The 140,168-nt window shown below is 48.4% G+C and overlaps 5 protein-coding genes and 6 long non-coding RNA genes across 11 annotated transcripts; 6 read left to right on the forward strand and 5 right to left on the reverse strand.

The window, feature by feature from the left end:
• Positions 1–3,051: 3,051 nt before the first annotated feature.
• LOC135576254 (uncharacterized) lies at positions 3,052–13,897 on the reverse strand. Its single transcript, XM_065040023.1, has 9 exons — positions 13,648–13,897; positions 13,488–13,561; positions 12,357–12,528; positions 10,686–10,856; positions 9,729–9,806; positions 8,712–8,825; positions 8,074–8,191; positions 6,517–6,749; positions 3,052–3,707 (listed from the first exon to the last, which is right to left on the reverse strand). The coding sequence occupies exons 1-9, from the start codon at positions 13,895–13,897 to the stop codon at positions 3,589–3,591; spliced, it is 1,329 nt and encodes a 442-aa protein (XP_064896095.1). The 3' UTR covers positions 3,052–3,588.
• A 10,238-nt stretch (positions 13,898–24,135) lies between these two features.
• LOC135576262 (uncharacterized) lies at positions 24,136–26,179 on the forward strand. The gene is made up of 3 exons (XR_010467845.1): positions 24,136–24,266; positions 25,534–25,592; positions 26,047–26,179. It is a non-coding gene; the product is annotated as an uncharacterized LOC135576262 (long non-coding RNA).
• An 8,381-nt stretch (positions 26,180–34,560) lies between these two features.
• On the reverse strand, positions 34,561–36,863 carry LOC135576263 (uncharacterized). The gene is made up of 3 exons (XR_010467846.1): positions 36,595–36,863; positions 34,949–35,065; positions 34,561–34,747 (listed from the first exon to the last, which is right to left on the reverse strand). It is a non-coding gene; the product is annotated as an uncharacterized LOC135576263 (long non-coding RNA).
• A 3,158-nt stretch (positions 36,864–40,021) lies between these two features.
• Positions 40,022–42,344, reverse strand: LOC135576264 (uncharacterized). The gene is made up of 3 exons (XR_010467847.1): positions 42,054–42,344; positions 41,683–41,803; positions 40,022–40,186 (listed from the first exon to the last, which is right to left on the reverse strand). It is a non-coding gene; the product is annotated as an uncharacterized LOC135576264 (long non-coding RNA).
• Positions 42,345–55,676: 13,332 nt separating this feature from the next.
• Positions 55,677–59,159, forward strand: LOC135576265 (SUN domain-containing protein 3-like). Its single transcript, XM_065040030.1, has 6 exons — positions 55,677–55,934; positions 56,510–56,594; positions 56,984–57,099; positions 57,452–57,619; positions 58,129–58,221; positions 58,904–59,159. The coding sequence occupies exons 1-6, from the start codon at positions 55,791–55,793 to the stop codon at positions 59,057–59,059; spliced, it is 762 nt and encodes a 253-aa protein (XP_064896102.1). The 5' UTR covers positions 55,677–55,790; the 3' UTR covers positions 59,060–59,159.
• Positions 59,160–80,041: 20,882 nt separating this feature from the next.
• LOC135576255 (SUN domain-containing protein 3-like) lies at positions 80,042–83,500 on the forward strand. The gene is made up of 6 exons (XM_065040024.1): positions 80,042–80,110; positions 80,951–81,035; positions 81,425–81,540; positions 81,893–82,060; positions 82,570–82,662; positions 83,345–83,500. Exons 1-6 carry the CDS (start codon positions 80,042–80,044, stop codon positions 83,498–83,500), a joined length of 687 nt encoding a protein of 228 aa, XP_064896096.1.
• Positions 83,501–85,724: 2,224 nt separating this feature from the next.
• Positions 85,725–88,560, reverse strand: LOC135576267 (uncharacterized). The gene is made up of 3 exons (XR_010467849.1): positions 88,347–88,560; positions 87,698–87,766; positions 85,725–86,616 (listed from the first exon to the last, which is right to left on the reverse strand). It is a non-coding gene; the product is annotated as an uncharacterized LOC135576267 (long non-coding RNA).
• A 693-nt stretch (positions 88,561–89,253) lies between these two features.
• On the reverse strand, positions 89,254–91,451 carry LOC135576266 (uncharacterized). Its single transcript, XR_010467848.1, has 3 exons — positions 91,297–91,451; positions 89,653–89,769; positions 89,254–89,451 (listed from the first exon to the last, which is right to left on the reverse strand). It is a non-coding gene; the product is annotated as an uncharacterized LOC135576266 (long non-coding RNA).
• A 6,403-nt stretch (positions 91,452–97,854) lies between these two features.
• Positions 97,855–100,175, forward strand: LOC135576304 (uncharacterized). Its single transcript, XR_010467964.1, has 2 exons — positions 97,855–99,437; positions 99,602–100,175. It is a non-coding gene; the product is annotated as an uncharacterized LOC135576304 (long non-coding RNA).
• Positions 100,176–108,716: 8,541 nt separating this feature from the next.
• LOC135576256 (SUN domain-containing protein 3-like) lies at positions 108,717–110,802 on the forward strand. The gene is made up of 5 exons (XM_065040025.1): positions 108,717–108,735; positions 108,846–109,051; positions 109,626–109,710; positions 110,100–110,215; positions 110,568–110,802. Exons 1-5 carry the CDS (start codon positions 108,717–108,719, stop codon positions 110,793–110,795), a joined length of 654 nt encoding a protein of 217 aa, XP_064896097.1. The 3' UTR covers positions 110,796–110,802.
• Positions 110,803–131,555: 20,753 nt separating this feature from the next.
• LOC135576257 (SUN domain-containing protein 3-like) lies at positions 131,556–134,714 on the forward strand. The gene is made up of 5 exons (XM_065040026.1): positions 131,556–131,625; positions 131,690–131,898; positions 132,473–132,557; positions 132,947–133,062; positions 133,415–134,714. The coding sequence occupies exons 1-5, from the start codon at positions 131,556–131,558 to the stop codon at positions 133,640–133,642; spliced, it is 708 nt and encodes a 235-aa protein (XP_064896098.1). The 3' UTR covers positions 133,643–134,714.
• Positions 134,715–140,168: the final 5,454 nt, after the last annotated feature.

Here is a 140,168-nt window from a genome sequence, read left to right on the forward strand (position 1 = left end):
TCAGTTTACAAACCTCCAGGGCCGGTGAGTCCAGCACCTCCCTGGGCAGCCATTCCAGTGCCTGACCACTCTCTCTGCAAAGAATTGCTTTCTAATCTCCAGCCTCAGTTTCCCCTGGCAGAGTTGAAGCCCATGGCCCCTTGTCCTATTGCTGACTGCCTGGGAGAAGAGCCCAATCCCCACCTGGCTAGAACTGCCCTTCAGGTAGTTCTAGAGAGTGCTGAGCTCAGCTCTAAGCCTCCTCTTCTCCAGACTAAACAAGCCCAGCTCCCTCAGCCTCTCCCCATAGGGCTTGTGTTCAAGTCCCTTCCCCAGTCTTGTTGCTCTTCTCTGGACCCGCTCCAGCACTTCAATCTCTTTCCTGAGCTGAGGGGCCCAGAACTGAACACAACACTCCAGGTGTGGCCTCCCCAATGCAGAGCACAGGGGAAGGATCACTGCCCTTGTCCTGCTGACCACGCCAGTTTGGATACAGGACAGGATCCCATTGGCCTTCTTGGCCACCTGGGCACACTGTTGGCTCATGTTGAGCTTCCTGTCCATTAGTCTCCCCAGGTCCCTTTCTGCCTGACTGCTCTCCAGCCACTCTGTGCCCAGCCTGGAGCGCTGCAGGGGGTTGTTGTGGCCAAAGGGCAGGACCCGGCACTTGGCCTTGTTGAACTTCAGCCCATTGGAATCGGCCCAGTTTTCCATTCTCTCCAGATCCCTTTGCAGAGCCCTCCTGCCTTCCAGCAGGTCCACACTCCCTCCCAACTTGGTGTCAGCAGCAAATTTGCTGATGATGGTCTCAATCCCCTCATCTAAATCATCAATCAAGACGTTAAACAGGACTGGACCCAACACTGACCCCTGGGGACACCACTAGTGACTGGCCGCCAGCTGGATGCAGCCCCATTCACCAGCACTCTCTGGGCCCGGCCCTCCAGCCAGTTCTTAACCCAGCAGAGAGCGCACTTGTCCAAGCCACGGGCTACCAGCTTTTGCTGGAGTATATTATGGGAGACAGTGTCAAAGGCTTTGCTGAAGTCCAGATAGACCACACCTACAGCTTTCCCCTCATCCACCAGGTGGGTCACCTGATCATAAAAGGAGATCAGGTTGATCAGACAGGACCTGCCCCTCCTAAACCCATGCTGGCTGGGTCTGATCCCTTGTCCATCCTGAAGGTGCTGTGTGATTGCATTCAGGATGATCTGCTCCATAACGCTGCCAGGCACCGAGGTCAGGCTGACAGGTCTGGAGTTGCCAGGCCTGGAGTTGCAGCCCTTTTTGTGGATTGGGGTAAAAATGAAATATTTTATGCTTTAAACTGTGTGTACAGCATGTTTCAGTTAATTCTGAAAGTTTTGTTGCACAGCTCATTTAGTTCATCACATAGTTCTGCTGCCCTGCTCAAGTGGCAAAATCTCCAGATCCAACTCAGACTGAGCCCTCGAACAGCCAGCAAACAGCTGAACCATCTAAGGATCCGGCTTTCACACGGAAACAATTACTTTCTAGAATGCACGAGTGTTGCTGTTGGCATTAAAAGTCCTCTGAAAGTCCAAAGTAAAACTGATAGTATCTTTTCCTTTTATTAATTGTGCATTAAAAAGTAGTCTGTAAAAATAATTTCAATTATCAAATTTTCATAAGATAAAATTTACTGAATATACTGAAGACTTTTATATGTGACCATCCAGAGCATAGTTTTAAATTTCCATTTCTATCAGTTCTGAAATGTTACAGTGTACTTCCTGCATCTTAGTTTTTGAATTTGCCGCTTTTTTCATCTTTAGATTTTCCAGTTGATTTTTCTTGTAAACTAACACACTCATTTCATCTCTTTCTCATGTCTACATATCGTTCTCCTTTGTTATTCTCTTCCAAGTCTTCTTGGCTCCTCTGTAAAAATAGATATACATAACCTCTTGTACACAATTCATTAGAGCAAAACTATATATTGTTTGAGAAACATTTTAAAAATTAAACTTTCAACAGTTCTAGACGCAACAGGGAAAAACAATCATCCTACTGTAATTCACCCGTGCTTGAAAATGTCCTGCTCTAGGTTTTTATTTCCTCTCAAACCTTCCCAAGCAGGTGTGGTACTTGCACAAAGAACCCAAATGCAGCAGCAAACCTGGTGGAGGGATTTCACAAGGTGGTTTTAGGTTGGTTGTATCTATATGGTGCCTCAACAGAATTTGTATCTCAGACTGGAATCAGAAGGCCTAACACAGAATATGGAACTGCCCTGGGTAAACTCATCCTGACAGCTGGGTCACCTGGGCTTTGAAACACAAAGTCACAAAGCTGCACTTTTCTGAGCCACCCGCTTTGGACTGATCTCCTAGAGCAAGCTCCTACTCTCCAAAAACTAATGGGACCATCCACAAAAAGTGCTACTGACCATCTGCTATAGAACAGAGTACCAGTGAAACGATGAACTCAAGAAAGGGCCGTGCTCAACAGCGTTCAGACTTCACCTCTTTGCCCTTTCAGGGGAGAACTTTCAGTGAAAGCCAGAAGGCCAAGCTTGCAAGAACTATAAGGACACTCTGCTAGTCCACATTTCAAACTGCGCAACTGCAGAGCAAAGTCCCCGTAACATCTGTGGGGAACACGGAGATGGGAGATAAGAAGGAAGCGTCGCAATGAAGCACGGAGTGCAGACCAAGGCTCTGGCCATTCCTACAAGGGACATGAGATAGAGACTCCAATGCTTTGCTTTCATCTCAGTAACACTGTAAAACATCAGACATCACGGGTTAGTTATACAGTCAAAATTACATGTCTGCAAACAAACAAAGTATTCTCTGTTCTTTCAAATGGCTCAGAATTGCTTAGAATCCTGTGGATTTTGGCAGCAAAAGCTTTAAGACCAATTTTCCATTTTCTAGGTGGGGAGAGATGTTGCTTTTGCAAAAAGGAATTAATCGTAAAAATATCTATCAAACAGTTACCCGAATGGTTGTTTTACACTTACAGTATGCATTTTCACGTGGATTTCTTTTCCTCCAACGTGGTGCATTATAAAATCCTGAAGTATATTTGTCTGTGGAATAAACATCAACATGGTTTCTTAATTTCAGCTCCAATTTCAGGAAAGACTCTCTAAGTCTGATATGTGAATTAAATACTCTGTCAGTCGAAGTATCAATGAAAGCATCAAGTGAATCATACATCATCTCTGAAATACAAGCCAGTGTTAAATACAGACTTTCTCCAGTACTTTATAGATCATGTGTAATCTTGCAGCGTTTCCTCAAGCTCACGGGATCTCCCAAAGGAGGCGATTCTGCCACGGACACCTGCGCCTTGAACAAAGTCAATATTCTTGTGTTGAAAATCTTCCCAAAGGCACCAATTGCTTTTCAATTAAACAAATCCATAATCCAACCTCCTCTTTTATCCCTGCCTGTGCAAACACTCGATATAAGGCAATGGGATGTTTTTGTGCTGGGCAGCTGACTGTGCATCAGAGTAAGCTGCCCAGTGACTGTTTTCTGTGAAATTTGGCTAAAAATATGAATTCTCTTGTTTTCTATTAATTCCATCTTAATTACATTAATTCAAATCATTAATTGCAAAATAATCCTACAATTTTCAGTTTAAACACAACAGGTAAGCATTACCATAGCTTTCCGTTTGGGTCGAAAATCTTCTATTTGTGTCAAGCTGATTCTTTGGTTTGGAGCATTTCCCACCATATGGCTCAGGTGCTGCTGAAAAGAAAATTGGCAACAGTGGTAATGGTGGTTGTTATGGCAAAAATTAATAATGTTTTCTCTGTAATCTCTGTACCAATTTGTCTGCATTTAGCCAAAACAAACATTAAAAGAAAACAAACAAGGCCAAACCAAATACACACAAGTATTAATGCCAAGATGTGGCAGTGATGTTGAGATTCATTTAATTTAACTGTATTCATGGTAACAGAGCAGAGAAACTCTCTTAAGGAGGTTCCTTTTATTGAAAATTCGAGATAGGGAGGCATCTCAAGATGGAGATTCAACTCAGCTTAAGCGAGATGACTGAAACTGGTAAGATGAAATAACTTTCTTCACTTATGACTATTGAAATTATTTACCACTAAATTTCTACATAAAGTGACAGATCACATAGTTAAAAATAGAGTGAAAGATGTAAAATTATGGTCCCATCTGAAACAGATTTCCAAAAAGAAAGATACAGGACTTTGAATCCCACCTGTAGGCTCTTGTCAAATTCATGACATAGTACATCCTATCAAGAGGACAGTAGAAAGACAGAAAAAAGATGAATGAAAATATCGCCATGAATAAATGGAAAGAGAATGAATTCAGTCCCCTGTCCAACATTAAAAATACAATAATAGCAAAAATAACAAAAATTGACACTAAATAGATATCAGAAGTTTGGATAAGACCAACCCCCATGAGTTTCCAAGATAAAAAATAATACTAAATATTGAAAATAATAAATCAATCACAATCAAACCCACCTGTAGATCCACTGAACTTTGGTCCTTGGGCGGCATTCACAGTGCGGTAGAAAACATATGTTGATCTTCGAGGTTCCAAAGAATCAGAATCAGTCTTTCTGCTGGCAGCTCTCACATAAGGAACAGCAGAAGCAGTTTCATCATCCTTATTTTTACGCCTTTGTTGGTAACTTGGTTTTCCGTTGGGATCTGAAGAGTGAATTCCTAAAAGTGAAAAAGCAAACAGAAGTACAGAAATGTTGTGCTGTTACTCAGAATTTGACATATTACAAGGTCCTAGAGGCTGAAAACAAGATTGACCAAAAAACCAAAGTTTTTTTGTGGACAACCCAATTCAAATCTCTTCAGTTGTTTTATTTACAATAAGGTGTTCAGCAATGAGAAGCTGATGCCAAAGTATATTACCTCCATTGTCGAAGGATCGCCAGTTGCTTCTGGGAATACGCTCCGCTGGAACTCTCCTTCCTGAACTCTCTCCTCCTTTCTTTGCATTGTTAAGTGCTGCACAAGTATTACCATCCCCTGGAAAGGCAACAGAAAGAATGTGTGCCCTGCTGCTGTGTAAGCACAGGGAATGGCACTGCCATTCTCTTCCTCCCGCCTCTGTGAGATAGTGATACGTATCATGTCCTTTAACCTCTCGTTTTATGTTCTTCTTTCTCTTTTGTTAGTTGTTTGGATCCTGTCTAGTGTAACTTGAGCACCTGACGTGGAACTGTGATGATCTCTAAGAAAACTGCGTAATAGGTTAAAGACGGCTCTGCCTCCAAAGGAATAAAACAGCTACAAATTACCTGCTCTAGCTTCTTACTTTTCATTAATGACATTTATGAATCCTATCTGATCAAATCGATGGTGTTTTCAAGATGCATGTCATCATAGTACCTAAAACCTCAAAGCACTCAATGGAAGAATTGCTTTGGGAAAACATCTCTATCCTTTTCTCTGAATGTATCTCTGTGTTCAGACTGTCTGGAGTGCAGCTGTGAACACAACCCCCTTATCCACTACTGTCCTCTAAGTGCTGACTACCTGCCTTTCTCTGTACCGCACAGGTGGTATGTGGACCTCTGAAACATCCATTCTTGAGCCCAAGAAGACTGATGTGCTCCGAAGGAGACCTTTGGGATGAACTAGGAATGAGTTTTTTGTCTGTAGCATTTAGACACCTGCTGGATATGGGCAGCATTTGTGAACATCACAAAGTATTACGAACAACAAGGCTAAAACTGTAATGGCACTGGTTGATAGATAAGCCCACCTCCAACTGCAGACAGAACTTCAAGAGGCAAGTGTCAGTATCAAGTACCCACAGGGCTCTTCACCGGCCCCTACTACTCTGCAGGAAGATGTGGCTTTGCCTCTTCTTCCTTTTTTCCTGCTCACACAAATGGCCACTTTTGCTTCCTCTCAGTTCAGGCCAGAATGCAGCAGAAATTCAGCACTTCTGCTTCACTTTATGGGGTGGTATGAAGCCAAATCAAACCATCACAATCAAAACACCAGTGAAATCCCAGTTGTAGAAAAACACCATGCAAAGCAAGGTCATTCCTTCATCCCCTGCTGGGAGGAGAGATGTTGAACAGGAAGGATTTCCCAAAGGAAACTGAAATTCTACCACAGAACTACACCTACCAATAGTTAGAGTAAAATGGGAAGAGAAAGGTGGACTGCTCTGAGATTTACTAAATATTTTTAAAGAAGACATCACATTCAAAATACTGTAAAAAGAGGGGATCGATATATTTGTGCAGAACATTGTGTTCATTCCTCTTTCTGGGGAAATAAATGAATTTCTTCTATGAAGATGACTAAATTATTGGTCATGAATACACTGTCTGACTAATTATAAAGCTTAAAAAAGCTTTACATTTCTGACTGTGGATACTGCTGCAATCTACTTATGAAAATTATGCTGGATCAAATTTAGTCTTGACCATATTTGGGCATAAATGACTTCACATGAACCTGCAGGGACAAAAAAGAAAGTAGCACCATACAGACAGGCACATTTGAGGTGTTTTAAGAATCCTGGTTAAGCAGAAGCCCACCTGTGGATCCACTGAACTTTGGTTCTTGGGTGACGTCCACAGTGCGGTAGAAAACATACGCTGACCTGCGAGGTTCTGAAGAATCGCAACATGTTTTTCTTCCTGCTGCTCTCCCACGAGGAACATAAGAAGCAGGTTCATCATCTTTCCTTTGACTCCTTGGTTGGTAACTTGGTTTTCCTCTGGGGTCTGAAGTGTTAAAGCCTAAAAATAAAAAAGCAAACTTTATAATGCTGTGCAGTTACTCAAATTTTGAGATATTGCAGGAGCCTGGAGGCTGGAAGACAAGATTAAAACAACATGTTCTTTATGGAGAGTCCTATCCAAATGTGGATTGTCCACTAAGAACAGGATTTAGCTGGGTAGTGCTGGATCATCTAACAGTTTAGTAAATGAAAATGAATAAGCCAACTGTTTTCTCAAAATACGTTTTCCTGGTACTGTATGAGGTGAATTTCTTGGCTCCTCAGGAATCCATTTATTCTTCTTTATTTCTTTGGAGTGATGCTTATTTACCAGCTCACTGTGGTTTGTTGCTGAGGGATTCAAATAACACATATTCACTTTCTTAAAAAAACACACACCATTTTCTTCTCCAAATACTCTATGGTGATTTGAAAGCCTAATCTCCCACTTCATACACAGGTCTTCTTGGGCAGAACATGCTTTTACACGTTAATTATTCTGAGAGTATCATTCCTCAAAAGGAAAGCAAAAGTGGCTGTATTTCCTCTGGCACAGGAAATTGTGACAAAACTCCAAAGTTGACTCTAAAGACAAAGACCAACAGCACTTTGAACTCGTACAAGTGCTTTGACTGGTTCTGGCTCAGGACACTTCCCGTGATGAATCAGAACATGTTCGTGAATACTGTATCTAGGGTTTACAGTTAAAGATTACAAACATTGGCTTTAATCCACACAGACATTTGTAAGAACTGAGAGTGAAAAGCTGGATGTAATTTGCGGGTGTGTCACAGGGGGAATAAACCCTTTTCCAAAGTCACAGTGGGAGCCCAATGGATACAGACTCCAAAGCACAGGGTGACAACTTCTGAGCCTGAGCTGCCTGTTGTTACAAGAGAACTCAGCAACAAAACCACAACCCTGAATATGTTCCTCTCTGCCGGTGCTTATTTCTCACCCCTTGCACATGAGGGACGCTTTGCCCCTGTCTCAGCTGTGTCAGCTCAGCTACGGGTTGTCCTGCAAACCCAACAACTAAAACAACGTGGCGTAACAAAATAACTTCAGCTTACAAAAGGATTACTTCAGTCCTAAGGCACTTCAGTGATACAATTCACAGCATGGGCCCACACATAATTTTAACAGCTGAACGGGCATTGCTGATAAGGTGACAAACAGCATTGCAGAAATAGCAAAGAATTGCGGGAGATTCAAACTTCGTATAATAGATTCACCTCCGATGTCGACGTACCTGGTGACTAAGGGTATTATACTATAGACATATCTGTTTCTTACTCCACAGAACCATTTCTTTCCCAAAATTAAAGAGGAAAACATAAATTGCAATGATCATGGAGGAATTTTTCTTTGCAGTATAATCCTAAAACTAGTATAATCCCTTCTGGGAATACGCTCTGTTGGTATTCTCCTTTCCCAGCTCTCTCCTCTTTTTGTATTATTAAATGTTGTAGGAATTGTATTACCATCCCCTGGAGAGGCAACAGAAAGAATGTGTGAGCGGCTGGTGTGTGAGCACAGGGAATGGCACTGCCATTCTCTTCCTCCCGCCTCTGTGAGATAGTGATTAGTTTAGTGCAATTTCCTTTAGCCTCTCCTCTTATATTCTTCTTTGTATTTTCTTGGATGTTTGGATCCTGTCTGCTGTAACTGATGTACAACTCTCATGGTCTCTAAGACAATTCTATAACACACAGGTTAAAGCAAAGCTACGGCTCCAAAGTAAAGAACGAGCTACAAATAACCTGCTCATTCTTTAACTCCTCACTTTGCATGAATGATATTTATGAATCCTATCTGATCCAATTTATGGAATGGTTGTGTATCTCCAGATAGCACACGTAGGTTTTACAGCCCATTTCTACCCTTTGCACCCACAATCAATACAGGTAGTCACCATGTCTGAGACACTATGTATGTGTATATATGTGGGGAAATATAAACGGTAAATATTACTGGTAAATATTGTCTGAGAAGATGGATATTACTTGCCTTTCTGTAAGTCTCGCTCCATAGCTTCCAAGAGTAATATTTCCTTTTCCTGAGGTGAAGACACAGTTTCTGTTGATTGGTGTTTGTGGGGGTGCTGGATCCTGTAATACTCTCCTAAACACAGCAGGAAAGGAGAGGAAAGGAGAGGAAAGGAGAGGAAAGGAGAGGAGAGGAGAGGGGAGGGGGGGGGAGGGGAGGAAAGGAGAGGGGAGGGGAGGGGAGGAGAGGAGAGGAGAGGAGAGGAGAGGAGAGGAGAGGAGAGGAGAGGAGAGGAGAGGAGAGGAGAGGAGAGGAGAGGAGAGGAGAGGAGAGGAGAGGAGAGGAGAGGAGAGGAGAGGAGAGGAGAGGAGAGGAGAGGAGAGGAGAGGAGAGGAGAGGAGAGGAACGGAGAGGAAAGGAGAGGAGAGGAACGGAGAGGATAGGAAAGGAGAGGAGAGGAACGGAGAGGGAAGGGAAGGGAAGGGAAGGGAAGGGAAGGGAAGGGAAGGGAAGGGAAGGGAAGGGAAGGGAAGGGAAGGGAAGGGAAGGGAAGGGAAGGGAAGGGAAGGGAAGGGAAGGGAAGGGAAGGGAAGGGAAGAGAAAAGAGAAGAGAAAAGAGAAGAGAAAAGAGAAGAGAAAAGAGAAGAGAAAAGAGAAAAGAGAAGAGAAAAGAGAAAAGAGAAGAAAAGAGAAGAGAAGAGAAGAGAAGAGAAGAGAAGAGAAGAGAAGAGAAGAGAAGACAAGAAAAGAAAAGACAAGAAAAGAAAAGACAAGACAAGAAAAGAAAAGACAAGAAAAGACAAGAAAAGAAAAGAAAAGACGAAAAGAAAAGAAAAGAAAAGAAAAGAAAAGAAAAGAAAAGAAAAGAAAAGAAAAGAAAAGAAAAGAAAAGAAAAGAAAAGAAAAGAAAAGAAAAGAAAAGAAAAGAAAAGAAAAGAAAAGAAAAGAAAAGAAAAGAAAAGAAAAGAAAAGAAAAGAAAAGGCTTAGTATATTGTCTTCATTGCTGTTTAGGAAAGACTGACTGATTTCGTATTTACCAGTTTTATAGCATTTTTCCTTTATGGTTCTTTCCTCTTCAATTTCTGCAGCAGTCTTAGGCACCCAATTAGAAACATCTGTAGGAAACGGTTTTAAAAGATTACTAGGTATCTATACAAAGACCTTCAACAATTCCTAATAATCATGTACCATCATGAATTTCATCTTGGTCACAGTGGGTTTTTTTCTAAATGTAAGCTCCGCTTCCGGACGCAACAATGATTCCTTAATATTAGGTATAGCCAAGAACAATGGAACTGCAGTTACAACACGTAGGAATAAGCTAATGTTTGTGGATTGGAAACTATTCAAAACCATCTTCAGAGCTCATGTGAGGGCTCCTTATCTGTCTCAGTTAAGGCTACTGAGATCAACAAAGCCCCGGCTTTTACTGGGTTTGAATTCATGGGGCTCACTCCTACTGAAACCGAGTCAGGAAGCACTAACAGGTAGTCGTCCTCTCACCCTCTGGGAATGTGCAATTCATTCTTCCCCAGGAATCCCTCATCTCTAAGTGAGACACAGTCAACCGTTCAGCTACTTTTAAAAAGCACAAAACCAAAACAAAAAAATAGATATAAATGCATAAACATTCAATTAATCTAGTGAATTGTGTCCCCAAATTTAGAGAAAGTTTGAAGAGTATTTGATGGCCATCTGAATTGTGGATCACATCATATGAGTTGTGGATCACATTTGAAACTTGATTTAATACAACAGAGCTATGTGGATGATAACGCTATTGAAATATACAGGTAGGCATTTCACAGGAGTTAGAATGATGCCTCACATCTGGTGACCAACACTTCCAACATTTTGGGACTACCCGGAAACTATTTTCAAAACTTGTCAACAACTCTTTTCTAAATAGGTCGTGGTTATTACAACAAATCAGTTGTGAAGTGTAGAAAAGGCCCTATTCTACTTCTTTGTCAAAGAAACAAGAATCCGTTTACAGTTCTCTTTGTCATCATCCTCTTCATCGTCCTGTTCATCTTCAGCATTGTTGAGCCTTATAATCAGTGGAGCATGAACTGGTAGGGAAATATTCTCTTGGTTTCTGAGTGATTCTTGAAGATGTGCTGGATGCAGAGTCCTTTCTTGGCCACCCTGTTGCAACGGCACATCTGCAGAAAAGAACATTATTTTATCAGAAGGGAACTAGAATATCCAATCCAGGTTCAGACATGCAGGTACAGTTTTGAAATCTTTATCATATTGAGGGGATCATTAAATAGGCAGATTATGACGTTTGGGAAAACTATTCTGCCAAGCTTGGCAAAAGAGCATCTTGCAACAACAGAAAGTATGAAAAAGCGTGGGTACCTACTCCTCTGAAAGAGCAGATAAAGCACTACGGTGTATCATACTAAACCTATTTTAGTGACACTCCTGCAGGTCAGATTTGTTGTATCTCATGCAAGAAAATGTAAGATACAGCAGTTTAACTTGATAGTTAACGGTGTCACTGCCCAGAATAGCATATTATCAGTTCCGGACAGTGTAAGCCAACTCCACCATAAATTGGTTTAACAGGATTTCTAAGTATTAAAAAGGAGAAATGCAGTTAAAATGTTTGCAATGCTATTCTGGGACACATGGACTTTGAATGTATGCATTTTTCAGTAAAAAGAAAAAGGTTTGGATCTATTTTCTCGTTCTGATTGTTGGATGTGGCTCTTCTAGAGGTTACCCATGTCCATTGGGGCTCTAGGGCATCTTCTCTGGCTCACAACACACCCAAAATGTGCCTACGTTTTGTTTAGGAGAGCCCCAGCTGCCAGGGGTCACTGCTGTGGATGTGGGAACTGCAAAGAAAGCAGTGCGGGCACTCACAGAAACAGCCCCAAGCTCTTGCCTTGCTTCTCTGGGGTTGGGGGGCTCGACACACCCAGACAGGACACGCTGCCTTTCCCTGGGGGAATTTCTGGAACAAAGGCTATTTGCTTCTGACCAGAGGTCTCTCTGGACTTTCCCCATGACACCTGTCTCCAGCTCTGGAGCTCAGGCCCATCAACAATTCGATTTTAGGCCCCTTGCTCCTGCATCTGTGACAAGTCACGCTGCTCTCACTGCAGCTTCTGCCTGATTCCTGACCCCTGTCTTGGTGCCCTGCCCTGGACACTTTCCCTGCTCCAGGTTCAGCTGTCTAACAGGACTCCTGGAAGCCAAGAGCTCCTCTTAGAAAGGAATGAGAAAAAACAAAACCAACCAACCAGCCAACCAACCAAAAACAAAAAAAACAAAACAAAAAACCCCAACTTGTAATGGTGCTTTTTTATTTTCCAAAAGTAATTTGATTTTCAGATATTATATAACCTTGCAAATGATTTCTGCAACATTTCTACTCTGTGGATCCTAGCAACCTAAATCACCACTTGTGACATCATCTTTCCTGCAACACGAAGATCCGTAACCTGACAGCTCAAAAAGTCATATGGTAACACTATTCAAACGCCAACACAATTCCTTTCTTTGCTCTGAACTCACTGCGGTAGCAGATCCTACGCCATTGATTTACCACGGTACATTTTGAACCTTCATAGAGATTACTGAGCACTGCAAGGACATTCTTGTGTATGTACTTACTCTAATGAACAAATAGTAGAGAAAATCTTTTCACTCACTGTTATCAGGTGGCAGGAACAGTCCATTTATATTTCGAGGCTTGCTGTGCTGGAAGGCACAACTGATCCTCGAACAGCCTGAGGGTTGTTTTTCCCAGAAACAGATCTGCCTGTGCTTCTGCTGCAGGAGAAAAGAGTTGTCATCTATTGTCAGCAGAACAATAAAAATGGACTAAATGGAGCAGGACACGGTCTGCTGTGAGACTATATTACCAAGATTTTCTGGGACCATGTTCCGATATTTTAGAACTCTTTAAGTTATCTTAAAAGTTATCATAAGCTCCAGATAACTCTAAAGTTCTCCTGAATTAGGTCAATGGAGCTTTCACGATGTCAAACTGTTACCAGATGAGCAGTGAAGCTGTTTACTTATTGTACTGCAGACTTTCCATGAGATGCTGGGCAGAAAGTTACTGAACTGACATGTGGTTGAGTTTCCTTTCCTGCACAACAGGATCATCAGGTCAATCCCCAATGAGATGAGCTGCACAAGTGCAAATCCTGCACTAGACTCTCTTGCCATTAATGGACGTGGGTCCTTGGGAAATAAGGAGCAGGAAATCAAACCCAGAGAGATGCCCAGCAAAAACCGAACAACTACAAGTCAGGGAGCTGGTGTTCTGAGACTGCTGTCATTGCACTGCTCACACCATCTCCAGCTGTTTGTGCATTTGAAGGTGTTTCACCCAGATCCAGACATTAACAGCTGGGTCTCAAAGCAGCATCTCCAAAACACGCCACGTTTGGACTGCAGTCAGTACAACTGGGCCATCCCCTGAGACACACTGGGCTCTGGAGCCAAAGCCCAGCTCCCGGGCATTAATGCCAAAATCCCCAGTGCCGAAATGGATGCGATAATGGAGAGACCAGCACCAACCCTGGATTTTCAGCAGGTGGAATTGAAATACAGGGCAAACACACGTTGCGGGACTTTCTTCTCAATAACTTATTTTGCAGTACTTCAGGAAGGAACTAAAAGCAGAAATTATAAACGTGGCCTACGTATTCAAAATCAATCTAATCCTGATTCAATACGAAAGATGAGTGATCTTCACGCATGACTTCTGTGTGTTCCCTGAGCACCTGAGCGCAGTTCACGTGAGAAATTCCCACGGTTCAGATGATCATTACCTCTTCCCACCCCTTCCAAAAACCCGATATTTCATCTACAGATGTGGCCGTGACCCAGAGAGACACATCAGCTTCTACGGTTACACAACAGACCTCCCTGTCAACACGGCTGTATCAAGAAATCCAGGATCCACAGCACTCTGAGATCTACAGCATTTACCTGTGCATTTGGGGAACGCTGGAAAGGGCAGGTTTTCCCGGCTTCGCCCATTTTGTGGGTGCCGAATGTCAGCAAAGGGCACCAGCATGAAGTAGCTGGTGCCTCCTGCAGCCACCCGAGTCAACAAAGGCGGTTGCCGGCCAGTATAGAATGTTACGTTTCGAAAGTTCCAGCTGCTCCTCCAGCTCCTGATGTCAACATCATGGCGCCAGGAGACACGTCCAGCTTGAACATCTTCCTTCATCTCCATTGCTCCAGTGTAAATCACAGAAAATCGGGCTAGTGCAGAGTCTCCCATCCCAGTGTTTCTTTAACGCAGAATGGAACAAACCCATTTGCCGGGGCTTAAATAATACCCACCCCCTTGCTGAAGGAGCTGAGTCCTGAGCAACAAACCTTTGATAATGCAAAGACAAACCGTATTGACCGTTTTTTAAGCAAAACCCTTCTGCCCAACATTTTTCTTCCTGTAGCTTTTTGGATGGAGGGGTGTTGGGAAGGTGGTTTAAGACTGAGGTTTTATTTCTCATGGCTCCAGTCAGATTTGATTGGTAATGAATGAATTTCCACGAGTGGAGTCTGTTTTGCCTGTGACAGTGATGGGTGAGCGATGTCTCCCGTCCTCATCTCGGCCACGAGTGTTTTGTTTCTCTCCTCTCTCCTGCCCAGCTGAGGAGGGCAGTGCCAGAGCAGCTTTGGTGGGCACCTGCTGTCCAGCCAGGGGCAGCCCAGCACAGCTTCCGAGGTTCATCCCGAGGCGCAGAGCCCGGGAACCACCCGGAGGCCCCTGTGCTGACGGGGGCAAAACCCACGGCGAGAGTTCCCCACGGCCCGGGGCCCGCGGCCGGGCTGGGCGCCTCCGAGAGGGGAGGCCCCCGCCTCGCTGACGGCTGCTGGGGAGGTGCCCCGAGGCCACCGCGCCCGCCCTGTCCCGCCCTGCCCTGTCCTGTCCCGGGCCGCCCTCCCCAGCGCTCGGGTGCGTCGCGGGGCTCCTGGCGGGCGGGCGGGCCGGACTCCATTTCCCGTGGGCAGCGCGGGGCGGTGCAGCCGCAGTTCCGCCCGGCGCTGGTCCGGCGTTGGGAGCGGGCGGGCTCGGGTGGCCGGGGCCATGAGGCGGCGGGGCGCGGGGCAGCGGGAGGTGCCGTGTGTGTTCGTGAGCGAGGGGAAGGAGGAGCCGTGGGCCCAGCGGGAGCGCCAGGTGGCCGAGGCGGAACGGGGCCGGGGCCGGGGCCGGGGCCGGGCCCAGGGGGAGCCGCTGGGCCGCGGGGAGCGGCGCCGCACGGCGGGGCGGAGCGGGGCGGGCAGGCAGCGGCACCGGCCGTGTCAGACCCGCCCGGGCTGTCCCGGAGTGTCTGCGCCTTCAGTGCGGGAGAGAAAGATCGTTCGGGAGCCATTTCAGCTCAGACTGGCCTGAGTTGGAAGGACCCACAAGGGTCATTAGTCCAACTGCTGTCCCCGCACAGGACACCCCACAGGTCACCCGTGTGTCTGAGGGCGTTGTCCAGTCTCTTGTTGAACACTGTCAGGTTGGGGCCGTGACACCTCCCTGGGGAGCCTGTTCAGTGTCCAGCACCTCTGGGGGAAGAACCTTTTCCTCATGTGCAGCCTAAACCTCTCCTGGCACATCTTCTGCCATTCCCTGGGTTCTGTCACTGGTTGCCAGAGAGATCAGCGCCTGCCCTTCCTCCTCCCCTTGTGAGGAAGCTGTAGACGTGATGAGGTCTCCTCTTAGTCTTCTCTTCTCCAGGCTGAACAAACCAAGTGACTTTAACTGCTCCTCAGATGGCTTCTTCTCCAAACCCTTTGAAATAAATAACTTATGCTTTTTCTATGGATAAACAACATTTAATCCAATTTCTTAATTGTATTCCTTAAACACGTGTTCATTAGAGCATAAGCAAAACAGCGCTGGGTGTGCGGGGGATTCGCTCCGCCCAACACGCACACCTTTAAACAATAAGAGGTGTGCTTAAATACAGTAAGGTGTTACATATTCATAATGAGCCCAGAAACGTCTATACATATTCATGACCTTTCCCGCTTTTTATTAAAATGAGTCTCAGATCACCATTTCCATACTCCCCTCCTTGACCCTCCCCTGTTGCGCCTGCGCGGTGTCACTTGGTGAATTTGAGGAAGGGTCTTTAGGGCTCTTTGGATGAAGGCTCCTTCAGCTTCGTCACAATGGACTTTTTACCTTTGGCTCATTAGGAGGAACTGGCTGGAATCCAAGCTACCAAACCGACTGGAACCAGACTGGTGCCTCCTTTTTGCTGTAAATCTTGGCCAACTTGTCTCCTCAAGGTTGCAGCTGGTGCTGTAAAACTTGTTATCTCGGCATTTAATGAAGTCCTGCTTTTTTTTTTTTTTAGCACAATTAGTTACATGCAGCTCTAAACTAGATATTAATTATGTTGTTTAAAATGTTAGTTTGTTAGTAGGCCCTTATTATGTAGTTGCTTAACCCTTAAAATGTTAGTTCGCTCTATCAATATAACTTCCTAAAAGAAGTTTCCTAACTTTTTACATAGAACTTAACCACCTTTCCCTTTTCCAAGTTCAGAGTCCGTGCCTCATTTGGTTATACCTGTAAACGTTGAACATCTTAGCATGAATCACAACTGCATTTTTCACACCTTCACCAACCTCTTCTGGACACCCTCCAGTAGCTTTAGATCCTTTTTATGCTGTGGCGCCCAGAACTGCCCCCAGAAACCCCAGATCCCTCTGCAGAGCTGCTCTCCAGCACCTCGTGCCCCAGTCTGTATGTACAGCCAGGACTGCTGGCACTGAGATGGATGCTTGTGGAACCCACTCGTGACTGGTGTCCAACGCAACGTGGCCCCATTGACTAGAACGCTTTGAGCCCGGCCCGTCAGCCAATTGCTCACCCACTGCACTGTGTGTTTATCCGGCTGTGTGCTGGACATCTTGTCCAGGAGAATGCTGCGAGAGACACTATCAAAGCTTTACCGACATCCAGAAACGATTTATTTATTCACGGTACGCATACATTCAACTTCTGTTAGACATGAAAATTTCTGTGAGATAAATTGGGGGAGCACTGTGATTAGAGATTTTTTCATCTCTGTACATATTAATTTGAAGTACTCGCTTCATCCCATTCTCCGCTCTACGTACGGTTCTTGTTTTTTTTGCGCTTCCAGGTCTTCTTGGCTCTGTTGTCAAAACAGATATACAGAAATTTTTCTACGTTATTGACTAGAACAAATCCAGATGCTCTTTCAGCAACATGTTCAGAAACAGGCTGCCTGCTCTGTGGGCATCGCGGAGCACGGGCCAAATGCTGCCGCCGAGAGCCCTCCCCCTTAGGCAGGACGGCTGCCGGAGGGAATCTCCCGGGACCGGGATTCCCTCATCTCCCCGTGTGGGTGAGTGAAATAATTCCTCGCAGGATCGCGGGTCTCTGCTTATTTTTCCTCACTTAGACAGAGTGAGTGTGTTCTGTGCTTAAATATAAGCACATGTGTTTTCTTTAGCAATTCCTTGCCAGATTCAGGCAAGTGTGTACTTTTCCCGGAGTCAGGGGGGGCTCTGGCGTTGTATTTGGTGAGCCACGTGTGTGCACACTGTGGATCCCCATTGTTATTATTTGCTGCACCCCAATAATTTCCTCAACTGATACTCAAACCTGCATTCATGTTCTTGGAGAGCTAAAACCCCGTTCTTTACCGTTTAATCTGCTGCACCTTTTTGACCAGAATAAAAGTTTGTTTTGGAGCCTGTTGTCTGCCTAAAACTAACTTTCGGGGTGCCTCTGTGACACAGGGGATGGGGGACACAGGGGACACAGAGGGGACGTGGCGGGGGACATGGGGGTGGGGGACACAGGGGACCTGGAAAGGACAGGAGGGCCACAAGGGGGCACACGTCCCCCACTTTTCCCCCCTGCACCACAATTTACCCCCCAATTCCCTCCAGGTTTAGAATCCCCAAATAACTTGCTTTGGAAAAGACCTTTAAGATCATCGAGTCCAACCGTTTCCCCGATACCCAATCGGAGCTGAAACGCCCGTCACCAATTTCCCGCGAATCCCTTTGGGCCTCGAGCGTTTTATTCCCCCCGAGCGGCCCCCGGATGAAACACCCGGGATCATGCATATCATGGGAATATTTCACCGTTTCTGCTCTGGTTTTCAGTGTATTACACCAAAACACCCACCTGATGACGTCATTTCAACAGCAAAAGCAGCAATTTGCAGAATTCCGCTTCTTTGGGGAACTGAGAAATTGCTGAGCTGACACCAAGTCCTGCAGTGTCCCTGTCACCTGCAGAGTCACCGCATCCTCCCACGGTAGCGGCATTGTGACAAAGGGTCAATGTCAGCTGGGTGTGGCAGCCGAGCGCCCCCTAGGGGAGGGGGAGCCTGTCAGCCCCGGGCCTGTCACTGCCTGCTGTCCCTGCTGTCACCAGCCAGGCCTCTGAAAACTGGTCAAACCATGGCCAGACTTGGGGCCAAAGTGGAACAAAGTCTCCAAGAGACAAGTCGGGAAGAAGGATACGGGAGAGAGGGAGAAAGCGAAGGGAGCAGGAGAAAGGGAGGGAAGAGGAAAAACTAGTGCTGGTCTGCAGGAGTGAGATGGAGGAATTGAAAGAAAAGAGGCAGGAAGCAGGAGAGTGAGAGAAAAGGAAAGAAGCGAGGAAAGAAGAGACATGCAGCCAGACGAGGGGTTAGTGAGAGAGGATGGGACAGGGAACTGAATGAGAAGGAAACAGGGGAGGGAAAGAGAAAGGGAAAAGGAAAGGGAAGGGGAAAGGGAAAGGGTAAGAGAACAGTTTCCTGGAAAGGCACCCTTTTGGCCCAGTGCACCCTTACCTTTCTGTCCAGAAGCCATTCAGAAGGGTGAAGGTTTGGTGAGACTCGTCCATGAATGAATTTCTCCTGTCCCTGCTGGTCTCTCTTGTTTCTTCCTTTCCTCACCTTCCTGCAGTGTCTCTGTCCATCGCAAGGAAAAGGCCAAGCTCAAAGCCGAGTGAAACATCTCGACAGGGCTTCAAAGGGGCAAAACCCTCACCAGCTGGGGACAAAGGTCAGTATTTCTGGGCAAGGTCTGAAGATTCAAAATGACTCTGAGCAGGGGGAAGGATCCGCTGAAGCAGAAACTGGGCCTGAAACATGGTGGCCTGGCAGCCCCAGGGCTGCAATGCCCAGCACTTCAACAAAATGTGAAGTTTCCAGCCTGGCAGCCTTGGATCTCCTGCAAATAGTGCAGAAAGATCCACCCCTGCAAGATGAAATTCAGCTTTGTAACCCCCCGGCACTCACAGCAGCGTCCTCAGGAACAAGCTCTGCTCAAGGTCAGGGCTGGAATCTTTAGGGTGGTGTCAGGGTGGTCCCTCTGCCCAGATGCTGGAGGGGTCCTAAGCAGAAGCTTCCCATCAAGGCCAGTCTTGACCAACCTCCTGCTCAAAGTAGGGTCAGACCAGATTACTCTGGGCTTAATCCTACCTTAGATACAAGACTACTGCAGGGAACGATGCTGGATTCCTTGCTGACTTCCAGGTAACAGATCATCAATGTTCTCCCCACATCAATCCTGTTCTTTCAGGATGGATGGGACCTCAGGAGGTGTCTTGACCAACCTCCTTCTCAAAGAAGGGTCAGACCAAATTACTCAGGGCTTTATCCAAACAGATCTTGGTCACTTTCTGGGACAGAGTTGGTGTGCACTCCTGGGAAACAGCTTTTTTGGTAGAGGGAACAGCATGAGAAAGGAAAACCATCAGAAACTGCAGCTCTGGATGTCCAGAGTGGAGCTCAGGACCAAGAAATGTCATTCTGAGCGCAGTGCTGTGGACATTCAGAGGGACCCTGGATCAGCCATGGCTTTGTGTTTCCAGGAACAGCTGGTGAGGATGGAGAGACAGCAGCACAGGGGGGGACACACTGGGCTGAGAACAAGGTGGGGAAGCGCATGGGGTGTCTGCAGCCTGTGGGGAAACAGCCACAGGCCTGGGACAGTGTAGGATGGACTGTGGTGGAGATGACCAAGTTTGTAACTCCCTGAAGCTCAAAGCAGAAACCAGACAGTTGAGAGGCAACTGAATGACCAAAGAGCAAGTCGAGGAGAAACCTGAGATTGCTGGGAAGGGCGAATGTCCAGACAATCTGCTGGAAAGTTGTCCTTTGACATGGACATTTAATCAGGAGAGGCGGAAACTCCTGAATGATGAGAGAGATGAAATAACAGAGTGCTGGTAACAGAAGTACAGGGGAAGACCAATACTTCTTCTCCTACCCTAAGTACGCTTCTTCCCCATAATCACTTTTTGGCCTTTTATTTTTTTAGTTAATATGTTAAAAAAAAAAAAACAAACCACAACCAAACCCACACAAACAAACCCACCCCCAAAAAACAAAACCACCACCACCACCAACAGCAAAAAACAACAATAAAAAGTGCACATTTCCAGACAGACATCAGACATCAGTTGTCTCACCATAAACGGCCAGTGCCATTTTAGGGGCCCCAGTGTACCTGAGGTGCTGGCCTGGGATTGGCATCTATCACACAGGACCTGGGGGAGACCAGAGAACCTTGCGATGCAGGTGGAGCCTCAACAGGGGTTCCCAGGGCATCTACACTGGAACCAGGTGTCTGTGTCTCTGTAGATGAAGACATTTGTGTCCTGAATCCATCCCCAGTTCTGGAGACTCTTCCATTTTTAAAGAAAAGAAACCCCGCCAAAGACTTAAAAAAGAAAATAAAAAGAAAAAAGAAAAAAAAGTATGTTGACACCTTCGTTTGCTTTGAATCTTTGTCTTCAGTTCTTTTTATTTTAACTTTCATTGACGTTAACTGACATCCGATGGGCCTGCAGGCATTAAGCCAAGATCATTTTGTGTCTTGCACAGCGCCCCATGCCCTCTAAACCTTCCCTGCCCAGGACTCCTCACACTTTGCCCAGAGTGTCACACGGAGGTGTTGGCTGGTTCCCTGGCTGAGATGTTGGTTCAGATGGTCACCTACAGCACAGGTGGATCCTGCCCCATCATCGTCTGCTCTGCTCCACTTAGAAACAGAGCCCAACATGACAATGGGATCATAAGAGAACTGAGGTGGAAGGGACCTCAGGAGTTTGCAGTCCAGCCTGTCACAAACTGGGCCACACCCAGGTGTTCAAGGCTTGATTCAATCTGAGTTTTAGCAGGACTAGAGAAGTGATCTGATCATCTCTTCGTACTCGGCTCTGGTGAGGCTGCACCTTGACCCCTGGGGTCAGTTTGAGGCCCCTCATGGCAAGGAAGACACTGAAGTGAGGAAAGAGGGTGGTGACACCCTCAGAGGAGGGTGACAAGGCTGGCAAAGGGGCTTGAGCACCAGTCTTATGAGAAGCGATTGAGGGAGCTGGGGCTGCTTAGCCTTGAGAAAAGGAGGCTGAGGGAAGACCTTGTCGCTGCCTACAACTACCTGAAAGGAGGTTTTATCATGGAGGGTGTTGGTCTCTTCTCCCAAGTAGCAAGTGATAGGACAAGAGGAAATGGTCTCAAGTTGCACACGGGGAGGTTTAGATTGGATATTAGGAAAAAATTCTTTGGGGAAAGGGTTTTGAAGCAACGGAACAGACTGCCCAGTGAGGTTGTGGAGTCACCATCACTGAAGGTGTTGAAAAGACATACAGATGAGGTTCTTAGGGACATGGTTTAGTGCCAGATTTAGGTTATGTTTGGCCTCGATGATCTTAAGGGTCTCTTCCAACCACAATTGTTCTATGATAAGTCATTTTTGATATTTTCTTTCTCAGAGGACCATGCAGCCTCCCTGAGAGCCAGGACTTTTCTGAAGTGTTTGAGAAATGTCTCACGGTCACACCAGCCAGTTCCACCAGCACCTGTCTGTCCCTTCCCAGACCAAACCTTTTCTCCATATCCCAAACTTTCAGGCAAGTTTCTGGGACACAGCAAATGTTGTCCAGGTCTTCTGCGTTTGTTCAGAAGAGAACTGCAGGCCAACATGTTGATGGGCTCTCTGTGCACCTAAAAGCTTTCCTGACCATTTTTCTCAGTGCCCCACTTGTACCCAACCTTTCTGGTCCTTAAGCTGTGAATGAGGCGATTGAGCAGGGATGTGGGGATGGTGTAGAAAAAAGACTTTGTCAAACTGTCTTGGGAGGGCTGTTCTGGGCATCCCGCAGTCAAGGATGAGGGTGCTGTAGAAAACAGTGGCATTGGTGGGAGGTCCAGGTGGAGAAGGCCTTGTGCCTGTCTACAATGGGGTAGAGAGCAGTGACCCATTCATGGGATGGCCATGTGAACAGGAAGGGAACAAATGGCTCCAGGGGACAAAATACCTTCCAGCCAGTTCTTTACCCATCGTAGATACACCATCCAGGCCATGAGCTGCAGCTTCTCCAGGAGATGCTGTGGGATACGGTGTCAAAGGCTTTACTGCAGTCTAAGGACACAACACCTACATCCTGTGTGGCGGATTCACTCTCCCACAACAGACTTTCCCTCATCTGCTCAGCCAGTCACCTTGTCATAGAAGGAGATCAGGCTGGTCAAGCGGGACCTGCCTTTCACAAACCCATGCTGATTGGGCCTGATTGCTTGTCCCATATGTGTGACCTCACAGTCCCTTTCCCAGCCATGTTCCTGCTGTTGGCCAATCCCCTGCAGAGGCAGAAGTGACCTCACAGTCCCCTCCACAGCCATTGGCTTCCTACTGGACTATGAGTTCCTGAGACACAGGTGACCCCATGACATCGCACCCACCATCACCCTCCTTGTGGTCCAGTGTGTGAGCAGATAAAATTAAGCTGGTTTCATCAAATTTATCTAGTAGATTTCCTATGAAGGGTTTGAGTGGAGAAACGTTCCTCATAGGAGCTGCTGCATTTACACTGGAACATTTTATATCTCTGCTTCTGCCTCTTTTTTGTGTGTTTCTTCTTCTTCTGTCTATTCTGTCTCGAAAGAGCTCTCCAGGGAAAAGATTCATGGAATCCTACAATAACGCAGGTTGGAAGAGACCCCTGAACACCATCTCTGTCCCACTGACCTTTCAGGCACCCCAAGGAATAGGTGATCTGAGGGTCTGAGGTGTCTGAGGGCGTTGTCCAGTCTCTTCTTGAACACTGTCAGGTTGGGGCCGTGACACCTCCCTGGGGAGCCTGTTCAGTGTCCAGCACCTCTGGGGGAAGAACCTTTTCCTCATGTCCAACCTGACCCTCCCCTGGCACATCTGCTGCCATTCCCTGGGTTCTGTCACTGTCACCAGAGAGAAGAGATCAGTACCTTCCCTTCCTTCTCCCCTTGTGAGGAAGCTGAAGCTAACCGGAGGTCTCCTTTTAGTCTTTTCTTCAGCTCTGATGCTGAGAAACCCCTTGGTTGGCTTTCTGAAGCAGAAAGGAGAAGCCATGACCTCCAGGCAATGGGAAGGGGGATCCTGTCCCTCACACACGGCTCAGGGCTCTTCCTGGGACCGTGGATGCGGGGGTGCAAGGTCGAGGGAAAGACAACACTGGTACAACAACTTCCAGCTTCCCCATGGGGCTGCAAGGAGGCAACGAGGCCCCAGAGCCATGAGGACAACATGTCTTCTCCTAGGCCTCAGTGGCAGAGACAACTGCCATGGCCAAGGGGACAGAGACCTGGGTTCTGTTGGTCCCTTCCAACCTTGCCAGTGCCCTTTGCCATCTCCACCACAGGCTGATCTACACAGTCCTACACCTGCCCCTCTTTCCCTGCAGCCTGCAGGCACCCATCTCACTTCCCTACCTGCTCTCACCCCAGCATTTCTGCACCTTCACTGCTGTGTCTGCACCCTCACTGGCTGTTCTTTGGAACACAAAGCGTGGGCTGATGCAGCTCCCTCTGGGTGACCTCTTGCACCACAGCACTGCTCTTCCAGTGACATTTCTTCCTCCTGATATCCAGTCCTCATCTTTCAAGTTGCACTTTCTGACTTTCTTTTTGTCTCTTTTGCTTCTTCCCACTATCAATGAAAACTCAACCATTTCATGAACTACCCTTCATGCAGGGAACCCAACCCGTTAGGCTTCTTGTGGACTTTCACCTCCCCAGAGAGAAGTAACTACACCACGATCTTCTAAATTGGTGACCATGACGGTGACCAAGCTGCCAGAGCACTCAGGCCTTGCACCAACACAAGGGAAGGGAAGGAGAGTGTGGGAGTGGAACCAGAACAGCTCTGGAAGAACAAGCGCTGGTGCTCCCTGGCAGTGCTGCCATGCTGGACTTTTTCCCCTCCTCCCATCACAGGAACTGTCCCTGCAGCTCAAAATAGGCCTTGGAGGAAGAATCTCAGAGAAAAAATGTCACTGCAGAGTCCTTCATTTTGTTTAAATACACAGAGAGAATGGCTACATATATCTAGAGCCAGTGGGTTAAAAGGGAAAAGCAGACAATGAATTACAAAGGGGATGAACAAAATATCATGACTGATTGGAAAATAAACACCACCAACACACACACACAGTAAAGTCTGGGCCTCTAATGCGCCTTGGTCACTCTCGATCTTCAGGGAACTGAGATCACAGAGTTTTTGGCTCACTTCTGAGCGAGCGAGATGCTTGTTACCTGCACCTCAGCAGGTACCAAGAGACAGACGGAGACGGCTGAACGTCTGAATGGGTATGTTTGAAAACTCCTCCTCCCCTTTCCCCAGGTGTTTTTTTTCCACCTCGTCAGCTGGGGTGGGTGGAGGGTGGACAGGAGAGGAACACGAGGGCAGCCTGCGAACTCGGTCTGGAGCTGCTGGAAGGCAGCAGCCGCCTTTCAGTCTCTTCATGAACACAAGGGCTGGGCCCAGAAGCCTTTGATCTCTGCAGAATGAGGGACAGGTCCATTTTGGATGGGACAGAGAGAGTCCCAGGGGGTGGCCCAGACACAGCCTGCCGCAGTAATTGTGAGAGCTCAGCTGAGTCCTGTGTTGTGCTCTGCAGGGTGTGTTCTGTCCCTGAGCCTGCTTGGTTTTCCTCTCCACTGGGACCAGGAGGACACCAGCGTGTCCTCTGTTGGCCGTGGGTCTGACTTGTGTTCCTGACAGAGGAGGTTTCCTTGGGAAACCTGGTCAGCTCCTCACCAGGGCTCTGCCTCAGGAAAGGAGCTCAAGATCCTCTGAGGGCTGCAAGGAGTTCTCTAGGAGAATAAAAGGGGATTGTTATTCCTGATGAGTGTCGCTGTGAGCCTTTTGAGAGCCTCCTGGAACAGGCAGGAGGAATTTCCCCCTTGCAGAGCAGTGTGTGCTGTGTCTTGGCAGATCAGGCTCAGGGCAGCAGGGCCCAGACACCAGAGTGTTTCTTTGGTGCTTCCTTGGTTGCCCGTTGCTTGCCAGCACGCATTGACATTCAGCCCTCCCTCCCTCTTTCCAGTCTGCATTTGTCTGCAGTTCTGCCAAGAGAAGGGCCAGAGATAACCCGTCTGCTAAAGAAACGCTGCGAGAGGGGAGACACACACCCCCCTGGCAGCTGTTGAACTGTAGGGGCACAGGCTGAACCTTCTCTTGAGAGGGTGGAGAACTGGAGCAGCACAAGTGCCGATCAGATGTTCGGCAGGAGAAACAGGCGTTTGTTATGTCCCTTCCATTTCCAAAGAACCCCTCTCCAGCCTCACAGATGTGAAGTGTGGACACAAGTCCTGTTGCACTTCCTGCTCTTAGTCCAGCGTCCATCTTGAGCCCTTTGTCCCTGAGGAAACCATCGTTGCTGTGACAAATCCCCCACTGGTGCAGCTGGTGACACCTCCAGCAGTGACTGGAGCTGGTGCAGGACCAAGCCAATGCACACGGCAGGAACGCCAGGCTCAAGGGCTGCAGTCCCTGCTGCTGCTCTCCGGTCTGCTGCTGATCTGCACGGGTAGCATCAGCTTCACCAGCCTTTTCCTCCTTGCTGCTCTACAGGAAAATGAAAGCGCTGAAGGCAGTGATCCTGGTGCTTCTCCTTGGTTTATGCTCTTTTGGTGAGTCTCTGCAGATCTCCAACCTGAGGGCGGTCCTTTAGGAGGTACTCGGGGCTCCATCCAGCCCTGTTCCGCTGTGAGCAGAGGAGCTCAGCCAAGAGCAGAACGTCCCCACAGAGCTGTGCCAGTCCCTGCTCCAGCGGGACGGGTGTGGGTGAGGAAGGGCTGAGTTGCCTTCCCCAGGAGGGCTGAGCCAGTTCTCTTCAGCCCAGGGAGAGGCCGTGGCTGAGCTCTCCTGCCCCAGGGGCTGAGAATCTTCTGCAGGACAAGGAGCACAGTCCAGGGCAGGGAACGTCCATCTATTGCGGAGCCTGTACGCCATGATGGCCACTGTCAAAGGCAACAAGAGGAGAGACAACTATGGCACTTGGGAGAGACACAGAAAGGGGAGCGGGCAGCCCGAGGCATAGCCCAGCCTTAGACCAGGTCCTAAGCTCTGGTGTGTGTCTGACAGGTGTTTACCACGTGGGGTGGTTCAGCACAGAAAGCCTCTGGAGCACCACAGGCGGGTTAGAAGACGTGAGCAAAACCCTGCCCCTGCCAGTCCAGCTGTATAAGCTCCAAGAACAGCTTTACCATCTGCGCTGGAGTGCAAAGGATGTTGCTGAGCTGGCTCTACAAGAAGGACTGAAGCAGGCAAAGGTCCCAGGATTTACCGGACGGGTAAGGGCACAAGGCAGAAGGATCTGCTCAGGGGTTTTATCCTCCCTCCAGCACGTATCCTACTCCATTCCCTGTCACAGCCAACAGGCTGGTGCTGCTGGAACAAGTGCTGTCATGGCCACGCTTCCTTTCCCTGTTGCTCCACACTTCCTTATGGGGAAGGGAGAACGTGACAGGAATGACAGCTGTCTGGGTCTCACCTTCCACTGCGTCCAGATCTGTGGCCCTCCTCAAGGGAGTTCTGTAAAGAAAGAACGGTCTCAGAGGTCCAGAGTTAAGCCAGTCCTATCTCATGCCCGGAAGGCTTGTCTGTCCATGCTGCCTGGCCTGGGGCCTCTCCACAGGAAAAGCCCCTTCCCGCAGCTCCAGCATTCAGAGCACTGGAGTGAGCAGCCCCCCCTTTCTGATCCCGTCAATCAGAGCAGAGCAAACCTGGGAGGCTTCCAGGCAATTTGGTTGTTCCTTCCATCTGAGATGGGCCTTGTCCCCGTTCACCTTGGCTGGCCTTGCAGGGGAGCTGCTTGCCCCATTCCTTTTCCTTCTAACAGGCGCTCTCCTTTGTGTTCCTTCCCAGGCTGTTCAGGAGATCATCAATCAAGCTTTGGAGAAGCTGGAGGAAATCCACGTCCTGATGCCGGATTATGACCTCAAATCGGCAGGTGCCGTGACATTTTACATACAAACCAGTTCCAACGCGCTTCCTGTCTGGATTGACAAGATGGGCCCTAAAAGTGCTCCCACTGACAGAGCCTGTAACAGTCCAGACCCCATGGGAAGCACAGAAAGGTGGTTCACAGTCTTGCCTATTTCCATGGCCAAATACGACAGTTTGATGACTCCTTGCTATCAGTTACAGAGGGGTCATGCCATCAAGACAAAGGGGAACCCACTGTAGGACATGGATGACAACTGAGAAGCCTTTTTCAAGTCAACAGTGTAATATTCCTCCTGACACTGCCTGGTGATCATGCTCATGTTTTAATTTCCAGGGGCTGCCGTCATTCTTTCCAGGACTTCTCCATCCCTCCGGACTGACAAAGCAAAGGTGTTCCTGTATTCCCTGTCGATAATGGATTACATGAGGACTCCTGAGCTGATTCTGGAGGTAGGAACACCAAGAAGCAGTAAAACAAAGGTCAGGAGAATGAACCACACATGCTGCTCAGAGTTGCCTTCCCCTGTCTTTGCTCCTCGAAGCTTCTTCTCCTGCCTCCTTCTCACATGGACCTGCTCTCCTCCTGTGTCTCCTTGCTGAGTGTTTCTTGTCCTTTCAGCCAGAAAATCATCCTGGCAACTGCTGGCCCTTCCCAGGAAGTCAAGGACACGTCTTCATCAAGCTGTCCATGCCGGTCATTCCCAGAGCCGTCACCATGGACCATGTCTCAGAGACAGCGTTCCATGGAGAAAGTATCTCTGGAGCTCCCAAGGACTTTGCTGTCTACGTAAGTGACTTCTCGAGTGTGGGGGGCTGGGGTTGCACGGCATTTCTAAGCAGGGGATGAAGATGGGTCAAAGATTGTTGTGGCCTGAAGCTTTCTTCTGTCTCTCAGAAGAAACAGGCTCCTTGCTGTTGCTTCCTTCCCATCGTATTCCTCTTTTATTCAATGTACCACTCAAAAAAAGGCTTCTGAGGCAAGCTGCTACTCCAGGAGCCACAGGGAAAAGGAGCCAGACAGTGCATGGTCTTAAACCTTTTTGGCTTCCAACCCAAGGGGGATTTGTGATCCTCAGGTTACCTCCAGGAGAGGAGGAGAAATGCGGCTGGATGGGGAGAGGCTTCCCTGCCAAAGGGTACAGGCAGCCCTGACCTGAGCGTGTGCCACGCTGGCCTTTCTTCTGCTTCAACTTCCTGGTGGCAGATGTCTGGACTGCTGGTCTTTTCTTTCATTTTGTGTTTAAACTTCAGTGCTTAGAAGCACCACAGTTGAAGCTGGAATCAGCTTGACTGTCTGGACCCCAAGTGCACACAAGCGCCCACATCCCGTAGGATGCACGACTGCTGTTCTGGCAGTTAAAGACCAGAAATACTGGGCTTCCTGAGGGCTCAGTGGTGCTGGCAGTGAGCAGAGACAGGGAGGCCATTCTGTTTCCATGGCTTTCTAGAGAAGGCAACGAGACATTATACTGACACCAGCCCTGGTTCTTCTGACTGTGGAAGCCTGTGCCCCAAAGCAGGCGAGAACTTTCCAGTGTATTTGCTGAGGCATCTGGTCGCTGCTTCTTCCTTGGCTGTTCTCATGGCCCAATGGGGTAGAGCAGGATAAGAACGCCTTGACCACGACAGGTCAAAGCCCCCGCGGGGCAGCAGGAAGGAAGCTGCTGATCGAGGCCGTCGCTGCGGCACTTCTGTCAGTGCTCACGGGCCAGAGAGGAAAAGGCGACTCATTTCTTCTTGTCATTGCAGAACGAGCTCCCTGGGGTCGTGAATTACATCAGGCTGCAAGTGCTGAGCAACTGGGGCCACCCGGACTACACCTGCCTGTATCGGTTCAGGGTGCACGGTGATCCGCCCAAAGATGGGGGAGACACGGCAGTTTCATCTATCAATAAATTCCATTAGTTTTCACCCAGTCGAGTTCCATTCTGCTTTGCCTGTGACACTGACTGGTCCTCCCTGAGCTCACTGGAGCTCCCCGTCCTTCTCTAAACCCACCAGCTTATGGGAGACTTCAGGAGTACACAGAAAGATTTTCCTTATTAGGGAAAACAGGAAAACTCCATAACAAATCTGCAGAAAGCCTGACATCCACACACTTGTTGCCTACACAGGAACATCAGCAAGGCCCTGCCTGTACACCAAAGATTAAATTAATGGACAGGTTTCCTGTGGAGGAAGCAACTAAGGATCGACTGAGTGGAATCATCTGTTGTTACCTGTTTTCACAAGAGGCAGATGCTGCTTCAGCTTCCATCTTTCAGTCTGTTGCCGATGCGAAAATGGAAGTGTGTTTTTTTGTAAGAAGGAAACCTTAATAGGAAAGTTGGTTCATGGACTTCTTTGCCTCTCTGGGCACATGTTGTGTTTATATCCCAGGAACTGTTACAGAGTGATTAGCGAAGCAATCTCAGGACACTTAAGAGATCCCATAACCACACGAGTCTGTCTTTCCTTTTGACCCGAGCTCCCCAAGCCCCAAGGCAGGAGCAGGCAGGGCAGTCGTGTGCTCGGGCCGCACCGGGGAGGAGAGAGCAGGACCAGCGCTTGGCACCCAGGGCTGGGAACAGCGATTTGTGCTCTGAGCTGGGGCTTAGTCCATGTGCAAGCCCAGCACGGATCCGGATACCAAACGGAGGGTGTCAGTTCATCCCCGGTGCCACACACACGGCACCTTCTTCCATCACCTCCTCTTGAGCTGTTTTGCAGCCCCTTCCAGCTCAGCCCAGCTCAGACACTGCACTCTGGCTCAGGGCTGCCTGGGGCTGGTGACCCTCGGGGCAGCAGCAGGAACCGCTGTGACCCTGGTTGTGGGGCTGTCCCTGGGCTGAGCCCTCGGGCCCAGGGCTGCTGAACTGGGCCATGGTGGGGCCCAGGGGTGCTGAGGTCGACAGGTCCCCCCGGTGTGTCCCTGCTGGGAGACAGCTGCTCCTGCAGCACCCCTGGTACTGATCCCGAGCCTGGTCCATCCTCACCCAGAAGTACACTTTAGTTTGTTTTTTTTCTTAAAACTGAAGATAATTCACAGAATCACAGAATGGACTGGGTTGGAAAAGACCTCAGAGATCATCCAGTCCAACCCTTGGTCCAACTCCAGTCCATTCACTAGATCATGGCACCATGTGCCTTCATGTGCATCTCAGTTTACAAACCTCCAGGGCCGGTGAGTCCAGCACCTCCCTGGGCAGCCATTCCAATGCCTGACCACTCTCTCTGCAAAGAATTGCTTTCTCATCTCCAGCCTCAGTTTCCCCTGGCAGAGTTGAAGCCCATGGCCCCTTGTCCTATTGCTGACTGCCTGGGAGAAGAGACCAATCCCCACCTGGCTAGAACTGCCCTTCAGGTAGTTCTAGAGAGTGCTGAGCTCAGCTCTAAGCCTCCTCTTCTCCAGACTAAACAAGCCCAGCTCCCTCAGCCTCTCCCCATAGGGCTTGTGTTCAAGTCCCTTCCCCAGTCTCGTTGCTCTTCTCTGGACCCGCTCCAGCACTTCAATCTCTTTCCTGACCTCAGGGGCCCAGAACTGAACACAACACTCCAGGTGTGGCCTCCCCAATGCAGAGCACAGGGGAAGGATCACTGCCCTTGTCCTGCTGACCACGACAGTTTGGATCCAGGACAGGATACCGTTGGCCTTCTTGGCCACCTGGGCACACTGTTGGCTCATGTTGAGCTTCCTGTCCATTAGTCCCCCCAGGTCCCTTTCTGCCTGACTGCTCTCCAGCCACTCTGTGCCCAGCCTGGAGCGCTGCAGGGGGTTGTTGTGGCCAAAGTGCAGGACCCGGCACTTGGCCTTGTTGAACTTCAGCCCATTGGAATCGGCCCATTTTTCCAGTCTCTCCAGATCCCTCTGCAGAGCCCTCCTGCCTTCCAGCAGGCCCACACTCCCTCCCAACTCGGTGTCAGCAGCAAATTTGCTGATGATGGTCTCAATCCCCTCATCTAAATCATCAATCAAGATGTTAAACAGGACTGGACCCACCACTGACCCCTGGGGACACCACTAGTGACTGGCCGCCAGCTGGATGCAGCCCCATTCACCAGCACTCTCTGGGCCCGGCCCTCCAGCCAGTTCTTAACCCAGCAGAGAGCGCACTTGTCCAAGCCACGGGCTTCCAGCTTTTGCTGGAGTATATTATGGGAGACAGTGTCAAAGGCTTTGCTGAAGTCCAGATAGACCACACCTACAGCTTTCCCCTCATCCACCAGGTGAGTCACCTGATCACAAAAGGAGATCAGGTTGGTCAGACAGGACCTGCCCCTCCTAAACCCATGCTGGCTGGGTCTGATCCCTTGTCCATCCTGAAGGTGCTGTGTGATTGCATTCAGGATGATCTGCTCCATAACGCTGCCAGGCACCGAGGTCAGGCTGACAGGTCTGGAGTTGCCAGGCCTGTAGTTGCAGCCCTTTTTGTGGATTGGGGTAAAAATGAAATATTTTATGCTTTAAAGTGTGTGTACAGCATGTTTCAGTTAATTCTGAAAGTTTTGTTGCACAGCTCATTTAGTTCATCACATAGTTCTGCTGCCCTGCTCAAGTGGCAAAATCTCCAGATCCAACTCAGACTGAGCCCTCGAACAGCCAGCAAACAGCTGAACCATCTAAGGATCCGGCTTTCACACGGAAACAATTACTTTCTAGAATGCACGAGTGTTGCTGTTGGCATTAAAAGTCCTCTGAAAGTCCAAAGTAAAACTCATAGTATCTTTTCCTTTTATTAATTGTGCATTAAAAAGTAGTCTGTAAAAATAATTTCAATTATCAAATTTTCATAAGATAAAATTTACTGAATATACTGAAGACTTTTATATGTGACCATCCAGAGCATAGTTTTTAAATTTCCATTTCTATCAGTTCTGAAATGTTACAGTGTACTTCCTGCACCTTATTTTTTGAATTTGCCACTTTTTTATCTTTAGATTTTCCAGTTGATTTTTCTTGTAAACTAACACACTCATTTCGTCTCTTTCTCATGTCTACATATCGTTCTCCTTTGTTATTCTCTTCCAAGTCTTCTTGGCTCTGTAAAAATAGATATACATAACCTTTTGTACATAATTCATTAGAGCAAAACTATAGACTGTTTGAGAAACATTTTAAAAATTAAACTTTCAACAGTTCTAGACGCAACAGGGAAAAACAATCATCCTACTGTAATTCACCCGTGCTTGAAAATGTCCTGCTCAAGTATTTTTCCTCTCAAACCTTCCCAAGCAGGTGTGGTACTTGCACAAAGAACCCAAATACAGCAGCAAACCTGGTGGAGGGATTTCACAAGGTGGTTTTAGGTTGGTTGTATCTATATGGTGCCTCAACGGAATTTGTATCTCAGACTGGAATCAGAAGGCCTAACACAGAATATGGAACTGCCCTGGGTAAACTCATCCTGACAGCTGGGTCACCTGGGCTTTGAAACACAAAGTCACAAAGCTGCACTTTTCTGAGCCACCCGCTTTGGACTGATCTCCTAGAGCAAGCTCCTACTCTCCAAAAACTAATGGGACCATCCACAAAAAGTGCTACTGACCATCTGCTATAGAACAGAGTACCAGTGAAACGATGAACTCAAGAAAGGGCCGTGCTCAACAGCGTTCAGACTTCACCTCTTTGCCCTTTCAGGGGAGAACTTTCAGTGAAAGCCAGAAGGCCAAGCTTGCAAGAACTATAAGGACACTCTGCTAGTCCACATTTCAAACTGCGCAACTGCAGAGCAAAGTCCCCGTAACATCTGTGGGGAACACGGAGATGGGAGATAAGAAGGAAGCGTCGCAATGAAGCACGGAGTGCAGACCAAGGCTCTGGCCATTCCTACAAGGGACATGAGATAGAGACTCCAATGCTTTGCTTTCATCTCAGGAACACTGTAAAACATCAGACATCACGGGTTAGTTATACAGTCAAAATTACATGTCTGCAAACAAACAAAGTATTCTCTGTTCTTTCAAATGACTCAGAATTGCTTGGAATCCCGTGGATTTTGGCAGCAAAAGCTTTAAGGCCAATTTTCCATTTTCTAGGTGGGGAGAGATGTTGCTTTTGCAAAAAAGAATTAATCGTAAAAATATCTATCAGTTACCCGAATGGTTGTTTTACACTTACAGTATGCATTTTCACGTGGATTTCTTTTCCTCCAACGTGGTGCATTGTAAAATCCTGAAGTATATTTGTCTGTGGATTAAACATAAACATTGTTTCTTAATTTCAGCTCCAATTTCAGGAAAGACTCTCTGAGTCTGATATGTGAATTAAATACTCTGTCAGTTGAAGTATCAATGAAAGCATCAAGTGAATCATACATCATCTCTGAAATACAAGCCAGTGTTAAATACAGACTTTCTCCAGCACTTTATAGATCATGTGTAATCTTGCAGCGTTTCCTCAAGCTCACGGGATCTCCCAAAGGAGGCGATTCTGCCACGGACACCTGCGCCTTGAACAAAGTCAATATTCTTGTGTTGAAAATCTTCCCAAAGGCACCAATTGCTTTTCAATTAAACAAATCCATAATCCAACCTCCTCTTTTATCCCTGCCTGTGCAAACACTCGATATAAGGCAATGGGATGTTTTTGTGCTGGGCAGCTGACTGTGCATCAGAGTAAGCTGCCCAGTGACTGTTTTCTGTGAAATTTGGCTAAAAATATGAATTCTCTTGTTTTCTATGAATTCCATCTTAATTACATTATTTCAAATCATTAATTGCAAAATAATCCTACAATTTTCAGTTTAAACACAACAGGTAAGCATTACCATAGCTTTCCGTTTGGGTCGAAAATCTTCTATTTGTGTCAAGCTGATTCTTTGGTTTGGAGCATTTCCCACCATATGGCTCAGGTGCTGCTGAAAAGAAAATTGGCAACAGTGGTAATGGTGGTTGTTATGGCAAAAATTAATAATGTTTTCTCTGTAATCTCTGCACCAATTTGTCTGCATTTAGCCAAACAAACATTAAAAGAAAACAAACAACCCCAAACCAAATACACACAAGTATTAATGCCAAGATGTGGCAGTGATGTTGAGATTCATTTAATTTAACTGTATTCATGGTAACATAGCAGAGAAACTCTCTTAAGGAGGTTCCTTTTATTGAAAATTCGAGATAGGGAGGCATCTCAAGATGGAGATTCAACTCAGCTTAAGCGAGATGACTGAAACTGGTAAGATGAAATAACTTTCTTCACTTATGATTATTGAAATGATTTACCACTAAATTTCTACATAAAGTGACAGATTAGATAGTTAAAAATAGAGTGAAAGATGTAAAATTATGGTCACATCTGAAACAGATTTCCAAAAAGAAAGATACAGGACTTGGAATCCCACCTGTAGGCTCTTGTCAAATTCATGACATAGTACATCCTATCAAGAGGACAGTGGAAAGACGGAAAAAAGATGAATGAAAATATCGCCATGAATGAATTCAGTCCCCTGTCCAACATTAAAAATATACAATAAATAATAAAATATAAAAAAATAATAAAAAATAATAAAAATACAATAATACAATACAATAATAGCAAAAATAACAAAAATTGACAATAAATAGATATCAGAAGTTTGGATGAGACCAACCTCCATGAGTTTCCAAGATAAAAAATAATACTAAATATTGAAAATAATAAATCAATCACAATCAAACCCACCTGTAGATCCACGGAACTTTGGTCCTTGGGTGGCATTCACAGTGCGGTAGAAAACATATGTTGATCTTCGAGGTTCCAAAGAATCAGAATCAGTCTTTCTGCTGGCAGCTCTCACATAAGGAACAGCAGAAGCAGTTTCATCATCCTTATTTTTACGCCTTTGTTGGTAATTTCCGTTGGGATCTGAAGAGTGAATTCCTAAAAGTGAAAAAGCAAACAGAAGTACAGAAATGTTGTGCTGTTACTCAGAATTTGACATATTACAAGGTCCTAGAGGCTGAAAACAAGATTGACCAAAAAAACAAAGTTTTTTTGTGGACAACCCAATTCAAATCTCTTCAGTTGTTTTATTTACAATAAGGTGTTCAGCAATGAGAAGCTGATGCCAAAGTATATTACCTCCATTGTCGAAGGATCGCCAGTTGCTTCTGGGAATACGCTCCGCTGGAACTCTCCTTCCTGAACTCTCTCCTCCTTTCTTTGCATTGTTAAGTGCTGCACAAGTATTACCATCCCCTGGAAAGGCAACAGAAAGAATGTGTGCCCTGCTGCTGTGTAAGCACAGGGAATGGCACTGCCATTCTCTTCCTCCCGCCTCTGTGAGATAGTGATACGTATCATGTCCTTTAACCTCTCGCTTTATGTTCTTCTTTCTCTTTTGTTAGTTGTTTGGATCCTGTCTAGTGTAACTTGAGCACCTGACGTGGAACTGTGATGATCTCTAAGAAAACTGCGTAATAGGTTAAAGACAGCTATGGCTCCAAAGGAAAAAAACAGCTACAAATTACCTGCTCTAGCTTCTTACTTTTCATTAATGATATTTATGAATCCTATCTGATCAAATCGATGGTGTTTTCAAGATGCATGTCATCATAGTACCTAAAACCTCAAAGCACTCAATGGAAGAATTGCTTTGGGAAAACATCTCTGTCCTTTTCTCTGAATGTATCTCTGTTTTCAGACTGTCTGGAGTGCAGCTGTGAACACAACCCCCTTATCCACTACTGTCCTCTAAGTGCTGACTACCTGCCTTTCTCTGTACCGCACAGGTGGTATGTGGACCTCTGAAACATCCATTCTTGAGCCCAAGAAGACTGATGTGCTCCGAAGGAGACCTTTGGGCTGAACTAGGAATGAGTTTTTTGTCTGTAGCATTTAGACACGTGCTGGATATGGGCAGCATTTGTGAACATCACAAAGTATTACAAACAACAAGGCTAAAACTGTAATGGCACTGGTTGATAGATAAGCCCACCTCCAACTGCAGACAGAACTTCAAGAGGCAAGTGTCAGTATCAAGTACCCACAGGGCTCTTCACCGGCCCCTACTACTCTGCAGGAAGATGTGGCTTTGCCTCTTCTTCCTTTTTTCCTGCTCACACAAATGGCCACTTTTGCTTCCTCTCAGTTCAGGCCAGAATGCAGCAGAAATTCAGCACTTCTGCTTCAGTTTATGGGGTGGTATGAAGCCAAAACAAACCATCACAATCAAAACACCAGTGAAATCCCAGTTGTAGAAAAACACCATGCAAAGCAAGGTCATTCCTTCATCCCCTGCTGGGAGGAGAGATGTTGAACAGGAAGGATTTCCCAAAGGAAACTGAAATTCTACCGCAGAACTACACCTTCCAATAGTTAGAGTAAAATGGGAAGAGAAAGGTGGACTGCTCTGAGATTTACTAAATATTTTTAAAGAATTCATCACATTCAAAATACTGTAAAAAGACGGGATCGATATATTTGTGAAGAACATTGTGTTCATTCCTCCTTCTGGGGAAATAAATGAATTTCTTCTATGAAGATGACTAAATTATTGGTCATGAATACAGTGTCGGACTAATTATAAAGCTTAAAAAAGCTTTACATTTCTGACTGTGGATACTGCTGCAATCTACTTATGAAAATTATGCTGGATCAAATTTAGTCTTGACCATATTTGGGCATAAATGACTTCACATGAACCTGCAGGGACAAAAAAGAAAGTAGCACCATACAGACAGGCACATTTGAGGTGTTTTAAGAATCCTGGTTAAGCAGAAGCCCACCTGTGGATCCACTGAACTTTGGTTCTTGGGTGACGTCCACAGTGCGGTAGAAAACATACGCTGACCTGCGAGGTTCTGAAGAATCGCAATATGTTTTTCTTCCTGCTGCTCTCCCACGAGGAACATAAGAAGCAGGTTCATCATCTTTCCTTTGACTCCTTGGCTGGTAACTTGGTTTTCCTCTGGGGTCTGAAGTGTTAAAGCCTAAAAATAAAAAAGCAAACTTTATAATGCTGTGCAGTTACTCAAATTTTGAGATATTGCAGGAGCCTGGAGGCTGGAAGACAAGATTAAAACAACATGTTCTTTATGGAGAGTCCTATCCAAATGTGGATTGTCCACTAAGAACAGGATTTAGCTGGGTAGTGCTAGATCATCTAACAGTTTGGTAAATGAAAATGAATAAGCCAACTGTTTTCTCAAAATACGATTTCCTGGTACTGTATTAGGTGAATTTCTTGGCTCCTCAGGAATCCATTTATTCTTCTTTATTTCTTTGGAGTGATGCTTATTTACCAGCTCACTGTGGTTTGTTGCTGAGGGATTAAAATAACACATATTCACTTTCTTAAAAAAACACGCACCATTTTCTTCTCCAAATACTCTATGGTGATTTGAAAGCCTAATCTCCCACTTCATACACAGGTCTTCTTGGGCGGAACATGCTTTTACACGTTAATTATTCTGAGAGTATCGTTCCTCAAAAGGAAAGCAAAAGTGGCTGTATTTCCTCTGGCACAGGAAATTGTGACAAAACTCCAAAGTTGACTCTAAAGACAAAGACCAACAGCACTTTGAACTCATACAAGTGCTTTGACTGGTTCTGGCTCAGGACACTTCCCATGATGAATCAGAACATGTTCATGAATACTGTATCTAGGGTTTACAGTTAAAGATTACAAACATTGGCTTTAATCCACACAGACATTTGTAAGAACTGAGAGTGAAAAGCTGGATGTAATTTGCGTGTGTGTCACAGGGGGAATAAACCCTTTTCCAAAGTCACAGTGGGAGCCCAATGGATACAGACTCCAAAGCACAGGGTGACAACTTCTGAGCCTGAGCTGCCTGTTGTTACAAGAGAACTCAGCAACAAAACCACAACCCTGAATATGTTCCTCTCTGCCGGTGCTTATTTCTCACCCCTTGCACATGAGGGACGCTTTGCCTCTGTCTCAGCTGTGTCAGCTCAGCTACGGGTTGTCCTGCAAACCCAACAACTAAAACAACGTGGCGTAACAAAATAACTTCAGCTTACAAAAGGATTACTTCAATCCTAAGGCACTTCAGTGATACAATTCACAGCATGGGCCCACACATAATTTTAACAGCTGAACGGGCATTGCTGATAAGGTGACAAACAGCATTGCAGAAATACCAATGAATGGCGGGAGATTCAAACTTCGTATAATAGATTCACCTCCGATGTCGATGTACCTGGTGACTAAGGGTATTATACTATAGACATATCTGTTTCTTACTCCACAGAACCATTTCTTTCCAAAAATTAAACAGGAAAACGTAAATTGCAATGAGCATAGAGGAATTTTTCTTTGCAGTATAATCCTAAAACTAGTATAATCCCTTCTGGGAATACGCTCTGTTGGTATTCTCCTTTCCCAGCTCTCTCCTCTTTTTGTATTATTAAATGTTGTAGGAATTGTATTACCATCCCCTGGAGAGGCAACAGAAAGAATGTGTGAGCGGCTGGTGTGTGAGCACAGGGAATGGCACTGCCATTCTCTTCCTCCCGCCTCTGTGAGATAGTGATTAGTTTAGTGCAATTTCCTTTAGCCTCTCCTCTTATATTCTTCTTTGTATTTTCTTGGATGTTTGGATCCTGTCTGCTGCAACTGATGTACAACTCTCATGGTCTCTAAGACAATTCTATAACACACAGGTTAAAGCAAAGCTACGGCTCCAAAGTAAAGAACGAGCTACAAATAACCTGCTCATTCTTTAACTCCTCACTTTGCATGAATGATATTTATGAATCCTATCTGATCCAATTTATGGAATGGTTGTGTATCTCCAGATAGCACACGTAGGTTTTACAGCCCATTTCTACCCTTTGCATCCACAACCGATACAGGTAGTCACCATGTCTGAGACACTATGTATGTGTATATATGTGGGGAAAAATAAATGGTAAATATTACTGGTAAATATTGTCTGAGAAGATGGATATTACTTGCCTTTCTGTAAGTCTCGCTCCACAGCTTCCAAGAGTAATATTTCCTTTTCCTGAGCTGAAGACACAGTTTCTGTTGATTGGGGTTTGTGGCGGTGCTGGATCCTGTAATACTCTCCTAAACACAGCCAAAAAGGAAAATAAAATAAAATAAAATAAAATAAAATAAAATAAAATAAAATAAAATAAAATAAAATAAAATAAAATAAAATAAAATACTTAGTATATTGTCTTCATTGCTGTTTAGGAAAGACTGACTGATTTCGTATTTACCAGTTTTATAGCATATTTCCTTTATGGTTCTTTCCTCTTCCATTTCTGCAGCAGTCTTAGGCACCCAATTAGAAACATCTGTAGGAAATGGATTTAAAAGATTACTAGGTATCTATACAAAGACCTTCAACAATTCCTAATAATCATGGACCATCATGAATTTCATCTTGGTCACAGTGGGTTTTTTTCTAAATGTAAGCTCCGCTTCTGGACGCAACAATGATTCCTTAATATTAGGTATAGCCAAGAACAATGGAACTGCAGTTACAACACATAGGAATAAGCTAATGCTTGTGGATTGGAAACTATTCAAAACCATCTTCAGAGCTCATGTGAGGGCTCCTTATCTGTCTCAGTTAAGGCTGCTGAGATCAGCAAAGCCCCGGCTTTTATTGGGTTTGAATTCATGGGGCTCACTCCTACTGAAACCGAGTCAGGAAGCACTAACAGGTAGTCGTCCTCTCACCCTCTGGGAATGTGCAATTCATTCTTCCCCAGGAATCCCTCATCTCTAAGTGAGACACAGTCAACCGTTCAGATACTTTTAAAAAGCACAAAACCAAAACAAAAAAATAGATATAAATGCATAAACATTCAATTAATCTAGTGAATTGTGTCCCCAAATTTAGAGAAAGTCTGAAGAGTATTTGATGGCCATCTGAATTGTGGATCACATCATATGAGTTGTGGATCACATTTGAAACTTGATTTAATACAACAGAGGTATGTGGATGATAACGCTATTGAAATATACAGGTAGGCATTTCACAGGAGTTAGAATGATGCCTCACATCTGGTGACCAACACTTCCAACATTTTGGGACTACCCGGAAACTATTTTCAAAACTTGTCAACAACTCTTTTCTAAATAGGTCGTGGTTATTACAACAAATCAGTTGTGAAGTGTAGAAAAGGCCCTATTCTACTTCTTTGTCAAAGAAACAAGAATCTCTTTACAGTTCTATTTGTCATCATCCTCTTCATCGTCCTGTTCATCTTCAGCATTGTTGAGCCTTATAATCAGTGGAGCATGAACTGGTAGGGAAATATTCTCTTGGTTTCTGAGTGATTCTTGAAGATGTGCTGGATGCAGAGTCCTTTCTTGGCCACCCTGTTGCAACGGCACATCTGCAGAAAAGAACATTATTTTATTAGAAGGGAACTAGAATATCCAATCCAGGTTCAGACATGCAGGTACAGTTTTGAAATCTTTATCATATTGAGGGGATCATTAAATAGGCAGATTATGACGTTTGGGAAAACTATTCTGCCAAGCTTGGCAAAAGAGCATCTTGCAACAACAGAAAGTATGAAAAAGCGTGGGTACCTACTCCTCTGAAAGAGCAGATAAAGCACTATGGTGTATCATACTAAACCTATTTTAGTGACACTCCTGCAAATCAGATTTGTTGTATCTCATGCAAGAAAATGTAAGATACAGCAGTTTAACTTGATAGTTAACGGTGTCACTGCACAGAATAGCATATTATTAGCTCCGGACAGTGTAAGCCAACTCCACCTTAAATTGGTTTAACAGGATTTCTAAGTATTAAAAAGGACAAATGCAGTTAAAATGTTTGCAATGCTATTCTGGGACACATGGACTTTGAACGTATGCATTTTTCAGTAAAAAGAAAAAGGTTTGGATCTATTTTCTCGTTCCGATTGTTGGACATGGCTCTTCTAGAGGTTACCCATGTCCATTGGGCCTCTAGGGCATCTTCTCTGGCTCACAACACACCCAAAATGTGCCTACGTTTTGTTTAGGAGAGCCCCAGCTGCCAGGGGTCACTGCTGTGGATGTGGGAACTGCAAAGAAAGCAGTGCGGGCACTCACAGAAACAGCCCCAAGCTCTTGCCTTGCTTCTCTGGGGTTGGGGGGCTCGACACACCCAGACAGGACACGCTGCCTTTCCCTGGGGGAATTTCTGGAACAAAGGCTATTGGCTTCTGACCAGAGGTCTCTCTGGACTTTCCTCATGACACCTGTCTCCAGCTCTGGAGCTCAGGCCCGTGAACAACTCGATTTTAGGCCCCTTGCTCCTGCATCTGTGACAAGTCACGCTGCTCTCACTGCAGCTTCTGCCTGATTCCTGACCCCTGTCTTGGTGCCCTGCCCTGGACACTTTCCCTGCTCCAGGTTCAGCTGTCTAACAGGACTCCTGGAAGCCAAGAGCTCCTCTTAGAAAGGAATGAGAAAAAACAAAACCAACCAACCAACCAACCAAAAACAAAAAAACAAAACAAAAAAACCCCAACTCGTAATGGTGCTTTTTTATTTTCCAAAAGTAATTTGATTTTCAGATATTATATAACCTTGCAAATGATTTCTGCAACATTTCTACTCTGTGGATCCTAGCAACCTAAATCACCACTTGTGACATCATCTTTCCTGCAACACGAAGATCCGTAACCTGACAGCTCAAAAAGTCATATGGTAACACTATTCAAACGCCAATACAATTCCTTTCTTTGCTCTGAACGCACTGCGGTAGCAGATCCTACGCCATTGATTTACCACGGTACATTTTGAACCTTCATAGAGATTACTGAGCACTGCAAGGACATTCTTGTGTATGTACTTACTCTAATGAACAAATAGTAGAGAAAATCTTTTCACTCACTGTTATCAGGTGGCAGGAACAGTCCATTTATATTTCGAGGCTTGCTGTGCTGGAAGGCACAACTGATCCTCGAACAGCCTGAGGGTTGTTTTTCCCAGAAACAGATCTGCCTGTACTTCTGCTGCAGGAGAAAAGAGTTGTCATCTATTGTCAGCAGAACAATAAAAATGGACTAAATGGAGCAGGACACGGTCTGCTGTGGGATCATTACCTCTTCCCACCCCTTCCAAAAACCCGATATTTCATCTACAGATGTGGCCATGACCAAGAGAGACACATCAGCTTCTACGGTTACATAACAGACCTCCCTGTCAACACGGCTGTATCAAGAAATCCAGGATCCACAGCACTCTGAGATCTACAGCATTTACCTGTGCATTTGGGGAACGCTGGAAAGGGCAGGTTTTCCCGGATTCGCCCATTTTGTGGGCGCCGAATGTCAGCAAAGGGCACCAGCATGAAGTAGCTGGTGCCTCCTGCAGCCACCCGAGTCAACAAAGGCGGTTGCCGGCCAGTATAGAATGTTACGTTTCGAAAGTTCCAGCTGCTCCTCCAGCTCCTGATGTCAACATCATGGCGCCAGGAGACACGTCCAGCTTGAACATCTTCCTTCATCTCCATTGCTCCAGTGTAAATCACAGAAAATCGGGCTAGTGCAGAGTCTCCCATCCCAGTGTTTCTTTAACGCAGAATGGAACAAACCCATTTGCCGGGCCTTAAATAATACCCACCCCCTTGCTGAAGGAGCTGAGTCCTGAGAAACAAACCTTTGATACTGCAAAGACAAACCTTATTGACCCTTTTTTAAGCAAAACCCTTCTGCCCAACATTTTTCTTGCTGTAGCTCTTTGGATGGAGGGGTGTTGGGAAGGTGGTTTAAGACTGAGGTTTTATTTCTCATGGCTCCACTCAGATTTGATTGGTAATGAATGAATTCCCACGAGTGGAGTCTGTTTTGCCTGTGACAGTGATGGGTGAGCGATGTCTCCCGTCCTCATCTCGGCCACGAGTGTTTTGTTTCTCTCCTCTCTCCTGCCCAGCTGAGGAGGGCAGTGCCAGAGCAGCTTTGGTGGGCACCTGCTGTCCAGCCAGGGGCAGCCCAGCACAGCTTCCGAGGTTCATCCCGAGGCGCAGAGCCCGGGAACCACCCGGAGGCCCCTGTGCTGACGGGGGCAAAACCCACGGCGAGAGTTCCCCACGGCCCGGGGCCCGCGGCCGGGCTGGGCGCCTCCGAGAGGGGAGGCCCCCGCCTCGCTGACGGCTGCTGGGGAGGTGCCCCGAGGCCACCGCGCCCGCCCTGTCCCGCCCTGCCCTGTCCTGTCCCGGGCCGCCCTCCCCAGCGCTCGGGTGCGTCGCGGGGCTCCTGGCGGGCGGGCGGGCCGGACTCCATTTCCCGTGGGCAGCGCGGGGCGGTGCAGCCGCAGTTCCGCCCGGCGCTGGTCCGGCGTTGGGAGCGGGCGGGCTCGGGTGGCCGGGGCCATGAGGCGGCGGGGCGCGGGGCAGCGGGAGGTGCCGTGTGTGTTCGTGACCGAGGGGAAGGAGGAGCCGTGGGCCCAGCGGGAGCGCCAGGTGGCCGAGGCGGAACGGGGCCGGGGCCGGGGCCGGGGCCGGGCCCAGGGGGAGCCGCTGGGCCGCGGGGAGCGGCGCCGCACGGCGGGGCGGAGCGGGGCGGGCAGGCAGCGGCACCGGCCGTGTCAGACCCGCCCGGGCTGTCCCGGAGTGTCTGCGCCTTCAGTGCGGGAGAGAAAGATCGTTCGGGAGCCGTTTCAGCTCAGACTGGCCTGAGCTGGAAGGACCCACAAGGGTCATTAGTCCAACTGCTGTCCCCGCACAGGACACCCCACAAGTCACCCGTGTGTCTGAGGGCGTTGTCCAGTCTCTTGTTGAACACTGTCAGGTTGGGGCCGTGACACCTCCCTGGGGAGCCTGTTCAGTGTCCAGCACCTCTGGGGGAAGAACCTTTTCCTCACGTCCAGCCTAAACCTCTCCTGGCACATCTTCTGCCATTCCCTGGGTTCTGTCACTGGTTGCCAGAGAGATCAGCGCCTGCCCTTCCTCCTCCCCTTGTGAGGAAGCTGTAGACGTGATGAGGTCTCCTCTTAGTCTTCTCTTCTCCAGGCTGAACAAACCAAGTGACTTTAACTGCTCCTCAGATGGCTTCTTCTCCAAACCCTTTGAAATAAATAACTTACGCTTTTTCTATGGATAAACAACATTTAATCCAATTCCTTGTATTCCTTAAACACGTGTTCATTAGAGCATAAGCAAAACAGCGCTGGGTGCGCGGGGGATTCGCTGCGCCCAACACGCACACCTTTAAACAATAAGAGGTGTGCTTAAATACAGTAAGGTGTTACATATTCATAATGAGCCCAGAAACGTCTATACATATTCATGACCTTTCCCGCTTTTTATTAAAATGAGTCTCAGATCACCATTTCCATATTCCCCTCCTTGACCCTCCCCTGTTGCGCCTGCGCGGTGTCACTTGGTGAATTTGAGGAAGGGTCTTTAGGGCTCTTTGGATGAAGGCTCCTTCAGCTTCGTCACAGTGGACTTTTTACCTTTGGCTCATTAGGAGGAACTGGCTGGAATCCAAGCTACCAAACCGACTGGAACCAGACTGGTGCCTCCTTTTTGCTGTAAATCTTGGCCAACTTGTCTCCTCAAGGTTGCAGCTGGTGCTGTAAAACTTGTTATCTCGGCATTTAATAAAGTCCTGTTTTTTTTTTTTATTTAGCACAATTAGTTACATGCAGCTCTAAACTAGATATTAATTATGAGGTTTAAAATGTTAGTTTGTTAGTAGGCCCTTATTATATAGTTGCTTAACCTTTAAAATGTTAGTTCGCTCTATCAATATAACTTCCTAAAAGAAGTTTCCTAACTTTTTACATAGAACTTAACCACCTTTCCCTTTTCCAAGTTCAGAGTCCGTGCCTCATTTGGTTATACCTGTAAACGTTGAACATCTTAGCACGAATCACAACTGCATTTTTCACACCTTCACCAACCTCTTCTGGACACCCTCCAGTAGCTTTAGATCCTTTTTATGCTGTGGCGCCCAGAACTGCCCCCAGAAACCCCAGATCCCTCTGCAGAGCTGCTCTCCAGCACCTCGTGCCCCAGTCTGTATGTACAGCCAGGACTGCTGGCACTGAGATGGATGCTTGTGGAACCCACTCGTGACTGGTGTCCAACGCAACGTGGCCCCATTGACTAGAACGCTTTGAGCCCGGCCCGTCAGCCAATTGCTCACCCACTGCACTGTGTGTTTATCCGGCTGTGTGCTGGACATCTTGTCCAGGAGAATGCTGTGAGAGACACTATCAAAGCTTTACCCACATCCAGAAACGATTTATTTATTCACGGTACGCATACATTCAACTTCTGTTATACATGAAAATTTCTGTGAGATAAATTGGGGGAGCACTGTGATTAGAGATTTTTTCATCTCTGTACATATTAATTTGAAGTACTCGCTTCAGCCCATTCTCCGCTCTACGTACGGTTCTTGGTTTTTTTGCGCTTCCAGGTCTTCTTGGCTCTGTTGTCAAAACAGATATACAGAAATTTTTCTACGTTATTGACTAGAATAAATCCAGATGCTCTTTCAGCAACATGTTCAGAAACAGGCTGCCTGCTCTGTGGGCATCGCGGAGCACGGGCCAAATGCTGCCGCCGAGAGCCCTCCCCCTTAGGCAGGACGGCTGCCGGAGGGAATCTCCCGGGACCGGGATTCCCTCATCTCCCCGTGTGGGTGAGTGAAATAATTCCTCGCAGGATCGCGGGTCTCTGTTTATTTTTCTCACTTATGCAAAGTGAGTGTGTTCTGTGCTTAAATATAAGCACATGTGTTTTCTTTAGCAATTCCTTGCCAGATTCAGGCAAGTGTGTACTTTTCCCGGAGTCAGGGGGGGCTCTGGCGTTGTATTTGGTGAGCCACGTGTGTGCACACTGTGGATCCCCATTGTTATTATTTGCTGCACCCCAATAATTTCCTCAACTGATACTCAAACCTGCATTCATGTTCTTGGAGAGCTAAAACCCCGTTCTTTACCGGTTAATCTGCTGCACCTTTTTGACCAGAATAAAAGTTTGTTTTGGAGCCTGTTGTCTGCCTAAAACTAACTTTCGGGGTGCCTCTGTGACACAGGGGATGGGGGGACACAGGGGACACAGAGGGGACGTGGCGGGGGACATGGGGGTGGGGGACACAGGGGACCTGGAAAGGACAGGAGGGCCACAGGGGGGCACACGTCCCCCACTTTTCCCCCCTGCACCACAATTTACCCCCCAATTCCCTCCAGGTTTAGAATCCCCAAATAACTTGCTTTGGAAAAGACCTTTAAGATCATCGAGTCCAACCGTTTCCCCGATACCCAATCGGAGCTGAAACGCCCGTCACCAATTTCCCGCGAATCCCTTTGGGCCTCGAGCATTTTATTCCCCCCGAGCGGCCCCCGGATGAAACACCCGGGATCATGCATATCATGGGAATATTTCACCGTTTCTGCTCTGGTTTTCAGTGTATTACACCAAAACACCCACCTGATGACATTAGGCTCTCTTGAAATTGCCCTACCAATGGTGTAATCTTTTGACAGAGACCCCAGCTGCCTGGCTTCGCCACCTTCCAGTTCAATTGTTTCTGCCCCGTTGTCCCAGCATCAGAGCAGCCAGGTAAAATATTCTCGCCTTCACGACGACTCAAATCTTTTCGCAGATCTCTCAGCTCACTTGGAGAAAAGGACCGAGTGGTGGTCACTTCATCTCCTCCAAAAAATGCAGGCCTGAAAAAGTAGGCATAAAAATGTAGACTTATAAAATGTAAGCCTAAAAATGTAGGCCTAAAGCTTTAGGCCGAAAAATGTGGGCCTAAAAATGCAGTCATAAAAACAGAGGCTGAAAAATCTAAGTCTGCTTTGGGTCAGAACCATGCAAATCTACCCAATCACAAAAAAAAAAAAAAAACAACAGCCGTTTTAATAAGCAAGATACAATGTGAATGTCTCTGTAAACTCATATCCATCAAAAAGGTTAAACCACACTGAAACGCCTCACAAAGAATACAAAGAAAGCCCTAGGAATACTTACAAAATGTGTGTTTTGCTGGGAGCTTGAACTGCTCCAGCCGCGATTCTTCCAACAGTTCCTGGCGAGTTCTCAGGGCCTGGGACGTTGTCATCTGTGTGTTCTGAAAACAACAGAAATATAGAAAAGAAAAACAAATTAGTCAGTTCACGAGTGTATATGAATATGAGAATCCCTTTACAGATAACAAATGCAAAATTTTGTACGTAACATCACACTTGTATCGTCTCCACACACCAACGAGACACTTTGAGAATGCACAAGCAGCAAAATATTTTTCACAGAATAGGAAAAAAATACCCCAACTACTTGGGAAACTTAGACTGAGCCTAAAACACCAAGATCCCTCCACAAGGATGGTTTTTCTATTTATATTTTACAGCACATTTGTCTTTATACAAGGAGGAAAGCCATCAGACCTTTTAGACTAGGCCCGAACAAAAAACTCAACTACCTGAGACACTTAGACTAAGTCTAAAACGCAAAGATCCCTCCATGAGGATGTTTTTTATACTGTAATTTCACTATTTGGATATGTCGCAATCTTTGAAAGCTCCATCAGCAGCTGTTCCCTGGGACCTGCTGGCAATTTAAAAAATGAGTGAATAAATAAATAACAAGATGCAGATCTACTTAGGCTGAGTCATGGTGGTTTGGTGCAGGGATCATGCATATCACGGGAATATTTCACCATTTCTGCTCTGGTTTTCAGTGTATTACACCAAAACACCCACCTGATGACGTCATTTCAACAGCAAAAGCAGCAATTTGCAGAATTCCGCTTCTTTGGGGAACTGAGAAATTGCTGAGCTGACACCAAGTCCTGCAGTGTCCCTGTCACCTGCAGAGTCACCGCATCCTCCCACGGTAGCGGCATTGTGACAAAGGGTCAATGTCAGCTGGGTGTGGCAGCCGAGCGCCCCCTAGGGGAGGGGGAGCCTGTCAGCCCCGGGCCTGTCACTGCCTGCTGTCCCTGCTGTCACCAGCCAGGCCTCTGAAAACTGGTCAAACCATGGCCAGACTTGGGGCCAAAGTGGAACAAAGTCTCCAAGAGACAAGTCGGGAAGAAGGATATGGGAGAGAGGGAGAAAGCGAAGGGAGCAGGAGAAAGGGAGGGAAGAGGAAAAACTAGTGCTGGTCTGCAGGAGTGAGATGGAGGAATTGAAAGAAAAGAGGCAGGAAGCAGGAGAGTGAGAGAAAAGGAAAGAAGCGAGGAAAGAAGAGACATGCAGCCAGACGAGGGGTTAGTGAGAGAGGATGGGACAGGGAACTGAATGAGAAGGAAACAGGGGAGGGAAAGAGAAAGGGAAAAGGAAAGGGAAGGGGAAAGGGCAAGAGAACAGTTTCCTGGAAAGGCACCCTTTTGGCCCAGTGCACCCTTACCTTTCTGTTCAGAAGCCATTCAGAAGGGTGAAGTTTTGGTGAGACTCGTCCATGAGTGAATTTCTCCTGTCCCTGCTGGTCTCTCTTGTTTCTTCCTTTCCTCACCTTCCTGCAGTGTCTCTGTCCATCGCAAGGAAAAGGCCAAGCTCAAAGCCGAGTGAAACATCTCGACAGGGCTTCAAAGGGGCAAAACCCTCACCAGCTGGGGACAAAGGTCAGTATTTCTGGGCAAGGTCTGAAGATTCAAAATGACTCTGAGCAGGGGGAAGGATCCGCTGAAGCAGAAACTGGGCCTGAAACATGGTGGCCTGGCAGCCCCAGGGCTGCAACGCCCAGCACTTCAACAAGATGTGAAGTTTCCAGCCTGGCAGCCTTGGATCTCCTGCAAATAGTGCAGAAAGATCCACCCCTGCAACATGAAATTCAGCTTTGTAACCCCCCGGCACTCACAGCAGCGTCCTTAGGAACAAGCTTTGTTCAAGGTCAGGGCTGGAATCTTTAGGGTGGTGTCAGGGTGGTCCCTCTGCCCAGATGCTGGAGGGGTCCCAAGCAGAAGCTTCCCATCAAGGCCAGTCTTGACCAACCTCCTGCTCAAAGTAGGGTCAGACCAGATTACTCTGGGCTTAATCCTACCTTAGATACAAGACTACTGCAGGGAACGATGCTGGATTCCTTGCTGACTTCCAGGTAACAGATCATCAATGTTCTCCCCACATCAATCCTGTTCTTTCAGGATGGATGGGACCTCAGGAGGTGTCTTGACCAACCTCCTTCTCAAAGAAGGGTCAGACCAAATTACTCAGGGCTTTATCCAAACAGATCTTGGTCACTTTCTGGGACAGAGTTGGTGTGCACTCCTGGGAAACAGCTTTTTTGGTAGAGGGAACAGCATGAGAAAGGAAAACCATCAGAAACTGCAGCTCTGGATGTCCAGAGTGGAGCTCAGGATCAAGAAATGTCATTCTGAGCGCAGTGCTGTGGACATTCAGAGGGACCCTGGATCAGCCATGGCTTTGTGTTTGCAGGAACAGCTGGTGAGGATGGAGAGACAGCAGCACAGGTGGGGACACACTGGGCTGAGAACAAGGTGGGGAAGCGCATGGGGTGTCTGCAGCCTGTGGGGAAACAGCCACAGGCCTGGGACAGTGTAGGATGGACTGTGGTGGAGATGACCAAGTTTGTAACTCCCTGAAGCTCAAAGCAGAAACCAGACAGTTGAGAGACAACTGAATGACCAAAGAGCAAGTGGAGGAGAAACCTGAGATTGCTGGGAAGGGCGAATGTCCAGACAGTCTGCTGGAAAGTTGTCCTTTGACATGGACATTTAATCAGGAGAGGCGGAAACTCCTGAATGATGAGAGAGATGAAATAATAGAGCGTTGGTAATAGAAGTACAGGGGAAGACCAATACTTCTTCTCCTACCCTAAGTACGCTTCTTCCCCATAATCACTTTTTGGCCTTTTATTTTTTTTAGTTAATATGTTAAAAAAAAACCAAACAAACCACAACCAAATCCACACAAACAAACCCACCCCCAAAAAACAAAAACAAAACCACCACCAACAACAGTAAAAAACAACAATAAAAAAAGTGCACATTTCCAGACAGACATCAGTCATCAGTTGTCTCACCATAAACGGCCAGTGCCATTTTAGGGGCCCCAGTGTACCTGAGGTGCTGGCCTGGGATTGGCATCTATCACACAGGACCTGGGGGAGACCAGAGAACCTTGCGATGCAGGTGGAGCCTCAACAGGGGTTCCCAGGGCATCTAAACTGGCACCAGGTGTCTGTGTCTCTGTAGATGAAGACATTTGTGTCCTGAATCCATCCCCAGTTCTGGAGACTCTTCCATTTTTAAAGAAAAGAAACCCCGCCAAAGACTTAAAAAAGAAAAAAAAAAGAAAAAGAAAAAAGAAAAAAAATTATGTTGACACCTTCCTTGGCTTTGAATCTTTGTCTTCAGTTCTTTTTATTTTAACTTTCATTGACGTTAACTGACATCCGATGGGCCTGCAGGCATTAAGCCAAGATCATGTTGTGTCTTGCACAGCGCCCCATGCCCTCTAAACCTTCCCTGCCCAGGACTCCTCACACTTTGCCCAGAGTGTCACACGGAGGTGTTGGCTGGTTCCCTGGCTGAGATGTTGGTTCAGATGGTCACCTACAGCACAGGTGGATCCTGCCCCATCATCGTCTGCTCTGCTCCACTTAGAAACAGAGCCCAACATGACAATGGGATCATAAGAGAACTGAGGTTGAAGGGACCTCAGGAGTTTGCAGTCCAGCCTGTCACCAACTGGGCCACACCCAGGTGTTCAAGCCTTGATTCAATCTGAGTTTTAGCAGGACTAGAGAAGTGATCATCTCTTTGTACTCGGCTCTGGTGAGGCTGCACCTTGAACCCTGGGGTCAGTTTGAGGCCCCTCATGGCAAGGAAGACACTGAAGTGATGGAAAGAGGGTGGCGACACCCTCAGAGGAGGGTGACAAGGCTGGCAAAGGGGCTTGAGCACCAGTCTTATGAGAAGCGATTGAGGGAGCTGGGGCTGCTTAGCCTTGAGAAAAGGAGGCTGAGGGAAGACCTTGTCGCTGCCTACAACTACCTGAAAGGAGGTTTTATCATGGTGGGTGTTGGTCTCTTCTCCCAAGTAGCAAGTGATAGGACAAGAGGAAATGGCCTCAAGTTGCACACGGGGAGGTTTAGATTGGATATTAGGAAAAAATGCTATGGGGAAAGGGTTTTGAAGCAATGGAACAGACTGCCCAGTGAGGTTGTGGAGTCACCATCACTGAAGGTGTTGAAAAGACACACAGATGTGGTTTTTAGGGACATGGTTTAGTGCCAGATTTAGGTTATGTTTGGCCTCGATGATCTTAAGGGTCTCTTCCAACCACAATTGTTTTATGATAAGTCATTTTTGATATTTTCTTTCTCAGCTGACCATGCAGCCTCCCTGAGAGCCAGGACTTTTCTGAAGTGTTTGAGAAATGTCTCACGGTCACACCAGCCAGTTCCACCAGCACCTGTCTGTCCCTTCCCAGACCAAACCTTTTCTCCATATCCCGAACTTTCAGGCAAGTTTCTGGGACACAGCAAATGTTGTCCAGGTCTTCTGGGTTTGTTCAGAAGAGAACTGCAGGCCAACATGTTGATGGGCTCTCTGTGCACCTCAAAGCTTTCCTGAGCATTTTTCTCAGTGCCCCACTTGTCCCCAACCTTTCTGGTCCTTAAGCTGTGGATGAGGCGATTGAGCAGGGATGTGGGGATGGTGTAGAAAAAAGACTTTGTCAAACTGTCTTGGGAGGGCTGTTCTGGGCATCCTGCAGTCAAGGATGAGGGTGCTGTAGAAAACAGTGGCATTGGTGGGAGGTCCAGGTGGAGAAGGCCTTGTGCCTGTCTACAATGGGGTAGAGAGCAGTGACACAGTCATGGGATGGCCATGTGAACAGGAAGGGAACAAATGGCTCCAGGGGACAAAATACCTTCCAGCCAGTTCTTTACCCATCGTAGATACACCACCCAGGCCATGAGCTGCAGCTTCTCCAGGAGATGCTGTGGGATACGGTGTCAAAGGCTTTACTGCAGTCTAAGGACACAACACCTACATCCTGTGTGGCGGATTCACTCCCCACAACAGACTTTCCCTCATCTGCTCAGCCAGTCACCTTGTCATAGAAGGAGATCAGGCTGGTCAAGCGGGACCTGCCTTTCACAAACCCATGCTGATTGGGCCTGATTGCTTGTCCCATATGTGTGACCTCACAGTCCCTTTCCCAGCCATGTTCCTGCTGTTGGCCAATCCCCTGCAGAGGCAGAAGTGACCTCTCAGTCCCCTCCACAGCCATTGGCTTCCTACTGGACTGTGAGTTCCTGAGACACAGGTGACCCCATGACATCGCACCCAGCCATCACCCTCCTTGTGGTCCAGTGTGTGAGCAGATAAAATTAAGCTGTTTTCATCAAATTTATCTAGTAGATTTCCTATCAAGGGTTTGAGTGGAGAAACGTTCCTCAAAGGAGCTGCTGCATTTACACTGGAACATTTTATATCTCTGCTTCTGCCTCTTTTTTTTGTTTTTCTTCTTCTTCTGTCTATTCTGTCTCGAAAGAGCTCTCCAAGGAAAAGATTCATGGAATCCTACAATAACGCAGGTTGGAAGAGACCCCTGAACACCATCTCTGTCCCACTGACCTTTCAGGCACCCCAAGGAATAGGTGATCTGAGGGTCTGAGGTGTCTGAGGGCGTTGTCCATTCTCTTCTTGAACACTGTCAGGTTGGGGCCGTGACACCTCCCTGGGGAGCCTGTTCAGTGTCCAGCACCTCTGGGGGAAGAACCTTTTCCTCATGTCCAACCTGACCCTCCCTGGCACATCTGCTGCCATTCCCTGGGTTCTGTCACTGTCACCAGAGAGAAGAGATCAGTACCTTCTCTTCCTTCTCCCCTTGTGAGGAAGATGAAGCTAACCAGAGGTCTCCTTTTAGTCTTTTCTTCAGCTCTGATGCTGAGAAACCCCTTGGTTGGCTTTCTGAAGCAGAAAGGAGAAGCCATGACCTCCAGGCAATGGGAAGGGGGATCCTGTCCCTCACACACGGCTCAGGGCTCTTCCTGGGACCATGGATGCGGGGGTGCAAGGTCGAGGGAAGGACAACACTGGTACAACAACTTCCAGCTTCCCCATGGGGCTGCAAGGAGGCAACGAGGCCCCAGTGCCATGAGGACAACATGTCTTCTCCTAGGCCTCAGTGGCAGAGACAACTGCCATGGCCAAGGGGACAGAGACCTGGGTTCTGTTGGTCCCTTCCAACCTTGCCAGTGCCCTTTGCCATCTCCACCACAGGCTGATCTGCACAGTCCTACACCTGCCCCTCTTTCCCTGCAGCCTGCAGGCACCCATCTCACTTCCCTACCTGCTCTCACCCCAGCATTTCTGCACCTTCACTGGTGTGTCTGCACCCTCACTGGCTGTTCTTTGGAACACAAAGCGTGGGCTGATGCAGCTCCCTCTGGGTGACCTCTTGCACCACAGCACTGCCCTTCCAGTGACATTTCTTCCTCCTGATATCCAGTCCTCATCTTTCAAGTTGCACTTTCTGACTTTCTTTTTGTCTCTTTTGCTTCTTCCCACTATCAATGAAAACTCAACCATTTCATAAACTACCCTTCATGCAGGGAACCCAACCCGTTAGGCTTCTTGTGGACTTTCACCTCCCCAGAGAGAAGTAACTACACCACGATCTTCTAAATTGGTGACCATGACGGTGACCAAGCTGCCAGAGCACTCAGGCCTTGCACCAACACAAGGGAAGGGAAGGAGAGTGTGGGAGTGGAACCAGAACAGCTCTGGAAGAACAAGCGCTGGTGCTCCCTGGCAGTGCTGCCATGCTGGACTTTTTCCCCTCCTCCCATCACAGGAACTGTCCCTGCAGCTCAAAATAGGCCTTGGAGGAAGAATCTCAGAGAAAAAATGTCACTGCAGAGTCCTTCATTTTGTTTAACTACACAGAGAGAATGGCTACATATATATAGAGCCAGTGGGTTAAAAAGGAAAAGCAGACAATGGATTACAAAGGGGATGAACAAAATATCATGACTGATTGGAAAATAAACACCACCAACACACACACACAGTAAAGTCTGGGCCTCTAATGCGCCTTGGTCACTCTCGATCTTCAGGGAACTGAGATCGCAGAGTTTTTTGCTCACTCCTGAGCGAGCGAGATGCTTGTTACCTGCACCTCAGCAGGTACCAAGAGTCAGACGGAGACGGCTGAACGTCTGAATGGGTATGTTTGAAAAATCCTCCTCCCCTTTCCCCAGGTGTGTTTTCCACCTCCTCAGCTGGGGTGGGTGGAGGGTGGACAGGAGAGGAACACGAGGGCAGCCTGCGAACTCGGTCTGGAGCTGCTGGAAGGGAGCAGCCGCCTTTCAGTCTCTTCATGAACACAAGGGCTGGGCCCAGAAGCCTTTGATCTCTGCAGAATGAGGGACAGGTCCATTTTGGATGGGACAGAGAGAGTCCCAGGGGGTGGCCCAGACACAGCCTGCCGCAGTAATTGTGAGAGCTCAGCTGAGTCCTGTGTTGTGCTCTGCAGGGTGGGTTCTGTCCCTGAGCCTGCTTGGTTTTCCTCTCCATAGGGACCAGAAGGACACCAGCGTGTCCTCTGTTGGCCGTGGGTCTGACTTGTGTTCCTGACAGAGGAGGTTTCCTTGGGAAACCTGGTCAGCTCCTCACCAGGGCTCTGCCTTAGGAAAGGGGCTCAAGATCCTCTGAGGGGTGCAAGGAGTTCTCTAGGAGAACAAAAGGGATTGTTTATTCCTGATGAGTGTCGCTGTGAGCCTTTTGAGAGCCTCCTGGAACAGGCAGGAGGAATTTCCCACTTGCAGAGCGGTGTGTGCTGTGTCTTGGCAGATCAGGCTCAGGGCAGCAGGGCCCAGACACCAGAGTGTTTCTTTGGTGCTTCCTTGGTTGCCCGTTGCTTGCAAGCACGCATTGACATTCAGCCCTCCCTCCCTCTTTCCAGTCTGCATTTGTCTGCAGTTCTGCCAAGAGAAGGGCCAGAAATAACCCGTCTGCTAAAGAAACGCTGTGAGAGGGGAGACACACACCCCCCTGGCAGCTGTTGAACTGTAGGGGCACAGGCTGAACCTTCTCTTGAGAGGGTGGAGAACAGGAGCAGCACAGGTGCCGATCAGATGTTGGGCAGGAGAAACAGGCGTTTGTTATGTCCCTTCCATTTCCAAAGAACCCCTGTCCAGCCCCACAGATGTGAAGTGTGGACACAAGTCCTGTTGCAACTCCTGCTCTTAGTCCAGAGTCCATCTTGAGCCCTTTGTCCCTAAGGAAACCATCGTTGCTGTGACAAATCCCCCACTGGTGCAGCTGGTGACACCTCCAGCAGTGACTGGAGCTGGTGCAGGACCAAGCCAATGCACACGGCAGGAACGCTGGGCTCAAGGGCTGCAGTCCCTGCTGCTGCTCTCCGGTCTGCTGCTGATCTGCACGTGTACCACCAGCTTCACCAGCCTTTTCCTTTACCTACTCTGCAGGAAGATGAAGATGCTGAAGGCATCGACCCTGGTGCTGCTGCTTGGTCTCTTCTGTTTTGGTGAGTCTCTGCAGATCTCCGACCTGAGGGCGGTCCTTTAGGAGGTACTCGGGGCTCCATCCAGCCCTGTTCCGCTGTGAGCAGAGGAGCTCAGCTAAGAGCAGAACGTCCCCACTGAGCTGTGCCAGTCCCTGCTCCAGCGGGACGGGTGTGGGTGAGGAAGGGCTGAGTTGCCTTCCCCAGGAGGGCTGAGCCAGTTCTCTTCAGCCCAGGGAGAGGCCGTGGCTGAGCTCTCCTGCCCCAGGGGCTGAGAATCTTCTGCAGGACAAGGAGCACAGTCCAGGGCAGGGAACGTCCATCTGTTGAGGAGCCCATACGCCATGATGGCCACTGTCAAAGGCAACAAGAGGAGAGACAACTATGGCACTTGGGAGAGACACAGAAAGGGGAGCGGGCAGCCCGAGGCGTAGCCCAGCCTTAGACCAGGTCCTAAGCTCTGGTGTGTGTCTGACAGGTGTTTACCACGTGGGGTGGTTCAGCACAGAAAGCCTCTGGAGCACCACAGGCGGGTTAGAAGACATGAGCAAAACCCTGCCCCTGCCAGTACAGCTGTATAAGCTCCAAGAACAGCTTTACCATCTGCACTGGAGTGCCGAGGATGTCACCGAGCGGGCTCTACAAGAAGGACTGAAGCAGGCAAAGCTCCCAGGATTTACTGGACGGGTAAGGGCACAAGGCAGAAGGATCTGCTCAGGGGTTTTATCCTCCCTCCAGCACGTATCCTACTCCATTCCCTGTCACAGCCAACAGGCTGGTGCTGCTGGAACAAGTGCTGTCATGGCCACGCTTCCTTTTCCTGTTGCTCCACACTTCTTTATGGGGAAGAGAGAGCCCTGACAGGAATGACAGCTGTCTGGGTCGCACCTTCCTCTGCGTCCAGATCTGTGGTCCTCCTCAAGGGAGTTCTGTAAAGAAAGAATGGTCTGAGAGGTCCAGAGTTAAGCCAGTCCTATCTCATGCCCGTAAGGCTTGTCTGTCCATGCTGCCTGGCCTGGGGTCTCTCCACAGGAAAAGCCCCTTCCCGCAGCTCCAGCATTCAGAGCACTGGAGTGAGCAGCCCCCCCTTTCTGATCCCGACAATCAGAGCAGAGCAAACTCGGGAGGCTTCCAGGCAATGTGGGCGTTCCTTCCATCTGAGATGGGCCTTGTCCCCGTTCACCTTGGCTGGCCTTGCAGGGGAGCTGCTTGCCCCATTCCTTTTCCTTCTAACAGGCGCTCTCCTTTGTGTTCCTTCCCAGGCTGTTCAGGAGATCATCAATCAAGCCCTGAAGAAGCTGGAGGAAATCCAGGTCCCGATGCCGGATTACGCCCTGAAATCAGCAGGTGCTGTGACATTGTACAAACAAACCAGTTCCAACACACTTCCTGTCCAGATTGACAAGATGGGCATTGGAACATGCCCAGGGGCAGGAGAGAAGGGGCAAGAAGTCAAGGGTCACCTTGTGCCCAAAAAGTGCCCCCACTGACAGAGCCTGTAACAGGCCAGACCCCATGGGAAGAACAGAAAGGCTGGTTCAGAGTCTGGTCTTTTTCCATGGCCCCATACAACAGTTTGATGACTCCCTGCTGTGTGTGCCAGAGGGGTCATGCCAGTAAGAAAGAGGGGAACCCACTGTAGGACATGGATGGCAACTGAGAAGCCTTTTTCAAGTCAACAGTGCAATATTCCTCCTGACACTGCCTGATGATTGTCCTCATGTTTTAATTTCCAGGGGCAGCCGTCATTCGTTCCAGGACTTCTCCATCACTCCGGGATGCCAAAGCAAAAGTCTTCCTGTATTCGCTGCCGGTGATGGATTACATGAGGTCTCCTGAGCTTATTCTGGAGGTAGGAGCACCAAGAAGCAGTAGAACAAAGGTGGTGAGAATGAAGCACACACGCTGCTCAGAGTTGCCTTTCTCCCTGTCTTTGCTCCTCGAAGCTTCTTCTCCTGCCTCCTTCTCGCATGGAGCTGCTCTCCTCCTGTGTCCCCCTGCTGAGTGTTTCCTCTCCCAGAGTGCCCCAGGTTCTCCACAGGAGCTTCTACCAGGCCAGGCTGCTCCTGCAGTCTGTGTCTGCCCAGTCGCTGCGCAAACTGTCAGCACGGCACGGCAGGAGAATGGCAGAGGAGCCTGCAGAGCTCTGGGAGAGAGCCAGGGAAACCTTCTCCATGTCAATGTAGTTTGCTCTTCTCCTTTAGCCAGAAAATCATCCTGGCAACTGCTGGCCGTTTCCAGGAAGTCAAGGACACGTCTTCATCAAGCTGTCCATGCCGGTCATTCCCAGAGCCGTCACCATGGACCATGTCTCAGGGACAGCGTTCCATGCAGAAAGCATCTCCGGAGCTCCAAAGGACTTTGCTGTCTACGTAAGTGATTTCTCTGGAGTGGGGGGCAGGGGTTGCACAGCATTGCTAAGCAAGGGCTGAAGATGGGTCAAAGAGTCCAGTGGCCTGAAGCCTCCTCCCATCTCTCAGAAGAAAGAGGCTCCTTGGAGTCGCTCCCTTCCCATCGTATTCCTCTTTTATTCAATGTACCACTCAAAGCTTCTGGGGCAAGATGCTACGCCAGGAGCCACAGGGAAAAGGAGCCAGACAGTGCATGGTCTTAAACCTTTTTGGCTTCCAACCCAAGGGGGATTTGTGATCCTCAGGTCACCTCCCTCTCACTGGGAGCATCTGCTCCTTTTCTGACTGCCAGCTTGGACTCGTTGAGTAGGCAAGTGTGATGTGCTGCCCACCTGCAGCTTCTTGTCTTTTCCTTGTGCTCATCATCCTTGGACTATGCAGCTGAAATAACCCCGTACTTCATTGACTGAAGTTCAGTCTCCCATGGTGCACCAGACGCTCTTGTTTTCTCCACCCCTGTCTCTCTGTAGGGCTTCAAGGAAGAACACGAGGAGCAGGGAACGTTCCTGGGACAGTTCACTTTCCTGGCAGCACTGAATCCCAGTCAGACCTTCCAGCTGAAGGTATGGGGACACAGAGGGAGGAGAACTGCAGGAGAGGAGGAGAAATGCGGCTGGATGGGGAGATGCTTCCCTGCCAAAGGGTACAGGCAGCCCTGACCTGAGCGTGTGCCACGCTGGCCTTTCTTCTGCTTCAACTTCCTGGTGGCAGATGCCTGGACTGCCGCTCTTCTTCTCTTTCATTTTGGGTGCTTAGTGCTTAGAAGCACCACAGTTGAAGCTGGAATCAGCTTGACTGTCTGGACCCCAAGTGCACACATCCCATAGGATGCACGACTGCTGTTCTGCCAGTTAAAGACCAGAAATACTGGGCTTCCTGAGGGCTCAGTTGGTGCTGGCAGTGAGCAGTGACAGGGAGGCCATTCTGTTTCCATGGCTTTCTAGAGAAGGCAATGAGACATTATACTGACACCAGCCCTGGGTCTTCTGACTGTGGAAGCCTGTGCCCCAAAGCAGGCGAGAGCTTTCCAGTGTATTTGCTGAGGCATCTGGTCGCTGCTTCTTCCTTGGCTGTTCTCATGGCCCAATGGGGTAGAGCAGGATAAGAACGCCTTGACCACGACAGGTCAAAGCCCCCGCGGGGCAGCAGGAAGGAAGCTGCTGATCGAGGCCGTCGCTGCGGCACTTCTGTCAGTGCTCACAGGCCAGAGAGGAAAAGGCGACTCATTTCTTCTTGTCATTGCAGAACGAGCTCCCTGGGGTCGTGAATTACATCAGGCTGCAAGTGCTGAGCAACTGGGGCCACCCGGACTACACCTGCCTGTATCGGTTCAGGGTGCACGGTGATCCGCCCAAAGATGGGGGAGACACGGCAGTTTCATCTATCAATAAATTCCATTAGTTTTCACCCAGTCGAGTTCCATTCTGCTTTGCCTGTGACACTGACTGGTCCTCCCTGAGCTCACTGGAGCTCCCCGTCCTTCTCTAAACCCACCAGCTTATGGGAGACGTCAGGAGTACACAGCAAGGTTTTCCGAAATAAAAGAAACTGGAAAACTCCGTAACAACTCTGCAGAAAGCCTGACATCCACACACTTGTTGCCTGCACAGGAACATCAGCAAGGTGCTGCCTGTACACCAAAGATTAAATTAATGGACAGGTTTCCTGTGGAGGAAGCAACTAAGGATCGACTGAGTGGAACCATCTGTAGTTACCTGTTTTCACAAGAGGCAGATGCTGCTTCAGCTTCCATCTTTCAGTCTGTTGCTGATGAGAAAATGGAAGTGTGTGTTTTTGTAAGAAGGAAACCTTAATAGGAAAGTTGTTTCATGGACTTCTTTGCCTCTCTGGGCACCTATGGACTTAATAGCCCAGGAACTGCTACACAGTGACTAGCAAAGCAACCCCAGGACACTTAAGAGATCCCATAACCACACGAGTCTGTCTTTCCTTTTGACCCGAGCTCCCCAAGCCCCAAGGCAGGAGCAGGCAGGGCAGTCGTGTGCTCGGGCCGCACCAGGGAGGAGAGAGCAGGACCAGCGCTTGGCACCCAGGGCTGGGAACAGCGATTTGTGCTCTGAGCTGGGGCTTAGTCCATGTGCAAGCCCAGCACGGATCCGGATACCAAACTGAGGGTGTCAGTTCATCCCCGGTGCCACACGCACGGCACCTTCTTCCATCACCTCCTCTTGAGCTGTTTTGCAGCCCCGTCCAGCTCAGCCCAGCTCAGACACTGCACTCTGGCTCAGGGCTGCCTGGGGCTGGTGACCCTCGGGGCAGCAGCAGGAACCGCTGTGACCCTGGTTGTGGGGCTGTCCCTGGGCTGAGCCCTCGGGCCCAGGGCTGCTGAACTGGGCCCTGGTGGGGCCCAGGGGTGCTGAGGTCGACAGGTCCCCCCGGTGTGTCCGTGCTGGGAGACACCTGCTCCTGCAGCACCCCTGGTACTGATCCCGAGCCTGGTCCATCCTCACCCAGAAGTACACTTTAGTTTGTTTTTTTTTCTTAATACTGAAGGTAATTCACAGAATCACAGAATGGACTGGGTTGGAAAAGACCTCAGAGGTCATCCAGTCCAACCCTTGGTCCAACTCCAGTCCATTGACTAGATCATGGCACCATGTGCCTTCATGTGCATCTCAGTTTACAAACCTCCAGGGCTGGTGAGTCCAGCACCTCCCTGGGCAGCCATTCCAATGCCTGACCACTCTCTCTGCAAGGAATTGCTTTCTCATCTCCAGCCTCAATTTCCCCTGGCAGAGTTGAAGCCCATGGCCCCTTGTCCTATTGCTGACTGCCTGGGAGAAGAGACCAATCCCCACCTGGCTAGAACTGCCCTTCAGGTAGTTCTAGAGAGTGCTGAGCTCAGCTCTAAGCCTCCTCTTCTCCAGACTAAACAAGCCCAGCTCCCTCAGCCTCTCCCCATAGGGCTTGTGTTCCAGTCCCTTCCCCAGTCTTGTTGCTCTTCCCTGGACCCGCTCCAGCACTTCAATCTCTTTCCTGACCTGAGGGGCCCAGAACTGAACACAACACTCCAGGTGTGGCCTCCCCAATGCAGAGCACAGGGGAAGGATCACTGCCCTTGTCCTGCTGACCACGCCAGTTTGTGAAATATATAACTTACGCTTTTTCTATGGATAAAAAACATTTAATCCAATTCCTTGTATTCCTTAAACACGTGTTCATTAGAGCATAAGCAAAGCAGCGCTGGGTGCGCGGGGGATTCACTCCACCCAACACGCACACCTTTAAACAATAAAAAGTGTGCTTAAATACAGTAAAGTATTACATATTCATAATGACCCCAGGAACGCCTGTACATATTCATAACTTTTCCCCGCTTCTGATTAAAATGAGTCTCAGATCACCATTTCCATAGACCCTCCCCTGTTGCGCCTGTGCAGTGCCACTTGGTGAATTTGAGGAGGGGCCTTTGGGGGTCTTTGGATGAAGGCTCCTTCAGCTTCATCACAGTGAACTTTTTACCTTTGGCTCATTATGTTGAATTGACTGGGACCCAAGCTGCCAAGTTGAATGAAACCAGACTGGCGCCCCCTTTTGCTGTAAATCTTCGTTATCTTGTCTCCTCAAGTTTACAGCTAGGTGCAGTAAAACTTCTTATCTTGGCATTCGATGGGGTTCTGTTCTTCTTAACATAAAGCTCTTAACTGAGCATTTATTGTGTGACTAAGCCTTAAAGTGTTAGCTTGTTAGCAGGCACCCATTATAAGTTTAGTTAACCCTTAAAATGTTAGTTCCCTCTGTCAATATAACTTCATAAGCAAGTTTCATAACTTTTTACATAGAACTTAACCACCTTTTTCCAAGTTCAGAGCCCGTGCCTCATTTGGTTATATCTGTAAACATTAAACATCTTATCACGAATCACAACTGCATTTTTCACAATTCCCCCGTTTTCTTTTTATCCTATTGATTCGTGCTTTGGCCTCAAAGTTAGGTAGTACTTGCCTAGTGGCGGCTAGGTCCAGTTTGGTGTTATCTTTTAAAATCATCAATTAATACCCTATTCCTTTTGTTGCCATTTCACGATCTATAGGCATAGCTGAGATTTGCATGCCTTGGACTACTGAATGTATTAACCGAATAAAGCACGGGATCATACATGGTACAAACAGTAAACCCAGAAATGCACATACTGTCATGAACCCTATTTTCTTCCAGAAGGCTCCCCCAAATAAGTTATCCCACCAGTGGCTAGTAAGTATAGAATTCCATTTCTGTACTGGTACATGTGCAACTCGTTTTATCTCCTCTGCTATTTTCATTATAGCTTCCCCATTATCATCTATTTCCAAACAACACTCAGAAGTATTCCATTTCCCACAGACACCCCCTTCTTCAGCTAAAAGATAATCTAAGGCTACCCGATTTTGGTACACTGCAGCCCTGGTCTGAGACAATTGTCTTGCTATAAGATTCAGTGCCTCAGCTGTCCGGTTGCTTATTATTTCAACCACTGCTTGCAACTGGATAATTCGGTTTAGCATATATATTGGGGTACGGTATCCCCAGCTTCCATCTTGGGCCCAGGTGGCTGGATCATAGTATTCAATTATCCTTTTCGCAGGCCATTCATCATCTTTCCAAGTTTGCGTTCCTCCTATGGGGACATTTATTAAACCCCTCTTCTCTCTGTTTAAAGTTTCTTACAGAGGTTTCCCCAGATGACTCCCTTTTTCCTTCGGTAAAAGGAAAAATGCTGGTTGAATTATCCCTGTTGTACAAGACCCTCTCCATTTAGGCATTAACTCCTTATAAGCTCTATTCCCACATATCCAAAATAATCCATCAGGAGCTTTCCATGGTTCGTTTACATTGGTAGAGCCAGGATTCTGCCAATATCTCCTTAAATCCCCAATTTCCTCAAAAGGATTTGCTTTGCTTCAATTCTTCCAGCATATTGTTTCGTTTCCCAGGCTACAATTTCGAGACCAATATCCATTAGGTGGACCTGGCCACCAAGTGGGAGGAATAGAAGTATTTGATGAATTTACTTGTAACACTAACTTACAAGGGGTTTGCCCAACGTATTCAGTAAAATCCAGTTTACCATCATCCCTTGATATGCATATCTGCCCTATTATTAAGTGACTTAATACCCGTCCTTCTGGTCTTTTTCCCCGAGTTACATGAGTTCTGTTCCATACCAGTAATCCTTCTGGGCTTACACTCTCTCCTCTCCAAGGCCACTGTTCTACCATTTGAGACTGCCCACATATCCAGCATGATGTGACATTTAATTCCCGGGCTATCTTTTCCATAAGATCTATAAACAGGTTTTTCCCTACTGTTGTTAATTGTAATCCCTTGTCTTTTTGCCTTATTTCTTCATACCAATCACTGCTTTTCTGTACCACTTTCTGTTTCTCTTGCCTTCTTTTCAATTCATGAGTAGCACTTTTAACTAACTCCTCCTTATACTGATCTTGCACTCCCCCTCCATCTGAATAGCCCCACATGCCAGTTTGTGAAAAACAGATACTCTGTTCTCCCCTAGGGCAGGAGACAGAGCCTACACCGAGTTCACCTTTCCCTAGATTAGTTGCTACCCATAACTTCTGCCCTTGGATTTCACATTTTTCAGTTTTGTTCTATCATAACATCCAGAATTAATGAGTGTGATAATTGAGAACATATTGTGTCAGTCGTCCTATTCTCACGTGCTCATAGCGCTTGGTACAGGGATTGGCAAGGCTAAGTTGGGAACAATAAGTCACCACTCCGAGCAAGAGGATCAGGTCCAGGTTTCTACACCCTCTGCCTCTCTGGCCTACCAGGTTGCAGCTGGCAGCTGAGTTCATTATCTTCTCGGCAGCAAGGGTAGTGTCCCCGCCTTTCCTATTTTTGCCGTTAGGTGATGACTTTTTATTGTATTCCAAACTCTTGGCCTTCACTTCCCAGGAGCAACAGGACAACATGAAATTTGATTTCTCTTCTTACACTCTATTCTTCCTATCATTGGTGGACTCTCTAAAGTCCCACACACCCCTTTAGTAAATACCTTCCATCATTCTTCACTATTCTTTTTGTATTCTCCCAGTGACTGTTAGAATTCTCAACCTAGCTTTGGTATCCTTATCTTCTATTCTTAAATGCTTATTACACAATCCTGTTGGTAATTTCCCATTGTGGATATGCTTATACCACAGTTCATTATAACCTAAACATCAAATACAGATAAAAGAATTACATATACAACTTAGTCCAACATGCTTAACTATTAAAACATTCTGATTTTCATTTATACTGGACATTCATATGAACAATACTGATAGTAGTTACATCACCAATCCCATGTTAATTTCAATTCCCCCTATCCTTGAGTTACTTTCCAGGTTCTTTCTTCCGTCAGGGGTCCTTTAACTCGAGAGGCGCGTGTCCATCCTTTCTCTGCAGCCCGAACCGCTGTTTCTGTAGTTTCCCAAAGTTTTCTTTCGAATTAAAGTTTCCCAAAGACTCCTAAACTTTTGCTGTCCGGGTGGGGAATGCTTCTGGCCAGCCTGAAAAAGTATCAGTTAATACCAACAAATATTGGTACCCCCCTTTTCCTGGGAGTTCTGAAAACTCAATTTGCCATTGTGGTCCAGGCCCATTCCCCTTCCCCATTTGACCCATTTCTAGCTTGGGCATATTTTGGGATTAGTCTGGAGGCAAAGATCACACTGCTGTCACCTGTTCTACAGTGATAGACAAATTTCTAGCTCCTGTTTCCCTAATCAAATGTTTGCATAGCGGTTCTATTCCCCAAAATCCTTTCTTATGTTCTTCCCTTACTAAAGGCCAAACTACATGAAAGGGGACAATAAGTTTTCCCTGAGGGGTGTGAACCCACCCTTCCTTATTATATTATTCCTCTAAATCTATGATGAGTTTTGATTCTCTTTAGTATACTCTGGCTTACCTTTTAAAGAGACCTGTCCCCCAAGGACTAGAGCACTTTCTGTTTTTACCTTTTGCTTAGCCATTTGTTTTGCCTCTCTGTCCAGCCTTTTCTGATTCCGAGCTCACTTTCTGGTGTGCCCTATGCATGATTGCCATTTTCTTAGGAAGTTTAACTACTTCCGATAGTTTCAACATCTCCTCTGCACGTTTGATATGTTTGCTTTGAGAGTTCGAAAGTCCCTTTTCTTTCCAAATTGCTCTGTGCACATGCACAACCCTCCATCCATAAAACAGTTGTCAGAGCTTTCAATATGAATGTCTTTTAGATCTGGTCAATTGGATGATGTTGCTTTGATGGTCTCCAGGCAGTCATGATGAACTGGTTCTCCAAAGTTACCACTGAGGAAAGAAGCTGGGTTGACAACGTTAGTGACGATAATTTCTACACCATCTTGTTAGACACTGTATGGGATACTAGCACAGTCATTTTCTGACCCACGGCAAATCTCCAGGCCTCCTGTATATTCAGTACCTCTGCAGCAACTGCCTGCAGGCATCCAGGCCACCCCTTTGCAGTTGCGTCTAACTGTTCGGAGAAATAGGCCACTGCTCGTTGATATGGGCCAAGATCCTGTGCCAATATACCCAAGGCTATTCCCTGTTTCTCGTGAAAGAATAGGAAAAATGGTTTACTCACGTATTGGAGTCCTAGAGCAGGGGCTGACATCAAAGCCTTTTTAAGTTCCTTAAAGGCTCGTGTGGCTTCCTTATTCCATTGCAGGTGTTTCTGGTCCATATGGTCCAGGTCACGCATGTCTCCTTGGTTCTAGTAGCGATTAAAATGTCACCCAGATATTGTAGCATCTGTCTCTCATCAGACGAGGCTTCCCAGGATTCAAAATCTTTAGCAAGCTGATTTCCAAATATTGTCGGGCTATTCGTGAATCTTTGTGGCAACACCGTCCAAGTGAGCTGGGTTTTACCTTTATTTTTAGGGTTCTCTCATTCAAATGCAAATATTGTCTGGCTAGCTTCATGGAGAGGGAGGCAAAAGAAAGCATCTTTTAAATCTAAAATGATAAACCAAGTCAAATTAGGTGTACTCTCAGAAGGGTGTATGGGTCTGCTACCACTGGGTAGAGGTCCTCAGCTATTTTGTTTATATCTCATAAGTCCTGAACCACCCAATATGACCTATCTAGCTTGCAGACAGGCAACATAGGGGTGTTGTAATTGGACTCACACTCCTTTAATAACCCTATTTGCAGGAATTTCTCTATTACTGGCCGAATTCCTACTTCTGAACCTGGGTCAGAAGGTGGATATCTAAGGGGAAATCCACGTGCTCTGTACGCGTTACACACAACAAAGCAGCCCAGCAGGAACGGGCCAGGCGGCGACTGCCCCCCCCCCCCCGCTCCATCCCCCGCGGGCGGCGAGCCCGGAGGAGAGGAGCTGCCGCTCCAGCTCCAGCAGCCGCCGCTCTCCCCTGCCTTCTTTTTTTTATTTTTTTTTTTTCTTCTCTCCGCAGCTTATCAAGGGGAAGCTGCCGGGCACAGGCTTGGGCTCCTCTTGCCCTTTTTCTCTCTTCATTTAATTCCTGCGTCTATAAACTTTATATGCAATTTCAATTAGCTGAGCAATAGTTACATCCCTCAGCTCCTACCTTTTCTAATTTCTTACAGATGTCAATAAGCAGCATATTAAGCATCAATCCCTTACATAAATTTTAGATCCAAATCAGTCTATCCACAGAACAACACTAACTGCAATACAGCTAACTCAGAATTTCACATTCAAAGCACTTCCCCCACTAATTTTCTCTCATGTGTACAGATGCATCATAAGGGGGAGCAAGGTGGTACTTTAATAATGGAACCGGTTCTCATGTTGTAATTATCTCCCCAAACAAATTCTATTGGTACCAAATCTAAATATACTAACTAAAATACTGAGCTCAGACACGCAAACCAAATGCCTAGTTCAAATATGCGAACAGATCACAATTACACTTCTTCAAGACAATATCTCAATTTTAGCATCGCACCTTTGAACCGCTCACTGCTCAGCAGGTGGAGGCACCGCTGGGGCTCCTGACAAAACAGGTCAGTGCGGCTGGAGCCCATGGGCACCTGCCCCCCCCGCAGCAGCAAGCTGGACCGGGCAAGGCTTTTATCAGTGTCTCATCTGGGGCGCCACAACCGCCATCCCCAAACCAGGACCACCCCATCCGGTGCGCATACAAAAGAGCCAAATCCAGCACACCGAGATGAGACACAGCCTATCATAGAGCCGTGCAAGTCCAGATGCCAGAACAAAGCCAGCATGCCAGAAAGAAAAGCAATGGCTATCACACACAAAACCCCATCACCACATTCACACAGTCAAGAGCCAAATTGCTCATCATCACAAAATGTACATTTTGGATCAATCTGTGATCTTACTATACCATACAACAGGCAAAGACTTATGAAACTGCAACACATTCAAAAAGATACCCACAAAAAAAAAGCTAGTACTAAAAGGCATCTTGCAGACTGTTCTGCAAGTTTTTCTGTGATTCATTTGTTATCAGCTAATTCTCTCTCCGCTTGCTGAAGTTCAAACCATTCTGCTTGTAAATCTGTCTACAGTGATTTAATGATCTCTTGCTCAGTTTGCTTGTCTTTCGGGGCTGCTATCAATGCTGCTTCCAAAACAGCAGAAATCTCAAATCTGCTTTCTTTTGCCAAGTCCCTTATTTGCTCAGTTACAATATCTGGAGACGACCAATGTCCAGAAGCCCACCTAAGACCCTCAGGACTCTGGCAAACCTTATAATCTTTCAGCAAACTCAATATCAGGGAGCAGTCCAGGCCTGGCTTGACCCAGGATGCCATGACCCACTGCCGGAGAACACAGCACAGACCGATCCGTCCTCCTTTAGAGCCTCTGGCTCCTATCCCCCCCCCAAACCGCTTCTCACAGAATATCCCAGTTCTGACACCAAATAAACTGTCCCGTCCCAACAGATGGGATGAGGGATGAGTTAACTCTTTGTTTCTCCTTATCTCTTTGAGTTTTTCTAGTTTCTTTCTTATATCTCCCCAGGATTTTGTTATAAACAGGGGGGTTCACTCCTTGAGTCCATTTATCCTTTGCTTTTTCCTTGAGTGAACTTCTCTTCATCCCAGAATTCTAGCATGATCCCCCCACAAGGGACTGTTGGGGGTCCAAAACTCTAACATGACCCCCCCCACCAAGGGACTGTCGAGGGGGGGGTATCTCCGGCAGGTCGCTCCCCTTCGACCTCTTGTGGGAACCTCAAACCCACGAAACCTGGCTCACAACATGGGGATCAAACCCACTACAACTAGCTTACAACGTGGGGCTCAAACCCACAACACAGAGGGAGTGCTTCACTCACTTTGTCCCTTCAGTGGCCAAGCCCCTCACGGGGTGTTGGAACTGCATTTAGAAGGACTCCGCACTCGCTTCGCAACCAGATTGCGTCTCAAACAACACCAATCACACAATCACATTACCCGACCTGATGGTACTCACAGTCCATTTTTCTCATCAGGACCTACCCGACCCGGCGGTACTTACAGTCCACTTTTCCCGTCGGGACCTTCGTGCACTCTGGATTACAGGTAAACTGCAGCATTCAGGGGGAGTGAGCTCAATTCTTCTCAATTCTTTTGCTTATGCTTTAATTTTGAATAACGTTGGTAGCTCTCCGCACACCCGAGTCCAAGGGCCACTATTAAAGTGGGGCACCTCCCTTGAACCTGAGGTAACAGAGCTATCCAAGGTTATCACGTCGGGGTCACCAATTGAAATAAATAACTTACGCTTTTTCTATGGATAAACAACATTTAATCCAATTCCTTGTATTCCTTAAACACGTGTTCATTAGAGCATAAGCAAAGCAGCGCTGGGTGTGCGGGGGATTCGCTCTGCCCAACACGCACACCTTTAAACAATAAGAGGTGTGCTTAAATACAGTAAGGTGTTACATATTCATAATGACCCCAGGAACGCCTGTACATATTCATGACCTTTCCCCGCTTCTGATTAAAATGAGTCTCAGATCACCATTTCCATAGACCCTCCCCTGTTGCGCCTGCACAGTGCCATTTGGTGAATTTGAGGAGGGGCCTTTGGGGGTCTTTGGATGAAGGCTCCTTCAGCTTCATCACAGTGAACTTTTTACCTTTGGCTCATTATGTTGAATTGACTGGGACCCAAGCTGCCAGGTTGAATGAAACCAGACTGGCGCCCCCTTTTGCTGTAAATCTTCGTTATCTTGTCTCCTCAAGTTTACAGCTAGGTGCAGTAAAACTTCTTATCTTGGCATTCGATGGGGTTCTGTTCTTCTTAACATAAAGCTCTAAACTGAGCATTTATTGTGTGACTAAGCCTTAAAGTGTTAGCTTGTTAGCAGGTACCCATTATAAGTTTAGTTAACCCTTAAAATGTTAGTTCCCTCTGTCAATATAACTTCATAAGCAAGTTTCATAACTTTTTACATAGAACTTAACCACCTTTTTCCAAGTTCAGAGCCCGTGCCTCATTTGGTTATATCTGTAAACATTAAACATCTTAGCACGAATCACAACTGCATTTCTCACAAGGGCAGTGCCAGAGCAGCTTTGGTGGGCACCTGCTGTCCAGCCAGGGGCAGCCCAGCACAGCTTCCGAGGTTCATCCCGAGGCGCAGAGCCCGGGAACCACCCGGAGGCCCCTGTGCTGACGGGGGCAAAACCCACGGCGAGAGTTCCCCACGGCCCGGGGCCCGCGGCCGGGCTGGGCGCCTCCGAGAGGGGAGGCCCCCGCCTCGCTGACGGCTGCTGGGGAGGTGCCCCGAGGCCACCGCGCCCGCCCTGTCCCGCCCTGCCCTGTCCTGTCCCGGGCCGCCCTCCCCAGCGCTCGGGTGCGTCGCGGGGCTCCTGGCGGGCGGGCGGGCCGGACTCCATTTCCCGTGGGCAGCGCGGGGCGGTGCAGCCGCAGTTCCGCCCGGCGCTGGTCCGGCGTTGGGAGCGGGCGGGCTCGGGTGGCCGGGGCCATGAGGCGGCGGGGCGCGGGGCAGCGGGAGGTGCCGTGTGTGTTCGTGACCGAGGGGAAGGAGGAGCCGTGGGCCCAGCGGGAGCGCCAGGTGGCCGAGGCGGAACGGGGCCGGGGCCGGGGCCGGGGCCGGGCCCAGGGGGAGCCGCTGGGCCGCGGGGAGCGGCGCCGCACGGCGGGGCGGAGCGGGGTGGGCAGGCAGCGGTACCGGCCGTGTCAGACCCGCCCGGGCTGTCCCGGAGTGTCTGCGCCTTCAGTGCGGGAGAGAAAGATCGTTCGGGAGCCGTTTCAGCTCAGACTGGCCTGAGTTGGAAGGACCCACAAGGGTCATTAGTCCAACTGCTGTCCCCGCACAGGACACCCCACAGGTCACCCGTGTGTCTGAGGGCGTTGTCCAGTCTCTTGTTGAACACTGTCAGGTTGGGGCCGTGACACCTCCCTGGGGAGCCTGTTCAGTGTCCAGCACCTCTGGGGGAAGAACCTTTTCCTCATGTCCAGCCTAAACCTCTCCTGGCACATCTTCTGCCATTCCCTGGGTTCTGTCACTGGTTGCCAGAGAGATCAGCGCCTGCCCTTCCTCCTCCCCTTGTGAGGAAGCTGTAGACGTGATGAGGTCTCCTCTTAGTCTTCTCTTCTCCAGGCTGAACAAACCAAGTGACTTTAACTGCTCCTCATATGGCTTCTTCTCCAAACCCTTTGAAATAAATAACTTAAGCTTTTTCTATGGATAAACAACATTTAATCCAATTCCTTGTATTCCTTAAACACGTGTTCATTAGAGCATAAGCAAAACAGCGCTGGGTGTGCAGGGGATTTGCTGCGCCCAACAGGCACACCTTTAAACAATAAGAGGTGTGCTTAAATACAGTAAGGTGTTACATATTCATAATGAGCCCAGAAACGTCTATACATATTCATGACCTTTCCCGCTTTTTATTAAAATGAGTCTCAGATCACCATTTCCATATTCCCCTCCTTGACCCTCCCCTGTTGCGCCTGCGCGGTGTCACTTGGTGAATTTGAGGAAGGGTCTTTAGGGCTCTTTGGATGAAGCTCCTTCAGCTTCGTCACAGTGGACTTTTTACCTTTGGCTCATTAGGAGGAACTGGCTGGAATCCAAGCTACCAAACCGACTGGAACCAGACTGGTGCCTCCTTTTTGCTGTAAATCTTGGCCAACTTGTCTCCTCAAGGTTGCAGCTGGTGCTGTAAAACTTGTTATCTCGGCATTTAATAAAGTCCTGTTTTTTTTTTTTATTTAGCACAATTAGTTACATGCAGCTCTAAACTAGATATTAATTATGAGGTTTAAAATGTTAGTTTGTTAGTAGGCCCTTATTATATAGTTGCTTAACCCTTAAAATGTTAGTTCGCTCTATCAATATAACTTCCTAAAAGAAGTTTCCTAACTTTTTACATAGAACTTAACCACCTTTCCCTTTTCCAAGTTCAGAGTCCGTGCCTCATTTGGTTATACCTGTAAACATTGAACATCTTAGCACGAATCACAACTGCATTTTTCACACCTTCACCAACCTCTTCTGGACACCCTCCAATAGCTTTAGATCCTTTTTATGCTGTGGCGCCCAGAACTGCCCCCAGAAACCCCAGATCCCTCTGCAGAGCTGCTCTCCAGCATCTCGTGCCCCAGTCTGTATGTACAGCCAGGACTGCTGGCACTGAAATGGATGCTTGTGGAACCCACTCGTGACTGGTGTCCAACGCAACGTGGCCCCATTGACTAGAACGCTTTGAGCCCGGCCCGTCAGCCAATTGCTCACCCACTGCACTGTGTGTTTATCCGGCTGTGTGCTGGACATCTTGTCCAGGAGAATGCTGTGAGAGACACTATCAAAGCTTTACCGACATCCAGAAACGATTTATTTATTCACGGTACGCATACATTCAACTTCTGTTAGACATGAAAATTTCTGTGAGATAAATTGGGGGAGCACTGTGATTAGAGATTTTTTCATCTCTGTACATATTAATTTGAAGTACTCGCTTCAGCCCATTCTCCGCTCTACGTACGGTTCTTGGTTTTTTTTGCGCTTCCAGGTCTTCTTGGCTCTGTTGTCAAAACAGATATACAGAAATTTTTCTACGTTACTGACTAGAATAAATCCAGATGCTCTTTCAGCAACATGTTCAGAAACAGGCTGCCTGCTCTGTGGGCATCGCGGAGCACGGGCCAAATGCTGCCGCCGAGAGCCCTCCCCCTTAGGCAGGACGGCTGCCGGAGGGAATCTCCCGGGACCGGGATTCCCTCATCTCCCGTGTGGGTGAGTGAAATAATTCCTCGCAGGATCGCGGGTCTCTGCTTATTTTTCCTCACTTAGACAGAGTGAGTGTGTTCTGTGCTTAAATATAAGCACATGTGTTTTCTTTAGCAATTCCTTGCCAGATTCAGGCAAGTGTGTACTTTTCCCGGAGTCAGGGGGGGCTCTGGCGTTGTATTTGGTGAGCCACGTGTGTGCACACTGTGGATCCCCATTGTTATTATTTGCTCCACCCCAATAATTTCCTCAACTGATACGCAAACCTGCATTCATGTTCTTGGAGAGCTAAAACCCCGTTCTTTACCGGTTAATCTGCTGCACCTTTTTGACCAGAATAAAAGTTTGTTTTGGAGCCTGTTGTCTGCCTAAAACTAACTTTCGGGGTGCCTCTGTGACACAGGGGATGGGGGGACACAGGGGACACAGAGGGGACGTGGCGGGGGACATGGGGGTGGGGGACACAGGGGACCTGGAAAGGACAGGAGGGCCACAAGGGGGCACACGTCCCCCACTTTTCCCCCCTGCACCACAATTTACCCCCCAATTCCCTCCAGGTTTAGAATCCCCAAATAACTTGGTTTGGAAAAGACCTTTAAGATCATCGAGTCCAACCGTTTCCCCGATACCCAATCGGAGCTGAAACGCCCGTCACCAATTTCCCGCGAATCCCTTTGGGCCTCGAGCGTTTTATTCCCCCCGAGCGGCCCCCGGATGAAACACCCGGGATCATGCATATCATGGGAATATTTCACCGTTTCTGCTCTGGTTTTCAGTGTATTACACCAAAACACCCACCTGATGACGTCATTTCAACAGCAAAAGCAGCAGTTTGCAGAATTCCGCTTCTTTGGGGAACTGAGAAATTGCTGAGCTGACACCAAGTCCTGCAGTGTCCCTGTCACCTGCAGAGTCACCGCATCCTCCCACGGTAGCGGCATTGTGACAAAGGGTCAATGTCAGCTGGGTGTGGCAGCCGAGCGCCCCCTAGGGGAGGGGGAGCCTGTCAGCCCCGGGCCTGTCACTGCCTGCTGTCCCTGCTGTCACCAGCCAGGCCTCTGAAAACTGGTCAAACCATGCCCAGACTGGGGGCCAAAGTGGAACAAAGTCTCCAAGAGAATAGTTGGGAAGAAGGATATGGGAGAGAGGGAGAAAGCGAAGGGAGCAGGAGAAAGGGAGGGAAGAGGAAAAACTAGTGCTGGTCTGCAGGAGTGAGATGGAGGAATTGAAAGAAAAGAGGCAGGAAGCAGGAGAGTGAGAGAAAAGGAAAGAAGCGAGGAAAGAAGAGACATGCAGCCAGACGAGGGGTTAGTGAGAGAGGATGGGACAGGGAACTGAATGAGAAGGAAACAGGGGAGGGAAAGAGAAAGGGAAAAGGGAAGGGAAGGGGAAAGGGAAAGGGAAAGAGAACAGTTTCCTGGAAAGGCACCCTTTTGGCCCAGTGCACCCTTACCTTTCTGTTCAGAAGCCATTCAGAAGGGTGAAGTTTTGGTGAGACTCGTCCATGAATGAATTTCTCCTGTCCCTGCTGGTCTCTCTTGTTTCTTCCTTTCCTCACCTTCCTGCAGTGTCTCTGTCCATCGCAAGGAAAAGGCCAAGCTCAAAGCCGAGTGAAACATCTCGACAGGGCTTCAAAGGGGCAAAACCCTCACCAGCTGGGGACAAAGGTCAGTATTTCTGGGCAAGGTCTGAAGATTCAAAATGACTCTGAGCAGGGGGAAGGATCCGCTGAAGCAGAAACTGGGCCTGAAACATGGTGGCCTGGCAGCCCCAGGGCTGCAACGCCCAGCACTTCAACAAGATGTGAAGTTTCCAGCCTGGCAGCCTTGGATCTCCTGCAAATAGTGCAGAAAGATCCACCCCTGCAAGATGAAATTCAGCTTTGTAACCCCCCGGCACTCACAGCAGCGTCCTCAGGAACAAGCTCTGCTCAAGGTCAGGGCTGGAATCTTTAGGGTGGTGTCAGGGTGGTCCCTCTGCCCAGATGCTGGAGGGGTCCCAAGCAGAAGCTTCCCATCAAGGCCAGTCTTGACCAACCTCCTGCTCAAAGTAGGGTCAGACCAGATTACTCTGGGCTTAATCCTACCTTAGATACAAGACTACTGCAGGGAATGATGCTGGATTCCTTGCTGACTTCCAGGTAACAGATCCTACCCTAAGTACACTTCTTCCCCATAATCACTTTTTGGCCTTTTCTTTTTTTAGTTAATATGTTAAAAAAACCCAAACAAACCACAACCAAACCCACACAAACAAACGCACCCCCAAAAAACAAAAACAAAACCACCACCACCAACAACAGCAAAAAACAACAATAAAAAAGTGCACATTTCCAGACAGACATCAGTCATCAGTTGTCTCACCATAAACGGCCAGTGCCATTTTAGGGGCCCCAGTGTACCTGAGGTGCTGGCCTGGGATTGGCATCTATCACACAGGACCTGGGGGAGACCAGAGAACCTTGCGATGCAGGTGGAGCCTCAACGGGGGTTCCCAGGGCATCTACACTGGCACCAGGTGTCTGTGTCTCTGTAGATGAAGACATTTGTGTCCTGAATCCATCCCCAGTTCTGGAGACTCTTCCATTTTTAAAGAAAAGAAACCCCGCCAAAGACTTAAAAAAGAAAAAAAAAAAAAAAAAGAAAAAAGAAAAAAAAAGTATGTTGACACCTTCCTTTGATTTGAATCTTTGTCTTCAGTTCTTTTTATTTTAACTTTCATTGACGTTAACTGACATCCGATGGGCCTGCAGGCATTAAGCCAAGATCATGTTGTGTCTTGCACAGCGCCCCATGCCGTCTAAACCTTCCCTGCCCAGGACTCCTCACACTTTGCCCAGAGTGTCACACGGAGGTGTTGGCTGGTTCCCTGGCTGAGATGTTGGTTCAGATGGTCACCTACAGCACAGGTGGATCCTGCCCCATCATCGTCTGCTCTGCTCCACTTAGAAACAGAGCCCAACATGACAATGGGATCGTAAGAGAATTGAGGTTGAAGGGACCTCAGGTGTTTGCAGTCCAGCCTGTCACCAACTGGGCCACACCCAGGTGTTCAAGCCTTGATTCAATCTGAGTTTTAGCAGGACTAGAGAAGTGATCATCTCTTTGTACTCTGGTGAGGCTGCACCTTGAACCCTGGGGTCAGTTTGAGGCCCCTCATGGCAAGGAAGACACTGAAGTGATGGAAAGAGGCTGGTGACACCCTCAGAGGAGGGTGACAAGGCTGGCAAAGGGGCTTGAGCACCAGTCTTATGAGAAGCGATTGAGGGAGCTGGGGCTGCTTAGCCTTGAGAAAAGGAGGCTGAGGGAAGACCTTGTCGCTGCCTACAACTACCTGAAAGGAGGTTTTATCATGGAGGGTGTTGGTCTCTTCTCCCAAGTAGCAAGTGATAGGACAAGAGGAAATGGCCTCAAGTTGCACACGGGGAGGTTTAGATTGGATATTAGGAAAAAATTCTTTGGGGAAAGGGTTTTGAAGCAACGGAACAGACTGCCCAGTGAGGTTGTGGAGTCACCATCACTGAAGGTGTTGAAAAGACATACAGATGAGGTTCTTAGGGACATGGTTTAGTGCCAGATTTAGGTTATGTTTGGCCTCAATGATTTTAAGGGTCTCTTCCAACCACAATTGTTCTATGATAAGTCATTTTTGGTATTTTCTTTCTCAGAGGACCATGCAGCCTCCCTGAGAGCCAGGACTTTCCTGAAGTGTTTGAGAAATGTCTCACGGTCACACCAGCCAGTTCCACCAGCACCTGTCTGTCCCTTCCCAGACCAAACCTTTTCTCCATATCCCGAACTTTCAGGCAAGTTTCTGGGACACAGCAAATGTTGTCCAGGTCTTCTGCGTTTGTTCAGAAGAGAACTGCAGGCCAACATGTTGATGGGCTCTTTGTGCACCTCAAAGCTTTCCTGAGCATTTTTCTCAGTGCCCCACTTGTCCCCAACCTTTCTGGTCCTTAAGCTGTGGATGAGGCGATTGAGCAGGGATGTGGGGATGGTGTAGAAAAAAGACTTTGTCAAACTGTCTTGGGAGGGCTGTTCTGGGCATCCCGCAGTCAAGGATGAGGGTGCTGTAGAAAACAGTGGCATTGGTGGGAGGTCCAGGTGGAGAAGGCCTTGTGCCTGTCTACAATGGGGTAGAGAACAGTGACACAGTCATGGGATGGCCATGTGAACAGGAAGGGAACAAATGGCTCCAGGGGACAAAATACCTTCCAGCCAGTTCTTTACCCATCGTAGATACACCATCCAGGCCATGAGCTGCAGCTTCTCCAGGAGATGCTGTGGGATACGGTGTCAAAGGCTTTACTGCAGTCTAAGTACACAACACCTACATCCTGTGTGGCGGATTCACTCCCCACAACAGACTTTCCCTCATCTGCTCAGCCAGTCACCTTGTCATAGAAGGAGATCAGGCTGGTCAAGCGGGACCTGCCTTTCACAAACCCATGCTGATTGGGCCTGATTGCTTGTCCCATATGTGTGACCTCACAGTCCCTTTCCCAGCCATGTTCCTGCTGTTGGCCAATCCCCTGCAGAGGCAGAAGTGACCTCACAGTCCCCTCCACAGCCATTGGCTTCCTACTGGACTGTGAGTTCCTGAGACACAGGTGACCCCATGACATCGCACCCAGCCATCACCCTCCTTGTGGTCCAGTGTGTGAGCAGATAAAATTAAGCTGGTTTCATCGAATTTATCTAATAGATTTCCTATCAAGGGTTTGAGTGGAGAAACGTTCCTCATAGGAGCTGCTGCATTTACACTGGAACATTTTATATCTCTGCTTCTGCCTCTTTTTTTTGTGTTTCTTCTTCTTCTGTCTATTCTGTCTTGAAAGAGCTCTCCAGGGAAAAGATTCATGGAATCCTACAATAACGCAGGTTGGAAGAGACCCCTGAACACCATCTCTGTCCCACTGACCTTTCAGGCACCCCAAGGAATAGGTGATCTGAGGGTCTGAGGTGTCTGAGGGCGTTGTCCAGTCTCTTGTTGAACACTGTCAGGTTGGGGCCGTGACACCTCCCTGGGGAGCCTGTTCAGTGTCCAGCACCTCTGGGGGAAGAACCTTTTCCTCATGTCCAACCTGACCCTCCCCTGGCACATCTTCTGCCATTCCCTGGGTTCTGTCACTGTCACCAGAGAGAAGAGATCAGTACCTTCCCTTCCTTCTCCCCTTGTGAGGAAGCTGAAGCTAACCGGAGGTCTCCTTTTAGTCTTTTCTTCAGCTCTGATGCTGAGAAACCCCTTGGTTGGCTTTCTGAAGCAGAAAGGAGAAGCCATGACCTCCAGGCAATGGGAAGGGGGATCCTGTCCCTCACACACGGCTCAGGGCTCTTCCTGGGACCGTGGATGCGGGGGTGCAAGGTCGAGGGAAGGACAACACTGGTACAACAACTTCCAGCTTCCCCATGGGGCTGCAAGGAGGCAACGAGGCCCCAGTGCCATGAGGACAACATGTCTTCTCCTAGGCCTCAGTGGCAGAGACAACTGCCATAGCCAAGGGGACAGAGACCTGGGTTCTGTTGGTCCCTTCCAGCCTTGCCAGTGCCCTTTGCCATCTCCACCACAGGCTGATCTACACAGTCCTACACCTGCCCCTCTTTCCCTGCAGCCTGCAGACACCCATCTCACTTCCCTACCTGCTCTCACCCAGCATTTCTGCACCTTCACTGGTGTGTCTGCACCCTCACTGGCTGTTCTTTGGAACACAAAGCGTGGGCTGATGCAGCTCCCTCTGGGTGACCTCTTGCACCACAGCACTGCCCTTCCAGTGACATTTCTTCCTCCTGATATCCAGTCCTCATCTTTCAAGTTGCACTTTCTGACTTTCTTTTTGTCTCTTTTGCTTCTTCCCACTATCAATGAAAACTCAACCATTTCATAAACTACCCTTCATGCAGGGAACCCAACCCGTTAGGCTTCTTGTGGACTTTCACCTCCCCAGAGAGAAGTAACTACACCACGATCTTCTAAATTGGTGACCATGACGGTGACCAAGCTGCCAGAGCACTCAGGCCTTGCACCAACACAAGGGAAGGGAAGGAGAGTGTGGGAGTGGAACCAGAACAGCTCTGGAAGAACAAGCGCTGGTGCTCCCTGGCAGTGCTGCCATGCTGGACTTTTTCCCCTCCTCCCATCACAGGAACTGTCCCTGCAGCTCAAAATAGGCCTTGGAGGAAGAATCTCAGAGAAAAAATGTCACTGCAGAGTCCTTCATTTTGTTTAAATACACAGAGAGAATGGCGACATATATATAGAGCCAGTGGGTTAAAAAGGAAAAGCAGACAATGAATTACAAAGGGGATGAACAAAATATCATGACTGATTGGAAAATAAACACCACCAACACACACACACAGTAAAGTCTGGGCCTCTAATGCGCCTTGGTCACTCTCGATCTTCAGGGAACTGAGATCGCAGAGTTTTTGGCTCACTCCTGAGCGAGCGAGATGCTTGTTACCTGCACCTCAGCAGGTACCAAGAGACAGACGGAGACGGCTGAACGTCTGAATGGGTATGTTTGAAAAATCCTCCTCCCCTTTCCCCAGGTGTTTTTTTTCCACCTCGTCAGCTGGGGTGGGTGGAGGGTGGACAGGAGAGGAACACGAGGGCAGCCTGAGAGCTGGGTCTGGAGCTGCTGGAAGGGAGCAGCCGCCTTTCAGTCTCTTCATGAACACAAGGGCTGGGCCCAGAAGCCTTTGATCTCTGCAGAATGAGGGACAGGTCCATTTTGGATGGGACAGAGAGAGTCCCAGGGGGTGGCCCAGACACAGCCTGCCGCAGTAATTGTGAGAGCTCAGCTCAGTCCTGTGTTGTGCTCTGCAGGGTGGGTTCTGTCCCTGAGCCTGCTTGGTTTTCCTCTCCACTGGGACCAGGAGGACACCAGCGTGTCCTCTGTTGGCCGTGGGTCTGACTTGTGTATCTGACAGAGGAGGTTTCCTTGGGAAACCTGGTCAGCTCCTCACCAGGGCTCTGCCTCAGGAAAGGGGCTCAAGATCCTCTGAGGGGTGCAAGGAGTTCTCTAGGAGAACAAAAGGGGATTGTTATTCCTGATGAGTGTACACTGTGAGCCTTTTGAGAGCCTCCTGGAACAGGCAGGAGGAATTTCCCCCTTGCAGAGCGGTGTGTGCTGTGTCTTGGCAGATCAGGCTCAGGGCAGCAGGGCCCAGACACCAGAGTGTTTCCTTGGCGCTTCCTTGGTTGCCCGTTGCTTGCCAGCACGCATTGACATTCAGCCCTCCCTCCCTCTTTCCAGTCTGCATTTGTCTGCAGTTCTGCCAAGAGAAGGGCCAGAGAAAACCCGGCTGCTAAAGAAACGCTGCGAGAGGGGAGACACACACCCCCCTGGCAGCTGTTGGACTGTAGGGGCACAGGCTGAACCTTCTCTTGAGAGGGTGGAGAACAGGAGCAGCACAGGTGCCGATCAGATGTTGGGCAGGAGAAACAGGCGTTTGTTATGTCCCTTCCATTTCCAAAGAACCCCTCTCCAGCCCCACAGATGTGAAGTGTGGACACAAGTCCTGTTGCAACTCCTGCTCTTAGTCCAGAGTCAATCTTGAGCCCTTTGTCCCTAAGGAAACCATCGTTGCTGTGACAAATCCCCCACTGGTGCAGCTGGTGACACCTCCAGCAGTGACTGGAGCTGGTGCAGGACCAAGCCAATGCACACGGCAGGAACGCCAGGCTCAAGGGCTGCAGTCCCTGCTGCTGCTCTCCGGTCTGCTGCTGATCTGCCCGTGTACCACCAGCTTCACCGGCCTTTTCCTTTACCTACTCTGCAGGAAGATGAAGATGCTGAAGGCATCGACCCTGGTGCTGCTGCTTGGTCTGTTCTGTTTTGGTGAGTCTCTGCAGAACTCCAACCTGAGGGTGGTGCTTTAGGAGGTACTCGGGGCTCCATCCAGCCCTGTTCCGCTGTGACCAGAGGAGCTCAGCCAAGAGCAGAACGTCCCCACAGAGCTGTGCCAGTCCCTGCTCCAGCGGGACGGGTGTGGGTGAGGAAGGGCTGAGTTGCCTTCCCCAGGAGGGCTGAGCCAGTTCTCTTCAGCCCAGGGAGAGGCCGTGGCTGAGCTCTCCTGCCCCAGGGGCTGAGAATCTTCTGCAGGACAAGGAGCACCGTCCAGGGCAGGGAACGTCATCTATTGCAGAGCCCATACGCCATGACGGCCACTGTCAAAGGCAACAAGAGACAACAGTGGCACTTGGGAGAGACACAGAAAGGGGAGAAGGTAGCCCGAGGCATAGCCCTGCCTTAGGCGAAGTTCTAAGCCCTGGTGTGTGTCTGACAGGAGTTTACCATGTGGGACGACTTGGCGCCTTAACCTGGAACACTGCAAAAGAGTTAGGAGACCTGAGCGAAACCCCGTCCCTGCCCGTCCAGCTCCGAAAGCTTCAGGAACAACTTTATCATCTGCGCTGGAGTGCCGAGGATGTCACCGAGCGGGCTCTACAAGAAGGACTGAAGCAGGCAAAGGTCCCAGGCTTTACCGGACGGGTAAGGGCACAAGGCAGAAGGATCTGCTCAGGGGTTTTATCCTCCCTCCAGCACGTATCCTACTCCATTCCCTGTCACAGCCAACAGGCTGGTGCTGCTGGAACAAGTGCTGTCATGGCCACGCTTCCTTTTCCTGTTGCGCCACACTTCTTTATGGGGAAGAGAGAGCCCTGACAGGAATGACAGCTGTCTGGGTCGCACCTTCCTCTGTGTCCAGATCTGTGGCCCTCCTCAAGGGAGTTCTGTAAAGAAAGAACGGTCTGAGAGGTCCAGAGTTAAGCCAGTCCTATCTCATGCCCGGAAGGCTTGTCTGTCCATGCTGCTTGGCTGGGGCCTCTCCACAGGAAAAGCCCCTTCCCGCAGCTCCAGCATTCAGAGCACTGGAGTGAGCAGCCCCCCCTTTCTGATCCCGTCAATCACAGCAGAGCAAACTTGGGAGGCTTCCAGGCAATTTGGTTGTTCCTTCCATCTGATATGGGCCTTGTCCCCGTTCACCTTGGGTGGCCTTGAAGGGCAGCTGCTTGCCGTGTTCCTTTTCCTTCTAACAGGCGCTCTCCTTTGTGTTCCTTTCCAGGCTGTTCAGGAGATCATCAATCAAGCCCTGAAGAAGCTGGAAGAAATCCAGGTCCCGATGCCGGATTACGCCCTGAAATCAGCAGGTGCTGTGACATTGTACAAACAAAACAGTTCCAACACACTTCCTGTCCAGATTGACAAGATGGGCATTGGAACATGCCCAGGGGCAGGAGAGAAGGGGCAAGAAGTCAAGGGTCACCTTGTGCCCTAAAAGTGCCCCCACTGACAGAGGCTGTAACAGGCCAGACCCCATGGGAAGAACAGAAAGGCTGGTTCAGAGTCTGGTCTTTTTCCATGGCCCCATACAACAGTTTGATGACTCCCTGCTGTGTGTGCCAGAGGGGTCATGCCAGTAAGAAAGAGGGGAACCCACTGAAGGACATGGATGACAACTGAGAAGCGTTTTTCAAGTCAACAGTGCAATATTCCTCCTGACACTGCCTGATGATTGTCCTCATGTTTTAATTTCCAGGGGCAGCCGTCATTCGTTCCAGGACATCTCCATCACTCCGGGATGCCAAAGCAAAAGTCTTCCTGTATTCGCTGCCAGTGATGGATTACATGAGGTCTCCTGAGCTTATTCTGGAGGTAGGAGCACCAAGAAGCAGTAGAACAAAGGTCGTGAGAATGAAGCACACACGCTGCTCAGAGTTGCCTTTCTCCCTGTCTTTGCTCCTCGAAGCTTCTTCTCCTGCCTCCTTCTCGCATGGACCTGCTCTCCTCCTGTGTCCCCCTGATGAGTGTTTCCTCTCCCAGAGTGCCCCAGGTTCTCCGCGGGAGCTTCTACCAGGCCAGGCTGCTCCTGCAGTCTGTGTCTGCCCAGTCGCTGCGCAAACTGTCAGCACGGCACGGCAGGAGAATGGCAGAGGAGCCTGCAGAGCTCTGGGAGAGAGCCAGGGAAACCTTCTCCATGTCAATGTAGTTTGCTCTTCTCCTTTAGCCAGAAAATCATCCTGGCAACTGCTGGCCGTTTCCAGGAAGTCAAGGACACGTCTTCATCAGGCTGTCCATGCCGGTCATTCCCAGAGCCGTGACCATGGACCATGTCTCAGGGACAGCGTTCCATGGAGAAAGCATCTCCGGAGCTCCAAAGGACTTTGCTGTCTACGTAAGTGATTTCTCTGGAGTGGGGGGCAGGGGTTGCACAGCATTGCTAAGCAAGGGGTGAAGATGGGTCAAAGAGTCCAGTGGCCTGAAGCCTCCTCCCATCTCTCAGAAGAAACAGGCTCCTTGGAGTCGCTCCCTTCCCATCGTATTCCTCTTTTATTCAATGTACCACTCAAAGCTTCTGGGGCAAGATGCTACGCCAGGAGCCACAGGGAAAAGGAGCTGGACAGTGCATGGTCCTAGACCTTCTTGACTTCCAGTCCCAGTGGCTTTTGTGATCCTCAGGTCACCTCCCTCTCACTGGGAGCATCTGCTCCTTTTCTGACTGCCAGCTTGGACTCGTTGAGTAGGCAAGTGTGATGTGCTGCCCACCTGCAGCTTCTTGTCTCTTCCTTGTGCTCATCATCCTTGGACTATGCAGCTGAAATAACCCCGTACTTCATTGACTGAAGTTCAGTCTCCCATGGTGCACCAGACGCTCTTGTTTTCTCCACCCCTGTTTTTCTGTAGGGCTTCAAGGAAGAACACGAGGAGCAGGGAACGTTCCTGGGACAGTTCACTTTCCTGGCGGCACTGAATCCCAGTCAGACCTTCCAGCTGAAGGTATGGGGACACAGGGAGGAGAACTGTAGGAGAGGAGGAGAAATGCGGCTGGATGGGGAGACGCTACCCTGCCAAAGGGTACAGGCAGCCCTGACCTGAGCGTGTGCCACGCTGGCCTTTCTTCTGCTTCAACTTCCCGGTGGCAGATGCCTGGACTGCTGGTCTTCTCTTTCATTTTGTGTTTAAACTTCAGTGCTTAGAAGCACCACAGTTGAAGCTGGAATCAGCTTGACTGTCTGGACCCCAAGTGCACACATCCCATAGGATGCACGACTGCTGTTCTGCCAGTTAAAGACCAGAAATACTGGGCTTCCTGAGGGCTCAGTTGGTGCTGGCAGTGAGCAGTGACAGGGAGGCCATTCTGTTTCCGTGGCTTTCTAGAGAAGGCAATGAGACATTATACTGACACCAGCCCTGGGTCTTCTGACTGTGGAAGCCTGTGCCCCAAAGCAGGCGAGAACTTTCCAGTGTATTTGCTGAGGCATTTGGTTGCTGCTTCTTCCCTGGCTGTTCTCATGGCCCAATGGGGTAGAGCAGGATAAGAACGTCTTGGCCACGACAGGTCAAAGCCCCCGCGGGGCAGCAGGAAGGAAGCTGCTGATCGAGGCCGTCGCTGCGGCACTTCTGTCAGTGCTCACGGGCCAGAGAGGAAAAGGCGACTCATTTCTTCTTGTCATTGCAGAACGAGCTCCCTGGGGTCGTGAATTACATCAGGCTGCAAGTGCTGAGCAACTGGGGCCACCCGGACTACACCTGCCTGTATCGGTTCAGGGTGCACGGTGATCCGCCCAAAGATGGGGGAGACACGGCAGTTTCATCTATCAATAAATTCCATTAGTTTTCACCCAGTCGAGTTCCATTCTGCTTTGCCTGTGACACTGACTGGTCCTCCCTGAGCTCACTGGAGCTCCCCGTCCTTCTCTAAACCCACCAGCTTATGGGAGACTTCAGGAGTCCACAGAAAGATTTTCCTAATTAAAAGAAACAGGAAAACTCCGTAACAACTCTGCAGAAAGCCTGACATCCACACACTTGTTGCCTGCACAGGAACATCAGCAAGGCCCTGCCTGTACACCAAAGATTAAATTAATGGACAGGTTTCATGTGGAGGAAGCAACTAAGGATCGACTGAGTGGAACCATCTGTTGTTACCTGTTTTCACAAGAGGCAGATGCTGCTTCAGCTTCCATCTTTCAGTCTGTTGCTGATGAGAAAATGGAAGTGTGTTTTTTTGTAAGAAGGAAACCTCAATAGGAAAGTTGGTTCATGGACTTTTTTGCCTCTCTGGGCACCTATGGACTTAATAGCCCAGGAACCATTACAGAGTGACTAGCAAAGCAACCCCAGGACACTTAAGAGATCCCATAACCACACGAGTCTGTCTTTCCTTTTGACCCGAGCTCCCCAAGCCCCAAGGCAGGAGCAGGCAGGGCAGTCGTGCGCTCGGGCTGCACCAGGGAGGAGAGAGCAGGACCAGCGCTTGGCACCCAGGGCTGGGAACAGCGATTTGTGCTCTGAGCTGGGGCTTAGTCCATGTGCAAGCCCAGCACGGATCCGGATACCAAACTGAGGGTGTCAGTTCATCCCCGGTGCCACACGCACGGCACCTTCTTCCATCACCTCCTCTCGAGCTGTTTTGCAGCCCCTTCCAGCTCAGCCCAGCTCAGACACTGCACTCTGGCTCAGGGCTGCCTGGGGCTGGTGACCCTCGGGGCAGCAGCAGGAACCGCTGTGACCCTGGTTGTGGGGCTGTCCCTGGGCTGAGCCCTCGGGCCCAGGGCTGCTGAACTGGGCCATGGTGGGGCCCAGGGGTGCTGAGGTCGACAGGTCCCCCCGGTGTGTCCGTGCTGGGAGATACCTGCTCCTGCAGCACCCCTGGTACTGATCCCGAGCCTGGTCCATCCTCACCCAGAAGTACACTTTAGTTTGTTTTTTTTCTTAAAACTGAAGATAATTCACAGAATCACAGAATGGACTGGGCTGGAAAAGACCTCAGAGATCATCAAGTTCAACCCTTTGTCCAGCTCCAGTCCATTGACTAGATCATGGCACCATGTGCCTTCATGTGCATCTCAGTTTACAAACCTCCAGGGCTGGTGAGTCCAGCACCTCCCTGGGCAGCCATTCCAATCCTGACCACTCTCTCTGCAAAGAATTGCTTTCTAATCTCCAGCCTCAATTTCCCCTGGCAGAGTTGAAGCCCATGGCCCCTTGTCCTATTGCTGACTGCCTGGGAGAAGAGCCCAATCCCCACCTGGCTAGAACTGCCCTTCAGGTAGTTCTAGAGAGTGCTGAGCTCAGCTCTAAGCCTCCTCTTCTCCAGACTAAACAAGCCCACCTCCCTCAGCCTCTCCCCATAGGGATTGTGCTCAAGTCCCTTCCCCAGTCTTGTTGCTCTTCTCTGGACCCACTCCAGCACTTCAATCTCTTTCCTGACCTCAGGGGCCCAGAACTGAACACAACACTCCAGGTGTGGCCTCCCCAATGCAGAGCACAGGGGAAGGATCACTGCCCTTGACCTGCTGACCACGCTCGTTTGGATCCAGGACAGGACACCATTGGCCTTCTTGGCCACCTGGGCACACTGTTGGCTCATGTTGAGCTTCCTGTCCATTAGGCTCCCCAGGTCCCTTTCTGCCTGACTGCTCTCCAGCCACTCTGTGCCCAGCCTGGAGCGCTGCAGGGGGTTGTTGTGGCCAAAGGGCAGGACCCGGCACTTGGCCTTGTTGAACTTCAGCCCATTGGAATCGGCCCATTTTTCCAGTCTCTCCAGATCCCTCTGCAGAGCCCTCCTGCCTTCTAGCAGGTCCACACTCCCTCCCAACTTGGTGTCAGCAGCAAATTTGCTGATGATGGTCTCACTCCCCTCATCTAAATCATCAATCAAGACGTTAAACAGGACTGGACCCAACACTGACCCCTGGGGACACCACTAGTGACTGGCCGCCAGCTGCATGCAGCCCCATTCACCAGCACTCTCTGGGCCCGGCCCTCCAGCCAGTTCTTAACCCAGCAGAGAGCGCACTTGTCCAAGCCACGGGCTACCAGCTTTTGCTGGAGTATATTATGGGAGACAGTGTCAAAGGCTTTGCTGAAGTCCAGATAGACCACACCTACAGCTTTCCCCTCATCCACCAGGTGGGTCACCTGATCACAAAAGGAGATCAGGTTGGTCAGACAGGACCTGCCCCTCCTAAACCCATGCTGGCTGGGTCTGATCCCTTGTCCATCCTGAAGGTGCTGTGTGATTGCATTCAGGATGATCTGCTCCATAACGCTGCCAGGCACCGAGGTCAGGCTGACAGGTCTGGAGTTGCCAGGCCTGGAGTTGCAGCCCTTTTTGTGGATTGGGGTAAAAATGAAATATTTTATGCTTTAAAGTGTGTGTACAGCATGTTTCAGTTAATTCTGAAAGTTTTGTTGCACAGCTCATTTAGTTCATCACATAGTTCTGCTGCCCTGCTCAAGTGGCAAAATCTCCAGATCCAACTCAGACTGAGCCCTCGAACAGCCAGCAAACAGCTGAACCATCTAAGGATCCGGCTTTCACACGGAAACAATTACTTTCTAGAATGCACGAGTGTTGCTGTTGGCATTAAAAGTCCTCTGAAAGTCCAAAGTAAAACTGATAGTATCTATTCCTTTTATTAATTGTGCATTAAAAAGTAGTCTGTAAAAATAATTTCAATTATCAAATTTTCATAAGATAAAATTTACTGAATATATTGAAGACTTTTATATGTGACCATCCAGAGCATAGTTTTAAATTTCCATTTCTATCAGTTCTGAAATGTTACAGTGTACTTCCTGCATCTTATTTTTTGAATTTGCCACTTTTTCATCTATAGATTTTCCAGTTGATTTTTCTTGTAAACTAACACACTCATTTCATCTCTTTCTCATGTCTACATATCGTTCTCCTTTGTTATTCTCTTCCAAGTCTTCTTGGCTCCTCTGTAAAAATAGATATAAATAACCTTTTGTACATAATTCATTAGAGCAAAACTATAGACTGTTTCAGAAACATTTTAAAAATGAAACTTTCAACAGTTCTAGACGCAACAGGGAAAAACAATCATCCTACTGTAATCACCCGTACTTGAAAATGTCCTGCTCTAGGTTTTTTTTCCTCTCAAACCTTCCCAAGCAGGTGTGGTACTTGCACAAAGAACCCAAATACAGCAGCAAACCTGGTGGAGCATTTCATAAGGTGGTTTTAGGTTGGTTGTATCTATATGGTGCCTCAACGGAATTTGTATCTCAGACTGGAATCAGAAGGCCTAACACAGAATATGGAACTGCCCTGGGTAAACTCATCCTGACAGCTGGGTCACCTGGGCTTTGAAACACAAAGTCACAAAGCTGCACTTTTCTGAGCCACCCGCTTTGGACTGATCTCCTAGAGCAAGCTCCTACTCTCCAAAAACTAATGGGACCATCCACAAAAAGTGCTACTGACCATCTGCTATAGAACAGAGTACCAGTGAAACGATGGACTCAAGAAAGGGCCGTGCTCAACAGCGTTCAGACTTCACCTCTTTGCCCTTTCAGGGGAGAACTTTCAGTGAAAGCCAGAAGGCCAAGCTTGCAAGAACTATAAGGACACTCTGCTAGTCCACATTTCAAACTGCGCAACTGCAGAGCAAAGTCCCCGTCACATCTGTGGGGAACACGGAGATGGGAGATAAGAAGGAAGCGTCGCAATGAAGCACGGAGTGCAGACCAAGGCTCTGGCCATTCCTACAAGGGACATGAGATAGAGACTCCAATGCTTTGCTTTCATCTCAGGAACACTGTAAAACATCAGACATCACGGGTTAGTTATACAGTCAGAATTACATGTCTGCAAACAAACAAAGTATTCTCTGTTCTTTCAAATGACTCAGAATTGCTTAGAATCCCGTGGATTTTGGCAGCAAAAGCTTTAAGACCAATTTTACATTTTCTAGGTGGGGAGAGATGTTGCTTTTGCAAAAAGGAATTAATCGTAAAAATATCTATCAAACAGTTCCCCGAATGGTTGTTTTACACTTACAGTATGCATTTTCACGTGGATTTCTTTTCCTCCAACGTGGTGCATTGTAAAATCCTGAAGTATATTTGTCTGTGGAATAAACATCAACATTGTTTCTTAGTTTCAGCTCCAATTTCAGGAAAGACTCTCTGAGTCTGATATGTGAATTAAATACTCTGTCAGTTGAAGTATCAATGAGAGCATCAAGTGAATCATACATCATCTCTGAAATACAAGCCAGTGTTAAATACAGACTTTCTCCAGCACTTTATAGATCATGTGTAATCTTGCAGCGTTTCCTCAAGCTCACGGGATCTTCCAAAGGAGGCGATTCTGCCACGGACACCTGCGCCTTGAACAAAGTCAATATTCTTGTGTTGAAAATCTTCCCAAAGGCACCAATTGCTTTTCAATTAAACAAATCCATAATCCAACCTCCTCTTTTATCCCTGCTTGTGCAAACACTCGATATAAGGCAATGGGATGTTTTTGTGTTGGGCAGCTGACTGTGCATCAGAGTAAGCTGCCCAGTGACTGTTTTCTGTGAAATTTGGCTAAAAATATGAATTCTCTTGTTTTCTATGAATTCCATCTTAATTACATTAATTGAAATCATTAATTGCAAAATCATCCTACAATTTTCAGTTTAAACACGACAGGTAAGCATTACCATAGCTTTCCGTTTGGGTCGAAAATCTTCTATTTGTGTCAAGCTGATTCTTTGGTTTGGAGCATTTCCCACCATATGGCTCAGGTGCTGCTGAAAAGAAAATTGGCAACAGTGGTAATGGTGGTTGTTATGGCAAAAATTAATAATGTTTTCTCTGTAATCTCTGTACCAATTTGTCTGCATTTAGCCAAAACAAACATTAAAAGAAAACAACCAAACCCAAACCAAATACACACAAGTATTAATGCCAAGATGTGGCAGTGATGTTGAGATTCATTTAGTTTAACTGTATTCATGGTAACATAGCAGAGAAACTCTCTTAAGGAGGTTCCTTTTATTGAAAATTCGAGATAGGGAGGCATCTCAAGATGGAGATTCAACTCAGCTTAAGCGAGATGACTGAAACTGGTAAGATGAAATAACTTTCTTCACTTATGATTATTGAAATGATTTACCACTAAATTTCTACATAAAGTGACAGATTAGATAGTTAAAAATAGAGTGAAAGATGTAAAATTATGGTCCCATCTGAAACAGATTTCCAAAAAGAAAGATACAGGACTTTGAATCCCACCTGTAGGCTCTTGTCAAATTCATGACATAGTACATCCTATCAAGAGGACAGTGGAAAGACGGAAAAAAGATGAATGAAAATATCGCCATGAATGAATTCAGTCCCCTGTCCAACATTAAAAATATACAATAAATAATAAAATAATAAAATATAAAAAATAATAAAAAATAATAAAAATACAATAATACAATACAATAATAGCAAAAATAACAAAAATTGACAATAAATAGATATCAGAAGTTTGGATGAGACCAACCTCCATGAGTTTCCAAGATAAAAAATAATACTAAATATTGAAAATAATAAATCAATCACAATCAAACCCACCTGTAGATCCACTGAACTTTGGTTCTTGGGCGGCATTCACAGTGCGGTAGAAAACATATGTTGATCTTCGAGGTTCCAAAGAATCAGAATCAGTCTTTCTGCTGGCAGCTCTCACATAAGGAACAGCAGAAGCAGTTTCATCATCCTTATTTTTACGCCTTTGTTGGTAACTTGGTTTTCCGTTGGGATCTGAAGAGTGAATTCCTAAAAGTGAAAAAGCAAACAGAAGTACAGAAATGTTGTGCTGTTACTCAGAATTTGACATATTACAAGGTCCTAGAGGCTGAAAACAAGATTGACCAAAAAAGCAAAGTCTTTTTGTGGACAACCCAATTCAAATCTATTCAGTTGTTTTATTTACAATAAGGTGTTCAGCAATGAGAAGCTGATGCCAAAGTATATTACCTCCATTGTCGAAGGATCGCCAGTTGCTTCTGGGAATACGCTCCGCTGGAACTCTCCTTCCTGAACTCTCTCCTCCTTTCTTTGCATTGTTAAGTGCTGCACAAGTATTACCATCCCCTGGAAAGGAACAGAAAGAATGTGTGCCCTGCTGCTGTGTAAGCACAGGGAATGGCACTGCCATTCTCTTCCTCCCGCCTCTGTGAGATAGTGATACGTATCATGTCCTTTAACCTCTCGTTTTATGTTCTTCTTTCTCTTTTGTTAGTTGTTTGGATCCTGTCTAGTGTAACTTGAGCACCTGACGTGGAACTGTGATGATCTCTAAGAAAACTGCGTAATAGGTTAAAGACGGCTCTGGCTCCAAAGGAAAAAAACAGCTACAAATTACCTGCTCTAGCTTCTTACTTTTCATTAATGATATTTATGAATCCTATCTGATCAAATCGATGGTGTTTTCAAGATGCATGTCATCATAGTACCTAAAACCTCAAAGCACTCAATGGAAGAATTGCTTTGGGAAAACATCTCTATCCTTTTCTCTGAATGTATCTCTGTTTTCAGACTGTCTGGAGTGCAGCTGTGAACACAACCCCCTTATCCACTACTGTCCTCTAAGTGCTGACTACCTGCCTTTCTCTGTACCGCACAGGTGGTATGTGGACCTCTGAAACATCCATTCTTGAGCCCAAGAAGGCTGATGTGCTCCGAAGGAGACCTTTGGGCTGAACTAGGAATGATTTCTTTGTCTGTAGCATGTAGACACGTGCTGGATATGGGCAGCATTTGTGAACATCACAAAGTATTACAAACAACAAGGCTAAACCTGTAATGGCACTGGTTGATAGATAAGCCCACCTCCAACTGCAGACAGAACTTCAAGAGGCAAGTGTCAGTATCAAGTACCCACAGGGCTCTTCACCGGCCCCTACTACTCTGCAGGAAGATGTGGCTTTGCCTCTTCTTCCTTTTTTCCTGCTCACACAAATGGCCACTTTTGCTTCCTCTCAGTTCAGGCCAGAATGCAGCAGAAATTCAGCACTTCTGCTTCAGTTTATGGGGTGGTATGAAGCCAAAACAAACCATCGCAATCAAAACACCAGTGAAATCCCAGTTGTAGAAAAACACCATGCAAAGCAAGGTCATTCCTTCATCCCCTGCTGGGAGGAGAGATGTTGAACAGGAAGGATTTCCCAAAGGAAACTGAAATTCTACCACAGAACTACACCTACCAATAGTTAGAGTAAAATGGGAAGAGAAAGGTGGACTGCTCTGAGATTTACTAAACATTTTTAAAGAATACATCACATTCAAAATACTGTAAAAAGAGGGGATCGACATATTTGTGCAGAACATTGTGTTATTCCTCTTTCTGGGGAAATAAATGAATTTCTTCTATGAAGATGACTAAATTATTGGTCATGAATACACTATCGGTCTAATTATAAACCTTAAAAAAGCTTTACATTTCTGACTGTGGATACTGCTGCACTCTACTTATGAAAATTATGCTGGATCAAATTTAGTCTTGACCATATTCGGGCATAAATGACTTCACATGAACCTGCAGGGACAAAAAAGAAAGTAGAATCATACAGACAGGCACATTTGAGGTGTTTTAAGAATCCTGGTTAAGCAGAAGCCCACCTGTGGATCCACTGAACTTTGGTTCTTGGGTGACGTCCACAGTGCGGTAGAAAACATACGCTGACCTGCGAGGTTCTGAAGAATCGCAACATGTTTTTCTTCCTGCTGCTCTCCCACGAGGAACATAAGAAGCAGGTTCATCATCTTTCCTTTGGCTCCTTGGTTGGTAACTTGGTTTTCCTCTGGGGTCTGAAGTGTTAAAGCCTAAAAATAAAAAAGCAAACTTTATAATGCTGTGCAGTTACTCAAATTTTGAGATATTGCAGGAGCCTGGAGGCTGGAAGACAAGATTAAAACAACATGTTCTTTATGGAGAGTCCTATCCAAATGTGGATTGTCCACTAAGAACAGGATTTAGCTGGGTAGTGCTAGATCATCTAACAGTTTGGTAAATGAAAATGAATAAGCCAACTGTTTTCTCAAAATACATTTTCCTGGTACTGTATTAGGTGAATTTCTTGGCTCCTCAGGAATCCATTTATTCTTCTTTATTTCTTTGGAGTGATGCTTATTTACCAGCTCACTGTGGTTTGTTGCTGAGGGATTAAAATAACACATATTCACTTTCTTAAAAAAAACACACACCATTTTCTTCTCCAAATACTCCATGGTGATTTGAAAGCCTAATCTCCCACTTCATACACAGGTCTTCTTGGGCGGAACATGCTTTTACACGTTAATTATTCTGAGAGTATCATTCCTCAAAAGGAAAGCAAAAGTGGCTGTATTTCCTCTGGCACAGGAAATTGTGACAAAACTCCAAAGTTGACTCTAAAGACAAAGACCAACAGCACTTTGAACTCGTACAAGTGCTTGGACTGGTTCTGGCTCAGGACACTTCCCATGATGAATCAGAACATGTTCATGAATACTGTATCTAGGGTTTACAATTAAAGATTACAAACATTGGCTTTAATCCACACAGACATTTGTAAGAACTGAGAGTGAAAAGCTGGATGTAATTTGCGGGTGTGTCACAGGGGGAATAAACCCTTTTCCAAAGTCACAGTGGGAGCCCAATGGATACAGACTCCAAAGCACAGGGTGACAACTTCTGAGCCTGAGCTGCCTGTTGTTACAAGAGAACTCAGCAACAAAACCACAACCCTGAATATGTTCCTCTCTGCCGGTGCTTATTTCTCACCCCTTGCACATGAGGGACGCTTTGCCCCTGTCTCAGCTGTGTCAGCTCAGCTACGGGTTGTCCTGCAAACCCAACAACTAAAACAACGTGGCGTAACAAAATAACTTCAGCTCACAAAAGGATTACTTCAATCCTAAGGCACTTCAGTGATACAATTCACAGCATGGGCCCACACATAATTTTAACAGCTGAACGGGCATTGCTGATAAGGTGACAAACAGCATTGCAGAAATACCAAGGAATGGCAGGAGATTCAAACTTCGTATAACAGATTCACCTCCGATGTCGATGTACCTGGTGACTAAGGGTATTATAGTATAGACATATCTGTTTCTTACTCCACAGAACCATTTCTTTCCCAAAATTAAACAGGAAAACATAAATTGCAATGAGCATAGAGGAATTTTTCTTTGCAGTATAATCCTAAAACTAGTATAATCCCTTCTGGGAATACGCTCTGTTGGTATTCTCCTTTCCCAGCTCTCTCCTCTGTTTGTATTATCAAATGTTGTAGGAATTGTATTACCATCCCCTGGAGAGGCAACAGAAAGAATGTGTGAGCGGCTGGTGTGTGAGCACAGGGAATGGCACTGCCATTCTCTTCCTCCCGCCTCTGTGAGATAGTGATTAGTTTAGTGCAATTTCCTTTAGCCTCTCCTCTTATATTCTTCTTTGTATTTTCTTGGATGTTTGGATCCTGTCTGCTGTAACTGATGTACAACTCTCATGGTCTCTAAGACAATTCTATAACACACAGGTTAAAGCAAAGCTACGGCTCCAAAGTAAAGAACGAGCTACAAATAACCTGCTCATTCTTTAACTCCTCCCTGTGAAGACACAGTTTCTGTTGATTGGTGTTTGTGGGGGTGCTGGATCCTGTAATACTCTCCTAAACACAGCCAAAAAGGAAAGGAAAGGAAAGGAAAGGAAAGGAAAGGAAAGGAAAGGAAAGGAAAGGAAAGGAAAGGAAAGGAAAGGAAAGGAAAGGAAAGGAAAGGAAAGGAAAGGAAAGGAAAGGAAAGGAAAGGAAAGGAAAGGAAAGGAAAGGAAAGGAAAGGAAAGGAAAGGAAAGGAAAGGAAAGGAAAGGAAAGGAAAGGAAAGAGAAAAGAAAAGAGAAAAGAAAAGAGAAGAAAAGAAAAGAGAAAAGAAAAGAGAAAAGAAAAGAGAAAAGAAAAGAGAAGAAAAGAAAAGAGAAGAAAAGAAAAGAGAAGAAAAGAAAAGAGAAGAAAAGAAAAGAGAAGAAAAGAAAAGAGAAGAAAAGAGAAGAAAAGAGAAGAAAAGAGAAGAAAAGAGAAGAAAAGAGAAGAAAAGAGAAGAAAAGAGAAGAAAAGAGAAGAAAAGAGAAGAAAAGAAAAGAAAAGAGAAGAAAAGAGAAGAAAAGAAAAGAAAAGAAAAGAAAAGAAAAGAAAAGAAAAGAAAAGAAAAGAAAAGAAAAGGAAAGAAAAGAAAAGAAAAGGAAAGAAAAGAAAAGAAAAGAAAAGAAAAGAAAAGAAAAGAAAAGAAAAGAAAAGAAAAGAAAAGAAAAGAAAAGAAAAGAAAAGAAAAGAAAAGAAAAGAAAAGAAAAGAAAAGAAAAAAGAAAAGGCTTAGTATATTGTCTTCATTGCTGTTTAGGAAAGACTGACTGATTTCGTATTTACCAGTTTTATTGCATATTTCCTTTATGGTTCTTTCCTCTTCAATTTCTGCAGCAGTCTTAGGCACCCAATTAGAAACATCTGTAGGAAATGGTTTTAAAAGATTACTAGGTATCTATACAAAGACCTTCAACAATTCCTAATAATCATGTACCATCATGAATTTCATTTTGGTCACGGTGGGTTTTTTTCTAAATGTAAGCTCCGCTTCTGGACGCAACAATGATTCCTTAATATTAGGTATAGCCAAGAACAATGGAACTGCAGTTACAACACACAGGAATAAGCTAATGTTTGTGGATTGGAAACTATTCAAAACCATCTTCAGAGCTCATGTGAGGGCTCCTTATCTGTCTCAGTTAAGGCTGCTGAGATCAGCAAAGCCCCGGCTTTTATTTGGTTTGAATTCATGGGGCTCACTCCTACTGAAACCGAGTCAGGAAGCACTAACAGGTAGTCGTCCTCTCACCCTCTGGGAATGTGCAATTCATTCTTCCCCAGGAATCCCTCATCTCTAAGTGAGACACAGTCAACCGTTCAGCTGCTTTTAAAAAGCACAAAACCAAAACAAAAAAATAGATATAAATGCATAAACATTCAATTAATCTAGTGAATTGTGTCCCCAAATTTAGAGAAAGTCTGAAGAGTATTTGATGGCCATCTGAATTGTGGATCACATCATATGAGTTGTGGATCACATTTGAAACTTGATTTAATACAACAGTGGTATGTGGATGATAACGCTATTGAAATATACAGGTAGGCATTTCACAGGAGTTAGAATGATGCCTCACATCTGGTGACCAACACTTCCAACATTTTGGGACTACCCGGAAACTATTTTCAAAACTTGTCAACAACTCTTTTCTAAATAGGTCGTGGTTATTACAACAAATCAGTTGTGAAGTGTAGAAAAGGCCCTATTCTACTTCTTTGTCAAAGAAACAAGAATCTGTTTACAGTTCTCTTTGCCATCATCCTCTTCATCGTCCTGTTCATCTTCAGCATTGTTGAGCCTTATAATCAGTGGAGCATGAACTGGTAGGGAAATATTCTCTTGGTTTCTGAGTGATTCTTGAAGATGTGCTGGATGCAGAGTCCTTTCTTGGCCACCCTGTTGCAACGGCACATCTGCAGAAAAGAACATTATTTTATTAGAAGGGAACTAGAATATCCAATCCAGGTTCAGACATGCAGGTACAGTTTTGAAATCTTTATCATATTGAGGGGATCATTAAATAGGCAGATTATGGCGTTTGGGAAAACTATTCTGCCAAGCTTGGCAAAAGAGCATCTTGCAACAACAGAAAGTATGAAAAAGCGTGGGTACCTACTCCTCTGAAAGAGCAGATAAAGCACTACGGTGTATCATACTAAACCTATTTTAGTGACACTCCTGCAGGTCAGATTTGTTGTATCTCATGCAAGAAAATGTAAGATACAGCAGTTTAACTTGATAGTTAACGGTGTCACTGCACAGAATAGCATATTATCAGCTCCGGACAGTGTAAGCCAACTCCACATTAAATTGGTTTAACAGGATTTCTAAGTATTAAAAAGGAGAAATGCAGTTAAAATGTTTGCAATGCTATTCTGGGACACACGTACTTTGAATGTATGCATTTTTCAGTAAAAAGAAAAAGGTTTGGATCTATTTTCTCATTCCGATTGTTGGACATGGCTCTTCTAGAGGTTACCCATGTCCATTGGGCCTCTAGGGCATCTTCTCTGGCTCACAACACACCCAAAATGTGCCTACGTTTTGTTTAGGAGAGCCCCAGCTGCCAGGGGTCACTGCTGTGGATGTGGGAACTGCAAAGAAAGCAGTGCGGGCACTCACAGAAACAGCCCCAAGCTCTTGCCTTGCTTCTCTGGGGTTGGGGGGCTCGACACACCCAGACAGGACACGCTGCCTTTCCCTGGGGGAATTTCTGGAACAAAGGCTATTTGCTTCTGACCAGAGGTCTCTCTGGACTTTCCTCATGACACCTGTCTCCAGCTCTGGAGCTCAGGCCCATCAACAACTCGATTTTAGGCCCCTGGCTCCTGCATCTGTGACAAGTCACGCTGCTCTCACTGCAGCTTCTGCCTGATTCCTGACCCCTGTCTTGGTGCCCTGCCCTGGACACTTTCCCTGCTCCAGGTTCAGCTGTCTAACAGGACTCCTGGAAGCCAAGAGCTCCTCTTAGAAAGGAATGAGAAAAAACAAAACCAACCAACCAACCAAAAACAAAAAACAAAACGAAAAACCCCAACTCGTAATGGTGCTTTTTTATTTTCCAAAAGTAATTTGATTTTCAGATATTATATAACCTTGCAAATGATTTCTGCAACATTTCTGCTCTGTGGATCCTAGCAACCTAAATCACCACTTGTGACATCATCTTTCCTGCAACACGAAGATCCGTAACCTGACAGCCCAAAAAGTCATATGGTAACACTATTCAAATGCCAATACAATTCCTTTCTTTGCTCTGAACTCACTGCGGTAGCAGATCCTACGCCATTGATTTACCACGGTACATTTTGAACCTTCATAGAGATTACTGAGCACTGCAAGGACATTCTTGTGTATGTACTTACTCTAATGAACAAATAGTAGAGAAAATCTTTTCACTCACTGTTATCAGGTGGCAGGAACAGTCCATTTATATTTCGAGGCTTGCTGTGCTGGAAGGCACAACTGATCCTCGAACAGCCTGAGGGTTGTTTTTCCCAGAAACAGATCTGCCTGTACTTCTGCTGCAGGAGAAAAGAGTTGTCATCTATTGTCAGCAGAACAATAAAAATGGACTAAATGGAGCAGGACACGGTCTGCTGTGGGACCATATGACCAAGATTTTGTGGGACCATGTTCCGATATTTTAGAACTCTTTAAGTTATCTTAACAGTTATCATAAGCTCCAGATAACTCTAAAGTTCTCCTGAATTAGGTCAATGGAGCTTTCACGATGTCAAAGTGTTACCAGATGTTCCCTGAGCACCTGAGCGCAGTTCACGTGAGAAATTCCCACGGTTCAGATGATCATTACCTCTTCCCACCCCTTCCAAAAACCCGATATTTCATCTACAGATGTGCCCATGACCCAGAGAGACACATCAGCTTCTACGGTTACACAACAGACCTCCCTGTCAACACGGCTGTATCAAGAAATCCAGGATCCACAGCACTCTGAGATCTACAGCATTTACCTGTGCATTTGGGGAGCGCTGGAAAGGGCAGGTTTTCCCGGATTCGCCCATTTTGTGGGCGCCGAATGTCAGCAAAGGGCACCAGCATGAAGTAGCTGGTGCCTCCTGCAGCCACCCGAGTCAACAAAGGCGGTTGCCGGCCAGTATAGAATGTTACGTTTCGAAAGTTCCAGCTGCTCCTCCAGCTCCTGATGTCAACATCATGGCGCCAGGAGACACGTCCAGCTTGAACATCTTCCTTCATCTCCATTGCTCCAGTGTAAATCACAGAAAATCGGGCTAGTGCAGAGTCTCCCATCCCAGTGTTTCTTTAATGCAGAATGGAACAAACCCATTTGCCGGGGCTTAAATAATACCCACCCCCTTGCTGAAGGAGCTGAGTCCTGAGCAACAAACCTTTGATAATGCAAAGACAAACCGTATTGACCGTTTTTTAAGCAAAACCCTTCAGCCCAACATTTTTCTTGCTGTAGCTCTTTGGATGGAGGGGTGTTGGGAAGGTGGTTTAAGACTGAGGTTTTATTTCTCATGGCTCCACTCAGATTTGATTGGTAATGAATGAATTTCCACGAGTGGAGTCTGTTTTGCCTGTGACAGTGATGGGTGAGCGATGTCTCCCGTCCTCATCTCGGCCACGAGTGTTTTGTTTCTCTCCTCTCTCCTGCCCAGCTGAGGAGGGCAGTGCCAGAGCAGCTTTGGTGGGCACCTGCTGTCCAGCCAGGGGCAGCCCAGCACAGCTTCCGAGGTTCATCCCGAGGCGCAGAGCCCGGGAACCACCCGGAGGCCCCTGTGCTGACGGGGGCAAAACCCACGGCGAGAGTTCCCCACGGCCCGGGGCCCGCGGCCGGGCTGGGCGCCTCCGAGAGGGGAGGCCCCCGCCTCGCTGACGGCTGCTGGGGAGGTGCCCCGAGGCCACCGCGCCCGCCCTGTCCCGCCCTGCCCTGTCCTGTCCCGGGCCGCCCTCCCCAGCGCTCGGGTGCGTCGCGGGGCTCCTGGCGGGCGGGCGGGCCGGACTCCATTTCCCGTGGGCAGCGCGGGGCGGTGCAGCCGCAGTTCCGCCCGGCGCTGGTCCGGCGTTGGGAGCGGGCGGGCTCGGGTGGCCGGGGCCATGAGGCGGCGGGGCGCGGGGCAGCGGGAGGTGCCGTGTGTGTTCGTGAGCGAGGGGAAGGAGGAGCCGTGGGCCCAGCGGGAGCGCCAGGTGGCCGAGGCGGAACGGGGCCGGGGCCGGGGCCGGGGCCGGGCCCAGGGGGAGCCGCTGGGCCGCGGGGAGCGGCGCCGCACGGCGGGGCGGAGCGGGGCGGGCAGGCAGCGGCACCGGCCGTGTCAGACCCGCCCGGGCTGTCCCGGAGTGTCTGCGCCTTCAGTGCGGGAGAGAAAGATCGTTCGGGAGCCATTTCAGCTCAGACTGGCCTGAGTTGGAAGGACCCACAAGGGTCATTAGTCCAACTGCTGTCCCCGCACAGGACACCCCACAGGTCACCCGTGTGTCTGAGGGCGTTGTCCAGTCTCTTGTTGAACACTGTCAGGTTGGGGCCGTGACACCTCCCTGGGGAGCCTGTTCAGTGTCCAGCACCTCTGGGGGAAGAACCTTTTCCTCACGTCCAGCCTAAACCTCTCCTGGCACATCTTCTGCCATTCCCTGGGTTCTGTCACTGGTTGCCAGAGAGATCAGCGCCTGCCCTTCCTCCTCCCCTTGTGAGGAAGCTGTAGACGTGATGAGGTCTCCTCTTAGTCTTCTCTTCTCCAGGCTGAACAAACCAAGTGACTTTAACTGCTCCTCAGATGGCTTCTTCTCCAAACCCTTCACCAGCCTCTTCTGGACACCCTCCAATAGCTTTAGATCCTTTTTATGCTGTGGCGCCCAGAACTGCCCCCAGAAACCCCAGATCCCTCTGCAGAGCTGCTCTCCAGCACCTCGTGCCCCAGTCTGTATGTACAGCCAGGACTGCTGGCACTGAGATGGATGCTTGTGGAACCCACTCGTGACTGGTGTCCAACGCAACGTGGCCCCATTGACTAGAACGCTTTGAGCCCGGCCCGCCAGCCAATTGCTCACCCACTGCACTGTGTGTTTATCCGGCTGTGTGCTGGACATCTTGTCCAGGAGAATGCTGCGAGAGACACTATCAAAGCTTTACCAACATCCAGAAACGATTTATTTATTCACGGTACGCATACATTCAACTTCTGTTAGACATGAAAATTTCTGTGAGATAAATTGGGGGAGCACTGTGATTAGAGATTTTTTCATCTCTGTACATATTAATTTGAAGTACTCGCTTCATCCCATTCTCCGCTCTACTTATGGTTCTTGTTTTTTTTGCTCTTCCAGGTCTTCTTGGCTCTGTTGTCAAAACAGATATACAGAAATTTTTCTACGTTACTGACTAGAATAAATCCAGATGCTCTTTCAGCAACATGTTCAGAAACAGGCTGCCTGCTCTGTGGGCATCGCGGAGCACGGGCCAAATGCTGCCGCCGAGAGCCCTCCCCCTTAGGCAGGACGGCTGCCGGAGGGAATCTCCCGGGACCGGGATTCCCTCATCTCCCCGTGTGGGTGAGTGAAATAATTCCTCGCAGGATCGCGGGTCTCTGCTTATTTTTCCTCACTTAGACAAAGTGAGTGTGTTCTGTGCTTAAATATAAGCACATGTGTTTTCTTTAGCAATTCCTTGCCAGATTCAGGCAAGTGTGTACTTTTCCCGGAGTCAGGGAGGGCTCTGGCGTTGTATTTGGTGAGCCACGTGTGTGCACACTGTGGATCCCCATTGTTATTATTTGCTGCACCCCAATAATTTCCTCAACTGATACTCAAACCTGCATTCATGTTCTTGGAGAGCTAAAACCCCGTTCTTTACCGGTTAATCTGCTGCACCTTTTTGACCAGAATAAAAGTTTGTTTTGGACCCTGTTGTCTGCCTAAAACTAACTTTCGGGGTGCCTCTGTGACACAGGGGATGGGGGGACACAGGGGACACAGAGGGGACGTGGCGGGGGACATGGGGGTGGGGGACACAGGGGACCTGGAAAGGACAGGAGGGTCACAAGGGGGCACACGTCCCCCACTTTTCCCAACTGCACCACAATTTACCCCCCAATTCCCTCCAGGTTTAGAATCCCCAAATAACTTGCTTTGGAAAAGACCTTTAAGATCATCGAGTCCAACCGTTTCCCCGATACCCAATCGGAGCTGAAACGCCCGTCACCAATTTCCCGCGAATCCCTTTGGGCCTCGAGCGTTTTATTCCCCCCGAGCGGCCCCCGGATGAAACACCCGGGATCATGCATATCATGGGAATATTTCACCGTTTCTGCTCTGGTTTTCAGTGTATTACACCAAAACACCCACCTGATGACGTCATTTCAACCGCAAAAGCAGCAATTTGCAGAATTCCGCTTCTTTGGGAAACTGAGAAATTGCTGAGCTGACACCAAGTCCTGCAGTGTCCCTGTCACCTGCAGAGTCACCGCATCCTCCCACGGTAGCGGCATTGTGACAAAGGGTCAATGTCAGCTGGGTGTGGCAGCCAGGCGCCCCCTAGGGGAGGGGGAGCCTGTCAGCCCCGGGCCTGTCACTGCCTGCTGTCCCTGCTGTCACCAGCCAGGCCTCTGAAAACTGGTCAAACCATGGCCAGACTGGGGGCCAAAGTGGAACAAAGTCTCCAAGAGAATAGTCGGGAAGAAGGATATGGGAGAGAGGGAGAAAGCGAAGGGAGAAGGAGAAAGGGAGGGAAGAGGAAAAACTAGTGCTGGTCTGCAGGAGTGAGATGGAGGAATTGAAAGAAAAGAGGCAGGAAGCAGGAGAGTGAGAGAAAAGGAAAGAAGCGAGGAAAGAAGAGACATGCAGCCAGACGAGGGGTTAGTGAGAGAGGATGGGACAGGGAACTGAATGAGAAGGAAACAGGGGAGGGAAAGAGAAAGGGAAAAAGAAAGGGAAGGGGAAAGGGAAAGGGCAAGAGAACAGTTTCCTGGAAAGGCACCCTTTTGGCCCAGTGCACCCTTACCTTTCTGTTCAGAAGCCATTCAGAAGGGTGAAGTTTTGGTGAGACTCGTCCATGAATGAATTTCTCGTGTCCCTGCTGGTTTCTCTTGTTTCTTCCTTTCCTCACCTTCCTGCAGTGTCTCTGTCCCTCGCAAGGAAAAGGCCAAGCTCAAAGCCGAGTGAAACATCTCGACAGGGCTTCAAAGGGGCAAAACCCTCACCAGCTGTGGACAAAGGTCAGTATTTCTGGGCAAGGTCTGAAGATTCAAAATGACTCTGAGCAGGGGGAAGGATCCGCTGAAGCAGAAACTGGGCCTGAAACATGGTGGCCTGGCAGCCCCAGGGCTGCAACGCCCAGCACTTCAACAAGATGTGAAGTTTCCAGCCTGGCAGCCTTGGATCTCCTGCAAATAGTGCAGAAAGATCCACCCCTGCAAGATGAAATTCAGCTTTGTAACCCCCCGGCACTCACAGCAGCGTCCTCAGGAACAAGCTTTGCTCAAGGTCAGGGCTGGAATCTTTAGGGTGGTGTCAGGGTGGTCCCTCTGCCCAGATGCTGGAGGGGTCCCAAGCAGAAGCTTCCCATCAAGGCCAGTCTTGACCAACCTCCTGCTCAAAGTAGGGTCAGACCAGATTACTCTGGGCTTAATCCTACCTTAGATACAAGACTACTGCAGGGAATGATGCTGGATTCCTCGCTGACTTCCAGGTAACAGATCATCAATGTTCTCCCCACATCAATCCTGTTCTTTCAGGATGGATGGGACCTCAGGAGGTGTCTTGACCAACCTCCTTCTCAAAGAAGGGTCAGACCAAATTACTCAGGGCTTTATCCAAACAGATCTTGGTCACTTTCTGGGACAGAGTTGGTGTGCACTCCTGGGAAACAGCTTTTTTGGTAGAGGGAACAGCATGAGAAAGGAAAACCATCAGAAACTGCAGCTCTGGATGTCCAGAGTGGAGCTCAGGATCAAGAAATGTCATTCTGAGCGCAGTGCTGTGGACATTCAGAGGGACCCTGGATCAGCCATGGCTTTGTGTTTCCAGGAACAGCTGGTGAGGATGGAGAGACAGCAGCACAGGGGGGGACACACTGGGCTGAGAACAAGGTGGGGAAGCGCATGGGGTGTCTGCAGCCTGTGGGGAAACAGCCACAGGCCTGGGACAGTGTAGGATGGACTGTGGTGGAGATGACCAAGTGTGTAACTCCCTGAAGCTCAAAGCAGAAACCAGACAGTTGAGAGACAACTGAACGACCAAAGAGCAAGTGGAGGAGAAACCTGAGATTGCTGGGAAGGGCGAATGTCCAGACAATCTGCTGGAAAGTTGTCCTTTGACATGGACATTTAATCAGGAGAGGTGGAAACTACTGAATGATGAGAGAGATGAAATAATAGAGTGTTGGTAATAGAAGTACAGGGGAAGACCAATACTTCTTCTCCTACCCTAAGTACACTTCTTCCCCATAATCCCTTTTTGGCCTTTTATTTTTTTTTAGTTAATATGTTAAAAAAAAAATCAAACAAACCACAACCAAACCCACACAAACAAACCCACCCCCAAAAAACAAAAAGAAAACCACCACCACCAACAACAGCAAAAAACAACAATAAAAAAGTGCACATTTCCAGACAGACATCAGTCATCAGTTGTCTCACCATAAACGGCCAGTGCCATTTTAGGGGCCCCAGTGTACCTGAGGTGCTGGCCTGGGATTGGCATCTATCACACAGGACCTGGGGGAGACCAGAGAACCTTGCGATGCAGGTGGAGCCTCAACAGGGGTTCCCAGGGCATCTACACTGGCACCAGGTGTCTGTGTCTCTGTAGATGAAGACATTTGTGTCCTGAATCCATCCCCAGTTCTGGAGACTCTTCCATTTTTAAAGAAAAGAAACCCCGCCAAAGACTTAAAAAAGAAAGAAAAAGAAAAAGAAAAAGAAAAAAGAAAAAAAAGTATGTTGACACCTTCCTTTGCTTTGAATCTTTGTCTTCAGTTCTTTTTATTTTAACTTTCATTGACGTTAACTGACATCCGATGGGCCTGCAGGCATTAAGCCAAGATCATTCTGTGTCTTGCACAGCGCCCCATGCCCTCTAAACCTTCCCTGCCCAGGACTCCTCACACTTTGCCCAGAGTGTCACACGGAGGTGTTGGCTGGTTCCCTGGCTGAGATGTTGGTTCAGATGGTCACCTACAGCACAGGTGGATCCTGCCCCATCATCGTCTGCTCTGCTCCACTTAGAAACAGAGCCCAACATGACAATGGGATCGTAAGAGAACTGAGGTTGAAGGGACCTCAGGAGTTTGCAGTCCAGCCTGTCACAAACTGGGCCACACCCAGGTGTTCAAGCCTTGATTCAATCTGAGTTTTAGCAGGACTAGAGAAGTGATCTGATCATCTCTTTGTACTCGGCTCTGGTGAGGCTGCACCTTGAACCCTGGGGTCAGTTTGAGGCCCCTCATGGCAAGGAAGACACTGAAGTGATGGAAAGAGGGTGGTGACACCCTCAGAGGAGGGTGACAAGGCTGGCAAAGGGGCTTGAGCACCAGTCTTATGAGAAGCGATTGAGGGAGCTGGGGCTGCTTAGCCTTGAGAAAAGGAGGCTGAGGGAAGACCTTGTCGCTGCCTACAACTACCTGAAAGGAGGTTTTATCATGGTGGGTGTTGGTCTCTTCTCCCAAGTAGCAAGTGATAGGACAAGAGGAAATGGCCTCAAGTTGCACACGGGGAGGTTTAGATTGGATATTAGGAAAAAATTCTTTGGGGAAAGGGTTTTGAAGCAACGGAACAGACTGCCCAGTGAGGTTGTGGAGTCACCATCACTGAAGGTGTTGAAAAGACATACAGATGAGGTTCTTAGGGACATGGTTTAGTGCCAGATTTAGGTTATGTTTGGCCTCGATGATCTTAACGGTCTCTTCCAACCACAATTGTTCTATGATAAGTCATTTTTGATATTTTCTTTCTCAGAGGACCATGCAGCCTCCCTGAGAGCCAGGACTTTTCTGAAGTGCTTGAAAAATGTCTCACGGTCACACCAGCCAGTTCCACCAGCACCTGTCTGTCCCTTCCCAGACCAAACCTTTTCTCCATATCCCAAACTTTCAGGCAAGTTTCTGGGACACAGCAAATGTTGTCCAGGTCTTCTGGGTTTGTTCAGAAGAGACCTGCAGGCCAACATGTTGATGGGCTCTCTGTGCACCTCAAAGCTTTCCTGACCATTTTTCTCAGTGCCCCACTTGTACCCGACCTTTCTGGTCCTTAAACTGTGGATGAGGCGATTGAGCAGGGATGTGGGGATGGTGTAGAAAAAAGACTTTGTCAAACTGTCTTGGGAGGGCTGTTCTGGGCATCCCGCAGTCAAGGATGAGGGTGCTGCAGAAAACAGTGGCATTGGTGGGAGGTCCAGGTGGAGAAGGCCTTGTGCCTGTCTACAATGGGGTAGAGAGCAGTGACACAGTCATGGGATGGCCATGTGAACAGGAAGGGAACAAATGGCTCCAGGGGACAAAATACCTTCCAGCCAGTTCTTTACCCATCGTAGATACACCATCCAGGCCATGAGCTGCAGCTTCTCCAGGAGATGCTGTGGGATACGGTGTCAAAGGCTTTACTGCAGTCTAAGGACACAACACCTACATCCTGTGTGGCGGATTCACTCTCCCACAACAGACTTTCCCCCATCTGCTCAGCCAGTCACCTTGTCATAGAAGGAGATCAGGCTGGTCAAGCGGGACCTGCCTTTCACAAACCCATGCTGATTGGGCCTGATTGCTTGTCCCATATGTGTGACCTCACAGTCCCTTTCCCAGCCATGTTCCTGCTGTTGGCCAATCCCCTGCAGAGGCAGAAGTGACCTCACAGTCCCCTCCACAGCCATTGGCTTCCTACTGGACTATGAGTTCCTGAGACACAGGTGACCCCATGACATCGCACCCAGCCATCACCCTCCTTGTGGTCCAGTGTGTGAGCAGATAAAATTAAGCTGGTTTCATCAAATTTATCTAGTAGATTTCCTATTAAGGGTTTGAGTGGAGAAACGTTCCTCATAGGAGCTGCTGCATTTACACTGGAACATTTTATATCTCTGCTTCTGCCTCTTTTTTGTGTGTTTCTTCTTCTTCTGTCTATTCTGTCTTGAAAGAGCTCTCCAAGGAAAAGATTCATGGAATCCTACAATAACGCAGGTTGGAAGAGACCCTTGAACACCATCTCTTTCCCACTGACCTTTCAGGCACCCCAAGGAATAGGTGATCTGAGGGTCTGAGGTGTCTGAGGGCATTGTCCATTCTCTTGTTGAACACTGTCAGGTTGGGGCCGTGACACCTCCCTGGGGAGCCTGTTCAGTGTCCAGCACCTCTGGGGGAAGAACCTTTTCCTCATGTCCAACCTGACCCTCCCCTGGCACATCTGCTGCCATTCCCTGGGTTCTGTCACTGTCACCAGAGAGAAGAGATCAGTGCCTTCCCTTCCTTCTCCCCTTGTGAGGAAGCTGAAGCTAACCGGAGGTCTCCTTTTAGTCTTTTCTTCAGCTCTGATGCTGAGAAACCCCTTGGTTGGCTTTCTGAAGCAGAAAGGAGAAGCCATGACCTCCAGGCAATGTGAAGGGGGATCCTGTCCCTCACACACGGCTCAGGGCTCTTCCTGGGACCGTGGATGCGGGGGTGCAAGGTCGAGGGAAGGACAACACTGGTACAACAACTTCCAGCTTCCCCATGGGGCTGCAAGGAGGCAACGAGGCCCCAGTGCCATGAGGACAACATGTCTTCTCCTGGGCCTCAGTGGCAGAGACAACTGCCATGGCCAAGGGGACAGAGACCTGGGTTCTGTTGGTCCCTTCCAACCTTGCCAGTGCCCTTTGCCATCTCCACCACAGGCTGATCTACACAGTCCTACACCTGCCCCTCTTTCCCTGCAGCCTGCAGGCACCCATCTCACTTCCCTACCTGCTCTCACCCCAGCATTTCTGCACCTTCACTGGTGTGTCTGCACCCTCACTGGCTGTTCTTTGGAACACAAAGCGTGGGCTGATGCAGCTCCCTCTGGGTGACCTCTTGCCCCACAGCACTGCCCTTCCAGTGACATTTCTTCCTCCTGATATCCAGTCCTCATCTTTCAAGTTGCACTTTCTGACTTTCTTTTTGTCTCTTTCGCTTCTTCCCACTAGTGAAAACTCAACCATTTCATAAACTACCCTTCATGCGGGGAACCCAACCCGTTAGGCTTCTTGTGGACTCTCACCTCCCCAAAGAGAAGTAACTACACCATGATCTTCTAAATTGGTGACCATGACGGTGACCAAGCTGCCAGAGCACTCAGGCCTTGCACCAACACAGGGAAGGGAAGGAGAGTGTGGGAGTGGAACCAGAACAGCTCTGGAAGAACAAGCGCTGGTGCTCCCTGGCAGTGCTGCCATGCTGGACTTTTTCCCCTCCTCCCATCACAGGAACTGTCCCTGCAGCTCAAAATAGGCCTTGGAGGAAGAATCTCAGAGAAAAAATGTCACTGCAGAGTCCTTCATTTTGTTTAAATACACAGAGAGAATGGCGACATATATCTAGAGCCAGTGGGTTAAAAAGGAAAAGCAGACAATGAATTACAAAGGGGATGAACAAAATATCATGACTGATTGGAAAATAAACACCACCAACACACACACACAGTAAAGTCTGGGCCTCTAATGCGCCTTGGTCACTCTCGATCTTCAGGGAACTGAGATCACAGAGTTTTTGGCTCACTCCTGAGCGAGTGAGATGCTTGTTACCTGCACCTCAGCAGGTACCAAGAGACAGACGGAGACGGCTGAACGTCTGAATGGGTATGTTTGAAAAATCCTCCTCCCCTTTCCCCAGGTGTGTTTTCCACCTCCTCAGCTGGGGTGGGTGGAGGGTGGACAGGAGAGGAACACGAGGGCAGCCTGCGAACTCGGTCTGGAGCTGCTGGAAGGCAGCAGCCGCCTTTCAGTCTCTTCATGAACACAAGGGCTGGGCCCAGAAGCCTTTGATCTCTGCAGAATGAGGGACAGGTCCATTTTGGATGGGACAGAGAGAGTCCCAGGGGGTGGCCCAGATACAGCCTGCCGTAGTAATTGTGAGAGCTCAGCTGAGTCCTGTGTTGTGCTCTGCAGGGTGGGTTCTGTCCCTGAGCCTGCTTGGTTTTCCTCTCCACGGGGACCAGGAGGACACCAGCGTGTCCTCTGTTGGCCGTGGGTCTGACTTGTGTTCCTGACAGAGGAGGTTTCCTTGGGAAACCTGGTCAGCTCCTCACCAGGGCTCTGCCTTAGGAAAGGGGCTCAAGATCCTCTGAGGGCTGCAAGGAGTTCTCTAGGAGAACAAAAGGGGATTGTTATTCCTGGTGAGTGTCGCTGTGAGCCTTTTGAGAGCCTCCTGGAACAGGCAGGAGGAATTTCCCCCTTGCAGAGCGGTGTGTGCTGTGTCTTGGCAGATCAGGCTCAGGGCAGCAGGGCCCAGACACCAGAGTGTTTCTTTGGTGCTTCCTTGGTTGCCCGTTGCTTGCCAGCACGCATTGACATTCAGCCCTCCCTCCCTCTTTCCAGTCTGCATTTGTCTGCAGTTCTGCCAAGAGAAGGGCCAGAGAAAACCCGTCTGCTAAAGAAACGCTGCGAGAGGGGAGACACACACCCCCCTGGCAGCTGTTGAACTGTAGGGGCACAGGCTGAACCTTCTCTTGAGAGGGTGGAGAACAGGAGCAGCACAGGTGTCCATCGGATGCTGGGCAGGAGAAACAGGCGTTTGTTATGTCCCTTCCATTTCCAAAGAACCCCTCTCCAGCCCCACAGATGTGAAGTGTGGACACAAGTCCTGTTGCACTTCCTGCTCTTAGTCCAGAGTCAATTTTGAGCCCTTTGTCCCTGAGGAAACCATCGTTGCTGTGACAAATCCTCCACTGGTGCAGCTGGTGACACCTCCAGCAGTGACTGGAGCTGGTGCAGGACCAAGCCAATGCACACGGCAGGAACGCCAGGCTCAAGGGCTGCAGTCCCTGCTGCTGCTCTCCGGTCTGCTGCTGATCTGCACGGGAACCACCAGCTTCACCGGCCTTTTCCTTTACCTACTCTGCAGGAAGATGAAGATGCTGAAGGCATCGACCCTGGTGCTGCTGCTTGGTCTCTTCTGTTTTGGTGAGTCTCTGCAGATCTCCGACCTGAGGGCGGTCCTTTAGGAGGTACTCGGGGCTCCATCCTGCCCTGTTCCGCTGTGAGCAGAGGAGCTCAGCCAAGAGCAGAACGTCCCCACAGAGCTGTGCCAGTCCCTGCTCCAGCGGGACGGGTGTGGGTGAGGAAGGGCTGAGTTGCCTTCCCCAGGAGGGCTGAGCCAGTTCTCTTCAGCCCAGGGAGAGGCCGTGGCTGAGCTCTCCTGCCCCAGGGGCTGAGAATCTTCTGCAGGACAAGGAGCACAGTCCAGGGCAGGGAACGTCATCTATTGCAGAGCCCATACGCCATGACGGCCACTGTCAAAGGCAACAAGAGACAACAATGGCACTTGGGAGAGACACAGAAAGGGGAGAAGGTAGCCCGAGGCATAGCACTGCCTTAGGCGAAGTTCTAAGCTCTGGTGTGTGTCTGACAGGAGTTTACCACGTGGGACGACTTGGCGCCTTAACCTGGAACACTGCAAAAGAGTTAGGAGACCTGAGCGAAACCCCGTCCCTGCCCGTCCAGCTCCGAAAGCTTCAGGAACAACTTTATCATCTGCAATGGAGTGCAAAGGATGTTGCTGAGCTGGCTCTACAAGAAGGACTGAAGCAGGCAAAGGTCCCAGGCTTTACCGGACGGGTAAGGGCACAAGGCAGAAGGATCTGCTCAGGGGTTTTATCCTCCCTCCAGCACGTATCCTACTCCATTCCCTGTCACAGCCAACAGGCTGGTGCTGCTGGAACAAGTGCTGTCATGGCCACGCTTCCTTTTCCTGTTGCTCCACACTTCTTTATGGGGAAGAGAGAGCCCTGACAGGAATGACAGCTGTCTGGGTCGCACCTTCCTCTGCGTCCAGATCTGTGGTCCTCCTCAAGGGAGTTCTGTAAAGAAAGAACGGTCTCAGAGGTCCAGAGTTAAGCCAGTCCTATCTCATGCCCAGAAGGCTTGTCTGTCCATGCTGCTTGGCTGGGGCCTCTCCACAGGAAAAGCCCCTTCCCGCAGCTCCAGCATTCAGAGCACTGGAGTGAGCAGCCCCCCCTTTCTGATCCCGACAATCACAGCAGAGCAAACTTGGGAGGCTTCCAGGCAATGTGGGCGTTCCTTCCATCTGAGATGGGCCTTGTCCCCGTTCACCTTGGCTGGCCTTGCAGGGGAGCTGCTTGCCGCGTTCCTTTTCCTTCCAACAGGTGCTCTCCTTTGTGTTCCTTTCCAGGCTGTTCAGGAGATCATCAATCAAGCCCTGAAGAAGCTGGAAGAAATCCAGGTCCCGATGCCGGATTACGCCCTGAAATCAGCAGGTGCTGTGACATTGTACAAACAAACCAGTTCCAACACACTTCCTGTCCAGATTGACAAGATGGGCACTGGAACATGCCCAGGGGCAGGAGAGAAGGGGCAAGAAGTCAAGGGTCACCTTGTGCCCTAAAAATGCCCCCACTGACAGAGCCTGTAACAGGCCAGACCCCATGGGAAGAACAGAAAGGCTGGTTCAGAGTCTGGTCTTTTTCCATGGCCCCAAACAACAGTTTGATGACTCCCTGCTGTGTGTGCCAGAGGGGTCATGCCAGTAAGAAAGAGGGGAACCCACTGAAGGACATGGATGACAACTGAGAAGCCTTTTTCAAGTCAACAGTGCAATATTCCTCCTGACACTGCCTGATGATTGTCCTCATGTTTTAATTTCCAGGGGCAGCCGTCATTCGTTCCAGGACTTCTCCATCACTCTGGGATGCCAAAGCAAAAGTCTTCCTGTATTCGCTGCCGGTGATGGATTACATGAGGTCTCCTGAGCTTATTCTGGAGGTAGGAGCACCAAGAAGCAGTAGAACAAAGGTGGTGAGAATGAAGCACACACGCTACTCAGAGTTGCCTTTCTCCCTGTCTTTGCTCCTCGAAGCTTCTTCTCCTGCCTCCTTCTCGCATGGACCTGCTCTCCTCCTGTGTCCCCCTGCTGAGTGTTTCCTCTCCCAGAGTGCCCCAGGTTCTCCACGGTAGCTTCTACCAGGCCAGGCTGCTCCTGCAGTCTGTGTCTGCCCAGTCGCTGCGCAAACTGTCAGCACGGCACGGCAGGAGAATGGCAGAGGAGCCTGCAGAGCTCTGGGAGAGAGCCAGGGAAACCTTCTCCATGTCAATGTAGTTTGCTCTTCTCCTTTAGCCAGAAAATCATCCTGGCAACTGCTGGCCGTTTCCAGGAAGTCAAGGACACGTCTTCATCAGGCTGTCCATGCCGGTCATTCCCAGAGCCGTCACCATGGACCATGTCTCAGGGACAGCGTTCCATGGAGAAAGCATCTCCGGAGCTCCAAAGGACTTTGCTGTCTACGTAAGTGATTTCTCTGGAGTGCGGGGCAGGGGTTGCACAGCATTGCTAAGCAAGGGGTGAAGATGGGTCAAAGAGTCCAGTGGCCTGAAGCCTCCTCCCATCTCTCAGAAGAAAGAGGCTCCTTGGAGTCGCTCCCTTCCCATCATATTCCTCTTTTATTCAATGTACCACTCAAAGCTTCTGGGGTAAGATTCTACGCCAGGAGCCAGGGAAAAGGAGCTGGACAGTGCATGGTCCTAGACCTTCTTGACTTCCAGTCCCAGTGGCTTTTGTGATCCTCAGGTTACCTCCCTCTCACTGGGAGCATCTGCTCCTTTTCTGACTGCCAGCTTGGACTCGTTGAGTAGGCAAGTGTGATGTGCTGCCCACCTGCAGCTTCTCGTCTTTTCCTTGTGCTCATCATCCTTGGACTATGCAGCTGAAATAACCCCGTACTTCATTGACTGAAGTTCAGTCTCCCATGGTGCACCAGACGCTCTTGTTTTCTCCACCCCTGTTTTTCTGTAGGGCTTCAAGGAAGAACACGAGGAGCAGGGATCGTTCCTGGGACAGTTCACTTTCCTGGCAGCACTGAATCCCAGTCAGACCTTCCAGCTGAAGGTATGGGGACACAGGGAGAAGAACTGTAGGAGAGGAGGAGAAATGCGGCTGGATGGGGAGAGGCTTCCCTGCCAAAGGGTACAGGCAGCCCTGACCTGAGCGTGTGCCACGCTGGCCTTTCTTCTGCTTCAACTTCCTGGTGGCAGATGCCTGGACTGCTGGTCTTCTCTTTCATTCTGGGTTTAAACTTCAGTGCTTAGAAGCACCACAGTTGAAGCTGGAATCAGCTTGACTGTCTGGACCCCAAGTGCACACATCCCGTAGGATGCACGACTGCTGTTCTGCCAGTTAAAGACCAGAAATACTGGGCTTCCTGAGGGTTCAGTTGGTGCTGGCAGTGAGCAGTGACAGGGAGGCCATTCTGTTTCCATGGCTTTCTAGAGAAGGCAACGAGACATTATACTGACCCCAGCCCTGGGTCTTCTGACTGTGGAAGCCTGTGCCCCAAAGCAGGCTAGAACTTTCCAGTGTATTTGCTGAGGCATCTGGTCGCTGCTTCTTCCTTGGCTGTTCTCATGGCCCAATGGGGTAGAGCAGGGTAAGAACGCCTTGACCACGACAGGTCAAAGCCCCCGCGGGGCAGCAGGAAGGAAGCTGCTGATCGAGGCCGTCGCTGCGGCACTTCTGTCAGTGCTCACGGGCCAGAGAGGAAAAGGCGACTCATTTCTTCTTGTCATTGCAGAACGAGCTCCCTGGGGTCGTGAATTACATCAGGCTGCAAGTGCTGAGCAACTGGGGCCACCCGGACTACACCTGCCTGTATCGGTTCAGGGTGCACGGTGATCCGCCCAAAGATGGGGGAGACACGGCAGTTTCATCTATCAATAAATTCCATTAGTTTTCACCCAGTCGAGTTCCATTCTGCTTTGCCTGTGACACTGACTGGTCCTCCCTGAGCTCACTGGAGCTCCCCGTCCTTCTCTAAACCCACCAGCTTATGGGAGACGTCAGGAGTACACAGCAAGGTTTTCCGAAATAAAAGAAACTGGAAAACTCCGTAACAACTCTGCAGAAAGCCTGACATCCACACACTTGTTGCCTGCACAGGAACATCAGCAAGGCGCTGCCTGTACACCAAAGATTAAATTAATGGACAGGTTTCCTGTGGAGGAAGCAACTAAGGATCGACTGAGTGGAACCATCTGTAGTTACCTGTTTTCACAAGAGGCAGATGCTGCTTCAGCTTCCATCTTTCAGTCTGTTGCTGATGAGAAAATGGAAGTGTGTGTTTTTGTAAGAAGGAAACCTTAATAGGAAAGTTGTTTCATGGACTTCTTTGCCTCTCTGGGCACCTATGGACTTAATAGCCCAGGAACTGTTACAGAGTGACTAGCAAAGCAACCCCAGGACACTTAAGAGATCCCATAACCACACGAGTCTGTCTTTCCTTTTGACCCGAGCTCCCCAAGCCCCAAGGCAGGAGCAGGCAGGGCAGTCGTGTGCTCGGGCCGCACCAGGGAGGAGAGAGCAGGACCAGCGCTTGGCACCCAGGGCTGGGAACAGCGATTTGTGCTCTGAGCTGGGGCTTAGTCCATGTGCAAGCCCAGCACGGGTCCAGATACCAAACTGAGGGTGTCAGTTCATCCCCCGTGCCACACGCACGGCACCTTCTTCCGTCACCTCCTTTCGAGCTGTTTTGCAGCCCCTTCCAGCTCAGCCCAGCTCAGACACTGCACTCTGGCTCAGGGCTGCCTGGGGCTGGTGACCCTCGGGGCAGCAGCAGGAACCGCTGTGACCCTGGTTGTGGGGCTGTCCCTGGGCTGAGCCCTCGGGCCCAGGGCTGCTGAACTGGGCCATGGTGGGGCCCAGGGGTGCTGAGGTCGACAGGTCCCCCAGGTGTGTCCGTGCTGGGAGACACCTGCTCCTGCAGCACCCCTGGTACTGATCCCGAGCCTGGTCCATCCTCACCCTGAAGTACACTTTAGTTTGTTTTTTTTTCTTAATACTGAAGGTAATTCACAGAATCACAGAATGGCCTGGGTTGGAAAAGACCTCAGAGGTCATCCAGTCCAACCCTTGGTCCAACTCCAGTCCATTGACTAGATCATGGCACCATGTGCCTTCATGTGCATCTCAGTTTACAAACCTCCAGGGCTGGTGAGTCCAGCACCTCCCTGGGCAGCCATTCCAATGCCTGACCACTCTCTCTGCAAGGAATTGCTTTCTCATCTCCAGCCTCAGTTTCCCCTGGCAGAGTTGAAGCCCATGGCCCCTTGTCCTATTGCTGACTGCCTGGGAGAAGAGCCCAATCCCCACCTGGCTAGAACTGCCCTTCAGGTAGTTCTAGAGAGTGCTGAGCTCAGCTCTAAGCCTCCTCTTCTCCAGACTAAACAAGCCCAGCCCCCTCAGCCTCTCCCCATAGGACTTGTGTTCCAGTCCCTTCCACAGTCTTGTTGCTCTTCTCTGGACCCGCTCCAGCACTTCAATCTCTTTCCTGACCTGAGGGGCCCAGAACTGAACACAACACTCCAGGTGTGGCCTCCCCAATGCAGAGCACAGGGGAAGGATCACTGCCCTTGTCCTGCTGACCACGCCAGTTTGTGAAATATATAACTTACGCTTTTTCTATGGATAAAAAACATTTAATCCAATTCCTTGTATTCCTTAAACACGTGTTCATTAGAGCATAAGCAAAGCAGCGCTGGGTGCGCGGGGGATTCACTCCACCCAACACGCACACCTTTAAACAATAAAAAGTGTGCTTAAATACAGTAAAGTATTACATATTCATAATGACCCCAGGAACGCCTGTACATATTCATAACCTTTCCCCGCTTCTGATTAAAATGAGTCTCAGATCAACATTTCCATAGACCCTCCCCTGTTGCGCCTGCGCAGTGCCACTTGGTGAATTTGAGGAGGGGCCTTTGGGGGTCTTTGGGTGAAGGCTCCTTCAGCTTCATCACAGTGAACTTTTTACCTTTGGCTCATTATGTTGAATTGACTGGGACCCAAGCTGCCAAGTTGAATGAAACCAGACTGGCGCCCCCTTTTGCTGTAAATCTTCGTTATCTTGTCTCCTCAAGTTCACAGCTAGGTGCAGTAAAACTTCTTATCTTGGCATTCGATGGGGTTCTGTTCTTCTTAACATAAAGCTCTAAACTGAGCATTTATTGTGTGACTAAGCCTTAAAGTGTTAGCTTGTTAGCAGGCACCCATTATAAGTTTAGTTAACCCTTAAAATGTTAGTTCCCTCTGTCAATATAACTTCATAAGCAAGTTTCATAACTTTTTACATAGAACTTAACCACCTTTTTCCAAGTTCAGAGCCCGTGCCTCATTTGGTTATATCTGTAAACATTAAACATCTTAGCACGAATCACAACTGCATTTTTCACAATTCCCCCGTTTTCTTTTTATCCTATTGATTCGTGCTTTGGCCTCAAAGTTAGGTAGTACTTGCCTAGTGGCGGCTAGGTCCAGTTTGGTGTTATCTTTTAAAATCATCAATTAATACCCTATTCCTTTTGTTGCCATTTCACGATCTATAGGCATAGCTGAGATTTGCATGCCTTGGACTACTGAATGTATTAACCGAATAAAGCACGGGATCATACATGGTACAAACAGTAAACCCAGAAATGCATATACTATCATGAACCCTATTTTCTTCCAGAAGGCTCCCCCAAATAAGTTATCCCACCAGTGGCTAGTAAGTATAGAATTCCATTTCTGCACTGGTACATGTGCAACTCGTTTTATCTCCTCTGCTACTTTCATTATAGCTTCCCCATTATCATCTATTTCCAAACAACACTCAGAAGTATTCCATTTCCCACAGACACCCCCTTCTTCAGCTAAAAGATAATCTAAGGCTACCCGATTTTGGTACACTGCAGCCCTGGTCTGAGACAATTGTCTTGCTATAAGATTCAGTGCCTCAGCTGTCCGGTTGCTTATTATTTCAACCACTGCTTGCAACTGGATAATTCGGTTTAGCATATATATTGGGGTACGGTATCCCCAGCTTCCACCTTGGGCCCAGGTGGCTGGATCATAGTATTCAATTATCCTTTTCGCAGGCCATTCATCATCTTTCCAAGTTTGCGTTCCTCCTATGGGGACATTTATTAAACCCCTCTTCTCTCTGTTTAAAGTTTCCTACAGAGGTTTCCCCAGATGACTCCCTTTTTCCTTTGGTAAAAGGAAAAATGCTGGTTGAATTATCCCTGTTGTACAAGACCCTCTCCATTTAGGCATTAACTCCTTATAAGCTCTATTCCCACATATCCAAAATAATCCATCAGGAGCTTTCCATGGTTCATTTACATCGGTAGAGCCAGGATTCTGCCAATATCTCCTTAAATCCCCAATTTCCTCAAAAGGATTTGCTTTGCTTCGATTCTTCCAGCATATCGTTTCGTTTCCCAGGCTACAATTTCGAGACCAATATCCATTAGGTGGACCTGGCCACCAAGTGGGAGGAATAAAAGTATTTGATGAATTTACTCGTAACACTAACTTACAAGGGGTTTGCCCAATGTATTCAGTAAAATCCAGTTTACCATCATCCCTTGATATGCATATCTGCCCTATTATTAAGTGACTTAATACCCGTCCTTCCGGTCTTTTTCCCCGAGTTACATGAGTTCTGTTCCATACCAGTAATCCTTCTGGGCTTACACTCTCTCCTCTCCAAGGCCACTGTTCTACCATTTGAGACTGCCCACATATCCAGCATGATGTGACATTTAATTCCCGGGCTATCTTTTCCATAAGATCTATAAACAGGTTTTTCCCTACTGTTGTTAATTGTAATCCCTTGTCTTTTTGCCTTATTTCTTCATACCAATCACTGCTTTTCTGTACCACTTTCTGTTTCTCTTGCCTTCTTTTCAATTCATGAGTAGCACTCTTAACTAACTCCTCCTTATACTGATCTTGCACTCCCCCTCCATCTGAATAGCCCCACATGCCAGTTTGTGAAAAACAGATACTCTGTTCTCCCCTAGGGCAGGAGACAGAGCCTACACCGAGTCCACCTTTCCCTAGATTAGTTGCTACCCATAACTTCTGCCCTTGGATTTCACATTTTTCAGTTTTGTTCTATCATAACATCCAGAATTAATGAGTGTGATAATTGAGAACATATTGTGTCAGTCGTCCTATTCTCACGTGCTCATAGCGCTTGGTACAGGGATTGGCAAGGCTAAGTTGGGAACAATAAGTCACCACTCCGAGCAAGAGGATCAGGTCCAGGTTTCTACACCCTCTGCCTCTCTGGCCTACCAGGTTGCAGCTGGCAGCTGAGTTCATTATCTTCTCGGCAGCAAGGGTAGTGTCCCCGCCTTTCCTATTTTTGCCGTTAGGTGATGACTTTTTATTGTATTCCAAACTCTTGGCCTTCACTTCCCAGGAGCAACAGGACAACATGAAATTTGATTTTTCTTCTTACACTCTATTCTTCCTATCATTGGTGGACTCTCTAAATTCCCACACACCCCTTTAGTAAATACCTCCCATCATTCTTCACTATTCTTTTTGTATTCTTCCAGTGACTGTTAGAATTCTCAACCTAGCTTTGGTTTCCTTATCTTCTATTCTTAAATGCTTATTACACAATCCTGTTGGTAATTTCCCATTGTGGATATGCTTATACCACAGTTCATTATAACCTAAACATCAAATACAGATAAAAGAATTACATATACAACTTAGTCCAACATGCTTAACTATTAAAACATTCTGATTTTCATTTATACTGGACATTCATATGAACAATACTGATAGTAGTTACATCACCAATCCCATGTTAATTTCAATTCCCCCTATCCTTGAGTTACTTTCCAGGTTCTTTCTTCCGTCAGGGGTCCTTTAACTCGAGAGGCGTGTGTCCATCCTTTCTCTGCAGCCCGAACCGCTGTTTCTGTAGTTTCCCAAAGTTTTCTGCAAAAGACTCCTAAACTTTTGCTGTCCGGGTGGGGAATGCTTCTGGCCAGCCTGAAAAAGTATCAGTTAATACCAACAAATATTGGTGCCCCCCTTTTCCTGGGAGTTCTGAAAACTCAATTTGCCATTGTGGTCCAGGCCCATTCCCCTTCCCCATTTGACCCATTTCTAGCTTGGGCATATTTTGGGATTAGTCTGGAGGCAAAGATCACACTGCTGTCACCTGTTCTACAGTGACAGACAAATTTCTAGCTCCTGTTTCCCTAATCAAATGTTTGCATAGCGGTTCTATTCCCCAAAATCCTTTCTTATGTTCTTCCCTTACTAAAGGCCAAACTACAGGAAAGGGGACAATAAGTTTTCCCTGAGGGGTGTGAACCCACCCTTCCTTATTATATTATTCCTCTAAATCTATGATGAGTTTTGATTCTCTTTAGTATACTCTGGCTTACCTTTTAAAGAGACCTGTCCCCCAAGGACTAGAGCACTTTCTGGTTTTACCTTTTGCTTAGCCGTTTGTTTTGCCTCTCTGTCCAGCCTTTTCTGATTCCGAGCTCACTTTCTGGTGTGCCCTATGCATGATTGCCATTTTCTTAGGAAGTTTAACTACTTCCAATAGTTTCAACATCTCCTTTGCACGTTTGATATGTTTGCTTTGAGAGTTCGAAAGTCCCTTTTCTTTCCAAATTGCTCTGTGCACATGCACAACCCTCCATCCATAAAACAGTTGTCAGAGTTTTCAATATGAATGTCTTTTAGATCTGGTCAATTGGATGATGTTGCTTTGATGGTCTCCAGGCAGTCATGATGAACTGGTTCTCCAAAGTTACCACTGAGGAAAGAAGCTGGGTTGACAACGTTAGTGACGATAATTTCTACACCATCTTGTTAGACACTGTATGGGATACTAGCACAGTCATTTTCTGACCCATGGTAAATCTCCAGGCCTCCTGTATATTCAGTACCACTGCAGCAACTGCCTGCAGGCATCCAGGCCACCCCTTTGCAGTTGCGTCTAACTGTTCGGAGAAATAGGCCACTGCTCGTTGATATGGGCCAAGATCCTGTGCCAATATACCCAAGGCTATTCCCTGTTTCTCGTGAAAGAATAGGAAAAATGGTTTACTCACGTATTGGAGTCCTAGAGCAGGGGCTGACATCAAAGCCTTTTTAAGTTCCTTAAAGGCTCGTGTGGCTTCCTTATTCCATTGCAGGTGTTTCTGGTCCATATGGTCCAGGTCACGCATGTCTCCTTGGTTCTAGTAGCGATTAAAATGTCACCCAGATATTGTAGCATCTGTCTCTCATCAGACGAGGCTTCCCAGGATTCAAAATCTTTAGCAAGCTGATTTCCAAATATTGTCGGGCTATTCGTGAATCTTTGTGGCAACACCGTCCAAGTGAGCTGGGTTTTACCTTTATTTTTAGGGTTCTCTCATTCAAATGCAAATATTGTCTGGCTAGCTTCATGGAGAGGGAGGCAAAAGAAAGCATCTTTTAAATCTAAAATGATAAACCAAGTCAAATTAGGTGTACTCTCAGAAGGGTGTATGGGTCTGCTACCACTGGGTAGAGGTCCTCAGCTATTTTGTTTATATCTCATAAGTCCTGAACCACCCAATATGACCTATCTAGCTTGCAGACAGGCAACATAGGCGTGTTGTAATTGGACTCACACTCCTTTAATAACCCTATTTGCAGGAATTTCTCTATTACTGGCCGAATTCCTACTTCTGAACCTGGGTCAGAAGGTGGATATCTAAGGGGAAATCCACGTGCTCTGTGCGCGTTACACACAACAAAGCAGCCCAGCAGGAACGGGCCAGGCGGCGACTGCCCCCCCCCCCGCTCCATCCCCCGCGGGCGGCGAGCCCGGAGGAGAGGAGCTGCCGCTCCAGCTCCAGCAGCCGCCGCTCTCCCCTGCCTTCTTTTTTTTATTTTTTTTTTTTCTTCTCTCCGCAGCTTATCAAGGGGAAGCTGCCGGGCACAGGCTCGGGCTCCTCTTGCCCTTTTTCTCTCTTCATTTAATTCCTGCGTCTATAAACTTTATATGCAATTTCAATTAGCTGAGCAATAGTTACATCCCTCAGCTCCTACCTTTTCTAATTTCTTACAGATGTCAATAAGCAGCGTATTAAGCATCAATCCCTTACATAAATTTTAGATCCAAATCAGTCTATCCACAGAACAACACTAACTGCAATACAGCTAACTCAGAATTTCACATTCAAAGCACTTCCCCCACTAATTTTCTCTCATGTGTACAGATGCATCATAAGGGGGAGCAAGGTGGTACTTTAATAATGGAACCGGTTCTCATGTTGTAATTATCTCCCCAAACAAATTCTATTGGTACCAAATCTAAATATACTAACTAAAATACTGAGCTCAGACACGCAAACCAAATGCCAAGTTCAAATATGCGAACAGATCACAATTACACTTCTTCAAGACAATATCTCAATTTTAGCATCGCACCTTTGAACCGCTCACTGCTCAGCAGGTGGAGGCACCGCTGGGGCTCCTGACAAAACAGGTCAGTGCGGCTGGAGCCCATGGGCACCTGCCCCCCCGCCGCAGCGAGCTGGACCGGGCAAGGCTTTTATCAGTGTCTCATCTGGGGCGCCACAACCGCCATCCCCAAACCAGGATCCCCCCATCCGGTGCGCATACAAAAGAGCCAAATCCAGCACACCGAGATGAGACACAGCCTATCATAGAGCCGTGCAAGTCCAGATGCCAGAACAAAGCCAGCATGCCAGAAAGAAAAGCAATGGCTATCACACACAAAACCCCATCACCACATTCACACAGTCAAGAGCCAAATTGCTCATCATCACAAAATGTACATTTTGGATCAATCTGTGATCTTACTATACCATACAACAGGCAAAGACTTACGAAACTGCAACACATTCAAAAAGATACCCACAAAAAAAAAGCTAGTACTAAAAGGCATCTTGCAGACTGTTCTGCAAGTTTTTCTGTGATTCATTTGTTATCAGCTAATTCTCTCTCCGCTTGCTGAAGTTCAAACCATTCTGCTTGTAAATCTGTCTACAGTGATTTAATGATCTCTTGCTCAGTTTGCTTGTCTTTCGGGGCTGCTATCAATGCTGCTTCCAAAACAGCAGAAATCTCAAATCTGCTTTCTTTTGCCAAGTCCCTTATTTGCTCAGTTACAATATCTGGAGACGACCAATGTCCAGAAGCCCACCTAAGACCCTCAGGACTCTGGCAAACCTTATAATCTTTCAGCAAACTCAATATCAGGGAGCAGTCCAGGCCTGGCTTGACCCAGGATGCCATGACCCACTGCCGGAGAACACAGCACAGACCGATCCGTCCTCCTTTAGAGCCTCTGGCTCCTATCCCCCCCCCAAACCGCTTCTCACAGAATATCCCAGTTCTGACACCAAATAAACTGTCCCGTCCCAACAGATGGGATGAGGGATGAGTTAACTCTTTGTTTCTCCTTATCTCTTTGAGTTTTTCTAGTTTCTTTCTTATATCTGCCCAGGATTTTGTTATAAACAAGGGGGGTTCACTCCTTGAGTCCATTTATCCTTTGCTTTTTCCTTGAGTGAACTTCTCTTCATCCCAGAATTCTAGCATGATCCCCCCACTAGGGACTGTTGGGGGTCCAAAACTCTAACATGACCCCCCCCGCCAAGGGACTGTCAAGGGGGGGTATCTCCGGCAGGTCGCTCCCCTTCGACCTCTTGTGGGAACCTCAAACCCACGAAACCTGGCTCACAACATGGGGATCAAACCCACTACAACTATCTTACAACGTAGGGCTCAAACCCACAACACAGAGTGTGCTTCACTCACTTTGTCCCTTCAGTGGCCAAGCCCCTCACGGGGTGTTGGAACTGCATTTAGAAGGACTCCGCACTCGCTTCGCAACCAGATTGCGTCTCAAACAACACCAATCACACAATCACATTACCCGACCTGATGGTACTCACAGTCCATTTTTCTCATCAGGACCTACCCGACCCGGCGGTACTTACAGTCCACTTTTCCCGTCGGGACCTTCGTGCACTCTGGATTACAGGTAAACTGCAGCATTCAGGGGGAGTGAGCTCAATTCTTCTCAATTCTTTTGCTTATGCTTTAATTTTGAATAACGTTGGTAGCTCTCCGCACACCCGAGTCCAAGGGCCACTATTAAAGTGGGGCACCTCCCTTGAACCTGAGGTAACAGAGCTATCCAAGGTTATCACGTCGGGGTCACCAATTGAAATAAATAACTTACGCTTTTTCTATGGATAAAAAACATTTAATCCAATTCCTTGTATTCGTTAAACACGTGTTCATTAGAGCATAAGCAAAACAGCGCTGGGTGCGCGGGGGATTCGCTCTGCCCAACACGCACACCTTTAAACAATAAAAAGTGTGCTTAAATACAGTAAGGTGTTACATATTCATAATGACCCCAGGAACGCCTGTGCATATTCATAACCTTTCTCCGCTTCTGATTAAAATGAGTCTCAGATAACCATTTCCATAGACCCTCCCCTGTTGCGCCTGTGCAGTGCCACTTGGTGAATTTGAGGAGGGGTCTTTGGGGGTCTTTGGATGAAGCTCCTTCAGCTTCATCACAGTGAACTTTTTACCTTTGGCTCATTATGTTGAATTGACTGGGACCCAAGCTGCCAAGTTGAATGAAACCAGACTGGCGCCCCCTTTTGCTGTAAATCTTCGTTATCTTGTCTCCTCAAGTTCACAGCTAGGTGCAGTAAAACTTCTTATCTTGGCATTCGATGGGGTTCTGTTCTTCTTAACATAAAGCTCTAAACTGAGCATTTATTGTGTGACTAAGCCTTAAAGTGTTAGCTTGTTAGCAGGTACCCATTATAAGTTTAGTTAACCCTTAAAATGTTAGTTCCCTCTGTCAATATAACTTCATAAGCAAGTTTCATAACTTTTTACATAGAACTTAACCACCTTTTTCCAAGTTCAGAGCCCGTGCCTCATTTGGTTATATCTGTAAACATTAAACATCTTAGCACGAATCACAACTGCATTTTTCACAACATCTTCCTTCATCTCCATTGCTCCAGTGTAAATGACAGAAAATCGGGCTATTGCAGAGTCTCCCATCCCAGTGTTTCTTTAATGCAGAATGGAACAAACCCATTTGCCCTTTGATAATGCAAAGACAAACCCTATTGACCGTTTTCTAAGCAAAACCCTTCTGCCCAACATTTTTCTTGCTGTAGCTCTTTGGATGGAGGGGTGTTGGGAAGGTGGTTTAAGACTGAGGTTTTATTTCTCATGGCTCCACTCAGATTTGATTGGTAATGAATGAGTTTCCACGAGTGGAGTCTGTTTTGCCTGTGACAGTGATGGGTGAGCGATGTCTCCCGTCCTCATCTCGGCCACGAGTGTTTTGTTTCTCTCCTCTCTCCTGCCCAGCTGAGGAGGGCAGTGCCAGAGCAGCTTTGGTGGGCACCTGCTGTCCAGCCAGGGGCAGCCCAGCACAGCTTCCGAGGTTCATCCCGAGGCGCAGAGCCCGGGAACCACCCGGAGGCCCCTGTGCTGACGGGGGCAAAACCCACGCCGAGAGTTCCCCACGGCCCGGGGCCCGCGGCCGGGCTGGGCGCCTCCGAGAGGGGAGGCCCCCGCCTCGCTGACGGCTGCTGGGGAGGTGCCCCGAGGCCACCGCGCCCGCCCTGTCCCGCCCTGCCCTGTCCTGTCCCGGGCCGCCCTCCCCAGCGCTCGGGTGCGTCGCGGGGCTCCTGGCGGGCGGGCGGGCCGGACTCCATTTCCCGTGGGCAGGGCGGGGCGGTGCAGCCGCAGTTCCGCCCGGCGCTGGTCCGGCGTTGGGAGCGGGCGGGCTCGGGTGGCCGGGGCCATGAGGCGGCGGGGCGCGGGGCAGCGGGAGGTGCCGTGTGTGTTCGTGACCGAGGGGAAGGAGGAGCCGTGGGCCCAGCGGGAGCGCCAGGTGGCCGAGGCGGAACGGGGCCGGGGCCGGGGCCGGGGCCGGGCCCAGGGGGAGCCGCGGGGAGCGGCGCCGCACGGCGGGGCGGAGCGGGGCGGGCAGGCAGCGGCACCGGCCGTGTCAGACCCGCCCGGGCTGTCCCGGAGTGTCTGCGCCTTCAGTGCGGGAGAGAAAGATCGTTCGGGAGCCATTTCAGCTCAGACTGGCCTGAGTTGGAAGGACCCACAAGGACCATTAGTCCAACTGCTGTCCCCGCACAGGACACCCCACAGGTCACCCGTGTGTCTGAGGGCGTTGTCCAGTCTCTTGTTGAACACTGTCAGGTTGGGGCCGTGACACCTCCCTGGGGAGCCTGTTCAGTGTCCAGCACCTCTGGGGGAAGAACCTTTTCCTCATGTCCAGCCTAAACCTCTCCTGGCACATCTTCTGCCATTCCCTGGGTTCTGTCACTGGTTGCCAGAGAGATCAGCGCCTGCCCTTCCTCCTCCCCTTGTGAGGAAGCTGTAGACGTGATGAGGTCTCCTCTTAGTCTTCTCTTCTCCAGGCTGAACAAACCAAGTGACTTTAACTGCTCCTCAGATGGCTTCTTCTCCAAACCCTTTGAAATAAATATCTTACGCTTTTTCTATGGATAAACAACATTTAATCCAATTCCTTGTATTCCTTAAACACGTGTTCATTAGAGCATAAGCAAAACAGCGCTGGGTGCGCGGGGGATTCGCTCTGCCCAACACGCACACCTTTAAACAATAAGAGGTGTGCTTAAATACAGTAAGGTGTTACATATTCATAATGAGCCCAGAAACGTCTATACATATTCATGACCTTTCCTGCTTTTTATTAAAATGAGTCTCAGATCACCATTTCCATATTCCCCTCCTTGACCCTCCCCTGTTGCGCCTGCGCGGTGTCACTTGGTGAATTTGAGGAAGGGTCTTTAGGGCTCTTTGGATGAAGGCTCCTTCAGCTTCGTCACAGTGGACTTTTTACCTTTGGCTCATTAGGAGGAACTGGCTGGAATCCAAGCTACCAAACCGACTGGAACCAGACTGGTGCCTCCTTTTTGCTGTAAATCTTGGCCAACTTGTCTCCTCAAGGTTGCAGCTGGTGCTGTAAAACTTGTTATCTCGGCATTTAATAAAGTCCTGTGTTTTTTTTTATTTAGCACAATTAGTTACATGCAGCTCTAAACTAGATATTAATTATGTGGTTTAAAATGTTAGTTTGTTAGTAGGCCCTTATTATATAGTTGCTTAACCCTTAAAATGTTAGTTCGCTCTATCAATATAACTTCCTAAAAGAAGGCCTGGCAGCCTTGGATCTCCTGCAAATAGTGCAGAAAGATCCACCCCTGCAAGATGAAATTCAGCTTTGTAACCCCCCGGCACTCACAGCAGCGTCCTCAGGAACAAGCTCTGCTCAAGGTCAGGGCTGGAATCTTTAGGGTGGTGTCAGGGTGGTCCCTCTGCCCAGATGCTGGAGGGGTCCCAAGCAGAAGCTTCCCATCAAGGCCAGTCTTGACCAACCTCCTGCTCAAAGTAGGGTCAGACCAGATTACTCTGGGCTTAATCCTACCTTAGATCCAAGACTACTGCAGGGAATGATGCTGGATTCCTTGCTGACTTCCAGGTAACAGATCATCAATGTTCTCCCCACATCAATCCTGTTCTTTCAGGATGGATGGGACCTCAGGAGGTGTCTTGACCAACCTCCTTCTCAAAGAAGGGTCAGACCAAATTACTCAGGGCTTTATCCAAACAGATCTTGGTCACTTTCTGGGACAGAGTTGGTGTGCACTCCTGGGAAACAGCTTTTTTGGTAGAGGGAACAGCATGAGAAAGGAAAACCATCAGAAACTGCAGCTCTGGATGTCCAGAGTGGAGCTCAGGATCAAGAAATGTCATTCTGAGCGCAGTGCTGTGGACATTCAGAGGGACCCTGGATCAGCCATGGCTTTGTGTTTGCAGGAACAGCTGGTGAGGATGGAGAGACAGCAGCACAGGTGGGGACACACTGGGCTGAGAACAAGGTGGGGAAGCGCATGGGGTGTCTGCAGCCTGTGGGGAAACAGCCACAGGCCTGGGACAGTGTAGGATGGACTGTGGTGGAGATGGCCAAGTGTGTAACTCCCTGAAGCTCAAAGCAGAAACCAGACAGTTGAGAGGCAACTGAATGACCAAAGAGCAAGTGGAGGAGAAACCTGAGATTGCTGGGAAGGGCGAATGTCCAGACAATCTGCTGGAAAGTTGTCCTTTGACATGGACATTTAATCAGGAGAGGCGGAAACTCCTGAATGATGAGAGAGATGAAATAATAGAGCGTTGGTAATAGAAGTACAGGGGAAGACCAATACTTCTTCTCCTACCCTAAGTACACTTCTTCCCCATAATCACTTTTTGGCCTTTTATTTTTTTTTAGTTAATATGTTAAAAAAAACCAAACAAACCACAACCAAACCCACACGAACAAACGCACCCCCAAAAAACAAAAACAAAACCACCACCAACAACAACAGCAAAAAACAACAATAAAAAAGTGCACATTTCAAGACAGACATCAGTCATCAGTTGTCTCACCATAAACGGCCAGTGCCATTTTAGGGGCCCCAGTGTACCTGAGGTGCTGGCCTGGGATTGGCATCTATCACACAGGACCTGGGGGAGACCAGAGAACCTTGCGATGCAGGTGGAGCCTCAACAGGGGTTCCCAGGGCATCTACACTGGCACCAGGTGTCTGTGTCTCTGTAGATGAAGACATTTGTGTCCTGAATCCATCCCCAGTTCTGGAGACTCTTCCATTTTTAAAGAAAAGAAACCCCGCCAAAGACTTAAAAAAGAAAAAAAAAAGAAAAAGAAAAAAGAAAAAAAATTATGTTGACACCTTCCTTGGCTTTGAATCTTTGTCTTCAGTTCTTTTTATTTTAACTTTCATTGACGTTAACTGACATCCGATGGGCCTGCAGGCATTAAGCCAAGATCATGTTGTGTCTTGCACAGCGCCCCATGCCCTCTAAACCTTCCCTGCCCAGGACTCCTCACACTTTGCCCAGAGTGTCACACGGAGGTGTTGGCTGGTTCCCTGGCTGAGATGTTGGTTCAGATGGTCACCTACAGCACAGGTGGATCCTGCCCCATCATCGTCTGCTCTGCTCCGCTTAGAAACAGAGCCCAACATGACAATGGGATCATAAGAGATCTGAGGTTGAAGGGACCTCAGGAGTTTGCAGTCCAGCCTGTCACCAACTGGGCCACACCCAGGTGTTCAAGCCTTGATTCAATCTGAGTTTTAGCAGGACTAGAGAAGTGATCATCTCTTTGTACTCGGCTCTGGTGAGGCTGCACCTTGAACCCTGGGGTCAGTTTGAGGCCCCTCATGGCAAGGAAGACACTGAAGTGATGGAAAGAGGGTGGTGACACCCTCAGAGGAGGGTGACAAGGCTGGCTAAGGGGCTTGAGCACCAGTCTTGTGAGAAGTGATTGAGGGAGCTGGGGCTGTTTAGCCTTGAGAAAAGGAGGCTGAGGGAAGACCTTGGTGCTGCCTACAACTACCTGAAAGGAGGTTTTATCATGGTGGGTGTTGGTCTCTTCTCCCAAGTAGCAAGTGATGGGACAAGAGGAAATGGCCTCAAGTTGCACACGGGGAGGTTTAGATTGGATATTAGGAAAAAATGCTATGGGGAAAGGGTTTTGAAGCAACGGAACAGACTGCCCAGTGAGGTTGTGGAGTCACCATCACTGAAGGTGTTGAAAAGACACACAGATGTGGTTTTTAGGGACATGGTTTAGTGCCAGATTTAGGTTATGTTTGGCCTCGATGATCTTAAGGGTCTCTTCCAACCACAATTGTTTTATGATAAGTCATTTTTGATATTTTCTTTCTCAGCTGACCATGCAGCCTCCCTGAGAGCCAGGACTTTTCTGAAGTGTTTGAGAAATGTCTCATGGTCACACCAGCCAGTTCCACAGCACCTGTCTGTCCCTTCCCAGACCAAACCTTTTCTCCATATCACGAACTTTCAGGCAAGTTTCTGGGACACAGCAAATGTTGTCCAGGTCTTCTGGGTTTGTTCAGAAGAGAACTGCAGGCCAACATGTTGATGGGCTCTCTGTGCACCTCAAAGCTTCCCTGAGCATTTTTCTCAGTGCCCCACTTGTACCCGACCTTTCTGGTCCTTAAGCTGTGGATGAGGCGATTGAGCAGGGATGTGGGGATGGTGTAGAAAAAAGACTTTGTCAAACTGTCTTGGGAGGGCTGTTCTGGGCATCCCGCAGTCAAGGATGAGGGTGCTGTAGAAAACAGTGGCATTGGTGGGAGGTCCAGGTGGAGAAGGCCTTGTGCCTGTCTACAATGGGGTAGAGAGCAGTGACGCAGTCATGGGATGGCCATGTGAACAGGAAGGGAACAAATGGCTCCAGGGGACAAAATACCTTCCAGCCAGTTCTTTACCCATCGTAGATACACTATCCAGGCCATGAGCTGCAGCTTCTCCAGGAGATGCTGTGGGATACGGTGTCAAAGGCTTTACTGCAGCCTAAGTACACAACACCTACATCCTGTGTGGCGGATTCACTCTCCCACAACAGACTTTCCCTCATCTGCTCAGCCAGTCACCTTGTCATAGAAGGAGATCAGGCTGGTCAAGCGGGACCTGCCTTTCACAAACCCATGCTGATTGGGCCTGATTGCTTGTCCCGTATGTGTGACCCCACAGTCCCTTTCCCAGCCATGTTCCTGCTGTTGGCCAATCCCCTGCAGAGGCAGAAGTGACCTCACAGTCCCCTCCACAGCCATTGGCTTCCTACTGGACTATGAGTTCCTGAGACACAGGTGACCCCATGACATTGCACCCAGCCATCACCCTCCTTGTGGTCCAGTGTGTGAGCAGATCAAACTAAGCTGGTTTCATCGAATTTATCTAATAGATTTCCTATCAAGGGTTTGAGTGGAGAAACGTTCCTCATAGGAGCTGCTGCATTTACACTGGAGCATTTTATATCTCTGCTTCTGCCTCTTTTTTGTGTGTTTCTTCTTCTTCTGTCTATTCTGTCTTGAAAGAGCTCTCCAGGGAAAAGATTCATGGAATCCTACAATAACGCAGGTTGGAAGAGACCCCTGAACACCATCTCTGTCCCACTGACCTTTCAGGCACCCCAAGGAATAGGTGATCTGAGGGTCTGAGGTGTCTGAGGGCGTTGTCCAGTCTCTTGTTGAACACTGTCAGGTTGGGGCCGTGACACCTCCCTGGGGAGCCTGTTCAGTGTCCAGCACCTCTGGGGGAAGAACCTTTTCCTCATGTCCAACCTGACCCTCCCCTGGCACATCTGCTGCCATTCCCTGGGTTCTGTCACTGTCACCAGAGAGAAGAGATCAGTACCTTCCCTTCCTTCTCCCCTTGTGAGGAAGATGAAGCTAACCGGAGGTCTCCTTTTAGTCTTTTCTTCAGCTCTGATGCTGAGAAACCCCTTGGTTGGCTTTCTGAAGCAGAAAGGAGAAGCCATGACCTCCAGGCAATGGGAAGGGGGATCCTGTCCCTCACACACGGCTCAGGGCTCTTCCTGGGACCGTGGATGCGGGGGTGCAAGGTCGAGGGAAGGACAACACTGGTACAACAACTTCCAGCTTCCCCATGGGGCTGCAAGGAGGCAACGAGGCCCCAGTGCCATGAGGACAACGTGTCTTCTCCTAGGCCTCAGTGGCAGAGACAACTGCCATGGCCAAGGGGACAGAGACCTGGGTTCTGTTGGTCCCTTCCAACCTTGCCAGTGCCCTTTGCCATCTCCACCACAGGCTGATCTACACAGTCCTACACCTGCCCCTCTTTCCCTGCAGCCTGCAGGCACCCATCTCACTTCCCTACCTGCTCTCACCCCAGCATTTCTGCACCTTCACTGGTGTGTCTGCACCCTCACTGGCTGTTCTTTGGAACACAAAGCGTGGGCTGATCCAGCTCCCTCTGGGTGACCTCTTGCACCACAGCACTGCCCTTCCAGTGACATTTCTTCCTCCTGATATCCAGTCCTCATCTTTCAAGTTGCACTTTCTGACTTTCTTTTTGTCTCTTTTGCTTCTTCCCACTATCAATGAAAACTCAACCATTTCATAAACTACCCTTCATGCAGGGAACCCAACCCGTTAGGCTTCTTGTGGACTTTCACCTCCCCAGAGAGAAGTAACTACACCACGATCTTCTAAATTGGTGACCATGACGGTGACCAAGCTGCCAGAGCACTCAGGCCTTGCACCAACACAAGGGAAGGGAAGGAGAGTGTGGGAGTGGAACCAGAACAGCTCTGGAAGAACAAGCGCTGGTGCTCCCTGGCAGTGCTGCCATGCTGGACTTTTTCCCATCCTCCCATCACAGGAACTGTCCCTGCAGCTCAAAATAGGCCTTGGAGGAAGAATCTCAGAGAAAAAATGTCACTGCAGAGTCCTTCATTTTGTTTAAATACACAGAGAGAATGGCTACATATATATAGAGCCAGTGGGTTAAAAAGGAAAAGCAGACAATGAATTACAAAGGGGATGAACAAAATATCATGACTGATTGGAAAATAAACACCACCAACACACACACACAGTAAAGTCTGGGCCTCTAATGCGCCTTGGTCACTCTCGATCTTCAGGGAACTGAGATCGCAGAGTTTTTGGCTCACTCCTGAGCGAGCGAGATGCTTGTTACCTGCACCTCAGCAGGTACCAAGAGACAGACGGAGACGGCTGAACGTCTGAATGGGTATGTTTGAAAACTCCTCCTCCCCTTTCCCCAGGTGTTCTTTTTCCACCTCGTCAGCTGGGGTGGGTGGAGGGTGGACAGGAGAGGAACACGAGGGCAGCCTGAGAGCTGGGTCTGGAGCTGCTGGAAGGCAGCAGCCGCCTTTCAGTCTCTTCATGAACACAAGGGCTGGGCCAAGAAAGCCTTTGATCTCTGCAGAATGAGGGACAGGTCCATTTTGGAAGGGACAGAGAGAGTCCCAGGGGGTGGCCCAGACACAGCCTGCCGCAGTAATTGTGAGAGCTCAGCTGAGTCCTGTGTTGTGCTCTGCAGGGTGGGTTCTGTCCCTGAGCCTGCTTGGTTTTCCTCTCCACGGGGACCAGAAGGACACCAGCGTGTCCTCTGTTGGCCGTGGGTCTGACTTGTGTTCCTGACAGAGGAGGTTTCCTTGGGAAACCTGGTCAGCTCCTCACCAGGGCTCTGCCTCAGGAAAGGGGCTCAAGATCCTATGAGGGGTGCAAGGAGTTCTCTAGGAGAACAAAAGGGGATTGTTATTCCTGAGTAGTGTACACTGTGAGCCTTTTGAGAGCCTCCTGGAACAGGCAGGAGGAATTTCCCCCTTGCAGAGCGGTGTGTGCTGTGTCTTGGCAGATCAGGCTCAGGGCAGCAGGGCCCAGACACCAGAGGGTTTCTTTGGTGCTTCCTTGGTTGCCCGTTGTTTGCCAACACGCATTGACATTCAGCCCTCCCTCCCTCTTTCCAGTCTGCATTTGTCTGCAGTTCTGCCAAGAGAAGGGCCAGAAATAACCCGTCTGCTAAAGAAACGCCGCGAGAGGGGAGACACACACCCCCCTGGCAGCTGTTGAACTGTAGGGGCACAGGCTGAACCTTCTCTTGAGAGGGTGGAGAACAGGAGCAGCACAAGTGCTGATCAGATGCTGGGCAGGAGAAACAGGCGTTTGTTATGTCCCTTCCATTTCCAAAGAACCCCTGTTCAGCCTCACAGATGTGAAGTGTGGACACAAGTCCTGTTGCAACTCCTGCTCTTAGTCCAGAGTCCATCTTGAGCCCTTTGTCCCTAAGGAAACCATCGTTGCTGTGACAAATCCCCCACTGGTGCAGCTGGTGACACCTCCAGCAGTGACTGGAGCTGGTGCAGGACCAAGCCAATGCACACGGCAGGAACGCCAGGCTCAAGGGCTGCAGTCCCTGCTGCTGCTCTCCGGTCTGCTGCTGATCTGCACGGGTAGAATCAGCTTCACCAGCCTTTTCCTCCTTGCTGCTCTGCAGGAAAATGAAGATGCTGAAGGCATCGACCCTGGTGTTGCTGCTTGGTCTCTTCTGTTTTGGTGAGTCTCTGCAGAACTCCAACCTGAGGGCGGTCCTTTAGGAGGTACTCGGGGCTCCATCCTGCCCTGTTCCGCTGTGAGCAGAGGAGCTCAGCTAAGAGCAGAACGTCCCCACAGAGCTGTGCCAGTCCCTGCTCCAGCGGGACGGGTGTGGGTGAGGAAGGGCTGAGTTGCCTTCCCCAGGAGGGCTGAGCCAGTTCTCTTCAGCCCAGGGAGAGGCCGTGGCTGAGCTCTCCTGCCCCAGGGGCTGAGGATCTTCTGCAGGACAAGGAGCACAGTCCAGGGCAGGGAACGTCATCTATTGCAGAGCCCATACGCCATGACGGCCACTGTCAAAGACAACAAGAGGAGAGACAACTTTGGCACTTGGGAGAGACACAGAAAGTGGAGTGGGCAGCCCGAGGCGTAGCCCTGCCTTAGACCAGGTCCTAAGCTCTGGTGTGTGTCTGACAGGTGTTTACCACGTGGGGTGGTTCAGCACAGAAAGCCTCTGGAGCACCACAGGCGAGTTAGAAGATGTGAGCGAAACCCCGTCCCTGCCCGTCCAGCTCCGAAAGCTTCAGGAACAACTTTATCATCTGCGCTGGAGTGCCGAGGATGTCACCGAGCGGGCTCTACAAGAAGGACTGAAGCAGGCAAAGGTCCCAGGCTTTACTGGACGGGTAAGGGCACAAGGCAGAAGGATCTGCTCAGGGGTTTTATCCTCCCTCCAGCACGTATCCTACTCCATTCCCTGTCACAGCCAACAGGCTGGTGCTGCTGGAACAAGTGCTGTCATGGCCACGCTTCCTTTTCCTGTTGCTCCACACTTCTTTATGGGGAAGAGAGAGCCCTGACAGGAATGACAGCTGTCTGGGTCGCACCTTCCTCTGCGTCCAGATCTGTGGTCCTCCTCAAGAGAGTTCTGGAAAGAAAGAATGGTCTGAGAGGTCCAGAGTTAAGCCAGTCCTATCTCATGCCCGGAAGGCTTGTCTGTCCATGCTGCTTGGCTGGGGCCTCTCCACAGGAAAAGCCCCTTCCCGCAGCTCCAGCATTCAGAGCACTGGAGTGAGCAGCCCCCCCTTTCTGATCCCGACAATCACAGCAGAGCAAACTTGGGAGGCTTCCAGGCAATGTGGGCGTTCCTTCCATCTGAGATGGGCCTTGTCCCTGTTCACCTTGGCTGGCCTTGCAGGGGAGCTGCTTGCCGTGTTCCTTTTCCTTCTAACAGGCACTCTCCTTTGTGTTCCTTTCCAGGCTGTTCAGGAGATCATCAATCAAGCCCTGAAGAAGCTGGAAGAAATCCAGGTCCCGATGCCGGATTACGCCCTGAAATCAGCAGGTGCTGTGACATTGTACAAACAAACCAGTTCCAACACACTTCCTGTCCAGATTGACAAGATGGGCATTGGAACATGCCCAGGGGCAGGAGAGAAGGGGCAAGAAGTCAAGGGTCACCTTGTGCCCTAAAAGTGCCCCCACTGACAGAGCCTGTAACAGGCCAGACCCCATGGGAAGAACAGAAAGGCTGGTTCAGAGTCTGGTCTTTTTCCATGGCCCCATACAACAGTTTGATGACTCCCTGCTGTGTGTGCCAGAGGGGTCATGCCAGTAAGAAAGAGGGGAACCCACTGAAGGACATGGATGACAACTGAGAAGCCTTTTTCAAGTCAACAGTGCAATATTCCTCCTGACACTGCCTGATGATTGTCCTCATGTTTTAATTTCCAGGGGCAGCCGTCATTCGTTCCAGGACTTCTCCATCACTCCGGGATGCCAAAGCAAAAGTCTTCCTGTATTCGCTGCCAGTGATATATTACATGAGGTCTCCTGAGCTTATTCTGGAGGTAGGAGCACCAAGAAGCAGTAGAACAAAGGTCGTGAGAATGAAGCACACACGCTGCTCAGAGTTGCCTTTCTCCCTGTCTTTGCTCCTCGAAGCTTCTTCTCCTGCCTCCTTCTCGCATGGAGCTGCTCTCCTCCTGTGTCCCCCTGCTGAGTGTTTCCTCTCCCAGAGTGCCCCAGGTTCTCCACGGGAGCTTCTACCAGGCCAGGCTGCTCCTGCAGTCTGTGTCTGCCCAGTCGCTGCGCAAACTGTCAGCACGGCACGGCAGGAGAATGGCAGAGGAGCCTGCAGAGCTCTGGGAGAGAGCCAGGGAAACCTTCTCCATGTCAATGTAGTTTGCTCTTCTCCTTTAGCCAGAAAATCATCCTGGCAACTGCTGGCCCTTTCCAGGAAGTCAAGGACACGTCTTCATCAGGCTGTCCATGCCGGTCATTCCCAGAGCCGTCACCATGGACCATGTCTCAGGGACAGCGTTCCATGGAGAAAGCATCTCCGGAGCTCCAAAGGACTTTGCTGTCTACGTAAGTGATTTCTCTGGAGTGGGGGGCAGGGGTTGCACAGCATTGCTAAGCAAGGGGTGAAGATGGGTCAAACAGTCCAGTGGCCTGAAGCCTCCTCCCATCTCTCAGAAGAAAGAGGCTCCTTGGAGTCGCTCCCTTCCCATCGTATTCCTCTTTTATTCAATGTACCACTCAAAGCTTCTGGGGCAAGATGCTACGCCAGGAGCCACAGGGAAAAGGAGCTGGACAGTACATGGTCCTAGACCTTCTTGACTTCCAGTCCCAGTGGCTTTTGTGATCCTCAGGTCACCTCCCTCTCACTGGGAGCATCTGCTCCTTTTCTGACTGCCAGCTTGGACTCGTTGAGTAGGCAAGTGTGATGTGCTGCCCACCTGCAGCTTCTCGTCTTTTCCTTGTGCTCATCATCCTTGGACTATGCAGCTGAAATAACCCCGTACTTCATTGACTGAAGTTCAGTCTCCCATGGTGCACCAGACGCTCTTGTTTTCTCCACCCCTGTCTCTCTGTAGGGCTTCAAGGAAGAACACGAGGAGCAGGGAACGTTCCTGGGACAGTTCACTTTCCTGGCGGCACTGAATCCCAGTCAGACCTTCCAGCTGAAGGTATGGGGACACAGGGAGGAGAACTGCAGGAGAGGAGGAGAAATGCGGCTGGATGGGGAGAGGCTTCCCTGCCAAAGGGCACAGGCAGCCCTGACCTGAGCGTGTGCCACGCTGGCCTTTCTTCTGCTTCAACTTCCTGGTGGCGGATGATTGGACTGCCGCTCTTCTTCTCTTTCATTTTGGGTGCTTAGTGCTTAGAAGCTGGAATCAGCTTGACTGTCTGGACCCCAAGTGCACACATCCCATAGGATGCACGACTGCTGTTCTGCCAGTTAAAGACCAGAAATACTGGGCTTCCTGAGGGCTCAGTTGGTGCTGGCAGTGAGCAGTGACAGGGAGGCCATTCTGTTTCCATGGCTTTCTAGAGAAGGCAACGAGACATTATACTGACACCAGCCCTGGGTCTTCTGACTGTGGAAGCCTGTGCCCCAAAGCAGGCGAGAGCTTTCCAGTGTATTTGCTGAGGCATCTGGTTGCTGCTTCTTCCTTGGCTGTTCTCGTGGCCCAGTGGGGTAGAGCAGGATAAGAACGTCTGGACCACGACAGGTCAAAGCCCCCGCGGGGCAGCAGGAAGGAAGCTGCTGATCGAGGCCGTCGCTGCGGCACTTCTGTCAGTGCTCACGGGCCAGAGAGGAAAAGGCGACTCATTTCTTCTTGTCATTGCAGAACGAGCTCCCTGGGGTCGTGAATTACATCAGGCTGCAAGTGCTGAGCAACTGGGGCCACCCGGACTACACCTGCCTGTATCGGTTCAGGGTGCACTGTGATCCACCCAAAGATGGGGGAGACACGGCAGTTTCATCTATCAATAAATTCCATTAGTTTTCACCCAGTCGAGTTCCATTCTGCTTTGCCTGTGACACTGACTGGTCCTCCCTGAGCTCACTGGAGCTCCCCGTCCTTCTCTAAACCCACCAGCTTATGGGAGACTTCAGGAGTACACAGCAAGGTTTTCCGAATTAAAAGAAACTGGAAAACTCCGTAACAACTCTGCAGAAAGCCTGACATCCACACACTTGTTGCCTACACAGGAACATCAGCAAGGCCCTGCCTGTACACCAAAGATTAAATTAATGGACAGGTTTCCTGTGGAGGAAGCAACTAAGGATCGACTGAGTGGAACCATCTGTAGTTACCTGTTTTCACAAGAGGCAGATGCTGCTTCAGCTTCCATCTTTCAGTCTGTTGCTGATGAGAAAATGGAAGTGTGTTTTTTTGTAAGAAGGAAACCTTAATAGGAAAGTTGGTTCATGGACTTCTTTGCCTCTCTGGGCACCTATGGACTTAATAGCCCAGGAACCGTTACAGAGTGACTAGCAAAGCAACCCCAGGACACTTAAGCGATCCCATAACCACACGAGTCTGTCTTTCCTTTTGACCCGAGCTCCCCAAGCCCCAAGGCAGGAGCAGGCAGGGCAGTCGTGTGCTCGGGCCGCACCAGGGAGGAGAGAGCAGGACCAGCGCTTGGCACCCAGGGCTGGGAACAGCGATTTGTGCTCTGAGCTGGGGCTTAGTCCATGTGCAAGCCCAGCACGGATCCGGATACCAAACGGAGGGTGTCAGTTCATCCCCGGTGCCACACGCACGGCACCTTCTTCCATCACCTCCTCTTGAGCTGTTTTGCAGCCCCTTCCAGCTCAGCCCAGCTCAGACACTGCACTCTGGCTCAGGGCTGCCTGGGGCTGGTGACCCTCGGGGCAGCAGCAGGAACCGCTGTGAGCCTGGTTGTGGGGCTGTCCCTGGGCTGAGCCCTCGGGCCCAGGGCTGCTGAACTGGGCCATGGTGGGGCCCAGGGGTGCTGAGGTCGACAGATCCCCCCGGTGTGTCCGTGCTGGGAGACACCTGCTCCTGCAGCACCCCTGGTACTGATCCCGAGCCTGGTCCATCCTCACCCAGAAGTACACTTTAGTTTGTTTTTTTTCTTAAAACTGAAGATAATTCACAGAATCACAGAATGGGCTGGGTTGGAAAAGACCTCAGAGGTCATCCAGTCCAACCCTTGGTCCAACTCCAGTCCATTGACTATATCCAGTCTCAGTTGGACTAGGTCCAATCTCAGTTTACAAACCTCCAGGGCCGGTGAGTCCAGCACCTCCCTGGGCAGCCATTCCAATGCCTGACCACTCTCTCTGCAAAGAATTGCTTTCTCATCTCCAGCCTCAATTTCCCCTGGCAGAGTTGAAGCCCATGGCCCCTTGTCCTATTGCTGACTGCCTGGGAGAAGAGCCCAATCCCCACCTGGCTAGAACTGCCCTTCAGGTAGTTCTAGAGAGTGCTGAGCTCAGCTCTAAGCCTCCTCTTCTCCAGACTAAACAAGCCCAGCTCCCTCAGCCTCTCCCCATAGGGCTTGTGTTCCAGTCCCTTCCCCAGTCTTGTTGCTCTTCTCTGGACCCGCTCCAGCACTTCAATCTCTTTCCTGACCTGAGGGGCCCAGAACTGAACACAACACTCCAGGTGTGGCCTCCCCAATGCAGAGCACAGGGGAAGGATCACTGCCCTTGTCCTGCTGACCACGCCAGTTTGGATGCAGGACAGGATCCCATTGGCCTTCTTGGCCACCTGGGCACACTGTTGGCTCATGTTGAGCTTCCTGTCCATTAGTCCCCCCAGGTCCCTTTCTGCCTGACTGCTCTCCAGCCACTCTGTGCCCAGCCTGGAGCGCTGCAGGGGGTTGTTGTGGCCAAAGTGCAGGACCCTGCACTTGGCCTTGTTGAACTTCAGCCCATTGGAATCGGCCCATTTTTCCAGTCTCTCCAGATCCCTCTGCAGAGCCCTCCTGCCTTCCAGCAGGTCCACACTCCCTCCCAACTTGGTGTCAGCAGCAAATTTGCTGATGATGGTCTCAATCCCCTCATCTAAATCATCAATCAAGACGTTAAACAGGACTGGACCCAACACTGACCCCTGGGGACACCACTAGTGACTGGCCGCCAGCTGGATGCAGCCCCATTCACCAGCACTCTCTGGGCCCGGCCCTCCAGCCCGTTCTTAACCCAGCAGAGAGCGCACTTGTCCAAGCCACGGGCTACCAGCTTTTGCTGGAGTATATTATGGGAGACAGTGTCAAAGGCTTTGCTGAAGTCCAGATAGACCACACCTACAGCTTTCCCCTCATCCACCAGGTGGGTCACCTGATCATAAAAGGAGATCAGGTTGGTCAGACAGGACCTGCCCCTCCTAAACCCATGCTGGCTGGGTCTGATCCCTTGTCCATCCTGAAGGTGCTGTGTGATTGCATTCAGGATGATCTGCTCCATAACGCTGCCAGGCACCGAGGTCGGGCTGACAGGTCTGGAGTTGCCAGGCCTGGAGTTGCAGCCCTTTTTCTGGATTGGGGTAAAAATGAAATATTTTATGCTTTAAAGTGTGTGTACAGCATGTTTCAGTTCATTCTGAAAGTTTTGTTGCACAGCTCATTTAGTTCATCACATAGTTCTGCTGCCCTGCTCAAGTGGCAAAATCTCCAGATCCAACTCAGACTGAGCCCTCGAACAGCCAGCAAACAGCTGAACCATCTAAGGATCCGGCTTTCACACGGAAACAATTACTTTCTAGAATGCACGAGTGTTGCTGTTGGCATTAAAAGTCCTCTGAAAGTCCAAAGTAAAACTGATAGTATCTATTCCTTTTATTAATTGTGCATTAAAAAGTAGTCTGTAAAATAATTTCAATTATCATATTTTCATAAGATAAAATTTACTGAATATACTGAAGACCTTTATATGTGACTATCCAGAGCATAGTTTAAATTTCCATTTCTATCAGTTCTGAAATGTTACAGTGTACTTCCTGCATCTTATTTTTTGAATTTGCTGCTTTTTCATCTATAGATTTTCCAGTTGATTTTTCTTGTAAACTAACACACTCATTTCATCTCTTTCTCATGTCTACATATCGTTCTCCTTTGTTATTCTCTTCCAAGTCTTCTTGGCTCCTCTGTAAAAATAGATATACATAACCTTTTGTACAGAATTCATTAGAGCAAAACTACATACTGTTTCAGAAACAATTTAAAAATTAAACTTTCAGCAGTTCTAGACGCAACAGGGAAAAACAATCATCCTACTGTAATTCACCGATGCTTGAAAATGTCCTGCTCAAGTATTTTTCCTCTCAAACCTTCCCAAGCAGGTGTGGTACTTGCACAAAGAACCCAAATACAGCAGCAAACCTGGTGGAGGGATTTCACAAGCTGGTTTTAGGTTGGTTGTATCTATATGGTGCCTCAACAGAATTTGTATCTCAGACTGGAATCAGAAGGCCTAACACAGAATATGGAACTGCCCTGGGTAAACTCATCCTGACAGCTGGGTCACCTGGGCTTTGAAACACAAAGTCACAAAGCTGCACTTTTCTGAGCCACCCGCTTTGGACTGATCTCCTAGAGGAAGCTCCTACTCTCCAAAAACTAATGGGACCATCCACAAAAAGTGCTACTGACCATCTGCTATAGAACAGAGTACCAGTGAAACGATGAACTCAAGAAAGGGCCGTGCTCAACAGCGTTCAGACTTCACCTCTTTGCCCTTTCAGGGGAGAACTTTCAGTGAAAGCCAGAAGGCCAAGCTTGCAAGAACTATAAGGACACTCTGCTAGTCCACATTTCAAACTGCACAACTGCAGAGCAAAGTCCCCGTAACATCTGTGGGGAACACGGAGATGGGAGATAAGAAGGAAGCGTCGCAATGAAGCACGGAGTGCAGACCAAGGCTCTGGCCATTCCTACAAGGGACATGAGATAGAGACTCCAATGCTTTGCTTTCATCTCAGTAACACTGTAAAACATCAGACATCACGGGTTAGTTATACAGTCAAAATTACATGTCTGCAAACAAACAAAGTATTCTCTGTTCTTTCAAATGACTCAGAATTGCTTAGAATCCCGTGGATTTTGGCAGCAAAAGCTTTAAGGCCAATTTTCCATTTTCTAGGTGGGGAGAGATGTTGCTTTTGCAAAAAAGAATTAATCGTAAAAATATCTATCAGTTACCCGAATGGTTGTTTTACACTTACAGTATGCATTTTCACGTGGATCTCTCTTCCTCCAACGTGGTGCATTGTAAAATCCTGAAGTATATTTGTCTGTGGAATAAACATCAACGTTGTTTCTTAATTTCAGCTCCAATTTCAGGAAAGACTCTCTCAGTCTGATATGTGAATTAAATACTCTGTCAGTCGAAGTATCAATGAAAGCATCAAGTGAATCACACATCATCTCTGAAATACAAGCCAGTGTTGAATACAGACTTTCTCCAGCACTTTATAGATCATGTGTAATCTTGCAGCGTTTCCTCAAGCTCACGGGATCTCCCAAAGGAGGCGATTCTGCCACGGACACCTGCGCCTTGAACAAAGTCAATATTCTTGTGTTGAAAATCTTCCCAAAGGCACCAATTGCTTTTCAATTAAACAAATCCGTAATCCAATCTCCTCTTTTATCCCTGCTTGTGCAAACACTCGATATAAGGCAATGGGATGTTTTTGTGCTGGGCAGCTGACTGTGCATCAGAGTAAGCTGCCCAGTGACTGTTTTCTGTGAAATTTGGCTAAAAATATGAATTCTCTTGTTTTCTATGAATTCCATCTTAATTACATTAATTCAAATAATTAATTGCAAAATAATCCTACAATTTTCAGTTTAAACACAACAGGTAAGCATTACCATAGCTTTCCGTTTGGGTCGAAAATCTTCTATTTGTGTCAAGCTGATTCTTTGGTTTGGAGCATTTCCCACCATATGGCTCAGGTGCTGCTGAAAAGAAAATTGGCAACAGTGGTAATGGTGGTTGTTATGGCAAAAATTAATAATGTTTTCTCTGTAATCTCTGTACCAATTTGTCTGCATTTAGCCAAAACAAACATTAAAAGAAAACAAACAAACCCAAACCAAATACACACAAGTATTAATGCCAAGATGTGGCAGTGATGTTGAGATTCATTTAATTTAACTGTATTCATGGTAACATAGCAGAGAAACTCTCTTA

Source organism: Columba livia, chromosome 24, assembly GCF_036013475.1.
Source record: "Columba livia isolate bColLiv1 breed racing homer chromosome 24, bColLiv1.pat.W.v2, whole genome shotgun sequence".
NCBI classification, from domain to species: Eukaryota; Metazoa; Chordata; class Aves; order Columbiformes; family Columbidae; genus Columba; species Columba livia.

What these genes read in the sequence shown, in the direction of transcription:
- LOC135576256 (XM_065040025.1), top strand. An exon ending in TCCCAGGCTTTACCGGACGG is followed by an intron (nt 109,052 to 109,625) that starts GTAAGGGCACAA and finishes GTTCCTTTCCAG; the next exon opens with GCTGTTCAGGAGATCATCAA. An exon ending in TTACGCCCTGAAATCAGCAG is followed by an intron (nt 109,711 to 110,099) that starts GTGCTGTGACAT and finishes TTTAATTTCCAG; the next exon opens with GGGCAGCCGTCATTCGTTCC.
- LOC135576265 (XM_065040030.1), top strand. Translation starts at nt 55,791, where the DNA reads ATGAGCAAAACCCTGCCCCTGCCAGTACAGCTGTATAAGCTCCAAGAA. An exon ending in TCCCAGGATTTACTGGACGG is followed by an intron (nt 55,935 to 56,509) that starts GTAAGGGCACAA and finishes GTTCCTTCCCAG; the next exon opens with GCTGTTCAGGAGATCATCAA. An exon ending in TTACGCCCTGAAATCAGCAG is followed by an intron (nt 56,595 to 56,983) that starts GTGCTGTGACAT and finishes TTTAATTTCCAG; the next exon opens with GGGCAGCCGTCATTCGTTCC.
- LOC135576254 (XM_065040023.1), bottom strand. Translation starts at nt 13,897, where the DNA reads ATGGAGATGAAGGAAGATGTTCAAGCTGGACGTGTCTCCTGGCGCCAT. An exon ending in TTTGGAAGGGGTGGGAAGAG is followed by an intron (nt 12,529 to 13,487) that starts GTAATGATCATC and finishes TGCTCCATTTAG; the next exon opens with TCCATTTTTATTGTTCTGCT. An exon ending in ACTAGTTTTAGGATTATACT is followed by an intron (nt 6,750 to 8,073) that starts GCAAAGAAAAAT and finishes GTAACTGCACAG; the next exon opens with CATTATAAAGTTTGCTTTTT.
- LOC135576257 (XM_065040026.1), top strand. Translation starts at nt 131,556, where the DNA reads ATGACGGCCACTGTCAAAGACAACAAGAGGAGAGACAACTTTGGCACT. An exon ending in TCCCAGGCTTTACTGGACGG is followed by an intron (nt 131,899 to 132,472) that starts GTAAGGGCACAA and finishes GTTCCTTTCCAG; the next exon opens with GCTGTTCAGGAGATCATCAA. An exon ending in CTCCTGAGCTTATTCTGGAG is followed by an intron (nt 133,063 to 133,414) that starts GTAGGAGCACCA and finishes CTTCTCCTTTAG; the next exon opens with CCAGAAAATCATCCTGGCAA.
- LOC135576255 (XM_065040024.1), top strand. Translation starts at nt 80,042, where the DNA reads ATGACGGCCACTGTCAAAGGCAACAAGAGACAACAGTGGCACTTGGGA. An exon ending in CTCCTGAGCTTATTCTGGAG is followed by an intron (nt 81,541 to 81,892) that starts GTAGGAGCACCA and finishes CTTCTCCTTTAG; the next exon opens with CCAGAAAATCATCCTGGCAA. An exon ending in GTCAGACCTTCCAGCTGAAG is followed by an intron (nt 82,663 to 83,344) that starts GTATGGGGACAC and finishes TTGTCATTGCAG; the next exon opens with AACGAGCTCCCTGGGGTCGT.